General features: G+C 43.1%; 6 protein-coding genes and 2 long non-coding RNA genes across 8 annotated transcripts; 5 read left to right on the forward strand and 3 right to left on the reverse strand.

Moving 5' to 3' along the window:
* Nucleotides 1-417: 417 nt before the first annotated feature.
* LOC139388012 (uncharacterized) lies at nucleotides 418-21,041 on the reverse strand. Its single transcript, XR_011629242.1, has 4 exons — nucleotides 20,816-21,041; nucleotides 5,531-5,681; nucleotides 3,676-4,573; nucleotides 418-2,954 (listed from the first exon to the last, which is right to left on the reverse strand). It is a non-coding gene; the product is annotated as an uncharacterized lncRNA (long non-coding RNA).
* LOC139388010 (fatty acid-binding protein, liver-type-like) lies at nucleotides 20,028-23,528 on the forward strand. The gene is made up of 4 exons (XM_071134493.1): nucleotides 20,028-21,951; nucleotides 22,752-22,924; nucleotides 23,270-23,359; nucleotides 23,442-23,528. The coding sequence occupies exons 1-4, from the start codon at nucleotides 21,885-21,887 to the stop codon at nucleotides 23,490-23,492; spliced, it is 381 nt and encodes a 126-aa protein (XP_070990594.1). The 5' UTR covers nucleotides 20,028-21,884; the 3' UTR covers nucleotides 23,493-23,528.
* Nucleotides 23,529-23,663: 135 nt separating this feature from the next.
* Nucleotides 23,664-34,009, reverse strand: LOC139388008 (histone-lysine N-methyltransferase Smyd1-like). Its single transcript, XM_071134491.1, has 10 exons — nucleotides 33,702-34,009; nucleotides 27,771-27,947; nucleotides 27,357-27,564; nucleotides 26,998-27,128; nucleotides 26,882-26,920; nucleotides 25,518-25,713; nucleotides 24,763-24,855; nucleotides 24,513-24,676; nucleotides 24,244-24,412; nucleotides 23,664-24,092 (listed from the first exon to the last, which is right to left on the reverse strand). Exons 1-10 carry the CDS (start codon nucleotides 33,833-33,835, stop codon nucleotides 23,940-23,942), a joined length of 1,464 nt encoding a protein of 487 aa, XP_070990592.1. The 5' UTR covers nucleotides 33,836-34,009; the 3' UTR covers nucleotides 23,664-23,939.
* A 1,947-nt stretch (nucleotides 34,010-35,956) lies between these two features.
* Nucleotides 35,957-40,129, reverse strand: LOC139388009 (sepiapterin reductase-like). The gene is made up of 3 exons (XM_071134492.1): nucleotides 39,784-40,129; nucleotides 39,101-39,391; nucleotides 35,957-37,826 (listed from the first exon to the last, which is right to left on the reverse strand). Exons 1-3 carry the CDS (start codon nucleotides 40,127-40,129, stop codon nucleotides 37,636-37,638), a joined length of 828 nt encoding a protein of 275 aa, XP_070990593.1. The 3' UTR covers nucleotides 35,957-37,635.
* LOC139388011 (uncharacterized) lies at nucleotides 39,490-41,568 on the forward strand. Its single transcript, XR_011629241.1, has 2 exons — nucleotides 39,490-39,766; nucleotides 39,878-41,568. It is a non-coding gene; the product is annotated as an uncharacterized lncRNA (long non-coding RNA).
* A 23,673-nt stretch (nucleotides 41,569-65,241) lies between these two features.
* LOC139388433 (transmembrane protein 127-like) lies at nucleotides 65,242-72,998 on the forward strand. The gene is made up of 4 exons (XM_071135091.1): nucleotides 65,242-65,454; nucleotides 67,006-67,185; nucleotides 70,475-70,636; nucleotides 70,929-72,998. Exons 2-4 carry the CDS (start codon nucleotides 67,008-67,010, stop codon nucleotides 71,348-71,350), a joined length of 762 nt encoding a protein of 253 aa, XP_070991192.1. The 5' UTR covers nucleotides 65,242-65,454; nucleotides 67,006-67,007; the 3' UTR covers nucleotides 71,351-72,998.
* A 17,113-nt stretch (nucleotides 72,999-90,111) lies between these two features.
* LOC139388439 (leucine zipper putative tumor suppressor 3-like) lies at nucleotides 90,112-106,871 on the forward strand. Its single transcript, XM_071135099.1, has 7 exons — nucleotides 90,112-90,226; nucleotides 99,608-100,384; nucleotides 100,914-101,528; nucleotides 104,048-104,176; nucleotides 104,436-104,627; nucleotides 105,013-105,243; nucleotides 105,507-106,871. The coding sequence occupies exons 2-7, from the start codon at nucleotides 99,770-99,772 to the stop codon at nucleotides 106,353-106,355; spliced, it is 2,631 nt and encodes an 876-aa protein (XP_070991200.1). The 5' UTR covers nucleotides 90,112-90,226; nucleotides 99,608-99,769; the 3' UTR covers nucleotides 106,356-106,871.
* A 3,358-nt stretch (nucleotides 106,872-110,229) lies between these two features.
* LOC139388594 (FAST kinase domain-containing protein 5, mitochondrial) lies at nucleotides 110,230-115,574 on the forward strand. Its single transcript, XM_071135349.1, has 2 exons — nucleotides 110,230-110,344; nucleotides 110,802-115,574. The coding sequence occupies exon 2, from the start codon at nucleotides 110,814-110,816 to the stop codon at nucleotides 113,244-113,246; it is 2,433 nt and encodes an 810-aa protein (XP_070991450.1). The 5' UTR covers nucleotides 110,230-110,344; nucleotides 110,802-110,813; the 3' UTR covers nucleotides 113,247-115,574.
* The last annotated feature ends 3,533 nt before the right edge of the window (nucleotides 115,575-119,107 follow it).

Consider the following 119,107-nt stretch of genomic DNA (forward strand, 5'->3'; position numbering starts at 1 on the left):
GCATGGAGGTGGCTGCTTCATGTTATGGGTATGGGTGTTTTTTTTAGAATACAAATAAACGGACTAGAGTGTAGGTGTGTAAAAATGTTGAATAATAAACTACATTTATCAATCTGACTCCATTATTATGTGAATAAATGCAACATACCCTGTGCATCTCTGTAGGATCTAGCAAGATAGTGAATTATTGTATCACCGATTTAGACACATGTTCATTGTAGTCCTATCTTGCACTGTTAAGCAGCTAATCCTGGCAACCAATGTTCTAGCATTCATTTGAGGCAAACAGATCACAGATGTCAAGGTGGTACCCAAGCATGTGTTATTTGTAGTGTAATTAATAACTATCAATAGACCTACTAAATTATAAGCGTATAGTCAAAGAATTACTCTGTAAAATGAGGAATGCATTTACTCAATTCAACTAATAATTTATTAGTTAGGAAATCATTGACACAATCCAGTCACTTTAAAAATACACCGTCCAGAAAACATACAATGCAATAAGACATATCAAAACGCATAGCTCTTTGTGAAATCTTGAAACAATCCAAACATCACAATTTATTTCACACACAGCAACATCAATTTCGTAAATTCAAGTTTATCAGTCTGGGTTGGCGACTATGAAAAGCCAACTGACATTTACTCCTGAGGGGCTGACTTGTTGCACCCTCGACAACTACTGTGATTATTATTTGACCATGCTGGTCATTTATGAACATTTGAACATCTTGGCCATGTTCTGTTATAATCTCCACCCGGCACAGCCAGAAGAGGACTGGCCACCCCTCATGGCCTCTCTAGGTTTCTTTCTAGGTTTTGGCCTTTCTAGGAAGTTTTTCCTAGCCACTGTGATTCTACACCTACATTGCTTGCTGCTTGGGGTTTTAGGCTGGGTTTCTGTACAGCACTTTGATATATCAGCTGATGTAAGAAGGGCTATATAAATAGATTTGATCAGTCGTCATACCTCTCCTGGCGTCAGACCTCAGGACTTCCTTGGGAACGTCTCTTCCCCGAGATTTCCACAGTGAAGGTGTGACTCTCTCCTGTGAGATTCAAATATAAAGCCATCCATACGGACAATGTCAAATTGAATCAACACGCCAGGCTGGCGTCAGCAAGTGAACATCATCATTGTTCACATTTGTTCACTCTCTATTTTTCGTCTACAAGAGCTAAGCACAGGCAAAACCCTAGAGGAAAACCTGGTTCAGTCTGCTTTCCAACAGACACTGGGATACAAATTCACTTTCAGCAGGACAATAACCTAAAACACAAGGCCAAATATACACGGGAGTTATTTACAAAGACACTCTCTTTGGGAATTATTTTATTTTGGAATTGAACAGCAAAACAAACGCGGTGGCGATGTTGACAAACACTGAAGGTCCAGAGAGACGTCCTGGATCCATTCCTTAGATACTTTAGTCCCCAGAGGTCTTAACCTAGAGAAGGACTATAGCATGCTTTTGTGAACTGTTGTCCAAACCACTTGTTAGATCTCTTTGCCTAAGCTTATGTTTTTTTGTTGTTGTTATCCCTAGTGTTGCTTAGCCCTGTTGTTAATTTTCCAATACTCAACATATTCAACATGCATTATATAGTAATATTTGTATGTCAATTACACCTACTGTAGTTGAAAAAAAGCTTTCCCAGTTTTCCAATAGTTTTTTTTACTTGTTCCACTTCTGTATTTCATTACTAGGTGGAGACATTGACCATAGCACCCTACACCCTGCGTACCAGCCTGTAGGAAGACTGGGCTGTGAGCTGGACGTCCTGGGGCAGGCTGTGCTGACTTCAGACAATGGGCACGGCAGAATGGGCTCCAGCACATAATGGCACCAGCAGTCCAGTCTATGAGGGGATTGTGTTGCTGGAGCCAAGAGATTCACAATACCACGGGAACCCGAGGAGACTTAATCAGCATAAATTGGATTGCCTCGCTGTGGTTCCCTAACACTTGTAGGTTGATGGGAGTGGTATTGTGAGTGACCTGACCTATAGAGCGCCCGACCACCGCTCTAACGTCCACGGGAATGGAGAGGGGCTGAGTGGGGTTGCCCAGCTCAGACACCAGGGTAGCATCCCCCCAAAAAACTCTCATTGGCCCCATAGTCAGTGAGTACCCAGAGGGATTTTGTCTGGTTCCCCCACAGCAGGATGGCATGGAAAGGGGTGCGAGTAAGGGAAGAGGAAAAGTTCACCGTATGGCCCACCAGGGTACTCGCCCCTTCTTGATTCTGGAACCTGACGGGCTTTTCTCTCCCAGTGCTCCGTCATTTTTGAGCTGCAGCCTTCTTCATTCCCCTCGGACCGCTCGAGGATGTCGTACATCATAACGAGGATGTCCGAGAGGGAGGGAGCCTGGGCTACGGCGGTGTGGGAGTAGTCTGCTGTCTGGCTCAGTCTAGAGGAGTTTGTGGCAGAAGTTCGGAAGGTGTTTGATTCTCCGTTGTCCAGGAGAGAGGCTGCTCCAGCTACGTCAAGACTCCAGTAGTGTGGCAGACTACGCGGTGGATTTTATCGAACGCCTGATCATGGCGTTCTGCCAGGGTATGGAGTCCTTCCATAAAGGCATTGCAGTAACTCCTTGTGTCTTCCAATGGTGGCTCCTTGAAGGGAGACAGCATTGTGGAGCTGGTCCAAGTCTGCCATTACCTCAGGATAAGACCCAGATGCAGACAGCTAGAGATGTTTATTGACCCAAACAGGGGGGATGCAAAAGACAGGTCAAAGGCAGGCAGAGGTCCGTAATCCAGGGCAGAGTGTATAAGGTACTGAACAGTAGGGAGGGTCAGGGTAGGCAGAGGTTCGTAAATGGGTCACAGTCAGGCAGGTACAGAACAGCAGGCAGGCTCGGGGTCAGGGCAGGCAGAACAGTCAGAACCAGAACTTGATAAAGCAGGGAGATGGGAAAACTCGCTGGTAAAACCTGACAAGACGAACTGGCAATAGTCCAACAGAGAACACAGGGTGGAAACAAGCATAAAGACAGGTGAAACAGATCAGGGTGTGACAATATCTAGGAATTCCATAAGGTCACTTTCATCAGTGTGGGTGCTTTGAAATAAACAGGTAGTCCAAATCAGTGTTAAGAGTTGGATTATTTTCTGTTGGAAAAGGACCAACAAAAGTTTCCTGCAGGCAAATTACCAAATCGCCCTCTAGTGGCCTCATGGGTGGAATGTTATTAATATGTTTACAATATCATAATGAATCAAATAAAATGTAATGCCAAAAATCAGTTGTTTCTATGTCAAGCGATTGTTATATTTCAGTCTTCTCTGATGTATAAAGTGTAATATTGGGATGCACTCAAAATGTAATGCATTTCAACTCTATAACTGACATGTTAGAGGTGTCTTGTTTTAAGCCCATAACCATGTGTGTTTGGTGTGTACTTTTGTTTCAAAGTATTTTTGTTTAAGACTATCAAGAAACACTGTGTGACCCTGACTTAGGCCACTGCAGTAAAATGTTTTGAAATAACTTTCAGAAAACAGTATGCAAGATTGATAGATAGCATTAACAATAGTTTCTCCTATACTTCCAAAGCCATATGGTTATGCCTCTAATCATGCCGCTTATAAAACATCTTAGATGCACAAAAGCACCATTGTCAATTCAAATGTAAAGGAGTCTTTGTATTTAACCAAGACACTATACCATTGAGGATCTGCTGCATGGTTTGTTGTATTGGATCCTCTGCTCAGCTGAAATGTGGGAACGTCGCCTAGTGATGCAGCCTGCAGCTCCACTATAGTTAGGCTGGTAGAGGCAAGGAATCAGCAGCGGCCAGCTTGGAAAACAATTGAAATTGGATAAATGGCATGCGATCAACGTTAGCTGGAGGTGGAACACACAAGAGGACCTCGGGTATGTGGCATGTGAAAACAAACAGTAAATAACACTCACGCCAATGAAGACAAAAAAATGCAGGCAAACTGGGATAAAGCGTGGGTTTGTCGGTATTGTATTTTGATCCTCATTGCTCAGCTGAGGTGTGGGAACGTTGCCTGGTGACGTCAGTAGCCTACAGTAGTTGTTTTCAGGAACAAGGGGTGTCCAAGCATAAACATGATCACTAACCACAGTATCATGGACCTCTGACGCCACACTTTCCTCACTTACATCGACTATCACAGTTATATCATTGTAACGTAGGCCTACATCTGACACACAACTTGTGTCATCATGCAGATCCAGCATCACAGTGATATTGCTCTGAGCAGCATCTGCATCCTCAACGACGTTACTTACACAGTAAGTGTGATCATGTACAGCAGACATTTTCGCATGATCAACGTTCACACTTACCTCTGTACCAACCATATTCCTTTGTCTTTCAATTGGGCATTGTGACCCCTTTTGAAGACGATCAGGGAAGGAGAAAATGGTTGGCACAGCAGTCGGGATGAGGCGGACCTTTCCCTTGTCATCATGCTGAAAACACTTATGTTCAAAGTGATGGGCACAGAGAAGAGAGTGTTGGCTTTGTTTGCAATTCATCCACCTGAAATCTGCTACCCACTGCTGCAGCATGAGCATGTCATGAAATGGGAGCCTGTGGAAAAAGAATGTATTTAATAGTAGGCTAGGTTTTAGCCAAGTGTAAACAGCAAACGACAGTGTAAACAGTCCTTACTTGACACAAAAAGGTTTAATTCTACACCCATTTGAATAGAAGAAAATATAATAATTTGTTTGTATAGATCTTCTCAGGGGACCCTGACCCCAAGTTTGGGAAGCACGTACCGAGACCACCCTTTCATCCTAATCTTCTAAAAATAAGTTTGCTCAAGCAATGTAGACACAATGATTCATGTAAATTACACTCTGCCTTATTTTTACCTGCTATCTTGCTCAATTGTGAGCTAGATTGCAGCATAGTAATGGTGTTTACCTAGCCATCTATAATTGTGTTTGAAAGCTATTTAATGCGAATTTGACACACTAGCTTGCTAGCCTCAATCAACGACATTCAATGTGGGTAGGCTAACCAAGATACTAGCTATAGAAAATCACTAGCTAGACAAACTGCACAGATCGCTTCTAAATCGTTTTATTTTTTTAGGATAAAGTATCTCGCTAAAGTTAGTTATAGCCAGGCTGACTTGAGTCACATTAGATCTGTCACATTTAGCTTGTTAGTGAGCTGGCGATCTCACGAATAGCAAGATATCTAGCTAAAATGGATCCATGGATTCTAGCTAGCTAGATAGCATATATATACAGTACCAGTCAAAAGTTTGGACACACCTACTCATTGAAGGGTTTTTCTTTATTTTTACTATTTTCTACATTTTAGAATAATAGTGAAGACATCAAAACTATGAACTAACACATATGGAATCATGTCGTAACCAAAACAAGTGTTAAAATATAAATATATTTTATATTCTTCAAAGTAGCCACACTTTGTCTTGATGACATCTTTGCACACTCTTGGCATTATCGCAACCAGTTTCATGATGAATGCTTTTAAAACAGTCTTGGAGGAGTTCCCACATATGCTGAGCACCTGTTGGCTGCTTTTCCGTCACTCTCCAGTCCAAACCAAACCACCGCACTTGGGTTGAGGTCGGGTGATTGAGGAGGCCAAATCATCTGATGCACTACCATCACTCTCCTTCTTTATCAAATAGCCTGGAGGTATGTGTTGGGTCATCATCCTGTTGAAAAACAAATGATAGTCCCACTAAGCCCAAATGAGATTGGATGGCGTATCGCTGCAGATTGCTGTTGTAGCCATGCTGGTTAAGTGTGTCCTGAATTCAAAATAAATCACAGTGTCACATGCAAAGCACCACCACACCACCTCCTCCATGCTTCACGGTGGGAACCACGCATGCAGAAATCATCTGGTTAGAAGAGGATAGCATACAGACAAACAAAGAACATGAGAGAAAAAAGGGAGAAAGGAATGTAATCTACAAAGTCAGATTTTCTGCATCTCACAAAGACATTTGGAACCAAAAATCTCACATTTGGACTCAGGCCAAAGGAAATATTTCCACTGCTTGTGTTTCTTGGCCCAAGCAAGTTTCTTCTTATTATTGGTGTCCTTTAGTACTGGTTTCTATGCAGTAATTCGACCATGAAGGCCTGATTCACACAGTCTCCTCTGAACAGTTGATGTTGAGATGTGTCTATTACTTGAACTAAAGCATTTATTTGGTCTGCAATCTGACATGCAGTTAACTCTAATGAACTTATCCTCTGCAGCAATGACCGGCCACTGGCATTAAACAAAGCATGTGTCCATGTATGCTGATGATTCAAGCATAAATGCATCAGCAACCACAGCTAATGAAGTCACTGAAACCCTTAAAGAGTTGCAGTCTGTTTTGGATTAGGTGTCCAGTAATAAACTGGTCATGAACATCTCTACAACTAAGAGCATTTTTTTTGGTACCAAATTATTCCTTAAGTTCTAGACCTCAGCTGAATCTGACAATGAATGGTGTGGCTGTTAAAAAAGGTGAGGAGACTAAATTACTTGGTGTTACCTTAGATTTTAAAACTGTCATGGTCAAAACATATAGATTCAATGGTTGTAAAGATGGGGAGAGGTCTGTCCGTAATAAAGAGATGCTCTGCTTTTTTGACACCACACTCCAAAAAGCAAGTCCGGCAGGCTCTAGTTTTGTATTATCTTAATTATTGTCCAGTCCTGTGGTCGAGTGCTGCAAGGAAAGACCTAGTTAAGCTGCAGCTGACCCAGAACAGAGTGGCACGTCATTGTAATCAGAGGGCTAATATAAATACTATGCATGCCAGTCTCTCTTGGCTAAGAGTTAAGGAGAGACTGACTGCATCACTTCTTTTTTATAAGAAACATTGTTTTTTCTGACCATTTCAACAGAACTTCAACAATCAATTGGCAAAACTGAATATATACAGTACTTTCAGAAAGTATTCAGACCATGACTTAATATTTTGTTACGTTACAGCCTTACTCTAAAATGGATGGGGGAAAAAAGTGTATGTATGTATATATATATATATATATACATACACACACATACATACATACATACACAAGAACAAGAATGTTTTTGCAAATATTTTAAAAGTAAAAATTAGACAGTGGGGCAAAAAAGTATTTAGTCAGCCACCAATTGTGCAAGTTCTCCCACTTAAAAATATGAAAGAGGCCGGTAATTTTCATCATAAGTACACTTCAACTATGACAGACAAAATGAGAAGAAAAAAAATCCAGAAAATCACATTGTAGGATTTTTTATGAATTTATTTGCAAATTATGGTGGAAAATAAGTATTTGGTCACCTACAAACAAGCAAGATTTCTGGCTCTCACAGACCTGTCTTTAAGAGGCTCCTCTGCCCTCCACTCGTTACCTGTATTAATGGCACCTGTTTGAACTTGTTATCAGTATAAAAGACACCTGTCCACAACCTCAAACAGTCACACTCCAAACTCCACTATGGCCAAGACCAAAGAGCTGTCAAAGGACACCAGAAACAAAATTGTAGACCTGCACCAGGCTGGGAAGACTGAATCTGCAATAGGTAAGCAGCTTGGTTTTGAAGAAATCAACTGTGGGAGCAATTATTAGGAAATGGAAGACATACAAGACCACTGATAATCTCCCTCGATCTGGGGCTCCACGCAAGATCTCACCCCGTGGGGTCAAAATGATCACAAGAACGGTGAGCAAAAATCCCAGAACCACACGGGGGGACCTAGTGAATGACCTGCAGAGAGCTGGGACCAAAGTAACAAAGCCTACCATCAGTAACACACTACGCTGCCAGGGACTCAAATCCTGCAGTGCCAGACGTGTCCCCCTGCTTAAGCCAGTACATGTCCAGGCCCGTCTGAAGTTTGCTAGAGAGCATTTGGATGATCCAGAAGAAGATTGGGAGAATGTCATATGGTCAGATGAAACCAAAATATAACTTTTTGGTAAAAAACTCAACTTGTCGTGTTTGGAGGACAAAGAATGCTGAGTTGCATCCAAAGAACACCATACCTACTGTGAAGCATGGGGGTGGAGACATCCTGCTTTGGGGCTGTTTTTCTGCAAAGGGACCAGGACGACTGATCCGTGTAAAGGAAAGAATGAATGGGGCCATGTATCGTGAGATTTTGAGTCCCAAACACACCGCCCGGGCAACGAAGGAGTGGCTTCGTAAGAAGCATTTCAAGGTCCTGGAGTGGCCTAGCCAGTCTCCAGATCTCAACCCCATAGAAAATCTTTGGAGGGAGTTGAAAGTCCGTGTTGCCCAGCAACAGCCCCAAAACATCACTGCTCTAGAGGAGATCTGCATTGAGGAATGGGCCAAAATACCAGCAACAGTGTGTGAAAACCTTGTGAAGACTTACAGAAAATGTTTGACCTCTGTCATTGCCAACAAACGGTATATAACAAAGTATTGAGATAAACTTTTGTTATTGACCAAATACTTATTTTCCACCATAAGATGCAAATAAATTCATAAAAAATCCTACAATGTGATTTTCTGGATTTTTTTCTTCTCATTTTGTCTGTCATAGTTGAAGTGTACCTTTGATGAAAATTACAGGCCTCTCTCATCTTTTTAAGTGTTAGAACTTGCACAATTGGTGGCTGACTAAATACTTTTTTGCCCCACTATACCTACATAAGTATTAAGACCCTTTGCTATGAGACTTGAAATTGAGCTCAGGTGCATCCTGTTTCCATTGATCATCCATGAGATGTTTCTTCAACTTGATTGGAGTCCAACTGTGGTAAATTCCGTTCATTGGACATGATTTGGAAAGGCACACACGTCTCTATAAAGGTCCCACAGTTGACAGTGCATGTCAGAGCAAAAAGCAGGCCATGAGGTAGAAGGAATTGTCCGTAGAGCTACGAGACAGGATTGTGTCGAGGCACAGATATGGGTACCAAAGAATTTCTGCAGTATTGAAGGTCCCCAAGAACACAGTGGCCTCCATCATTCCTAAATGGAAGAAGTTTGGAACCACCAAGACTCTTCCTAGAGCTTGCTGCCCGGCCAAACTGAGCAATCGGGGGAGAAGGGCCTTAGTTAGGGAGGTAACCAAGAACCAGATGGTCACTCTGACAGAGCTCCTCTGTAGAGATGGTTGTCCTTCTGGAAGATTCTCCCATCTCTGCAGCACTCCACCAATCAGGCCTTCATGGTAGAGTGGCCAGACGGAAAGCCACGCCTCAGTAAAAGGCACATAACCGCTCGCTTAGAGTTTTTCCAAAAGCGTCACGTCTGGAGGAATCCTAGCACCATCCCTACGGTGAAGCATGGGTGTGTCAACATTATGCTGTGGGAATGTTTTTCAGCGGCAGGGACTGGGAGACTAGTCAGGATCGAGGGAAATATGAACGGAGCAAAGTACAGAGATATCCTTGATGAAAACCTGCTCCAGAGCGCTCAGGACCTCACACTGGGGAGAAGGTTCACCTTCTAACAGGAAAATGACCCTAAGCACATAGCCAAGACAATACAGGAGTGGCTTCGGGACAAATCTCTGATTGTCCTTGAGTGGCCCAGCCAGAGCCCGGACTTGAACCCGATCCAACATCTCTGGAGAGACCTGAAAATAGCTGTGCAGCGAAGCTCCCCATCCAACCTGACAGAGCCTGAGAGGATCTGCAGAGAAGAATGGGAGAAACTCCCTAAATACAGGTGTGCCAAGCTTGTAGCGTCATACCCAAGAAGACGCAAGGCTGTAATCGCTGCCAAAGGTGCTTTAACAAAAGTACTGTGTAAAGGGTCTGAATACTTATGTAAATGTCACATTTCCGTAACAAAAAGTGTACATACATACATTTCTAAAAAACATGTTTTTGGTTTGTCATTATGGGGTATTGTGTGTAGATTGAAAAATTGTTCATCCATTTTAGAATAAGGCTAATGTACCAAATGTGGAAAAGGTCAAGGGGTCTGAATACTTTTCAAATGCACTGTATATAGTGTGGGTATTTGTATTAGGGTGGTCATAGTTGGTCAGCTAACTTATTGTAATATTAGTAAACAATTGTTTTAGTATTACATTGTCTAAACCTGTTCATACTGAACACATCCCAAATATCATCTATACAGCTAATGACAAAAATGGCATGTCAACAAAAGTTGCCATTAAAAGTGAGCTTTTGCTAAGTTACTTTGGACAAAATCAAGATGCAATGTATTTTTTTTAAATTCATCTTACTACAGCTCAATTTGAGCTCATTCTGAATGTGATTTATTTATAGAAAATTCTGTTATAACTTAAACCTCTACAATAGTTTGATGGCCCTAGGCTATTGCACTTAAAGTGCCATACTTTATGGTACTGGATGTCCATGACCCACACATGATAAGATTACCTTATCTGACTGATAGCTAATCTTTGCACTTTAGTTCAATGGTTATTTGTAACCAATAGCATAACCCCTGTACCCAAAAATACTGCGAGGTCAGTTGGGTTTCTCATTTTGACTATGGTGCTCCTCAGCTACGATTATTCTTAAATCTAAAGATGTTGTCTTGACTACAAATTCTGAAATTGAAAAGCATGGATGTGTAATCCAAAGGGAACCTGCACACCATTGCGAAAGGCTATAGGCTGAAAAGTAAAATGTACTAAGTTTTAAATAAGTAGTCAGTTTGTGTACGTAGTTCAATGTGTACTGCCAACCCCTTTTAACATGTTCCTCCTCAACACTTAGGTTTGCCAGATGATCTCATCCAAAAGGGCAAGGACATCAAGAGCGTGTCGGAGATTGAGCAGAATGGAGACCACTTCAAAGTGACCGTGACCACAGGCACCAAGGTCATGGTCAACTCGTTCAGGGTCGGCCAGGAGGCTGAGCTGGAGATGATGACTGGAGAGAAGATAAAGGTGAGTTTGTCAACCAGACAAGCCCTGTAATTACTTGGCCTCCTGGGTACACCTAAACATTGGTTAACTTGTACTTGAGTTGTAAATACACTACATGACCAAAGGTCAAACATCACATTCCAAAATCATGGGCATTAATATGGAATTGGTCCCCCCCTTTGCTGTAATAACAGCCTCCACTCTTCTGGGAAGGCTTTCTACTAGATGTTGGAACATTGCTAATGGGACTTGCTTCCATTCAGCCACGAGCATTAAGTGAGGTCAGGCAATTAGCCCTGGCTCGCAGTCGGTGTTCCAATTCACCTCAAAAGGTGTTCGATTTGGTTGAGGTTAGGGCTCTGTGCAGGTCAGTCAAGTTCTTCCACACCGATCGACAAACTATTTCTGTATAGACCACGCTTTGTGCACAAGGGAATTGTCATGCTGAAACAGGAAAAGGCCTTCCCCAAACTGTTGCAACAAAGTTGGGAGCACAGAATTGTCTAGAATGTCAATGTATGCTGTAGCATTACAATTTCCCTACATTGGAATTAAGAGGCCTAGCCCAAACCAGGAAAAACAGCCCCAGACCATTATTCCTCCACCAAACCTTACAGTTGGTACTATGCATTGGGGCAGGTAGCGTTCTCTTTGCATCCGCCAAACCCAGATTCGTACGTTGGACTGCCAGATGGTGAAGAGTGAGTCATCACTCCAGAGAACGCATTTCCACTGCTCCAGAGTCCAATGGTGGAAAAATTTACACCACTCCAGCCGACGCTTGGCATTGGGCATGGTGATCTTAAGCTTGTGTGCAGCTCCTCGGCCATGGAAACCCATTTCATGACGCTCCAGATGAACAGTTCTTGTGCTGACGTTGCTTCCAGAGGCAGTTTGGAACTCGGTAGTGAGTGTTACTGAGAACAGATGATTTTTCAGCACTCTGTGGTCCCGTTTTCTGAGCTTGTGGCCCAAAACTTTGCGGCTGAGCTGTTGTTGCACCTAGTCGTTTCCACTTGACATTAACATCCCGTAGCTGATCGGGGCAGCTCTAGCAAGGAAGAAATTTGACAAACCGACTTGTTGGAAATGTGGCACCCTATGACTGTGCCACGTTGAAAGTCACTTATCTCTTCCATAAAGTCTTTCTACTGCCAATGTTAGTCAATGGAGATTTCATGGCTGTGTGCTCGATGTTATACACCTGTACAAACAATAGTACGCAAGTATAAACACCATGGGACCATACCGCTCAGGAAGGAGACACGTTCTGTCTCCTAGAGTTGAACATACTTTGGTGCGAAAAGTACAATCCCAATCTCAATCCCAGAACAACAGAAAAGGACCTTGTGAAGATGCTGGAGGAAACAGGTACAAAAGTATCTATATCCACAGTAAAACAAGTCCTATATCGACACAACCTGAAAGGCCGCTCAGAAAGAAAGAAGCCACTGCTCCGCCATAGAAAAGCCAGACTACGGTTTTCAACTGCACATGGGGACAAAGATCGTACTTTTTGGAGAAATGTCCTCTGGTCTGATAAAAGAAAAATAGAACTGTTTGGCCATAATGACCATTTGTTATGTTTGGAGGAAAAAGGGAGAGGCTTGCAAGCCGAAGAACACCGTCCCAATCGTGAAGCACGGGGGTGGCAGCATCATGTTGTGGGTGTGCTTTGCTGCAGGAGGGACTGGTGCACCCTTGTCGTAACACAGCTGATTGGCTCAAAGGCATTAAGAAGGAAAACATTTCCACATATTAACTTTTAAGAAGGCATACCTGTTAATTGAAACGCATTCCAGGTGGCAACCTCATGAAGCTGGTTGAGAGAATGCCAAGAGTGTACAAAGCTGTCATCAAGAGAAAGAGTGGCTACTTTGAAGATTTGTTTAACGAGCAAGCCAAAAAGCAAAGGCAAAATCAGTGGGTGCAGTTCCCTTTTAAAGTAAACCAAAGTTTTAAAAACTACGTAAAACGCCATCTAAGCAGTTATCAAATAATGTTACTGGTATATGCAGTTAATTTAGCCAGCAGAGTCTGCTAATCCAATAGTGATATAGTGAGGTAAAGGTGGCATTGGCCAGAGGAGAAGAGTCAAAAATAAGATGGCAATCAGAGGACGGCTCCAGGCAGATGGAAATGGTCACAACAGCAGTCAGTCAGCTACTGTAGCGCGCTAATACTAAGCAAAGGTTGAAAAACTCTGGAAGCCTACTTCACGGAGAACAGAGTAAGTACTGGGTTTGAGGAGCTAGAGAAGTAACTTTGTTCAACTCTGAGTAACCGGTCATATGCAAGTTAAGAAGGTACATTTCTATGGCAAACTAACCGGCTCCGGGGCAGGCTAACTCCATTTATCCTAAATAAAGTGTCTGAGCCACGAGTTGAGGACCAATGAAATCAGATACCCTCCATCTTGCAAAGATTGTCATCACCCCCTTCATTTGAGGAAGACAATTGAATAAATACTGTATTAAAATGTTTGTGTGTAAAAAAAAAAAAAAAGGTACTGTTAAATAGCTATGACAGCATTTGCTTTCCAAACCGTATGTTTCCCACGCGATTGTATTTAGAATTTTGCATAAGGCAAATTACAGCTGCAACCAACCATATAGTTCCCATTCAAGTCAAGACTGGCAGCTATTGCTCGTGTACCCATGAGTTTAACAGTCAAATTGCCAGGTTTAGTGGTTCCAAACCCCTTCTATGGATGATATGTCTGTGGCCACAACACAACAAGATGTTCCACAGATAGAAGGAGCGATAGGAGTGGGGAAAAGGTGCTTGTGCATTGATACGCACACCTATTTCACACCATAGCCTGCTGAATTTGCAAGATAACTTTTCTTTAATTTTGATTTTAGGCTCAAATGAAAATGTGGCACTGACTCGCCCATAGATTGACGTTTCAGCATCGTCTCATTGAAGGGTTCAGTGTTCGACTTACCATGTGCTACGTGCACTAGTAGTTAAAAACATGCTGGAGTTTATCTTCTTCTTCTGTGGATTTTTAACGGCGGTTGGCAGCCAACTTTAAGATGCATTACCGCCACCAACTGAATTGGATTATGGACCAGAGACGGAAGGACTAAAATGCCCTAAAGAAAATAAATACATCATTAAATACTATATCCCCTGAAGATATCCCCAGCAGTTCACTTGCTCTTGGCTTTTCAAATCAGTTACTCTACAGATCTAATAATAAATCACTCCCTTTCCCTCCCATATTTCTGGCACTGAAATAGAATGTGTTCCACGTCACCAGCGCCTCCTGACAATGATCACATCTCCCAGATGGATGTTTCCCCACCATTTTGTACTATTGAGCCTTGTGTCCCAGTCTCAGCATTGTGATTACGCTTTCCTCCCTTCTCTCTCGGCCTGATGACCTCTCTGCCCCCACCTTTTCCTGAATCTTATACAGGTTTCTTCCCGTTCCCTCCCCTTTCCACAGCTCTTGCCATTTGTTTTTAACCACTGTTTTTATGGTTAAAAACTGCTTTACTGATTGACAATTCCATCTCAACATTAGGATGTTTAAGAACCTGCTTGTCGATAACATCCACATCCTCATTTCCCTCTACTGCAACATGAGCTAGTACCCAGATAAACATCCCAAATATCTGTCTCACCCTTTACAAGCACTGCAAAACCTCATAGAATACTTCCTGTCTGCTCCGAAACAAATTAATTTAAGCTCATCAGTGCTGCAAAGGTGTCAGAGCCGATGACTACCCTGTCTGGCCTCACCTCCTCCACCCCCTCTGCAGCCAAGAGTATGGTCATCAACTCCATTCTCTAAATTGAAGAAAGCGGCTACCACCACCTAATTTTCCTGTTCCTTCCGTATGACTGACTCAAGGCACAGTACAGGATCCATCGTTCCCCTGCCTTTTCTGAACCCACTTTCATCTTGTGACATTAGTCCTCTATTCTCCATAAAGTAAGTCAGCCTGCCTTTCATCCTTTCCATAACTTTCCATACATGAGATGTCTACGCTATCGGCCAATCGCTTGAAGGAGTAGTAGGGCCTTCCCCTGGTTTCCGCACCGGCAACCACTAGTCTACTTCCAGGCAGTTTCCCTTCCTGCCACACCTTATTGTAAATGCCCAATACTTTCTCCATTGCAGTGTCTCTGAGATGAGACTTCATGATGTGACACATCTAATTCTTCCCAGGAGATGCTACCCCAGCTTTAGCTAAGGCTCTCTTATCACAGGCAATGTAAAAGGGGCATTCAATGCATCCCCCACCATCTCCCTCTGATCCAGGATCCCCGGATGCTCTCTTCTGTCCGATTATTAGAACTGTACATCTTCACAAATGCCTGAGCTAACATCTCTGCCTTCTCTATATCTCTCACTGCAACAATCTCCCCACTTTCAGCACATGATTAAAATAGGCCTATAGTTAACTCTTTATATTTTAATGCAGTCATGTCGGTTTTCATTTGCAGCATCTTTTCAACCATCGCTTTGTATCAATTGCAAAGACATTGGCAACCTTGTGTTTGTAGTCAACTTTGTTTTGATGTTACCTGTGGTCACAGATACACGATGTGATTCTATGCTTATCGGAGATCTTCTGTGTATAAAGTGACGTGGGAGGGCAAAAAAGCATCGAACGACTGACTTAGCTGTACGAGTGGTCTGCGGCAGGCGTTAGATTAATAGTGATGGTTTTGGGAAACAGCTCGGCGATTTAACAACGCTCCTACAAAGGTTCTAACAATGAACTTAGCCTTAAAATGCTTTTGGGAAACCGGGATTGTAGCAGCTGAGCAGGATCATGCCGTCCTGATGTGTGGGGGGAATCTGAATGGTTGTTTACATCACACCGCCTCGTGATTGGTCGATTGTCCCTCAACACTTGGTTTCCATCGTTGAGAAATATCAGCGAGGATGAGGAAGACAGAGGCCCAACTCGGTGTCCCTCCAGCATAGCATAGCATAGCATCTCTCGCCATTGAATACAGGCGGCTGACGTCAATAATCCTCATCGAATATTCACAAAAGGATTACAATAATGAGATTTATCCACCAATCTTAAGAAAGAATAATGGCGGCAGAGGGGGGGGCTTCCATTTTACGGGCTTCTAACCAACTGTGCTATCTTGTGTTTTTTCACATTGTTTGTAACTTATTTTGTACATAATGTTGCTGCTACAGTCTCTTATGACCGAAAACAGCTTTTGGATATCCAAACAGCGATTACTCACCTCGAACTTGACAAACATTTTCTTTAATGAGTCTGACGCAAAGGATATACTGCTTCTCCGAAACCAGGCCCAAATTCCCATCATTCGAGTGAAGAAAAGACGGAAATACAGGGGGCAGAGATCGGGGTGCCTGGTGAAAATTAGTCGGCGAGTGGGTAACCCACCTCTACCATCCGTTCCAGTGTCCAACGTGCAATCACTGGAGAATAAACTGGATGATCTTCATTCGAGGCTGTCCTACCAACAGGACATTAAAAATGGTAATATCTTATGTTTCACCCAGTCGTGGCTGAACGACGACACGGATAATATACAGGTGGCTGGGTTTTCCATGCATCAGCAGGACAGAACAGCTACGTCAGGTAAGACAAGGGGTGCGGGTGTGACTATTTGTCAATAACAGCTGGTGCGCAATTTCCAATATCAAGGAAGTCGCCTGAGGTAGAGTACCTCATGATAAGCTGTAGACCACACTAGATACCAAGCGCGTATTAATTTACATTTTTCGTAGGCATCTATTTACGACCACAAACCGATGCTGGCACTAAGACCGCACTCAACGAGCTGTATAAGGCCATACACAAACAAGAAAATGCTCATCCAGAAGCAGCGCTCCTAGTGTCCGGGGATTTTAATGCAGACAAACTTAAATCTGTTTTACCTCATTTCTACCAGCATGTCACATGTGTAACCAGAGGAAGAAAATATATAGACCACCTTTACTCCACACACAGAGCATACAATGCTCTCCTGGCCCTACATTTTGCAAATCTGACCATTATTCTATCCTCCTGATTCCTGCTTACAAGCAAAAGCTAAAGCAGGAAGTGCCAGTGACTTGCACTATACAGAAGTGGTCAGATGACGTACGCTACAGGACTGTTTTGCTAGCACAGACTGGAATATGTTCCAGGATTCATCCAATGGCATTGAGGAGTATACCATCTCAGTCACCGGCTTCATCAATAAGTGCATTGACAAAGTCATCCCCACAGTGGTAGTACGTACATATCCCAACCAGAAGCCATGGATTACAGGAAACATCTGCACCGAGCTAAAGGCTAGAGCTGCTGCTTTCAAGGAGTGGGACACTAATCCAGAAGCTTATAAGAAATCCCACTATGCCCTCAGACGAACCATCAAACATGCAAGGGTCAACACAGGATTAAGATTGAATCCTACTACACCGGCTCGGACGCTCGTCGGATGCGACAGGGCTTGCAAACAATTACGGACTACAAAGGGAAGCACAAGCCTATCAGACGAGCTAAATGTCCTTTATGCTCGTTTCGAGGCAAGCAACACCAAAGCATACATGAGAGCACCAGCTGTTCCGGACTACTGTGTGATCATGCTCCCTGTAGCCGATGTGAGTAAGACCTTTAAACAGGTCAACATTCACAAGGCTGCAGGTCCAGATGGATTACCAGGACGTGTACTCAGAGCATGCACATACCAACAGGCAAGTGTCTTCACTGACATTTTCATCCTCTCAGACTGAGTCTGTAATACCTGCATGTTTCAAGCAGACCACCATAATCGCCGTGCCCAAGAAAGTGAAGGTAAACTTCCTAAATGACTACTGCCCCATAGCACTCACATCAGTAGACATGAAGTGCTTTGAAAGGCAGGTCATGGCTTACATCAACACAATCCTCCTGGAAACACTGGACCCCCTCCAATTCTCATACCGACCCAACCGATCCACAGATGAGGCAATCTCTATTGCACTCCACACTGCCCTTTCCCACCTGGACAAAAGGAACACCTATGTGAGAATGCTGTTCATTAAAAACAGCTCAGCATCATAGTGTCCACGAAGCTCATCACTAAGCTAAGGACTCTGACACCTCCCTCTGCAACTGGATCCCCCGACAGGCCACCCCCAGGTGGTAAGATTAGGCAACAACACATCTGTCACGCTGATCCTTAACACTGGGGCCCCTCAGGGCTTAGTCCCCTACTGCACTCCCTGTTCACCCACGACTGCGTGGCCAAGCATGACTCCAACACCATCATTAAGTTTGCTGACGACAAAACAGTGGTAGGCCTGTTCATCAACAACGATGAGACAGCCTATAAGGAGGTTGTCAAGAGACCTGGCAGTGTGGTGCCAGGACAAGAACTTCTCCCTCAACGTGAGTAAGACAAAGGAGCTGTTCATGGACTACTGGAAAAGGAGAGCCGAACATGCCCCCATTCTCATCAACAGGGCTGTAGTGGAGCGGGTCGAGAGTTTCAAGTTCCTTGGTGTCCACATCAACAACCTATCATGGGTCAAACATACCAAGACAGTCGAAGTGGGCACGACAAAACATTTTCCCCATCAGGAGACTGAAAAGATTTGGCATGGGTCCCCAGATCCTCAAAAAGTTCTACAGCTGCACCATCTAGAGCATCCTGACTGGTTTCATCACCGCCTGGTATGGCAAATGCTCGGCATCCGCGCGTAAGACGCTACAGAGGGTAGTGCGTACGGCCTAGTCCATCACTGGGGCCAAGCGGTCCCGGAGCACCAAGTCTAGATCCAAAAAGCTCCTTAACAGCTTCTACCTCCAAGCCATAAGACTGCTGAACAATTTGTCAGTCCACCAATTTGTCAGACCACCTGGACTATTTACATTGACACTCCCCCACTCCCCTATGGTCAGGGCATGACAGGCTCGACCGGACCGGGTTATGTGTTGTGAAGCTAGCCACAATAAGGATTAGGCACAATAGTGGAATTTGCGGTTTGCCTTCAAAACAAAAGTATGTCTTTGAAAGCGATGCAGAAGGTTACAATTGATGGAATCTTGCCATATTTAGACTAGATAATGTTAAATAAGTTTGGAATGTGAAGAAATGAAATATCAGTCTATTTTGTGACACCCACAGAACACAAATGTGAAAACTTCATGCAAATATTAGCGTTGTAGCTCTTATCGCGGGACTGTGACTGTGTGAAAACCTCCCCAGTCAGCCTATTGTGTGTATTGGCATTCATATTGCACTGCACAGCATCACCTAAGGATTGGGGATCAAAGAAATGGGGTATCAGTCTACTTAATACCCAATATATTTTTTCAATACATCCTCCTCAGAGTTATCAGACTCAAACATCCACGCAGTATTGTTTTTCCCCTGGAATAGTGTTCTACACACAGGTTGACAATAAATGTGGCTCAATTCACAGTTGTTTCAGAGTCCCGCAATAAAAGTTACGACGCTAATGTTGTGTCACTGAGTAGACTGATACCTATGGGTTGTGGATCAATGGCATAGGATAAGGCTGTACAGTGAAATAAGTATGCCCCAATGCAATTCTAAAGCATAATGCATCCCGTGCGATTTCAACAGATTTTTGTTGATTTTATATAACATTCCAACCTCGTTTAGCATGATCAACACAATTATGGCATAATTCTACTATTTGTAATAATTTGCATCACTGTCAATTACATACTTTTATTTGGAAGGCTAACTGCAAAGTCCACTATTGTGGCTAATCCTTATTGTGGCTAGCTTCACAGATGGGTCCTATCACCATTAATCAAATAAGAACCATCTTATAAATTGTTGTTATTTTAGATGATGACACCTAGCTATAGTTAGCTAGCTACGTATAGATACGGAAACAGATTGTTGTTTTGCTATGTTTTTGGGGAAGAACATTGTTTGCATCCATGAGCTAGCTAGCTTTTTTTCAATTTTACCAGCATCATAAGCATATGTATTGATGAATCGTTGTAACATATGATATACTAGTGATAGTGTAATCAATGTGTTATAACTACGTAAATGATTATGTGACGTGCAGTCATATTCAGATCCTGATTGGTCAACAAGCTTATTTGACATGCGAATTAGTGTTATTTGACACGCAAAGACCCAAACGGTGTTCCGTAGTTTGAGAAATCCTGGTTGAGAATGAAATGACTGAACAAATGAAACGAAACAGCACAACAAGCAAGTGAAAGAAATAGGTTTTGATTATGTTTTACTGGTAATGGTATGTAAATGCAAAAACTTTTTGGTCAGTGGTGTGTGTATGTAAGGCAAAGCATTTAAGAACAAATTCTTATTTACAATGACTGCCGACCCCAGGCCAAACCCGGACGACGCTGGGCCAATTGTGTGCCACCCTATTGGACTCCCATTCAAGGCCAGATGTGATACAGCCTGGATTCGAACCAGGGTCTGTAGTGACACCTCTTGTACTGAGATGCAGTGCCTTAGACCGCAGTGCCTGTGTGTGTGTTAAGCGTTCTAGTACAGTTAAATAGTTAAGGTCGCTAAAAAATGTAATATCGGTATCGTTTTTTGGAGGGGGCAAGGAAAATATCAGATCAGTATCAGCCAAAAATGTAATAACAGTGCATCACTAATTTCTACCATATAAACCTCACTCAAACATTGTGGTGGCGTTATGGAGTATTCAGGGTACATTCAAGTGTCCTTTCAACCTCTCCAGTGTTCGAATGTGGCAGTGTTTTTGCACACTGGATGTGCCAAAATGTTCTACAACACCAACCTCTCTCAAACATTGTGGTGGTGTCTGGGGACATACAGGGGATATGGATGCAGACTGCGCGTAAGTAGGCAACAACATATTTTTGATGCGCAAAGATAGTCACTTGGTGGACATTCGATGATGCAATTAGGTCATACATCAGATAACATTGGCAATGGGCTAGATTTGTTCCTACCAACCTAACGATTAATTTGACAACCCCCATGTAACTATAGTTCAAACACAGACCAAATCGAAGTGTACCTTGTGTAAGATGTTTGCTGTTTGCTTAAAAGTTGTGTAAAATAAACATTTTGACTCTCGGGTCTGGTGATCAATAACGGTAAGTCACAGGCAGACAAAAAATATATCCGCATTATCAGTGGAGTCCCGGCCTTCGATGTGTACCAACGTACTCCGTGTTTATTTCGTTTATGCTTCACAACGCTAACCGGAATGTAGGTAGCAGCCATCTTGAAATGAGGTCATTGGCTCGGCCTGCCCTTATAAATGGGTATGCCCATATATGTTAGTAAGATGTGACGGCACTGATCAATAGCCAATATACTCAGCTTTCTGCAAACACCCTGAGGGGCTACCGTTCTCATACCAGACTGAATTGAATTAAAACAAATATGGATGAAATAGGCTGAAGTACTCATTTTAGGTGCCAGTAATGTTTACATTTAGGTACACGAGCTCCACAATCCTTTTGAGCTAATATTTTATAAGGGTAACAGGAGCAAAACATTTGAGGTGCCAGTACTTAGTTAGGTCCAGTGAGCTCCTGCCAAAGTAAAGCACTGGGTTTACCCAGTAAATTACTGGGAGCGTGTGAGTCTTTTTTTTATAACCCACTACAGTTTACTCGCCAGCACCTCTACTGTTGTGGGTGTCCCCCAGCTGATATTTTTCACTAGATGTTTTTTTTGCCTTTACTGAAATTATATGCAGTGAACGTTTCAAAGGTAGATCTGATACGCACACAAACAGTCAAGGATGACTCTCGGTGAATCGGTCATAGGCCAAGTGATAGGCCTAATTCGCCTTTACCAATAAACGTTTTCCAGATTAGCTTGAAACTATCATCGGCACAGTTGAAGTTGCTTGATTGAAGTTCCCCGATTGCAGCTGTGGGAGAACCAGCCAATTGTTGCTCACGCGTTTCACAATGGATGAGCTCACCTGAAGCCACGTAGTAATTAAGTCACCTGATGGTCACGTAGTAATTAAGTCACCTGATGTATCTATCTGTTGGTTAATAATTACCCCAGTCTTTGGTATATAAAGGTAGAAGGGTCTCTCCCAAATTCCACCCTCTCTTTAGTTCACGATGGCGTTCACTGGGAAATATCAGCTTGAGTCGCAGGAGAATTTTGAGCCTTTCATGAAGGCAATTGGCAAGTAACGAACTATTAATAGGGTTATGCTTTTATCATAGACAGTATAAAACAGCCTCTTTATGAATGTGCAAACGGTTAGTATTTTGTTCTGTGGTGCTATCTTCTCAATTTTCACTTTCATACTTTTATAATGGTAGACAAACCAACTTCTTGATGTTGATGTTCTGTTGAAACAATCTAAATTGGCAAAACAATATTTAGTGGGCTGTCATAGTTGGTCAGTTAACTTTTTGTTACTCTGCTCATCCCAAGACAATCTATACAGTTGCCACTAAGTAACTAATTTTGACAAAATCAAGATGTAATGTTTTTCTGGAATTAGTCTTATTACAGCACAATTTGAGAGTTTGGAATTTGTGATTTAGTTAGCAAATTATGCTATAACTTAAACCTCTACAATAGTTTGAGGGCCCTAGGCTATTTCACTTAAAATGCCATACTTTATGGTACTGGCTGTCCATGACCCACAGCCAATCTTACAGCTGCATATGTCAGATAAGGTACTCTTTGCACTTTAGCTCAATGGTTATTTGTAACCAATAGCATAACCCCTGCACCCAAATACTGCTAGGTCGGTTGGGGTTCTTATCGTATCTATGGTGCTACGGTTATTCTTAAATCTAAAGATATCATGACTACAAATTTAAAAGCATGGGTTTGTAATCCAAATGGAACCTGCACACCATTGCAAAAGGCTATAGGCTGAAAAGTAAAATGTTTTAAATAAGTAGTCAGTTTGTATACGTAGTTCAATGTGTACTGCCAACCCCTTTAACATGTTCCTCCTCAACACTTAGGTTTGCCAGATGATCTCATCCAGAAGGGAAAGGACATCAAGAGCGTGTCGGAGATTGAGCAGAATGGAGACCACTTCAAAGTGACCGTGACCACAGGCACCAAGGTCATGGTCAACTCGTTCACGGTCGGCCAGGAGGCTGAGCTGGAGACGTTGACTGGAGAGAAGATCAAGGTGAGTTGGTCAACTAGACACACCTGCAATTACTTTGCCTTGTGGGCACACCTGAACATTGGTTAACTTGTATTTGTGTTATAAATAACATGTGGGCATTATGGTATTTGAGGGCCAAAATATGCAGCCACTTTTTCCATTTACAACTTTTGCACATGAGAAACTGTTTCCTTAATGCTTGTGCAAAGGTCTTGTTGCCCTCAATGAAGTTTCTCTCCCAACATCAGCTGTTTAATTTTATGATTGATGTTAAACCTGCTTAGGACAAGCTGTAGTGCAGTAACTTGGTGTAGTTTACTACTCCTACATGTTATGTCATGCACTGACTCTTTTACCCTTCCCCAGTCTACGGTGAATCTGGTTGGGAACAAGCTAATGGTCTCATTGAAGGGCATTGAGTCTGTCACTGAATTCAATGGGGACACCATTATTGCTGTAAGTATGTGGTTGTTGGCCCAGCATGGGTTTAAACTGTCAAATGTAACTGCTGTAGACCCTAATCTGTGCACCTTTCTAGACAATGACGCTGGGCCCCATCGTCTACAAGAGGATAAGCAAGCGCATCTAGGGATCTCTCAACCCTCTTTGAATAAATGAAGGAAATGTATTTTGACTGTGGTTTGTCTATAAAATTTCTCTGTAGCTTTGCTTGAGCTGCAGTATATAGCACTAGATGACAATATCAGTTTTCACTTATTACTGCATACATTCAATATTTCACATGGTACTTAGGCACATGGTTGGTACACTGATTCAATCTTTACTAGCATAAAGGTGGGAGCAATCATGATTTCACAGGTACTTTGAGCCTTACAGATGTAGATGAGGCCTCCTTGTATATTGTAGTTCATACAGATGGAAATCTCGATGTTAAAAGCAGGAACTTCACTACTTACATTCCAACAGAATACCTAGCTATTGCAAAACTTGTGTAACCCACTTTCAATGTGAGAAGTGATACTTCTGGGTAGATTTGGTACCACTCATACCCTTGAAATGCAGTGTCTACAGAAGCTTATTGCTTGTGGCTGAGTGCCTTTATGTTGTCCTCAACACTGCTTGCTTCAGCCATGGGCTTGTTCTGCAGGGCAGCCTCTCTCATGCTGTGGTAGACATGCTCGTTCTGCTTGAACATCCTCAGCTCCATCTCAGTCTGCATACGCATTGACTAGGAAACAAAGTCGGGGGTCAAAAGTCTGGTAATTGAGTTAACACTACCTGACATTCTACACTTCTATTTAATTTAACATTTGTTCTCTACTGAACAGGGCTGTCTTTGTTAAATTCCAAAAGTTAATTGACCTTAAGGTATTCGGTACCTCAAGGTCCTTGGTAATAGGGTGGTTGGGTCCGTGGGTGACCATGAGGATGGCGTAGGCCTTGCAGATCATTTCATGGCCAACCTTGATGAGCCCTGCGTGCCAGTGGGTCACACCAGCACGCATGATGGCCATGCCCAAATGGGCATTATTGGGATGGTACAACTTCCTGCTCGGGAGGGATAAAGATTAGTTAAGTGAAAGGAATGTGATGTCAATGCTAGACATGCTAATCTTATGGACACATTGGTCTCCTCCCCATCACTCACATGTAGCCCTCCACCAGTCTGCCTGCGTATTCTGCAGCCTCTGAGAAGAACTGCAGGTAGGACAGCACCTCACTGGCTGTACTCAGCATGCGCAGATGGTACAGGTGTGTCTTACCAAACACGGGCTCCTGTTTGTGTAGACACTCACGACACAGCTTCACCACCTATAGGGTGAGTTATATGGGCAAGAGAAAGGTGGTTCTTTATCAAGCTCAATGCCATTCCTAATGGTAAAGGATGGGATTGTTACCTCATGGAAGTCGCCAGCAGTGCGAGCTGCCTCAACCTTGGCCAAGCACTCCAAACTGAACTCCTGTACCTCCTTTACCAGCTGATTAGAGGGCTGAGAATAGTTTAAACAAGTGTTAGTGTAGGACTATTTAGGAAACATGCGCACCACATCATTCACTCCTGATCATTGACAGTAAAATAAAGCTCATGACAAATGCAGTACTGCAGACAACTACAACTGTTTCATTGAAGGATATGTTGGTCCAGTAAGTAGTCAAACACCTGGTGACCTAATGGTCAATTTGCTCTAAGTCAATGGATATATATAACCTGTCATTGACCTGTGTCTAAAGACATGGTCATGTGTTGGAGTTAGTCATAGCATTTAGCAATGTCTCAATTGGAATTCAGCATCAGGTGATCAAATCACAGATAACCAGAATGACTTAACTGCTACATGTTTTATGGTCTCGGCTAATGTTTAGGGTGGGGATCATGTGAGGCACGATTGAGTTAAGGGTGAGGGGAAGCATGGAACTTGACTCAACTGAATAGTAACTAGGCTGAAGTGTTTAAGGCCCCTGGGCCCTCAGAGGTATGATCATTTTAAAACGTGCTTCTGACGCATCAGCTGAGAGGTGCCCATCTGCGTGCAAGAGTTACGTGCCCAACGTGAGTCTGGGTATGGCAGGGTCCAGGGACCCAGAACCCCATTGTTTGGAATGGAAGGAATTGACACCAACCCTGTCCTTAACCCGCCACTACTTTCCCCACCTTGTTTCCATCGGTCTCCTTGGCAGCCATCTTTAGGTCATCCTTAAGGTGCTCGCTGCAGCTTTTACAAGTACAGTCAAAGTGGTACTGATGCTTCAGGGCGCGCTGGCGGTCCGTTGACACATTCAGGAAGTCCACGTAGCCCACCGTCAGTTCCTCGTTCTCAGAAATCTTACTCAGCGCACGCAGCTCGATCCTGGGGGAGCAGGGCGGCATGGTTAGCCCTGGGCCTTAGTGTACCGGCTGCTCTAGGATCAGCTCTAAATGTCACATGCTGGGCCATAGAACAGGCCCTATAGAAGTTGATAAGCGAGATGCTGTATTGTGATGTCATGGGAGTAACCATAGGGGAGGGTAAAAGGGTAGTGTAGCCCCTAGGAGGTCTTTGGATCATTTATCGCACAGGTGGTAGTGTGCTTTCCCTGTTAGGGTAGGGCTGTGACTGAGTTCAAGCCATCCTACAAATGTTCCCTCTCAATTGCTACGATCGCAAAAGTGCAGGAAAGCTATTGCATTGACATAGTTTGCCAGGTACCTGGCAGCATTTAGGGTCTTTTGGAGATAGGAAACTGTGAAACCTTCATTTGCCAGTCAGCAAACATAAACATCACTGATTGGATAATCCTGGCTGCGCAAAGTTCAGAAGGTTATATTGATCGTTCAGAGTTCAATAACTTCTTGGACTGTTGGCTCCTGATGAGCAATAAATTACGCTTTAGAGAAACATCGACAGCCAGTTTGCAGAGACAGTGGGGGTTTTCATTTCCCTCAACTTTAAGAAACAGTCTAACAAAGCAGTTGGGGATTTTGCACTGACAGATGACCAAAAACACATCTCAGGTCATCACCAACACAATGCAAGCAGTTTTTAAAAAAAAGCATTCTTGTTATGATGGGATGTTTTAAAGTAATATTAAGGTAGATGACTGAAATTGAACAGTCTCTCACAATAGACACACCACTCAACAAAGCCCCAAGCAGGACAGCAACTCAGTCCTACTGGGAGCTAAAGAAACCATGCTATACGTTTTAGTTAGACCCAATTTGTTGAGTTTCATAATATTTCGTTTTCACCCTCCTAGGGGTTAAATTTGAAACTTATGAGAATTACTCTTTTGATCTTGTTCACTGAGCAAAATAGTCCTGTAGGTTACTGCTAAAGAAAAAAATTAGAAATATAGGGAAAATCACATCAATGTAATAGTCAAGGTTAGAATGCCTGAGTGTAATTTGGTACACTTCTGTTTTTACTTCCTCACTATCATCCAGTGATAGAGGTTTATAACAGGTGTTGAGATCTTTGAGGATCGGCTGTTCAAGGTTCAAAGGTTAGACGTTAGCTCAAAGCAGACAGGCAGACCCACCTCCTTTTAGAGTGGTAGGCTGCGTTCAGAGTTGACTGACTGGAAGAGAAGATGGCAGTCAAAGTTTACAAATCACATATAAATCTCACTCTTTCTTTCTCTCTTGGGATACATACTTGCCATGGTTCAGGATGACAGTACAGTTGGGCCAGCAGTCGTGGTTGACCAGACACAGGTTAGGGAACAGACCCACTCCCACCGCCTGCAGACCCCTCTGGTCACTCAGAGTAAAGCCATTACACTTGATCTACAGATGGATGGAGGGAGAGGGACAGATGGAATGAGAATGCCAGAAACAAAGTGGAGAGAGAGCGATTGATAGAGGGAGAGACCAAGGTTAATGATGACAATACCTCACATTACATAGTAAAATAACACATACTATAGTCGTAATAGATTAACCAGTGATCTTGTATGTACTGTGCCAAAGTTTGAAATAACTGGATGGTAAGATGACTAATTCAGTGATACGTACTATGCCAAAGATGTGTGAGATGTACTCCTTGCCATGCCTGGTTTTGGGACAGTAGTCCAGGAAGTTTTGCATGTCGATCTTGAGCTCTTTGAAGTCCTCAGCGAGCATGTCGGCCACGTGGTCCTCCAGCTGGTCCACAGAAGTCAGCTGGCCGTCCGACACAATGCCTGTGTCCTTCTGTATGCGCCACAGCACACGGGCAGTAAGACTGGAGAGGAACAGGGAGAGTTACCATTAATTAGCATTATAGGGTTATATTAACTTGCCAAGGCATTGACAACAACCCACCCCAGTATTTCTTCCCCTTTCCCTCCATTCTCCTCCTACTCACATTTTCCTCCTCCACCTCCTCTCTTCTTTAACTCTCCCATTCTCCTCTCCCTCCCTTCACGCTCTCCCTCCTTGCCTCCTTACCGTACATTCTCATTAGGGGCCTTTTCGTACTTCTTGATGGCAGCACACTCCTGCTTGTGCTCATCCCAGCATGCAGTCTGGCAGGTTCGGTCACAGTAGTGGGCGAATTTACACTGGGCGCAGCGGTGCAGGTTGGCCTGGCGACGGAAGCAGCTATGGCACACCTGCTGAGACAGACTGGAGGGAGGGTAAGGGAGGTCATGGGTTAAAGGTCATGATTTCTTATGGGGTTGCCCAGCCCCCTGGCACTCTTGTAGTCAAACTCTGTTGCAGTCTCATGCTCCCTCCTATCCTTGGTACTTTAACTATCATATTCATATGGATCTAGATATGAACAAAGCAAGGCAATAACCAGTGGATCATATCAGGGACTGATAATGGAGTGGATTTATTTAGCTAGCTATTTTCACTGTGGTGGGTCTCAAAGACAGTGATTGTTCCCATTTGAAACGGGGGTTGATTAGATGGCCGTGGTTGTGTGAGAAGCCAGCAGGTTGGAGAGGCAAATACCAGGGATATGTTGGTGTGCTGAAGAGTAGGCTTTTAGGGATGAACGATGAGCTCTCATCAAACTGAGTAGGGAGCCATTTCTGTACCTTATCAGTAAAGAGTATGACCTTTTCTGTGTCGGCATTTAAATCTCTAAGTCCGTTACTCCTTACCTCATATTTCCTCTTTCCTTTTTTTCTATAGGTCTTTCCTGGCTATCCTCTTGTTTCCCCTCACCCTTTTTCAGTGTCATCATACATATCCCAAAAATATTGGCTCGTATTACTTGTGTGCTATATTTACATAATGGGCTATTCTGAGATGACACTACGGAAACATGATGACATTCTCCACACACCTTCCACACGTCTCTCTCTACTTCATCTCTCTCTCCTCTCTCTCTCTCTAAAACTCTGTTTGTACTTCATCTGAGAATGTTTCCACTGTCATTCCATGTACTTGTCGAGCTCCACCATTATATCACTGCTGGTGTATATATATTTATTTATGTGGGGTTCAGTGGCTAAGCTATTAGCCTCATCCATAGCTGGGAGGACTTTAGCTATTTATGGTGAAAGGTCTTGGTCTACTAGTCATATGAGAACTAGCCTATATTTCTGTCGCCTTATTATAAAGTAAGGCCCTTAGTTGTTCAATAAACTGAGTACATGATTTACTCTACCAATGACAGTTGAACATCAAGCACACATCAAAATATTTAAACAATGTGGACAACAACAAAGTTACCTTAAAACAATGCATACTGTAATTATCTTTATGATTGTGCCTGTAGTTTCATAGTTTTCAATTGAAACAGGCCCCAGCTGCCTAGGGGCCCCCACTTTATACAGCCTATATATTGAATAAATTCCTCAAATTAAAAATGTACATGAAATACATATTTTCCATTATTGGATAAACATAATCATAGCAACTAATGTCTGTGGAAAAATGTGCCCTTTGGGGGTAGGGGGTGCTCAAAATGTCCCCTCAAGGGGGGGCCCCTCAACAACAACATTCTTAAAACGCCCATGTAGACAGGCACCTGACTGGTCCCAGCTTTCACTCCCTCTGATGTGCCAACAAAAAGGTACCCGAGATCCCATTTCTAAAGTAAAGAAATCACACAATACATGAGGCCAGACTTCCTAAAAAAAAATAAGAATAATAATCTAGCAGCATTCAAACCTACTTTCTGAACATGCATGTTGTACACAACTTCCTAGATCTCTGAACTTTGCCTTAAGGTGAAGGCTGGGGAGTACAGTATGTTTTTGTATATAAAAATAGAACATTTGTGGCACACATTCAATATTCCTAGATAAACATGTCCTATTGGACATTACTGTGTATAGGCTAGACCCTCTAGAACACATATGTCAGAGTCAAGGCCCGCGGGCCACATCCGGCCCGCAAGAAGGTTTTTTACGGCCCCTGGGATGATCTTGATTTATTATTAGAACCGGCCCGCAGCAAGCCGGCAGCCCGCAGATCTTTTACACGCACCAATACTACATTTCCCACAATGCAAAGGTGACGCACCGAGCAGTAGGCTGCTTCATTTCAATATTTATTGGCACAGCAGTCGTCAGCATCACAGTAAAATTAACTTTCAGATACCCATCAAAAATGGCAAAACGGAAGGTGGATACTGAGAACCGGGGGTTTCAAACAAGGTGGGAGTCGGAGTATATGTTCACGAAGGTAGCTGGAAAACCTGTGTGTCTTCTGTGTGGAGAAAGTGTGGCGGTACTGAAAGAGTATAATCTGAGACGACATTATGAAACGAAACACGCGGACACACACGCGGACGCAACTGTCAAGGCCAGTTTTATTTTGGCAGAAGAGATCGCTAAATCAGCCCGGCCATTTACGGAGGGGGATTTCATCAAAAACTGCATGATTAAAGTTTGTGACGAAGTTTGCCCAGAAAAAAGGCAACTCTTTTTAAATGTGAGTCTGAGCAGAAACACCATTGCCGAGAGAGTAGACCAGTTGTCCATCAATCTAAAAGAGCAGCTTGTGAAAAAGGGAAAAGATTTTATTGCATATTCCTTGGCTGTGGATGAGAGCACCGACATTTCTGACATTGCCCAGTTGTCAATTTTCATCCGCGGAGTGGACTCCAACCTAAGCGTGACAGAGGAGTTTTTGGCTTTACGTCCTATGCATGGCACAACTACGGGGCATGATTTGTATGAAGAGGTGTCAAGATGTGTAAATGAGATGGAGCTGCCTTGGGAAAAACTCGTGGGTTTGACAACCGACGGAGCACCTGCGATGTGTGGACACAGGAGCGGACTGGTGGCGAAGATACGGGAAAAGATGCAAGAGGAAAACGCGACAGGTGAGCTGACAGCTTATCATTGTATCATACACCAGGAAGCGTTGTGCGGTAAAGCCTTGAAAATGGAGCATGTAATGAGCATCATCACGCGCACAGTTAACTTTATCAGAGCCAAAGGTTTGAATCACCGCCAGTTCAAGGCATTTCTGACGGAGTTAGAAACGGAGCATGGTGATTTGCCTTATCACACAGAGGTGCGATGGCTAAGCCAGGGAAAGGTGCTTCAAAGATGTTTCGAGCTTCGTGAGGAGATTTGTCTGTTCTTGGACAGCAAAGGGAAAGACACAACACAACTCCGAGACGAAATGTTTCTGTGTGAAATGGCTTTTCTGTGTGACATTACGAGTCATCTGAATGCAATAAACTTGCAGCTGCAGGGTCGGGATCGTGTCAACAATTTTAACCCAAGGTCTGCAAAAAGTTTTAGCATAGGTCTAGAAAGATGTGTAAGGGACACAGCAATGCCAAAAACATAATAATAAACAGTGGTTGCTTAAAATAAACTGCCACACCTTGAAGACAAGCTATGGGCTTGTGTGTGTAAACAGTTTATCCCATGGGTCTCTGGGAGTGTGTCTAAAAATATATAACTAGTTTGTTAATGCCTGCACTGATTGTTGGCATGCTGAAAAGCTTCAGGAACACATGTGATCTTCTTTTCTAAGAAATATGAAATGACTGCCTGATGATCTTCCTTCTGCTTTCCTGAATTTTTCAATACCTGTCTGGTACATTTAAATCACTGGAAAGCATATTTAATTCAGATTTAAATTTGGCATTACCTGATTTGATATCTTTGTGTTATATTTGTGTTATAAGGCCAGATTCAAAAGCATCATGAAATAATTTTTACAGATTTGTTTCTGATTCGCCTAGGGTCCTAAAATACAAAACAAAATAGTGTGATGGTCAATGATATCCCTATTTTAAAACAAATATGTTAATATTGCAGTAAATATAGTACTGAAATGCATGTATTCAGTGGAATGCACTGTACTTCGACATTGTGAAGGTCTGCCACATCTCTCCTTTGAAAGTGAACTGAGTCATTGGATTATTATGATGTTTTCTTTATGCAGTTTGGCTCATTGAACAGGTCAGAATCTATGTTTAAAGGTGTTGAGTGGTATGAAGGTTTTTTGCAATACGCTGTAGATGTATGTGTTCCAGAGTAGAGACCCACAATAGCTACTGAGTTACCTGAATGTCTTGTATTTATATGGTATTGGCTTTTCATTATTAGTAGATCTAGTTTCTCAATGTTTATCTCAAAGTGCACCGGGTTGATAGCTGTTCATTATTTTTGATTTTATTTCAAATCCTAGCAAAGCCCCTGTACGTCTGCTGTTTAGTAAGACGTGGTTGGGCAGGCGGGAAAGTATATGTCACTTTGGTGGTGACATGTTGTAGATAAGCAACAAACACACAAACAGGTATTACAATATACAGTGTATCAATCTGGTTAAACCTCCATCTACCTACATCTACAGTTGGATGGACCATGAATAAGACCACACTTTTAGTTCAGTGCACTCTGTTTGTGTGTGTGTGTGTAGTGAGAGGTCACGGTCTCTATATCTGCTGGAATGCTGGTCACCGATATGCCTGCTTATGCTGCAGGACCAGTGTGGGGCCATATAAGAACTAGCGTTGGTAGGACAGCAAGAATGCAGCTCTTAGCGTTCAGGAATTGTGTCATAATTGCTAATATTTGCCAGGTTGCAGTTGTAAATGAGAACTTGTTCTCAACTGGCCTACCTGGTTAAATAAAGGTCAAATAAAAATCCCAAGCCTTTGCAAGGCTGGAGCCAAATTAATAGGAAGAATATCACAAATGCATTCATTTCATTTCCGCCAGTCATTTTGTGAGGTTTTGTCAAAGCCCCTTCTAACGAGTCATGCGCGAAAACAAATTCAACGTGCCCACTGGCTATATAAACCGGTGGGTGCAAAGTCAAACAGCCCGCCCGCTGGTTTCGCGGTGACCACATGGTCCTAAGGAACACAGGTGCTTTTTTGTTGTTGTTTTTTAACAGCCTGCAATTTTCTTTCAGAGACGGCTTTCTTTTTTTACAGCCTGCTATTCGACCATCAAAAGGTTCAGGGCTGGACCAAAAACATTGACAGTGAGTGAATCCTGCCTGGTAAAAACATTGGATAATTTTTATGATCTAGTGTAACATATGTGGATGTGTGAAACTTACTCCTCGGCCTGCACCTGCGAATATCTAGCGTTTCGCGTGGCGCTGACTGGTAAGACACTTCAGGAGGGCGGTCACGTGTGCTAGCAAGGCAGAGGTCCCGAGTTTACGTCAGGTGTGGGCTGAAACGGGATGAAGTGGTACTCGCTAAGCAAGCAGCGTGACGTCCTTTACACTAGCTCCATGTTGATTTACAAAGCTTGGGCACCTACTACACTATACCCAACATTGAACCCAATGCCGAGGACATCTCAAATCATACAAGTCAACATGATGAGCTGAACAATCCGCTCTAATGCTGACGTTTTTCTGTGTGAAAATTTTGGGAAGTACACTTTGGAAAGAATAATGCTGAATCATAAATTTTTATTCTCTTGGAGGCAAAGGACACACATGATCACTTTACTGTATATGAGTAGCACATTACTGAACGTGTGTCAACATGACTGTATCTGCAAGACAAACGCATTTGCAAGCATTTAAAAACCGGATGTGAAGTTTTGGACAAACTGGACCGCAATGTATTTCAATAATCTTTTGTTTGGTTGTAATATTAAACAGATATTAAAATGAATTACATTAATACTTGAACAGCAGGTAACCTTTTTAACCCAGCACCTGAGGAGTAACTATATGCTCATGCCACTATGAGATACCAATACTATACATGGCCACCATGAATCAGGCCCTACCTGTCAAAGACATAGCAGAATGAATGTATTTTTTAAATAAAAAGAACCACAATCTCAAATTGTTAAAGATATGCATTGATACAGGAACCATATAGGTATCATTTGTGCATTAAATTTGGCTTTATTACTGAGAAATAATGGAAGTGTGCATGCCACAGAGATTTTGCCTTTATGACCCAAATCTCCATGCATTGGGCCCTACCTGTCGAAGACCACTGCAGCGAAGCTGGGCTCAGCGAACACTACCTCCCCAGCCCAAAGGTCTTTGGTGGTCCTAAGACCCCTGCCCTTCTCCCCAGCATCAAACACCTCTACGTTGTCCATATCCAGAGTCATTACCAAGTGGACAAGACTGGAACACCTCACAGATAGAGGTTAAAAAGAGAGGGAGAAGGAGTAGTGCTGTCTGGAGTGCGCTTCTAAAACGTTCAGCACCTGCCCTTCTCCTCAGCCCGACCCCACCCTCCAAATATAGACTGGCCTTCCTGGGACTGTACCATCTGTGTGTGTGGGGGGGCTGTGGGAGTCTAGGGCCTTGAGAGTGGAAGTCCTGGGAAGGCTTACTCCATAGGGGGAAGAGTTGTACAGGTCTGCCTGGATTTCCTCCCCTTCTTTGGGGTTGGTTGAGGCCAGGCCCAGGGGTATTTTTGTCTGGCAGCTGTGTCTGTATGTCTCTGTCTGGGGAGGCAGGAGGCAACTGACTTGGAAGAGGCCTGATCAAACACTTCTCTCTGTTGCTTTTGTTATCACTCTAGCTACTGTATCTGTCAGTACCACAGTCTGCAGTTTGCTCTTCTCTGCTTTCTGTGTCTGGCTCAATCACATTGGCTGTTCACACTTTCCTCTCATCCAGTGTCCCTTTCTCCCTTTTGTCAAAAATATATACATCTCAAGGACAGCAACTGTCATATATGAAGAATGGTCAAGTGCAATTAAATACATTGTTCTGTAATTTGTAGTTATATAGGATAGCCCTATTTAATCCCAAACAATAAAACCTCATTGAAAGTCATGATTTATTGAATGCTGTAATATCCTGTCTCAACAAACCAGGACTTGACAATGACATACATTTTGAATATATGCTGCATGGGTCATATTTTCCCTTTCACTTCACAGAGTGATTAATACCCTGAAAGAACACCACCCAAAAGAAGCAAGGATGCTTCTGGGATTACACAGCCTTGTGAAGACAGACTGTTTACAGTGGGAGAGCGGTGAGGGGGAAGAGAAGTTAGAAAAGCAGAAGGGGGAGGAGAGGAGGATAGGATTTGTTTGCCTGTCACATGTAGCTCCTGGCAAATGTTCTTTGGAAGGTGAAGATGGGAGAGACTTAAGACAGTGGGCTCTGAGCATTTACCCTATTTGTCCTGTTGTACTCAAAGGTCTGACTGGTCTGGTGCTGCAGAAATGAAACACTGATCAGCTGAGTAGGAAACTATGCAACACCATCTGTGAATCTAAGATCATACCACAAAGCATTTGACTTCATAACAGCAGAATAACTATGAATACTGTAATGTAAGCAGTCAAACGAGTATAATATTAGTTTCCAAATAAAAATAAACTGCAGGAATTTTGTTATTTTATATGATTTTCACTTCGCGGCTGAGCCATTGTTGCTCTTGGATGTTTGCACTTCACAATAACAGTACTTACAGTTGACTGGGGAAGCTCTGGCAGGGCCAAAATTTTACGAACTGACTTGTTGGTTCCACATTGAAAGTCACTGAGTTCTTCAGTATGGGGCATTCTACTGCCATTGTATGTAAATGGAGATTGCATGGCTGTGTACTCAATTTTATACACCTGTCAGCAACAGATATAGCCAAATCCACTAATTTGAAGGGGTGTCCACATACACTACATGTCCAAAAGTATCTGTATTCCTGACAGAGAGAGTGGGTTACATTAATGGGTGTTTGTGATTCAATACATAAAAGGCCTTTAAAATGTTCCCAAAGTGGGCCTCCGGTGGCGCAGTGGTCTAAGGCACTGCATCGCAGTGCTAGATGTGCCACCAGAGGCTCTGTCGCAGCCGGACGTGACTGGGAGGTCCATGGGGCGACGTACAATTGGCCTAGGGTTGCCTGGGTTAGGCCGGTAGGGATATCCTTGTCTTTCAGCGCACTAGCGACTCCTGTGGCTGACCAGGTCGCTAGGTGTACGGTGTTTCCTCTGACACATTGGTGCGGCTAGCTCCCGGGTTGGATGCGCGCTGTGTTAAGAAGCAGTGCGGCTTGGTTTGGTTGTGTTTCAGAGGATGCATGGCTCTCGACCTTCGTCTCTCCAGAGCCCATATGGGAGTTGTAGCGATGAGACAAGGCAGTAACTACTAATAATTGGATACCACGAAATTGGGGAGAAAAAGGGGGTAAAAAAAAGTCTCAAGTATTTTAAGCCAATACACAAATCAACCCATACAGTTACATGAGAATACAACAATTATAAGCAATATACAGTACACAAACTCTATTTAATGAAAATGTCAACAGCGCATTTACAGTTCCCAACCACACTGAACACTAAAAAGTCCACTCCAGCGTAAAGCACAGGAGAGAGAGAGCGTCAGACAGACAGAATGGTCTTGGCTGTTAACTTCCGTCTCAGTTGCACGCATCTGCCTGTCTGTCCAATACACCGTTGGTTTGTCTGTCGCGCCAACCGAGAGCTCTCACACACACAAGAAACATTTACTTCCTCCTTGATAGCTGGTGCGCTCTTAAGACTTAAGGATCGGCCCCCTTTTTCCAATTTACGCCTAAAATGACATACTCAAAACGAACTGCCTGTAGCAAAGATATGCATTTTCTTGGTACCATTTGAAAGGAAACATGTTGAAGTTTGTGGAAATATGAAAGGAATGTAGGAGAATAACACATTAGATCTGGTAAAAGATGGTACAAAAAATAAATTTTGTTTTCTTTATATTATCTTTGAAATGCAAGAGAAAGGCCATAATGTATTATCCCAGCCCAGATGCAATTTAGATTTTGGCCACTAGATGGCAGCGGTGTATGCAAAGTTTTAGACTGATGCAATGAACCATTGCATTTTTTGGGGAAAAATGGTTTCAAGACTGCCCAAATGTGCCTAATTTGTTTATTAATAACGTTTCATGTTCAAAACTGCACTCTCCTCAAACAATAGTATGGTATTATTTCACTGTAATAGTTACTATAAACTGGACAGTGCAGTTAGATTAACAAGAATTTAAGCTTTCTGCCAATATCAGATATGTCTATGTCCTGGGAAATGTTTTTGTTACATACAACCTCATGCTAATCGCATTAGTCAACATTAGCACAACTGTCCCACAGGGAACACACCAATCATGAAGAAGTTAGTGGTAGCGCACGGTGAAGGCTCTGTGCAGGATTTCACCACAACACTGAAACATATGGAATACCTCCATGAAATGCCACAAGTAGAGCACAACAACTCTTAAAAAGCAAAGGCATTAATAAGTGTGCAGACAGGAAGATAGGAGAAAATAATTGCTCTATACTGTTTAACAGCAGTAAATTTGGTCTCAATAAATAGGAATGATTTTGAATGGTACATCTATACTACAAAAACAGATCTACATATAAGCAGAGGTAATGCAAGAAGGCACCATTCAAGTATACACGTATGATCATATAAGGAACACGAAATAATCAACGTTAAATCACCAATAAGTTGCAGCCTTCACTTGATTTCATTGGTTTTGTTATGCTGTGACCATTTGTACAAACACAAGCATATCAGCACCACTAACAACTAGGAAATGGCAGATCAAAAGATGCAGTTTAGAGTTCAGTAAACTTTGTTTGAGATAAAGAACTTTAATATATGCTATTTTGGTACCAAAAGTGCCAAGGCAAATTAGAACAGTACTGTCATGAGATGGAATGTTAGGCCCTAACATGGACTCGGGATAGTTTGCCAAACTCAGTAACTACAGTAGGCCTATGGCATTGGATGACAAACCTCTTCAACCTTCCTTTTCTCCATGTCTCCTGATTCGGTAAAAGGTTCACTCAATCAAACTAACTAATCTGTACCAGTTGTTCTGGCTATAAAATTGTACCTACACCAGAAATATTCATCTCCAGTCTGAGCCACACTGTGTCTTCTAGTTCCCCCCTCTCTCCCTACAGATCATAGAAATCAAGGTGTGCTCCGGAGGGGTATTCATCCTCCAGCAGCACCTTCATCAGCTTAGCACAGGAGTCTTCACAGGTGAGCAGCTGACCCTGGGAGAGCATGACTGAGAAGGACTTCCTCACACCAGGGTCTGCCGTGCAGTCCCTGGCCTCCACCTGCATGTCCGTGTCCAGGGGACCTAGAGAAACACATAGAGACAGGATCTAAGTTGGTCACAAGTCACTGGATGGTCATGTTAGAAAGGAAACAAATTGCAATATCGTGATAATGTGCAGTCATGATGATCCATTTCAAGGGTAAATTTCAGCTGAACTGGAATTGACCCCAGGCCTGACTGTAACATAGCTAAGTTCATAGGTCAAAGACATCCATAATAAATCCATTCAGTTCTCTATTTCAAAATCAGTAGTCTTACTACCTGGGGATTAATTTAATCTCCAATGCCAGGTTGAATTAGTCTGGCTAACGCCAAACTCTCGAAGTCCTCCTGACTTCAGAGTCTGAAATGGGGCTGTTCTCGGCACAATGCATCAAATGAAGGGTGCTGTGCTTTTACTGGTTGACTATCCTGTCTTTCTCACTCAAACACCTACAAGCAGCCACACACAGCCCCAGGGCACCGCCCCCTTCCATTACAATGGTTGGATTTTCAAATTTAAAAAACTAGCGGAGGGGGAAAAAAACATTTCAGAGAACCAATCAAATATGTCGCACAATTTCTGAGCGCATATTGCATTAACAAACAGCCTCCTTTCCAGACCAGTGTGGTCACAGCTCACCCTGCGCTGTAAGTCACGGATGACCAAGTCAATTTCATATGCTTTATATATCTATATATATCTATATATCTATATATATATATATAAATAAATATATATATAAATAAATATATATATATATAAATAAATATATATATATATAAAATAAATATATATATATATATAAATAAATATATATATATATATAAATAAATATATATATATATATATAAATAAATATATATATATATATATATATAAATAAATATATATATATATAAAAAAAATATAATATATATATATATATATATATATATATATATATATAAATATATATATATATATATATAAATATATATAAATATATATATATATATATAAATATATAAATATATATATATAAATATATATATATAAATATATATATAAATATATATATATATAAATATATAAATATATATAAATATATATATATATAAATATATATAAATATATATATATAAATATATATATATATATATAAATATAAATATAAATATATATAAATATAAATATATATATATATATATATATATATATATATATATATATATATATATATATATATATATATATATATATATATAAATATAATAAAGGTCAGTTCAGGAGTGTGTATTGTTTTATTTATCAGGGGTTAAAAGCCTAAAGCTACCTGGGGAATAGTTGAGTACACGAAGGTCTGGCTCCTCCTCTGCCAGCACACGGAACATCATGTCTCTGGCTGCCTTGCCTGTGCAGTACAGCACCCAGGAGGGGAGGGGCTGCAGGGCACACAACGAGCTCACGTTGACTACACTGCGCCGCAGCCCCTGTCGTCGTGGGAACACCTGCAGCAGGCCGGCTGTCAGGCTGAGGGCGGAGCTTACGTTGAGTGACAGGTAGGAGTCCACCTCCGCCATGTTGGTGAAACTCTGGGCATAGCGCGACACGTCTCCCAGAGAGGCTGGAGGGGGAGGGGAACAGGGGAGGGGAACAGGGGGAAGGGGAGGGGAACAGGGGGAGGGGGAGGGGAACAGGGGGAGGGGGAGGGGAACAGGGGGAGGGAATGGGAAAATGTCAGATTATACAACGGTTGAATTATATCACTTAATTGCAGTGTGTGGACTAGGCTGTATAGTCCGACTTTATTGTAATTTTGGGAGATTTGATGAGCACAATCAAATACAATTAGATTTGATTCATAAATAAGTAACTAAAGATGAGAAAATTCATGAGACCTAATTTGAAAATCTGTAAACTGAACACTTTTTTTGGTTGGATAATTGTCATAGTAGACGTATGGAAGTCAAGCAAGCAGGAAGGCAGTAAACTGTTACAGGTGGATGAATAATTTACCAGCATTGTTTATCAGTATGAGATGTTCAATATCCTCGGAGGAAATCTCTTTCGCCGCCCTGATGACACTTTCCACCCCTTCTTTCATTCCCAGGTCTACGACAACACAACGAGTTACCAACCCTGCCCTGCCAGCATCCGACGAATCCAAATTTTCCTGGAGTTCCCGCAATTTCTCATCGGAGCGAGCGGCCAAAACAAGCACCGACCTCGGTTTAAGTAACAGGGAAATCTCTTTCGCTATGGTTCGGCCAAATCCTTTGGACGCCCCGGTGATGATGCACAGCGCTCTCCCTAGGTCCTTCGCGTCTGGTATAATTACGTTGGAGATACCATTGGCCTGCATTTTGGTGAAATGGGAGCGGAAATGTACAGCTTCTACTTATAAAGGCTGGGAGAGTTTTGTAAAGAACCGTTTTAAAATAATTGTTCAAATCGATTAGATTGAGGAACGGATATGGATGCCAAAAATAAACATGACGAATGAGCACTCCTTTTATCCCGCCCACTTTATGATGTTCAAGCGAATTCGCGATTTAGTTTGTAAAATGAATAAGCAAATGTTTTATTAAATGCCTAGATGTGGGCTGTGCTGGCCAAAATGTGTTCTTATCAATGATGTATCTTATTGTAGCGATATCCGCGCTTATAAACTGGGGTCGCTACATTATTTAAGCAAATGAAAATATAAGATAAGACAACCGAGGTAAAGACAGTTTCTGAGCCATAGACTCCAAATAAGTGTCATAATGTTGGAAAAATTGCCCACAACATTGCACAGGTCTTATTTTCACGATTTAGACATTAATTCGCGTTTCAAAGCTAATAAACATGTGGAAATGTGAGCAGCATTTTGTAGTCCTAGTTGAATTCGTTAGGGAACGTAAACAAAGTACAAACTTTTTTACATTCAAATTTCAATAGTTCCTTGGTCATGTGACCTAGTGACTTCAAACAAGGTTCAGAATGTCCACTGACTACCCTTCTATATTGCACACCCTTTAGTTTGTCCATTTTCATCTCACATGGTTTTACACACATTTTTCTAAATTTAGAATTTCAATAGCTCCTTGGTCATGTGACCTGGTGACTTCCAACAAGGTTCAGCATGTCCACTCAGTGGCCCTACACATTGCACACCCTTTAGTTTGTCAATTTTCATCTCACATGGTTTTACATGAATTTTTCAAAATTTTTAATTTCAATAGCTCCTTGGTCATGTGACCTAATATCCGCTGACTACCCTTCTATATTGCACACTCTTGTTTGTGTACTGTAAAATCACGCGTTGTAACGTACATTTTTCATAGTTTCACATTTGCAATAGCTCCTTGGTCATGTAAATTACGCTCTTAAGAAGCATGCAGTGTATATACACCCATATTGCATAACCTCTAGTCATGTATCTTCTATATTGTTGTACATTAATATTAGTTTGACAATTACGGGGTTCAGTCCAGTGTTGTGTTTACCCTTTTCTTTAATATTTATCTATAATAATTGGTAGTTCTAAGTACTTATTTTCCCTGTTTTTTTATTTTTCCACAGTATTTAACAGTGGTACACAATAGGAGAGAGACAAATAATATCTCCTTTCGTTGTTAATGTCAACCATAAAGGAAAAAGTATAAGAGTCATGCTATTAATTGTCCAAAGCAGGGATGGAGAGTGAGCTGGTGAGGTAGGCTGCAGTGGGTTTGCTGGTCAATACATATACTGAACATGTAACCACAGTAATGGTGGCTAGTAAATCCATGAATAAAAATGTAATATTGACAAATTAAACTGAAATTGTAGACCTTTAATCTTTTAAAACATGTCAGACACTTAACTTCAAATAAGTATGAAACATTTCCATGTTAACTTTCTCTTTATCCCTGGTTGATGGACATTTCAGAGCCTCTTCAGTGTGGATGGGGTATAGCATACATTTTCAACAACAAAGGCTGCACTTCTAGTTTGTGTTCTTTACTCTTTTGAACTCTTTTGTCTTCATTCCTAGGCACAGCACATGGAACCACCGTTGGCATGCAAAACATTCAATCTAAAACAAACCAAACGTAACACGTTATAAATAATATCAAGTATCAATGCTGTATGAAGAATTAGCCATCCATTGTGTTATGTCATAAATTGTCTTACATGCCGTCACTGTTGTCAAAAGATTATAAACATGTTAAATAAAGTTACTAACCCAGTCAGTCTTAGGGCCACATCCAGGTTCTTTATCAGTGGCACACATGAAGCAGTTGTTGGCTTTGTTGAACTCTGAAATCATAGGCATGAAATGAACATATGGCTGTCCCACACAACTACATAAAAATAAAGAATTTACATTTACTTTAAATTAAATGTCATTACATAACAGAAATGTTTAGTGTATTCATAGCCATTTCTTTTCGCAGTTGCTCCATGTGTTTTTTTGAAGGCTCCATGTCAATTTGAGAGGGGATGTTGGGGAAGTTCTGTGCAACTTCCTTGGCCATCTACACCAAAAAATAAAATAGAGTTTTTGACCTAATTGTCACAACAGCTAACCATTCATTATTGAAAATATAACTACCAAACCTGCATTACAAAGACCCCACCGCTGAAGGTGTCCTGCTGCATGGTGTGAGTTATTTCCCCTCCTTTACACTTTATGTCCACCCAGTCGTCTTTTCCATGACAGGATCTTCTCATTTTGAAGTATTCTCTTTTTTTATGTAAACATAATGGAATTATGATTAGTTATAGGCAAATGAATACACAAGCCAAATGTGTATGCTGTTTTCCTTATCACTATAATCTAGTAGGTAATTTCCTTTATGCCCCTTTCTACACACAGCCTAAATTATAGGCACTGAACCATTTACAGGACAATAATAAAAGTAGCATATAGGATCCAACCCTATCACATAGTGAATAAATGTAGAGCGTTTATAGACTTTAAGAAAAAAATATTAAGTGACAGTTACATCAGTACGCGCTTAAAGAAAGTCATATCACAAAGATCACAGATGACAGTGCCCACTAAATCTATGACAATAGAGAATGAATTGTAAGCACCAAAGTGTTTGCCAAAATAATATCTGAAAATGTCAGTTGTTGAACATAATACTTCTATTTGCAATACCAATTTATGATATATGCAGTTGAGGAATATCCCATGTACCAACACTACATGTAGGACGGACATAAGACATTCCCACATACAGTATTTTTTTAATTTCACCTTTATTCAACAAGGTAAGCCAGTTGAGAACAAGTTCTCATTTACAACTGCGACCTGGCCAAGATAAAGCAAAGCAGTGTGACACAAACAACAACACAGTTACACATGGAATAAACAAACATTCAGTCAATAGCACAATAGAAAAGTATATATACAGTGTGTGCAAATTAAGTAAGATTAGGGAGGTAAGGCAATAAATAGGCTGTAGTGGCGAAATAATTACAATTTCACAAATAAACACTGGAGTGAGATGTGCAGAAGATGAATGTGCAAGTAGAGATACTGGTGTGTAAAGGAGCAAAAAAATATACATAAATAAATAAAAAATATGGGGATGGGGTAGTTGGATGGGCTACTTACAGATGGGCTACGTACAGGTGCAATGATCTGTAAGCTGCTCTGACAGCTGATGCTTAAAGATAGTGAGGGAGATATGAGTCTCCAGCTTCCGTGATTTTTGCAATTCGTTTCAGTCACTGGCAGCAGAGAACTGGAAGGAAAGGCGGCCAAAAGAGGAATTGGCTTTGGGGGTGACCAGTGAAATATACCTGCTGGAGCGGGTGCTACGGGTGGGTGCTGCTATGGTGACCAGTGAGCTGAGGCAGGGCAGGGCTTTATCTAGCAAGGACTTATAGATGACCTTGAGCCAGTGGATTTGGTGACAAATATGAAGCGAGGAACAGCCAACGAGAGCATACAGGTCGCAGTGGTGGGAAGTATATGGGGCTTTGGTGATGAAACGGATGGCACTGTGATAGACTGCATTCAATTTGCTGAGTAGAGTGTTAGAGGCTATTTTGTACATGACATTGCCGAAGTCAAGGATCAGTAGAATAGTCAGTTTTACGAGGGTATGTTTGGCAGCATGAGTGAAGGATGCTTTGTTGCGAAATAGCAAGCTGATTCTATATTTAATTTTGGATTGGAGATGCTTAATGTGAGTCTGGAAGGAGAGTTTACAGTCTAACCAGACACCTAGGTATTTGTGGTTGTCCACATATTCTAGGTCAGAACCATCCAGAGTAGTGATGCTAGGCGGGTGGGCAGATGCGGGCAGTGATCGGTTAAAGAGCATGCATTTAGTTTTACTTGCATTTAAGAGCAGTTGGAGGCCAGGGAAGGAGAGTTGTATGGCATTGAAGCTTGTCTGGTGGTTTGTTAACACAGTGTCCAAAGAAGGGCCAGAAGTATACAGAATGGTGTCGTCTGCGTAGAGGTGGATCAGAGAATCACCAGCCTCAGGAGCGACATCATTTGACACACTGAACTCTGTCTGAGAAGTAGTTGGTGAACCAGACGAGGCAGTCATTTGAGAAATCAAGGCTGTTGAGTCTGCCGATAAGAATGCGGTGATTGACAGAGTCGAATGCCTTGGCCAGGTCGATGGATACAGCTGCACATTATTGTCTTTTGTCGATGGCGATTATGATATCGTTTAGGACCTTGAGCGTGGCTGAGGTGCACCCATGACCAGCTCGGAAACCAGATTGCATAGTGGAGAAGGTACGGTGGAATTCAAAATGATCGGTGATCTGTTTGTTAACTTGGCTTTCGAAGACCTTAGAAAGGCAGGGTAGGATAAATCTAGGTCTGTAACAGTTTTGGTGTAGAGTGTCACCCCCTTTGAAGAGGGGGATGACTGCGGCAGCTTTCCAATCTTTGGGGATCTCAGACGATACGAAAGAGGCTAGCAATATAGTTTGCAACAATTGCGGCGGATAATTTTAGAAAGAGAGGGTCCAGATTGTCTAGCCCAGCTGATTTGTAGAGGTCCAGATTTTGCAGCTCTTTCAGAACATCAACTATCTGAATTTGGGTGAAGGAGAAATGGGGGAGGCTTGGGAAAGTTGCTGTGGGGGGTGCAGAGCTGTTGATCGGGGTAAGGGTAGCCAGGTGGAAAGCAAGGCCAGCCATAGAAAAATGCTTATTGAAATTCTCGATAATTGTAGATTTATCGGTGGTGACAGTGTTTCCTAGCCTCAGTACAGTGGGCAGCTGGGAGGAGGTGCTCTTATTCTCCATGGACTTTACAGTGTCCCAGAACTTTTTGGAGTTTGTGCTACAGGATGCAAATTTCTGTTTGAAAAAGCTAGCCTTTTCTTTCCTAACTGCCTGTGTATATTTGTTCCTGACATCCCTGAAAAGTTGCATATCGCGGGGGCTGTTCGATGCTAATGCAGTACGCCACAGGATGATTTTGTGCTGGTCAAGGGCAGTCAGGTCTGGAGTGAATTAAGGGCTTTATTTGTTCCTGGTTCTACATTTTTTGAATGGGGCATGCTTATTTAAGATGGTGAGGAAAGCACATTTAAAGAATAACCAGGCATCCTCTACTGACGGAATGAGGTCAATATCTTTCAAGGATACCCAGGCCAGGTCGATTAGAAATGCCTGTCAGCTGAAGTGTTTTAAGGAGCGTTTGACTGTGATGAGGGGTGGTCGTTTGACCGCAAACCTATTACGGACGCAGGCAATGAGGCAGTGATCGCTGAGATCCTGGTTGAAGACAACAGAGGTGTATTTAGAGGACAGGTTGGTCAGAATGATATCTATGAGGGTGCCCGAGTTTACGGATTTGGGGTTGTACCTGGTAGGTTCCATGATAATTTGGGTGAGATTGAAGGCATCTAGCTTAGATTGTAGGATGGCTGGGGTGTTAATCATATCCCAGTTTAGGTCACCTAACAGTACAAACTCTGAAGATAAATGGGGGGCAATTAATTCACATATGGTGTCCAGGGCGCTGCTGGGGGCTGAGGGGGGTCTGTAAAAAGAGGCAACAGTGAGAGACTTATTCTGGAGTAGAACCTCGAACTGTTTGGGCACAGACCTGGATAGCATGACAGAACTCTGCAGGCTGTCTCTGCAGTCTATTGCAACTCCACCCCCTTTGGCAGTTCTGTCTTGGCGGAAAATGTATTCACATACATAGAGGCATTTTTCAGCTAGGATTTTACCACTGAGAATCCAGACTAGATATGACAATGTTGCCAGCACAGGATGTAATACACCCTTACAACAATCTATTTTTTGATCTTGACTTCTTATCTGGTAAACTGCTACTGTGTGTCAATAAAAGAGCCCCAATTAGGGGTTAATGCTAATATGTATTAGATAAAGTACAATGGAATAACTATGACCTGAATTTGAATACAGCATGTTCCGATTCCTCCTTCTCTTTCTGTCCAGCAGGGTCAACCAAAAACACTTGGCCTCATGCAGATACTGGGGAAGCAATATGGAAATGTATTGATCCCTTAAATTATGTTCCTATTAAAAGACCCATTTCACAACCCTCATACCTCTTCACAAAAATGTACCTAAATCAATTTATTACTGCCTATTACTGTGATTAAAAAGAGCATATGAAACATTGTTTTTCATGAGGCCTACCTGTGCACCTTCCTTTACGCACCTCTGTTCGAACACCTCTCCTGTCCTTGATCCATACCACATACAGCCATTTGTGGATCTTATCAGTGTCCATGTGAAAGTTAGTTATTGCGAGGATGGAACATTTGATGACTTAAAAACATTTTTGTTTTTATACCCATGTGAAATGAAGGCCTGCAAAGTTTACAGATTTAAGTCTAATAGCATGAGATGAAAGTAGACAAACATCAGAGTATGCAATATGAAGGCATAGTCAGTGGACATTCTGAACCTTGTTTGAGGTCACTAGGTCACATGACCAAGGAGCTATTGAAATTCTACATTTTGAAAAATTAATGTAAAACCATGTGAGATGAAAATGGACCAACTAAAGGGTGTGTAATGTGTGTCTATGCCATTGGGTTAGCCACAACCAGTTTTGAAAGGAGTAATGTTTAAAGAGCTATTGAAATGTGAACATTTTGATTTGTCACTATGTTTACGGTCCCTAACTGTTGTTGGTGGACATAAGGAAAACTACAGGCGAATATCCGTCGAATATCCAATCTGAAACTGTCTTTACCTCGGTGATTAGACATTATTTACTAAATCCAATAACTTAACTCAGTGCAACGTCTGCTCTGTTTCAATTGTCTGGTATGATTGAATAGTTATCAAAATTGTGGCAATAATGAGAGAGATCAAGATATGGTTTTGAATGGCTTAACATTGTGAACAAAGATTTTGGCTACACTACACAGGCTATGTAACACATGGGGTCTAAATGTCAAATGCTTTCATAAAAGACAATTATCACACAGAGCATTACTGACATGTCATTGGCAGCATTTAGACAGCCCAATTCTGAACATAATCCTGACCTGTGTTCCACTAATTGGTCGTTTGATCAATCACAGCAGATCTTTTCACATTATGTTTTTTAGAGCTGATCCGATTGGTCAAACTAATAATTTGTGGAAAAAAAGACCCGAATTGGGCTGCCTGTCTAAACGTAGCCATATATAATAGAACTGTGTTGAGGAATGTTTTCCAGTCTCACTTGATCTGTTTTGTCGAAACCAACCAATCTAGTGATGCTCAACTTCCAGAGTATACAATAATGTATGCATTTTCACTACACTAAACTATCACACCTATTTTTTTTAAATTCATTTCCTTTTTGTGCACTTCAACATTGTCCCTTATGTGTTAATTGTCTGAGTACATTGAGAGATCCATCCTCAGATGAGATCTATTCTTTATCAATGAAGAAATCTTTAGTAAATTGGTGATTTAGCTTTACATAGTCTGTACATGAGATTATCCATTAAGTAAATAATTAGATTTTCCAGTCTGTGTCCAATTTTAAGAATACATACATTGCCTGTCTAAACTGGTGTGTACATGTATTTGTAACAGTTGTTTGTACACCTGAATGTCACACCATACACATTTTTCTTTACAACCAGATGGAAAATAGATATGGAATTCAACATGCCACATGATTTGTTTCATACATACTTACAGAAGAATGTGTAGCAAATCTCACCACATGACTTGACCACATGACTCAATTTACTGTATTGGCCCTCACCGAAGAGCAGCTTTTATTACAACTCTTTGAATCATGTTCATATCTATTAATTACAAATCATTCATAATTACCTATTTATTACCTATAAGTTACCTTGCCACACACACCTGTCTTTTTATCTGATACAATTATCATCCATGACCAAGAAATGCATGAAATGTATAGGTCTACAGAGTAAGGGGACAGCACTTGGTCACAGCATGCAACATTATGGTTCACACAGGGTGTGGCAAGTACTGTATCTACAGTACATGGTGCACGGGAGCTGAGGAATATTGCCACATAATGTCATGTTGTAGATTATAATGTATGATGATATGGATCAGAATGAAGAGGATTGTGGATGTTTAAAAAATGTTAAAAAGTCAAATGTTACACTCAGTGCTTGACTTGAGCAATTTCTACAGCTTGAGTTCCTGCACCTCTTTTAGAATATTACCTCAAAAGTATTGTGGAGTTCCTGCAACTAAATATAAACATCTATTTCAATCCAAGTCAAGCACTGGTTACGCTTTTAGTATGATATGAATCCATGTCTTTCTTTTCTGTGGGAAAAGGGACAATCATTTTTAAAAGATATCCACCCACAGTACCAGTCAAAAGTTTGGACACACCTACTAAATCCAGGGTTTTTCTTTATTTTTACTATTTTCGACATTGTAGCATAATAGTGAAGACATCAAAACTGAAATAACACAAATGGAATCATGTAGTAAGCAAAATATATGTTATATTTAAGATTGTTCAAAGTAGCCACCCTTTGCCTTGATGACAGACACATCTCAACATCATCTGTTCAGAGGAGACTGCGTGAATCAGGCCTTCATGGTCGAATTGCTGCAAAGAAACCACTACTAAAGGACACCAATAATAAGAAGAGGCATGCTTGCGCCAAGAAACACGCACAATGGACATTAGACCTTGGTCTGATGAGTCCAAATTTGAGATTATTGGTTCCATCCGCCGTGTCTTTGTGAGACGCAGAATTGGTGAAAGGATTCTCTCCGCTTGTGTGGTTCCCACCGTGAAGCATGGAGGAGGAGGTGTGATGGTGTAGGGGTGCTTTGCTGGTGACACTGTCTGTAATTTATTTAGAATTCAAGGCACACTTAACCAGCATGGCTACCACAGCATTCTGCATCAATACGCCATCCCATCTGGTTTGCGGTTAGTGGAACTATCATTTGTTTTTCAACAGGACAATCACCCAACACACACCCAGGCTGTGTAAGGGCTATTTGACCAAGAAGGAGAGTGATGGAGTGCTGCATCAGATGACCTGGCCTCCGCAATCACCTGAGCTCAACCCAATTGAGATGGTTTGGAATGAGTCCTTCACTCGCAAAGTGAAGGAAAAGCAGCCAACAAGTGCTCAGCATGTATGGAGACTCTTTCAAAACTGTTGGAAAAGCATTCCAAGGGAAGTTGGTTGAGAGAATGCCAAGAGTGTGCAAAGCTGTCATCAAGGCAAAGGGTGGCTACTTTGAAGAATCTAATCTAGAATCTAAAATACATATGTTGTTTGGTTCCTACATGATTCCATGTGTGTTATTTCATAGTTTTGATGTGTTCTCTATTATTCTACAATGTTGAAAATAGTTTAAAAAAATTAGAAAAACACTCGAATGAGTAGGTGTGTCCAAACTTTTGACTGGTACTGTACATTGAGTGTAAAGTCAGGCCATTGTTGTCTTGCTTTATTCAAGCCACACTAGGGACATCATTTAAACCCAGTTTTAAGCCCTTATTTGGTTCTTTCTGAACCACATAGTACCAGAGTAACACTGTGGATCTCTCATTGAAATAAACATTGTGTCAACTTGGAACTGTTGTGAATGAAGCTGTATGGATAATGCATAGAGCTTCAGACAAGTAGGGAATGTGGAGTTAATAATACATTAGCTTTAGATTATGTTTTGGTATGAGTTGAGGACAGGAGTGACAGTGGAACACCATGGTTTAATAGTGAGTAATGTTGTTTTCATACCAACAAAATATTAGGCTTACAGTAAATGTTGTTCGACGACAGAGCATAGTAGTAAAATGGGGAATAAAACCCTTACTATATGATATATTCAGGTGTTTCTAATCTAGGTTTTAACATTAAATCTTGTATGTTATTCTCACAATCACATTCTATCAAGTTCCAAGCTCCCATGATTAGGCCAATGAGGATTTGATTGGTGATGTTATCATCTAGCCACACAGTGGCAGTGTTGGTCTTTCACTTTTAAAAATGGAAGACTATAGTTGATCATGTAACAGAGGTCTTAGAAGCAGAACATAAAACACACTTGTCTCTCATGGATTGTTGGAGTAGGCAAGTGCAGCAAGTGAGGAGTGAGTGTAAAATCTTGTATGGAGAGGCAGTGAAAGTAGTTCACGCAGACACAAGCAGGGCACCTAGAAGAGCAGGTATTCTAGAGTAGGCCGTCATTGTAAATAAGAATTTGTTCTTAACTGACTTGCCTAGTTAAATAAAGGTTAAATAGAAAATAAAACAAATACAAAAACCAGAATGAAGTTTGAGAATGATGTAGGTAGCATAATGGGGGAGAACACAATACTGGTAGTAGACATGAGGAAGGTTGTTTGTTTGTGACAGCAGCAATCAATCGTACAGAAAAATTACAATCTAAGACTAAGAAGATACATATTATAGAGGAGCAGGCAGTAAATGATCTTGGAATTACAAGACTGACATGTTAAAATGTAAAGGGTGCAGGGGCGCCACTTTGGTTTTAGAAGTGGGGGGGGGCATAACCTGGTGGGGTGTCCTCCCCCAGAATTTCTTTGGGCATCTAAAGCTCATTTCCTGAATTTTTACACAATCCAATATGCCATCTCTATTTAGAGCAAAAAGTAAGCAAAAATGGCCACAGTCATCAAACTAGGTAAGAGATCATTATTAAATATGTTTAAGTGATTAATAAGACTGAACTAGATCAAAGGTAATTCAATAATAAACATTGTGTTGCATCTTTAACCAATAGTCTAATAAATGAACAATTCTTGAAAAAATACAGACTTTTGATTGTTTTTATTAAGACATCACCCATATCAAGTTTCAGCCAGATCGACCAGCCAGTCCGAGCCGCCTACATGCCTGACCTCCACCAGTCTAGTCAATAACTCAACTCTCTCCCAACACAAGTTCCTTCCCAGTTCCCAACTTTACTTTCTTATGTTCCCAAAGGAAAGGTTTGGAAACAAAAAAATCATGCAAAAAAAACAACATACACCTCAAATATACATTAACACACAGAAACAGCAAATCCTCCATATAATTAATCTCATAGGCCTAATAGTACTATAGAGCTCTTTTTACACAATTTAGCTGGAACGCCCCGTCCTGTCCCTAGGGGTCCACCACCCTGCAGCGCCCTAACCCAACACACCCCACTCAGCTTTAGGATCTTTGTGTAACAGTCTAACAGGTTTTGGGTGTGTTAGGTCAAGGCGAGAGAGACAACCCACAGGACGGGAGATCCCCAGGGCCAGGACTGAGCAGCCCAGCAGCTAGGGATTGCCTACGTAGGTATCTCCCCTGATGTGGACATGTTTTCAATACAGACTCTTTTATTTGTACTGTAATCCCTATAAGGTGATACTTTATGAAAGTTGCCCAGTATATACAGTGCCTTGCGAAAGTATTCGGCCCCCTTGAACTTTGCGACTTTTTGCCACATTTCAGGCTTCAAACATAAAGATATAAAACTGTATTTTTTGTGAAGAATCAACAACAAGTGGGACACAATCATGAAGTGGAACGACATTTATTGGATATTTCAAACTTTTTTAACAAATCAAAAACTGAAAAATTGGGCGTGCAAAATTATTCAGCCCCTTTACTTTCAGTGCAGCAAACTCTCTCCAGAAGTTCAGTGAGGATCTCTGAATGATCCAATGTTGACCTAAATGACCAATGATGATAAATACAATCCACCTGTGTGTAATCAAGTCTCCGTATAAATGCACCTGCACTGTGATAGTCTCAGAGGTCCGTTAAAAGCGCAGAGAGCATCATGAAGAACAAGAAACACACCAGGCAGGTCCGAGATACTGTTGTGAAGAAGTTTAAAGCCGGATTTGGATACAAAAAGATTTCCCATGCTTTAAACATCCCAAGGAGCACTGTGCAAGCGATAATATTGAAATGGAATGAGTATCAGACCACTGCAAATCTACCAAGACCTGGCCGTCCCTCTAAACTTTCAGCTCATACAAGGAGAAGACTGATCAGAGATGCAGCCAAGAGGCCCATGATCACTCTGGATGAACTGCAGAGATCTACAGCTGAGGTGGGAGACTCTGTCCATAGGACAACAATCAGTTGTATATTGCACAAATCTGGCCTTTATGGAAGAGTGGCAAGAAGAAAGCCATTTCTTAAAGATATCCATAAAAAGTGTTGTTTAAAGTTTGCCACAAGCCACCTGGGAGACACACCAAACATGTGGAAGAAGGTGCTCTGGTCAGATGAAACCAAAATTGAACTTTTTGGCAATAATGCAAAACGTTATGTTTGGCGTAAAAGCAACACAGCTCATCACCCTGAACACACCATCTCCATTGTCAAACATGGTGGTGGCAGCATCATGGTTTGGGCCTGCTTTTCTTCAGCAGGGACAGGGAAGATGGTTAAAATTGATGGGAAGATGGATGGAGCCAAATACAGGACCATTCTGGAAGTAAACCTGATGGAGTCTGCAAAAGACCTGAGACTGGGACGGAGATTTGTCTTCCAACAAGACAATGATCCAAAACAGAAAGCAAAATCTACAATGGAATGGTTCAAAAATAAACATATCCAGGTGTTAGAATGGCCAAGTCAAAGTCCAGACCTGAATCCAATCGAGAATCTGTGGAAAGAACTGAAAACTGCTGTTCACAAATGCTCTCCATCCAACCTCACTGAGCTCGAGCTGTTTTGCAAGGAGGAATGGGAAAAAATGTCAGTCTCTCGATGTGCAAAACTGATAGAGACATACCCCACTTGTTGTTGATTCTTCACAAAAAAATACAGTTTTATATCTTTATGTTTGAAGCCTGAAATGTGGCAAAAGGTCGCAAAGTTCAAGGGGGCCGAATACTTTCGCAAGGCACTGTACCCTTCAATCTTGTAATAAATCAAAGCTAGTGATACATAACTTGACATTGTGAGAGGATAACAAACCTTCCAATTAATGGCAGTGCATTTCTTAGCCGTTGTAATGCTTGGTTACACAGTCAATCTTCTGTACTCCCTCCACTGAACTCTGCATCTCCTTCAGTACATTTTTCAAGGACAAGATCATCAAAATAAACTAATCACTGACTGATCCATCTCCCCACCCCTCCCCCGGTTATCATGCGGTAACAGAGAGAACATTCTATGACTAGGGTGGCTCACATCTGCTACAGAGAGGGTGATCACACAGTCTTCAGGAACAGCTGATGCTCGATGCTCGCATACATGCTTCAGTGTATTTGTATTTGTATTTATTATGGATCCCCATTAGCTGTTGCCAAGGCAGCAGCTACTCTTCCTGGGGTCCAGCTAAATTAAGGCAGTTTATAACATTTTAAAAACATTACAAAACATTCACAACAGACTGTGTGCCCTCAGGCCCCGACTCCAACACTACCAAATATCTACAAGACTAAATCCATATGTATGTGTGTATAGTGCGTGTGTGTATAGTGTGTAATCGAATCAAATCCAATTTTATTGGTCACATACACATGGTTAGCAGATGTTAATGCGAGAGTAGCGAAATGCTTGTGCGTCTAGTTCCGACCGTACAGTAATATCTAACAAGTAATCTAACCTAACAATTTCACAGCAACTACCTTATACATACACAGGTGCAAAGGAATGAATAAGAATATGTACATTTAAATATATGGATGAGCGATGGCCGAACGGCATAGGCAAGATGCAGTAGATGGTATAGAATACAGTATATACATATGAGATGAGTAATGTAGGGTATGTAAACATTATATAAAGTGGCATTGTTAAAAGTGACTAGTGATACATTTATTACATCCAATTTTCAATTATTAAAGTGGTTAGAGATTTGAGTTAGTATGTTGGCAGCAGCCACTCAATGTTAGTGTATGGCTGTTTAACAGTCTGATGGCCTTGAGATAGAAGCTGTTTTTCAGTCTCTCGGTCCCAGCTTTGATGCACCTGTACTGCCCTCGCCTTCACCCTGCGCGGTGAACAGGCAGTGGCTCTGGGGTTGTTGTCCTTGATGATCTTTTTAGCCTTCCTGTGACATCGGGTGGTGTAGGTGTCCTGGAGGGCAGGTAGTTTGCCCCCGGTGATGCGTTGTGCAGACCTCACTACCCTCTGGAGAGCCTTACGGTTGTAGGCGGAGCAGTTGCCGTACCAGGCGGCGATGCTCTTGATTGTGCATCTGTAAAGGTTTGTGAGTGTTTTTGGTGACAAGCCAAATTTCTTCAGCATCCTGAGGTTAGTATATTTGTTTACTGTGAAATAGCATTGTATCTGGTCAAACACCATTTTTGGGTTGGTAACAGGCTGATTGGTCGGCTATTTGAGCCAGTAAAGGGGGCTTTACTATTCTTGGGTAGCGAAATGACTTTAGCTTCCCTCCAGGCCCACACTTTCTAGTAGGTTTAAATTGAAGATGTGGCAAATAGGAGTGGCAATATCGTCTGCTATTATCCTCAGTAATTTCCCATTCAGATTGTCAGACCCCAGTGGCTTGTCATGTTGATAGACAGCAATAATTATTTCACCTCTTCTACACTGACTTCACGGAATTCAAAAGTACAATTCTTGTCTTTTATAATTTGGTCCGATATACATGAATGTGAAGTGTCAGCGTTTGTTGCTGGCATGTCATCCCTAAGTTTGCTTAACTTGCCAATGAAAAAGTCAGTAAAGTAGTTGGCAATATCAGTGGGCTTTGTGATGAATGAGCCATCTGATTCAATGAATGATGGAGCTTTTTTTCCCAAAGAGTTGGCTTTTTTTCCCAAAATATCATTTAAAGTGGCCCAAATATTTTTACTATCATTCTTTATATAATTGATCTTTGTTTCATAGTATAGTTTATTTAAATGTTTATTTAGTTTAGTCACATGATTTCTTAATTTGCAGTACATTTGCCATCAGTTGGGCTGCCGGACTTATTTGCCATACCTTTTGCCTCATCCCTCTCAACCGCACAATTTTTTAATTTCTCATAAATGTAACAGTTTTTACAGTCATTTTCTTAATGGGTGCGTGCCTATTAGTAACTGGAATAAGCAATTTCATAAATGTGTCTAGTGCAGCTTCTGGTTGCTCCTCATTACACACCATAGACTATCAAATATTATTTACATCATCAACATGTCACACCCTGATCTGTTTCAAATCTACTTGGAATCAAGAGGCACTGTTCGATATGTTCCTGCATGGCGTCACGGAGGAGGTCAAGGACAAACTTGCAGCCCAGGAGTTACCTATGGAGCTCGATTCCCTCATCGCTTTGATCATCCGTATCGATGGGCGATTACGGGAACAACGGAGGGAGAGGAAATTGGATTTCGCTCGCACGCCCAGGGATCCCCCTTGCCTCCGAGTCATCCCGGAAGCTCCCAACAGTCTCGTTGCTGAGAGAACCCGAGGCTTCTCGACCTGCCCCGAGGGCTGCCAAAGATGTCTGAGTCACCGCTTACTAAGCCTATAGCACTAAGCAGAGCTAGGCTGTCGCCAGTGGAACGGCAATGAAATAAGATGGCGCCGAAGAACAAGGCTGACGTTTTACATTCTCCCAACCAATTGTGCAATTTAAAACCAAAGGGTTTTGTGTAACTTATTTTTAAACTTATTGTGTGCATAATGTTGCTGCTACCGTTTCTTATGACCGAAAATAACTTCTGGACCACAGAAAAGCGATTACTCACCGCGGACTGGAAGAAACGTTTTCCTTTAACGAGTCCGATGGGAAGGATATGCTGCTTTCACTGGAACAGACCCAGAGCCATGCCTTTTGCGTGAAGAAAAGACACCGGAAAAGGGGACGCAGATCGGGGATCGTTCTGAGAAGACGGAGGCGAGCGAGTAAACTCCCAATGCCTTCCATTCTCCTTGCTAACGTGCAATCGTTTGAAAATAAAGTTGATGACCTACTTTTAAGATTATCCTACCAACGGGACATTAACTGTAACATCTTCTGTTTCACCGAGACATGGCTGAACGAAGAAACGGACAATATAGATCTGGCGGGATTTTCCATGCATCGGCAGAACAGACGCTACTTCTGGTAAGACGAGGGGTGGGGGTGTGTGTCTTTTTGTCAATAACAGCTGGTGCGCGATGTCTAATATTAAAGAAGTCTTAAGGTATTCCTCGCCTGATAAGCTGTCGACCACACTATCTACCAAGAGAGTTCTCATCTGTATTATCTGTAGTTGTCTATTTACCACCACAAAGTGAAGCTGGCACTAAGACCACTCTCAACCAACTCTATAAGGCCATAAGCAAAGAAGAAAATACTCACCCAGAAGCGGCGCTCCTAGTAGCCGGGGACTTTAATGCTGGCAAACTTAAATCAGTTTTACCTCATTTTTACCAGGATGTCACATATGCAACCAGGGTAAAATAAAATCCTAGACTACCTAGACCACACACAGAGATGCATGCAAAGCTCTCCCCTGCGCTCCATTTGGCAAATCTGACAATAAGTCTATCCTCCTGATTCCTGCTTACAAGCAAAACCTAAAGCAGGAAGCACCAGTGACTCGCTCAATATGGAAGTGGATGCTACACTACAGGACTGTTTTACTAGCACAGACTGGAATATGTTCCGGGATTCATCCAATGGCATTGAGGAATACATCACCTCAATCATCAGCTTCATCAATAAATGCATCGATGACGTCGTCCCCACAGTGACTGTAGGTACATATCCCAACCAGAAGCCATGGATTACAGGCAACATCCACATCAAGCTAAAGGCTAGAGCTGGAAGCTTTCAAGGAGCGGGAGACTAATCTGGACACTTATAAGAAATCCCGCTATGCCCTCAGACGAACCATCAAACAAGTGAAGCGTCAATACAGGATTAAGATTGAATCCTACTACATGCTCGACGGATGTGGCAGGGCTTGAAAACTATTACGGACTACAAAGGGAAATCCAGAAGCGAGCTACCCAGTGACGCGAGCCTAGCAAATGAGTTAAATGCCTTTATGCTCGCTTCGAGGCAAGCAACACTGAAGCATACACAAGAGCACCAGCTGTTCTGGATGACTGTGTGATAAAGCTCTCAGTAGCAGATTGAGAAAATACTTTTAAACAGGTCAACATTCTCAAAGCCGCTGGGCCAGACGGATTATCAGGACATGTACTCAAAGCATGCGTGGACCAACTGTCAAGTGTCTTCACTGACATTTTCAACCTCTCCCTGACCGAGTCTGTAATACCTGCATTTTCAAGGAGACCACCATAGTCCCTATGCCCAAGGAAGTGAAGGTAACCTGCCTAAATTATTTTCGCCCTTAGGCACTCACGTCGGTAGCCATGAAGTGCTTTAAAAGGCTGGTCATGGCTCACATCAACAGCATCCCCCCGGACACCCTAGACCCACTCCAATTCGCATAACGCCCCAACAGATCCACAGATGACGTAATCTCAATCGCACTCCACACCGCCCTTTCTCACCTGGACAAAAGGAACACCTATGTGAGAATGCTGTTCATCGACTGCAGCTCAGCATTCAACATCAGAGTGCCCACGAAGCTCATCACTAAGCTAAGAACTCTGAGACTAACTCTGAACTCTGCAACTGGATCCTGGACTTCCTGACAGGCCACCCCCAGGTGGTAAGAGTAGAAAACAACACACTGATCCTTAACACTGGGGCCCCTCAGGGGTGTGTACTTAGTCCCCTCCTGTATTCCCTATTCACCCACGACTGCATGGCCAACACGACTCCAACACCATCATTAAGTTTGCTGATGACACAACAGTGGTAGGCCTGACCACCGACAACGATGAGACGGCCTATAGGGAGGAGGTCAGAGAACTGGCAGTGTCATGCCAGGACAACAACCTCTCCCTCAATGTGAGTAAGACAAAGGATCTGACAGTGGACTACAGGAAAAGGTGGGCCGAATAGGCCCCCATTAACATCGATGGGGCTGTTGTGGAGCAGGTTGAGAGCTTCAAGTTCCTTGGTGTCCACATCACCAGCGAACTATCATGGTCCAAACATACCAAGACAGTCGTGAAGAGGGCACAACAAAACATTTTCCCCGTCAGGAGACTGAAAAGATTTGGCATGGGCCCCCTGATCCTCAAAAGATTCTACAGTTGCACCATCGAGAGCAACCTGACAGGTTGCATCACCGCCTGGTATGGCATCTGCTCGGCATCTGACCGTAAGGCACTACAGAGGGTAGTGCGAACGGTCCAGTACATCACTGGGGCCAAGCTTCCTGCCACCCAGGACCTATATAATAAGCGGTCTAGGACCAAAAGGCTCCTCAACAGCTTCTACCCCCAAGCAATTACTTTTTATTTTAGCTTACTTGGTAAATGTTTTTTTCTTCTTGAACCGCGTTGTTGATTAAGAGCTTGTAAGTAAGCATTTCACGGTAAAGTCTACACTTGTTGTATTTGGCGCATGTGGCAGATAAAGTTTGATTTGATTTGAATACAGGATCGACACGAAGAGTTGTCTGTATTGCGGGACTCTTGGTCATTTTGTGTCCTCTTATCCTTTAAAAAAACAGGCACACCGGTAGGAGCGAGTACTCTGGTGGGCCATATGGAGAACATTCCTGATTCTCTTGCTCGCACCCCTTTTCATGCCATTCTGCTGTGGGGAGACCAGTCCAAATCTCTCCGGGTTCTCATTGATTATGGGGCCGATGAGAGCTTTTTGGACACTACCCTGACGTCTAAGCTGAACATCCCCACTCAGCCCCTCTCCATTCCCATGGACGTTAGAGTGCTGGATGGGCGCTCTATAGGCCGAGTCACTCACAACACCACTCCCATCAACCTATACGTGTGTCTTGGAACCACAGCGAGGCTATCCAGTTCCTGCTCATCAAGTCCCCTCTGATTCCCGTGGTATTGGGATTCTCCTGGCTCCAGCAACACAATTCCCTCATTAACTGGTCTACTGGTGCCATCATCGGCTGGAGCCCGTTCTGCCACGCCCATTGCCTGAATTCAGCCCAACCTGCCCCGGGACGTCTTCTTGGGGGCTCGGAAGGTGCCCCGGACCTTACCGCCATTCCCGCCGGGTACCAGCAAGGCCCGGGCCACTTCACTCCCACCGCACCGAACTTATGACTGCAGGATTGACCTTCTCACTAGCACGACTACGCCCCGGGGATGACTGTACTCTCTGTCGGGACCAGAGACCAAGGCGATGGAGACCTACATTGGGGACTCCCTTGCTGCAGGATTCATCTGTCCTTATTCTTCTCCCGCTGGCGCATGGTTCTTCTTTGCACCCGTGCATCGACTACAGGGGTCTCAACGACATAAGGGTGAAGAACCGCTACCCGTTACCACTCATCTCCTCTGCCTTTGAGCCACTCCAGGGGGTCACCTTGTTTTCCAAGCTGGATCTACAGAACGCCTACCACCTGGTGTGGATACGGGAAGGGGACGAGTGGAAGCATGTTCCAATTCCTCCTTCTCTTTCTGTCCAGCAGGGTCAACCAAAAACACTTGGCCTCATGCAGATACTGGGGAAGCAATATAGAAATGTATTGATCCCTTAAATTATGTTACTATTAAAATACCCATTTCACAACCCTCATACCTCTTCACAAAAATGTACCTAAATCAATTTTGGAAAAAGGATTTTACTCACAAAAGACGTAGGAATTTATTTTCCCAGTTAGAAATAGTAGGCCATGCATCAAGTAACTTTTCATCAAAAAACTAACCCTCAAATGTACTATTGCATTTTGTAAGTTGTCTGCAGGTGGCTTGTTGTGAATGCACTCAAATATCAAGTCATTATCAGGTTATGTAAACTGGGTTCTAATTCTCAACGTAGAAGGATTTGTCTTAATGTACATTATATGAAAGTAATGCTATGAAAATGATTCTTTCACGTTATCAAGCCCACTGTAACTGACAAATCACTGCCTATTACTGTGATTAAAAACAGCATATGAAACATTGTTTTTCATGAGGCCTACCTGTGCACCTTCCTTTAAATCCATTATAGAACCCATCGCCCTTTATGTTTGTTAGGTCTGGGGTCAACCAAGAATTCACAAAATGGGACAAACACCAAATTGAGACTGCGTGCAGAATTCTGAAAAAATATTCTCTGTGTACAACGTAAAAAAACAAATAATGCATGCAGAGCAGAATTAGGCTGATACTCGCTAATTATCAAAATCCAACTTTTGACTGGTACTGTATATATAATTATTTTTATATATATTTTTTTCTTTTTTCTTTTCTTTTAATTTTTAACCCTTTTTCTCCCCAATTTCATGGTATCCAATTGTTGTAGTAGCTACTATCTTGTGTCATTGCTACAACTCCCGTACGGGCTTGGGAGAGACGAAGGTTGAAAGTCATGCGTCCTCCGATACACAACCCAACCTAGCCGCACTGCTTCTTAACACAGCGCGCATCCAACCCGGAAGCCAGCCGCACCAATGTGTCGGAGGAAACACCATGCACCTGGCAACCTTGGCTAGCGCGCACTGCGCCCGGCCCGCCACAGGAGTCGCTGGTGCGTGATGAGACAAGGACATCCCTACCGACCAAGCCCTCCCTAACCCGGACGACGCTAGGCCAGTTGTGCGTCGCCCCATGGACCTCCCGGTCGCGGCTGGTTACGACAGAGCCTGGGCGCGAACCCAGAGTCTCTGATGGCACAGCTCCCGTCTCTGGACACCACTCTTCTCAACATGCTTTTAATCGTTTTGTTCAGGCATTCGCACAAACTGTCTGTCTGTGGATGGAATATGCTTGTGGGTATCTGTTGAACCTGGAATAACCGACAGGTCCTTTATCAACCAGGACATGAACAGGGTTCCCTGGTTGATTAGGATCATCTTGGGAAGGCCCACCCGGGATAACAGCATGAACAAATGAACAATGACCCCAAGCATACATCCAAAGTTGTGGCAAAATGGCTTAAGGACAACAAAGTCAAGGTACTGGAGTGGCCATCACAAAGCCCTGACCTCAATCCTATAGACAATTTGTGGGCAGAACTGAAAAAGCGTGTGCGAGTAAGGAGGCCTACAAACCTGACTCAGTTACACCAGCTCTGTCATGGGGAATGGGCCAAAAGTCACCCAACTTATTGTGGGAAGCTTGTGGAAGGCTACGTGAAACGTTTGACCCAAGTTAAACAATTTAAAGGCAATGCTACCAAATACTAATTGAGTGTATGTAAACTTCTGACCCACAGATTTTCGCACTCATACGACTAATGAAACAGTGTCTGGTACCCAGAAAGGGAGTAGGGCATGTCGTAGAGACTCTCGTAGTGGACAAGATTTTGAGGGAATTACCCATAGACTTAAAGGGTCATGGGGCAAACAAACCCGTCATCAGCAGACGACATAGCCCAGGCCATGGAAATGTACCGATCTACATGGGAGTTTTTAAAAGGGGACAAGAATGACCATTCCCTGATTAACCCTGGCACGTCCACCACAGAAACGACTGAACCTGCTCCTTATGCGGGAGAAGTTATCACCCACTCAACAGGGTTGGTGCTATAAATGCCAGTCTCTGGACCATTACGGCACACAATGTCCCAGAAAGTACGAGTCCATGGCCACAAGTCATCGCTGCCCGTCCCCAGGCATCCCTGTCCGAGAGGGCAGGATTGCCCCTTTTGGGAAGCAGAAATAGCCTCAGCCCCAGAGATTCCGGTTTGAATAGAAGGACAAAACGTGGTAGCCATTCTCGATTCCGTAATTAAGGCTACGTTAGTGGAGGAGCAGATTGTGGCCACCAGACAAAGTAGCCGTCTCCTGTATCAATGGAGACACCCACTATTATTAGACACTGTTTCATTAGTCGTATGAGTGCGAAGATCTGGGCTCGCACAGCTTGGTCTGCCATGTAGGTCCATTTATGGAACTTTACGGCTCTATCGCGGGCGGTCAGTTGGTACCGGGACAGAATCTTGGTTTTTAGTCACCCATAGTCAGCAGCTTCGCGGGGGTCCAGGTCATTGTAGACTTCCTGGGCTATCCCGGTCAAAAGAGGGGCTAATGCTCTTGCCCATTCTGTGGGGGGCCACTCTTCCAAGGTGTCCGTCCTTTTGAATGTTATGATGAAAGCCTCAATATCATCCTTTGCGAGGTAAGAGGTCGTGAGCAGCAGCTCTCGGCTTCACTCTCAGTTCTTCTCGCCGGCTCAGATGTTGTTGCATGAGTTCTATGGTTGTCTGCTGTGCCATGATCAACTGTTGTAGTAGAGCATTATCCATCTTTCTTGAATGGTTCCTCTGTGTCTACCGGTAGATTTTCATTTTCCTCACTTTTCCTTGTGTAACTCGTCCACCTAATTCACGCATTCTCCACCAATGTGAGCTGACCAAGTACTTTGAGGTTGCTCTAAAGCGGAAAGGTGGAATAAATGAGTCGGGAGCAGGTTCTTACGTTGAACAAAGTTCTCTATTTAGGTATTTATTTCTTCTCAAACACGATCAGGGGTGATCTCACAAGGAAAACACAAATCTTCTTCTTTACAGGAACAAGGAACACAACGTGAGTAACTTTGAACTATAACATAAATTATGGGTGTGTCGCCACCTTAACTATCCGTTCGTGGAGAGCCCCCTTCGGGTGGTGGTACGGATCCGTGGTTGCCATTCCCAAGAGGTAGTTTGTCCTCTTCTTCTCCCTTCCGTCCGGTAAGTCCTCTCATTTGGAGAAGCAATAAAAAAAAAAATCTCCATTCTCCCTAACTACCGGTTCCCTCCTCTCTCTTGTAGGAGGAAAATAATAGGTCATTAGTAGCATCAGCTGTGCTTAATTGCCTCTGATCACCTTGACTCACAGGCTGGGCTACTATCCGTGGGACCAGCCTGCCCCCTGGTGGTCCTTCCACAAAAAATTAAGGATTTCCTCTTATCCGCTCGTTGTCCCCTTATGCAATAGTTTGGACATCTCAATTGTCAGTAGAAACCACATTTGTTTAAGCAAGTCAGCCATGTCTTTTTAAAAGACAGTAAATGAGGATAAATGAACTTTTTCGCTGCCAGACAAGGTACCGCAGAGAGCCAGGTATAGCTGAAAAGAAAGCTCTGCTGTTGGTACAGCTTTTTGTAGGCCCTAACAGTTTGTGGGCACCGTTTGTCACCGTTATAGTGCAATGAATGTATTGTTTAGTGTTGTGTTGTGTAGAGGCTTTGCTAAATGAAGATGAATGAACTGTTTCGCTGACAGACAAGGCTCCGCTGAGAGCCAGGTGTAGCTGAAAAGAAAGCTCTGCTATTGGTACAGCTTTATGTAGGCCTTAACAGTTTGTGGGCACCGTTTGTCACCATTATAGTGCAATGAATGTATTATTAAGTGTTGTGTTGTGTAGAGGCTTTGCTGGCATGCATCCCAATTTTTGGGGGTTGAGTTTGCCCCAACAAGATTTACATGCTAAAATCGCCACTGGGGACTAAGATGTGGTATGGAGTTCGATTTGGCCTCTGCATTACTCCTGGTCTCCACATTTGTGTCACACACTCCATATGGAGCCTCCAACCACATTTTTGGATCAAGCATAATTTTTTTTTAAAGTTGCTCCGGGAAGGCATTAAGTATGAATGCCCTGACTTCTGGAAAGGCCGTATCACCAAATAAGCTGCACGGCCAATGCAGACTTCAGATTGACGTCCCAAGCACCCCGGATAGCAATGGCCTTTATCATTTTTGGTAATCCAGAGGAAGAGGAAGAGAGAGAAGGAAGCGAGATGTTTGAAATGGAAAAGTGGTAGCCTATGAAAAATAAGAACATCAAGACGAAGCAGCTGCTTTATAAGTGGTATGCACTGTTGAGCACTACACCCCGAGAGGTTCAGAGAGGTTCATGCTGATTGTGCAGAGATTGTGACAGCCGGTTAAATGCAGTCCCTTGAGAAGGCAAGAACAAGATGTATGTCAGGAGAAGTGCAGTATTATCATAAGGAGACATATACTTGGAATATGGAGGAGGAATGGAGGGAAAAAGAGAGGCAGAGGAGGTCTAAGAGAGAGAGAGGGAGGAAGAGGGTGAGATTGAGTCTGTTAAAAATAGCGGGAAAAGGGAAATGGTTTGTTAAAGAAGAATGGTAGAAAGTGTAAGCAGAGTGAGCTGAAGACAGGAGGAGAAATGGAAGTGAAGGAGGTCGATGTATCGGAGGTGGTAGGTGTGGTGAAGTTCTCGGAGGTCGAGGCTTTTACCGAGGGTCAGCATGAAGATGAGTGTGTGACAGCAGGAGTGAAGTTTTTGGAAAAGTGGACCCTTGCCTTTTGGCTGATCCATTTGTGGGTGAAAACAGAGTTGGGTGCTGTGGTATCGGTGAGGGTAATCAGAAGTGGTCTTGTGGTAATTGTTTGTGTTTCTGCTGGTCAGAGGGAGAAGGCGCTCTGTGTTAAACAAATGAGGACAAGAAAGGTAAATTGTTTCTCTCCCAAGAAAAGGGTGCCAAAGGAGTGATTACTGGGGTAGCAGTAAATGTAAAAGTTGACCAATTTAAGGGGAAGATTCACAGTGTTTGTGATGCTTGTCGTTTGAGGTAGGACTAAATAGATGTAAATAGTGGAGTAGGGTGGTGTTATTTTTAAGAAATTGTGAGTGTAGTGTTAAAATTAGAAGGTAGGGTATTTGTTAATTTATTGCTTTTTTCAAGCAAAGTATAAGGGAGGAGGCGGTAATGCAACATTTATTGGATGCCAACCGCCGTTAAACCTCATCGAAGAAAAAGGAAAGGAACAAAAAGCGAGAGGATCAACTCGGCGGCAAATCTGCTCCCCCAGCAGGTTGCGTTTTTTTTTCGTTGTTTCGCCCACCAAGCAAGTCGTTTTGTATGTAGGTCAATGACAATGTCGAATTTGGTCAACTACAATATGAATGCCTTATATGTTACGTGAGGTTAATTTGATCGAATAGAAGTTTCGTAATGCTTAAATTGTTATGAGTGTACAGATATAAGTAGGATACGTGACATCCCGGCAATTTTGAGGGGAAAAAAACACTTTTTATTGGAGTTGCCTCTAGATCGACATGCATATTCATTCATGTGATGGGGCAGTTGCATAGTGTAGAAAGGATAGGCGGGAACTAGACAGCCCCTTTGTGGACAGCAACTCCCATTTTTAGGGCGGAGAGACATGTATCTTGTCAGTATATCCATTATTTTTGGCTAAATACAAACGAGATAATCCCGTGTTGAAATGGATTGAGATTACGTCAACTAAAAAACTATATATTTTTTTGCCACACCTATCAGTCGTTGAGATATATATTAATAATTATATGTTCGTGGATTTCATTGTTTTTTTTAGCTCGGTAAGTCACGTTAGCCATAGAAGTAGCTTGGTTGTTGTTATTGTGCCCGTGCATTTTAAATAGCCATCTAGTTACTTGATTGATAATTTATTATCTGAGTTCATTCAGGGCACGAGAGGGGTTGGAAATGTGACATTTCCAATGCCTAATTTTACACACCCATCATGTATAGCTAGCTAGCTTTTCAGACAATAAACTGAACAATAGACGATTCAGTTGTTTCGCATGACGTTTTTATTTGTATTATTTGGTTATCCCTGAATAGCACGTAACGTTAGCGAGTCTACATTTTAGTCTCAAGCATACTTTGTAGTGTATTGTGCTAGGCTTGGTGCTGGTTAGGGAAGGGTTAAGTGCTATATGCATTACCTAATAATGTTAGCTAATTTGATTCTGAGAAAATATTGCTGTTCTTAGAACAGCTCTCTCATTTGAGGTATCCCTACATTCGGTTTACAGTAGTAATGTTCCTACAACCTGCACCAGAACGAACACTGCTTCTTAGTTAGGCAAAAAAATGTGTGTGCATAATCTCTCTTTACTTTGTAGGTGTAAACTGTATTTACATTGGAATTATATTATTATACTGAACAAAAATATAAATGCAACAATTTCAAAGATTTTACTGAGTTACAGTTCATATAAGGAAATCAGTCAATTTAAACAAATGAACTAGGCCCTAATCTATGGATTGGGCATGTGCGCAGCCATGGGTGGGCCTGGGAGGACATGAGCCCACCCAATTGGGAGCCGGGCCCACTCACTGGAGAGCCAGGTCCAGCCAATCAGAATCAGTTTTTCCCCACAAAAGGGCTTTATTACAAACACAAATACTAATCAAATTCATCAGCAGCCCTGGTGGCTGGTCTCAGACAGTCCCGCAGTTGTAGAAGCTGGAGGTGGAGAACCTGGGCTGGCGTGGTTACACGTGGTCTGCGGTTGTGAGGCCAGTTGGACGTACTGCCAAATTCTCTAAAACGATGATGGAGGTGGCTTATGGTAGCGAAATGAATGTTAAATTCTCTAGCAACAGCTCTGGTGGACATACCTGCAGTCAGCAGGCCAGTTGCACGCTATTTCAAAACTTGTGACAAAACTGCACATTTTACTGGATTTTTATTCTCCCCAGCTCAAGGTTAACATGCCACACCTGTCAGGTGGATGGATTATTTTGTCAACGAAGAAATGCTCACTAACCGGGATGTAAACAAACTTGTGCACAAAATTGGAGAGAAATAAGCTTTTTGTGTGTATGGAACATTTCTGTGAAAAACAAATTCAGCTCATGAAATATGGGACGAACACTTTACATGTTGTGTTTAATATTTTTGTTCACTATACATCTAGCATAACCATACACATTGCTTGTCTGAAACAGTAAAAAAAAATATCCAGTCCTGACTAGTACAACACCCAGCCTAAATGCTGACATCACATTTATGCATTTGGCAACTGTTGCAAAGTCTCTGAGGTTGAAAAACCTTTTTCTGTTGTAAAGCAGCATCATTTGTAAAAATTGTTATTGGTAAATCCATTGTGTCTCCCCTCCAGCCATGACTCTGAGCATGTCTCCGGCTGCGGTGTGCCAGTGCTTTACGCTGGTGTCACTGTGCACATCCATCGCCGACCCAAACTGGATCCAAGTCATGAACAACACTGACCCTGGAGGCAAACAGCTCATCTATGGTGTGGCTTTCATACTGCATGCTCCCCAGAACCTCACTGACACAGGTAGGGGCAAGACTGGAGGTGGAAGAAGTGTTGTACTGAGGATTGTCTTTTCACTCTTATCAAGTTTTATTGGTCGTATGTACTGAATACACATGGTATACACCGTCCAATGACATGCTTGCTTGCAGGTTCCTTCTCGACAATGCAACATCAATAAGAAATAAAATAATATAAACAAAGTAAATCAGTAGCATATAATAAACATTTTGGCATAAGTATAATTCAGGAAGACAATATATATAGTCCAATATTTACATGTGTTTTGGAGAAAGGATGGATTGGGGGGCAAGTGTCATGTTGACACTGTTAAAATGTGCTCACGCTATGTCTGATAATATGTGTCTGTATTCTATTCTTCTATGTTTGCATTGTCCATATGTAATTGTGTGTATTCCCTGCTTGAGCACATTAGTCTGTGAGCAGCTGTGGGTGTACTGTAAATGTTTATACAGTGCCTTCGGGAAAGTATTCAGAACCCTTGACTTACAACCTTATTCTAAAATTGATCAAATAATAAATGTACGCACAATACCCCATAATGACAAAGCGAAAACAGGTTTTTAGAATTTGTTTGCAAATGTATAAAATAGAAATACCTCATATAACTATTCAGACCCTTTGCTATGAGACTCGAAATTGAGTGCATGTGCATCCTGTTTCCATTGATCATCCTTGATGTTTTTAAAACTTGATTGGAGTCCACTTGTGGTAAATTCAATTGATTGGACATGATTTGGAAAGGCACACACCTGTTTATATCAGGTCTCGAAGTTGACCGTGCATGTCAGAGCAAAAACCAAGCCATGAGGTTGAAGGAATTGTTCGTAGAGCTCCGAGACAGGATTGTGTCGAGGCACAGATCTGGGGAAAGGTACCAAAACAATTATGCAGCATTGAAGGTCCCCAAGAACACAGTGGCCTCCATTCTTTAAATGGAAGAAGTTTGGAACCACCAAGACTCTTCCAAGAGCTGTCCGCCCGGCCAAACTGAGCAATCGGGGGAGAAGGGCCTTGATCAGGGAGGTGACCAAGAACCCGATGGTCACTCTGACAGAGATTGAGTTCCTCTGTGGAGGTGGGAGAACCATCCAGAAGGACAACCATCTCTGCAGCACTCCAACAATCAGACCTTTATGGTAGAGTGACCAGACGAAAGCCACTCCTCAGCCCCCGACTGGGGCGAAGGTTCACCTTCCAACAGGACAACGACCCTAAGCACACAGCCAAGACAACGCAAGAGTGGCTTCGGGACAATTTTCTTAATGTCCTTGAGTGGCCCAGCCAGAGCTCGAACTTGAACCTGATCAAACATCTCGGGACAGACCTGAAAATTGCTGTGCAGCAATGCTCCCCATCCAACCTGACAGAGCTTGAGAGTATCTGCAGTGTAGAATGGGAGAAACTCCCCAAATACAGGCGTGCCAAGCTTGTAGTGTCATACCCAAGAAGACTTAAAGCTGTAATCGCTCCCAAAGGTGCTTCAACAAAGTACTGAGTAAACGGTCTGAATAATTACAGTACCAGTCAAAAGTTTGGACACACCTACTCATTCCAGGGTTTTTCTTTATTTTTTACTATTTTCTACATTGTAGAATAATAGTGAAAACATCAACTATGAAATTACACATATGGAATCATGTAGTAAACAAAGTGTTAAATCAAAATATATTTTATATTTGAGATTCTTAAAAGTAGCCACCCCTTGTTTTGATGACAGCTTTGCACACCCTTGGCATTCTCTCAACCAGATTCATGAGGTAGTCAGTCACCTGGAATGAATTTCAATTAACAGGTGTGCCTTGTTAAAAGTTCATTTGTGGAATTTCTTTCCTTCTTAATGTGTTTGTTTGAGCCAATCAGTTGTGTTGTGAGAAGGTAGGGGTGGTATACAGAAGAGCCCTATTTGGAAAAAGACCAAGTCCATATTATGGCAAGAACAGCTCAAATAAGCAAAGAGACACGACAGTTCATCATTATTTTAAGGCATGAAGGTCAGTCAATCCCAGAAAATGTCAATAAATTTGAAAGTTTCTTCAAGTGTAGTTGCAAAAACCATCAAGCACTATGATTTTAAACTGGCTCTCCTGAGGACTGCCACAGGAAAGGAAGATCTAGAGTTACCTCTGCTGCAGAGGATAAGTTCATTAGAGTTACCAGCCTCAGAAATTACAGCCCAAATAAATGCTTCACGGAGTTCAAGTAACATACACATTTCAACATCAACTGTTCAGAGGAGACTGCGTGAATCAGGCCTTCATGGTCGAATTGCTGCAAAGAAACCACTACTAAAGGACACCAATAAAAATAAGATAGTTGCGTGGGCCAAGAAACACGAGGAATAAACATTTAGACCGGTGGAAATCTGTCCTTTGGTCTGATGAACCAAATTTGAGATTTTTGGTTCCATTCCAACCGCCTTGTCTTTGTGAGACACATAGTAGGTGAACAGATGATCTTTTAATCTGTGGTTCCCACCGTGAAGCATGCAGCAGGAGGTGTGATGGTGTAGGGGTGCTTTGCTGGTGACACTGTGATTTATTTAGAATTCAAGGCACACTTAACCAGCATGGCTACCACAGCATTCTGCAGTGATACGCCATCCCATCTGGTTTGCGCTTAGTGGAACTATCATTTGTTTTTCAACAGGACAATGACCCAACACACCTCCAGGCCGTAATAAGGGCTATTTGACCAAGAAGGAAAGGGAAGGAATGTTGCATCAGATGACCTGGCCTCCACAATCACCTGACCTCAACCCAATTGAGATGGTTTGGGATGAGTTGGACCGCAGAGTGAAAGAAAAGCAGCCAACAGGTACTCAGCATATGTGGGAACTCCTTCAAGACTGTTGGAAAAGCATTCCAGGTGAAGCTGGTTGTGAAAATGCCAAGAGTGTGCAACGCTGTCATCAAGGCAAAGTGTGGCTACTTTGAAGAATATAAAATATATTTTGATTTGTTTAAAACTTTTTGGTTACTACATGATTCCATGTGTTATTTTGTAGTTTTGATGTCTTCTCTCTTATTCTACGATGGAGAAAATAGTACAAATAAAGAAAAACCCTTGAATGAGTAGTTGTGTCACTTTTGACTGTTACTGTATGTAACTGTCATATTTCAGTTGTGTTTCTAATAAATTTGCTATAATTTCTAGAAACCTGATGCTTTGTCATTATGGGGTATTGTGTGTAGATTCCCCCCCTGATCAATTTAATACATTTTAGAATAAGGCTGTATCGTAACAAAATGTGGAAAAAGTCAAGTGGTATGTGTGCGTTCCCTCCCTGCAGGTCCCCTGGGTGGTGTAAATGGCTGGGGGGTGTGGCTGCTCTATGCCCTGGCGGCTCTGTGCTACAGTGCTGTCCTGATCTCCAGCTCCTCCTTCCTATTGGACTTCCTGGGGACTGGGATGTCCCACCCTCGACTGGTGGTGTTACTCCACATCTCCACAGGTAACCTAACTTCTCTGTCTCTCATTTTTATTTATTTCTCTCTTGCTCTCTTTTGCTGTCTTTTTCTGTTTTCTCACTCACTGAGGGCTTATCACAATACTGTCATCACTTGAAGAAGAATGCACTCTCACAGGTCTCTCAAAATATGAACTCTCATAGAATGACGAGCCATGTTTGCTGAGCCATGTTAGCTTACATCACTCTCTGCAGTTCTCTCTGGGATTAATTAGTATGTCATTCTCTCTCTCTCTCTTAACCACTCTCTCTATTTTCTTCCTTCCTCTCTACCCAGTGGTTCTCCTCCTGTCTGTTCTGGGAGTGTGTGGGGCCTGCCTGTACATCATCCACTGCAACCTTCAGGAGGGCAAGCTTGGGTCACTGTGGGAATGGGTGGGGGGCTGGACCTGGCCTGGGTCTGGCTCCAGGAGCCAGGGAGGGGTGGCAGGGATTAAGCCTTACCCAGGGGAGAGCTTCTACATCACCATGCTGGGCCTGCTCTTCTCATGCCTGGCCGGTGTGATCAGCCTGAGCAGCCTAGGGGACGCCACCTCCACCCAGAGGGACTACATAGCTGTGGTGGAGTGGGACGACAGTGACACAGAGCCCCTTACCCCCAGGGAGCAGGGAGTGGGACAGTCTGACGAAGAGGAGGGGGTAGGAGACGTGTTGCCTGAAATTACTCAGGGGGAGGTGGGTGGAAGTGGAGACTCCTAAAGGGGTTTCTCGGACCACTACAGAGGTAGAGGTTTGAATGTGTGGCCCAAAATGGCTTAGTTTCGGGCTAGAATAAAAACCAGGACCACACCACACATGGCCTGTAACAGACTTAATTAGACAGCAGTGCTGGCGCCTTCCCTGGTCATGTTTTGAATCCCTATTGCTTCACTGGACCAAGCTGGTGGAATCCAGTCAGGAGTCAAAAAAGAGACCAGATACGTTTCCTAATGTTGTTTTAATGTTTGTCTGCCTAAAACATGCCTTCTCGGGGTATGTACAGTTGCACAACATCAAGTCAATAACCCATTTACCCATTTTTCCTTGTGGGAGTTTATGCCCAGCGTCTCACACTTGACCTGACCAAGATAAATCGTTCTTTGGCTAGCTGTGATATTTGGAAAAGTGTGACAAGAATGTAACACGGTTAAGCTATTTCTGTCTGTGTGTGACCAGGGAAAGTGAGAGTCTGTATGTTATAATCAATGTGTGATGCAAATTATATGCCCTTCCTGCTCATCAATGGGAACAAGCTTTGACCCTGTTCACATTACTGCAAAATAACCACTGGGGAATGTTCCGGATCAGCGAATGGTTTGTAACAGTTCAGAACCAGAAAATATGTTCAATGAGCAGAAGTTCAGACTGCTTAACATTGCGATCGTAACACAGTACAATCACCTATTCTTATCTTCTAGTTAACATAAAAATCCCTAGAGGAAGGTTTTTCTGATTCCTTTCTTTTAACAGGTTGTTTTTTAACGTATGCATTATTTTAACTTCTTAAAACCCTTTGCACAGTCTTCCATAGTGACACTTTAAGTTTCCCAAATGGTGGAAACAAATCACAGATTTCTATGGAAGATTTACCTGAAGTATACTGAAACTGGAGTTTCCTCTGAGAAATTCCATTTAAAAAGCCCATTTGGCTTCTATTATGGCCACTATAGCTTTAATCACAAATTGAGGAACTATTTATTAGCATGGTTGTTTACTACTATAGGAAAGATTGAGTGGGGATATGAAGTCTTTCCTTTCCACAGTAGGTAGTGTAAATACATGGCTCTTGCCTTTAAATGACTTGCTATCTAATCATATTTGAATATGATGTATTAAATATTTGATGTGCTTAAATATTTATTGTTTCATAAAATGACACTGCTATTGGTCACTAGATACCTCAGATCACTGTGAAAATATATCCCGGTTTGGCATCTTTAGGCGTCTACATTACAGCACAAACCACTGTATGTATGCTTAACCTACTTGAAGGTAACCAATAAGACAAGCTCCTTGATGGTGCTTGGTTGCATGTGACGGTAGGACCATGGATATTGACTTGATAAATTAAGATGGCTGCCTAGAATCAGGTTTTCCTTACCCGCTTATACCCTCAAGGCCTGTTTCCTGGACACAGATTAATCTTAGTCCTGGACTAGGAAACATTTTCGATGGAGATTGTTTTTAGTTCAAGACTAGGCTTAATATGTGTCTAGGAAACTGTCCCTCAATCTTTTCCTCAGGTACATAGGAAGACGTTCCTTCTCTTATTCCAGGGTCACAGTCCCATCTCTATGAATCCGACTTTTCATTGTTGTTGTTTATGATGCTATTTATTCATTAAACTATTTTTTGCGTATTTGTAAAACATGTGTGCATGCATTTTCTTTCTGTTCCAGAACAGAAGTGTCCAGTCCAGTTACTCTCATTCCCACTCATCTGCTGCATGTGTTGGTGTCTGTCATCTCTGCCTCTATAGGTTCATTTCCAACCAACATCATCAGGAAATGGTCTTCATCCAAGACCGCACATGACCAGGTATTAACTTAGAATGTACATGGTAATTATCCAGTAATAACCTACAGTATGAATTACTTGTTTTCTTTGGGATGCATTTAAACAAGCTCCCACAACATTCACCATTTGGTACTAGGTTATGAAAATGTGTTTTAATTGTTATAGTGTTACAAACACTATTTCTCTAGTAAATGCCAGTCTAAACAGTATCAAAAATGAATTGCTACCAAAATTCAGCCTGTGGCAACATCTTATTATCAAATGAGGCATCTACTGTAGTAGAGGTCTAGGGATTTTCTTTTAACCACAAACAATGAGATCGTCCCCCGATGATGTTTGTTGTAATGGACTGTGTATACAGTATCTTCATAGTGTATATCTGACTACTCAATGCAGTGTTCCATCCTGTCAAAGAAAAGTTGTCTGGACCAATGTCAATATTTTCCATAGTTACTGGCTTGTGTTTGTGTGGGGATGTTCTTATTTATCATGGGAGTGTCTAACACCCCTGGACATGATTGACATCTGAATCCTGTCTGTTGTTGACAGTAGGTATCCTGGGGTATATGTAAGACTCATTATAGGGACTGCTAACCTTCTCTTCATTGACAATCAGATGGATCCAAATATACCTCTCCCTTTCAGAACTGTCCCACATCTTTCCTGAAGTCTTTCTGAATGCATAGGCAGGTTTTAGGGTTAGCCAGGCAGGACTCGCTGTGAATATGATGTCCCCTCAGTCAGCAAGCAATGACTTCAGCAGACAAACCAGTACTGGGTAAATATAAATAATCTAAAGATATGGTTGAATATAGCCTATATCTATCCTATTAGTAGATTGGCACAAGGTTGGTTTACACCTGGGTTGCACTGTTCCAATCAAAGCTTACCCCCCCCCCCCCCCCTCTCTTTTCCTCTCCCCAACGCTCCCTCTACTGTCACATGACTGCACTCCCTTCTCTCATTGGACGGAAACCATTACCATAGTAACCTTGATAAATTGTTGATGTCGCCAGTGAATTTGTGAATGAGAGATAAGAAAGGAGAGAAGTGGGAGAGACTCAAAGAGCCTATTTTAGTGGTGGTGTTGCGCTGCTGGGTAAGTGAGTTGAAGTTGGAAGTTAACATACACTTAGGTTGGAGTCATTAAAGCTTGTTTTTAAACCACTCCACAAATGTCTTGTTAACTAACTATAGTTTTAGCAAGTTGGTAAGGACATCTGCTTTGTGCATGACACAAGTAATTTTCCCAACAATTGTTTACAGACAGATTATTTCACTTATAATTCACTGTATCACAATTTCAGTGGGTCAGAAGTTTATATACACTAAGTTGACTGTGCCTTTAAACAGCTTGGAAAATTCCAGAAAATTATGTCATGGCTTTAGAAGCTTCTGATAGGCTTATTGACATAATTTGAGTCAATTGGAGGTGTAACTGTAGATGTATTTCAAGGCCAACCTTCAAACTCAGTGCCTCTTTGCTTGACATCATGGAAAATCCAAAGAAATCAGCCAAGACCTCAGAAAAGAAATTGGAGACCTCCACAAGTCTGATTCATCCTTGGGAGCAATTTCCAAATGCCTGAAGGTACCACATTCATCTGTACAAACAGTAGTACGCAACTATAAACACCATGGGAACACGCAGCCGTCATACCACTCAGGAAGGAGACGCGTTCTGTCTCCTAGAGATGAACGTACTTTGGTGCGAAAAGTGCAAATCAATCCCAGAACAACAGCAAAGGACCTTGTGAAGATGCTGGAGGAAACAGGTACAAAAGTATCTATATCCCCAGTAAAACGAGTCCTATGTCGACATAACCTGAAAGGCCGCTCAGCATGGAAGAAGCCACTGCTCCAAAACCTCAATAAAAAAAGTCTGACTATTGTTTGCAACTGCACATGGGGACAAATATTGCACTTTCTGGTGAAATGTCCTCTGGTCTGATGAAACAAAAGGCTTGCAAGCCGAAGAACGCCATCCCAACAGTGAAGCACAGGGGTGGCAGCATCATGTTATGGGGGTGCTTTGCTGTAGGAGGGACTGGTGCACTTCACAAAATAGATAGCATCATGAGGTAGGAAAATTCTTTGGATGTATTGAAGCAACATCTCAAGACATCAGTCAGGAAGTTAAAGCTTGGTCGCAAATGGGTCTTACAAATGGACAATGACCCCAAGCATACTTCCAAAGTTGTGGCAAAATGGCTTAAAGACAACAAAGTCAAGGTATTAGAGTGGCCATCACAAAGCCCTGACCTCAATCCTATAGACAATATGTGGGCAGAACTGAAAAAGCTGCCCCTCAACTTTCACACCTCTAAAGTTGAGGGGCAGTGTCTTTAAACAATGGAAAGCCCATCCCACGCACTACCTCTGCAGGATAATACCGGTCTTAAGAGTTTTGTCTCAGAGAGGATAAGAGAGGGCCCTCTCCTGGAAATTGTGTTGCTAAGGGTAACCAGAATCACATGACCGGGTCAGCCAATCAGTGGCCTAGTCTGGGGTTGGAGACCCCAGTCTGCCCCTCAACTCTTTAGTTGTTTCCAGGAGGGCAGGTTGAGACAACCTCTGTAAACTCCTGTCCTCCACATCAACTCACATGTGGAGTTGGGTATGTAAACATATATGATGTTTCCATACCCTACATTACTCATCTCATATGTATATACTGTACTCTATACCATCTACTGCATCTTGCCTATGCCGTTTGGCCATCACTCATCCATAATATGTACATATTCTTATTCATTCATTTGTTGTTGTGAAATTGTTAGATTACTTGTTAGATATTACTGCATGGTCGGAACTAGAAGCACAAGCATTTCACTACACTCGCATTAACATCTACTAACCATGTGTATGTGACCAATAAAATTTGATTTGACATCTGGAAATGTTCATATAGACAATCCAGCCTCTGGACTTCCTGACCGGTGTTTAGTGCATCTTTGACCACACAACCACTATCACTTACACTTCTATTAATCCCCTCTTCCTGTGTGCTGTGTGTGTGTCTGTTTGGTGTGTGGTAATAAAGTGTATTGTATCCCTGTCTCCTACTGGTCGCTTACGTCTTCACTGGGGTGCTAGGACAATTCTACCTATATCTAAACTGGCACCTCTATCTGAGTCCACCCCCAGTTGATGGTGCTCTTTTACAATTATGTATTTATTTTACAACCCTAATATTCAGTATTCTGTGAGGCAAGTGGATGATTCTTTCAACAGAGCTTCCTGAGTTATGCGTGCATGTGGAGTTCATCTACAGTGCCTTGCGAAAGTATTCGGCCCCCTTGAACTTTGCGACCTTTTGCCACATTTCAGGCTTCAAACATAAAGATATAAAACTGTATTTTTTTGTGAAGAATCAACAACAAGTGGGACACAATCATGAAGTGGAACGACATTTATTGGATATTTCAAACTTTTTTAACAAATCAAAAACAGAAAAATTGGGCGTGCAAAATTATTCAGCCCCTTTACTTTCAGTGCAGCAAACTCTCTCCAGAAGTTCAGTGAGGATCTCTGAATGATCCAATGTTGACCTAAATGACTAATGATGATAAATACAATCCACCTGTGTGTAATCAAGTCTCCGTATAAATGCACCTGCACTGTGATAGTCTCAGAAGTCCGTTAAAAGCGCAGAGAGCATCATGAAGAACAAGGAACACACCAGGCAGGTCCGAGATACTGTTATGAAGAAGTTTAAAGACGGATTTGGATACAAAAAGATTTCCCAAGCTTTAAACATCCCAAGGAGCACTGTGCAAGCGATAATATTGAAATGGAAGGAGTATCAGACCACTGCAAATCTACCAAGACCTGGCCCGCTAAACTTTCAGCTCATACAAGGAGAAGACTGATCAGAGATGCAGCCAAGAGGCCCATGATCACTCTGGATGAACTGCAGAGATCTACAGCTGAGGTGGGAGACTCTGTCCATAGGACAACAATCAGTCGTATATTGCACAAATCTGGCCTTTATGGAAGAGTGGCAAGAAGAAAGCCATTTCTTAAAGATATCCATAAAAAGTGTCGTTTAATTTGCCACAAGCCACCTGGGAGACACACCAAACTTGTGGAAGAAGGTGCTCTGGTCAGATGAAACCAAAATTGCAACAATGCAAAACGTTATGTTTGGCGTAAAAGCAACACAGCTCATCACCCTGAACACACCATCCCCACTGTCAAACATGGTGGTGGCAGCATCATGGTTTGGGCCTGCTTTTCTTCAGCAGGGACAGGGAAGATGGTTAAAATTAATGGGAAGATGGATGGAGCCAAATACAGGACCATTCTGGAAGAATGATGGAGTCTGCAAAAGACCTGAGACTGGGACGGAGATTTGTCTTCCAACAAGACAATGATCCAAAACATAAAGCAAAATCTACAATGGAATGGTTCAAAAATAAACATATCCAGGTGTTAGAATGACCAAGTCAAAGTCCAGACCTGAATCCAATCGAGAATCTGTGGAAAGAACTGAAAACTGCTGTTCACAAATGCTCTCCATCCAACCTCACTGAGCTCGAGCTGTTTTGCAAGGAGGAATGGGAAAAAAATTCAGTCTCTCGATGTGCAAAACTGATAGAGACATACCCCAAGCGACTTACAGCTGTAATCGCAGCAAAAGGTGGCGCTACAAAGTATTAACTTAAGGGGGCTGAATAATTTTGCACGCCCAATTTTTCAGTTTTTGATTTGTTAAAAAAGTTTGAAATATCCAATAAATGTTGTTCCACTTCATGATTGTGTCCCACTTGTTGTTGATTCTTCACAAAAAAATACAGTTTTATATCTTTATGTTTCAATCCTGAAATGTGGCAAAAGGTCGCAAAGTTCAAGGGGGCCGAATACTTTCGCTAGGCACTGTACATGGTGGAGTGGAGAGAGGGATTAGAGAAGCGACATGGACGAACCTACTAGTGGAGCTGTGAGATTCCTCTTTGTATCCCTTCTTCCTCAGTTTTCCTCTCTCTCCTCTTCTCCTCTTTAGTGACATTCAGCCATGGCTGCTCAGAAATTTAAAAAGAGGAAAGAGAAAGAACAGTGGTGTTATTCAAGATGGATGTCAGATCCTGTTTTACTAGTGTACTTGCATGCGGTTCCTTCTCTTAGTAGCCTATGTGTGTGTGTTTATTTATACACTGCTCAAAAAAATAAAGGGAACACTTAAACAACACAATGTAACTCCAAGTCAATCACACTTCTGTGAAAGCAAACTGTCCACTTAGGAAGCAACACTGATTGACAATAAATTTCACATGCTGTTGTGCAAATGGAATAGACAACAGGTGGAAATTATAGGCAATTAGCAAGACACCCCCAATAAAGTAGTGGTTCTGCAGGTGGTGACCACACACCACTTCTCAGTTCCTATGCTTCCTGGCTGATGTTTTGGTCACTTTTGAATGCTGGCTTGAATGCTCTAGTGGTAGCGTGAGACGGAGTCTTACAACCCACACAGGTGGCTCAGGTAGTGCAGCTCATCCAGGATGGCACATCAATGCAAGCTGTGGCAAGAAGGTTTGCTGTGTCTGTCAGCGTAGTGTCCAGAGCATGGAGGCGCTACCAGGAGACAAGCCAGTACACCAGGAGACGTGGAGGAGGCCGTAGGAGGGCAACAACCCAGCAGCAGGACCGCTACCTCCGCCTTTGTGCAAGGAGAAGCAGGAGGAGCACTGCCAGAGCCCTGCAAAATGACCTCCAGCAGGCCACAAATGTGCATGTGTCTGCTCAAACGGTCAGAAACAGACTCCATGAGGGTGGTATGAGGGCCCGACGTCCACAGGTGGGGGTTGTGCTTACAGCCCAACACCGTGCAGGACGTTTGGCATTTGCCAGAGAACACCAATATTGGCAAATTCGCCATGATCAGACCCCTTGTGAGACCATATGCTGGTGCGGTTGGCCCTGGGTTCCTCCTAATGCAAGACAATGCTAGACCTCATGTGGCTGGAGTGTGTCAGCAGTTCCTGCAAGAGGAAGGCATTGATGCTATGGACTGGCCCGCCCGTTCCCCAGACCTGAATCCAATTGAGCACATCTGGGACATCATGTCTCGCTCCATCCACCAACTGTCCAGCTGTTGCACCACAGACTGCCCAGGAGTTGGCGGATGCTTTAGTCCAGGTTTGGGAGGACCAGGTCCGCCACCTCATCAGGAGCATGCCCAGGCGTTGTAGGGAGGTCATACAAGCACGTGGAGGCCACACACACTACTGAGCCTCATTTTGACTTTAAGGACATTTAAAGACATTACATCAAAGTTGGATCAGCCTGTAGTGTGGTTTTCCACTTTAATTTTGAGTGTGACTCCAAATCCAGACCTCCATGGGTTGATAAATTTGATTTCCATTGATAATTTTTGTGTGAATTTGTTGTCAGCACATTCAACTATGTAAAGAAAAAAGTATTTAATAAGAATATTTCATTCATTCAGATCTAGGTTATTTTAGGTTCTTTTGTTATTTTAGTGTTCTCTTTATTTTTTTGAGCAGTGTATATAGATAATCGGTTGTATTTGTTTTTAAGGACATAAACAGATGGTTCAAAGGATCCAGTCAGTGGTAGGTTGGGGGCTTGGGTGTATATTCCAGATTTCAATGTTAGAGTATGTAAGAGGTTAACTGACTATGTATACACACACACACACACACACACACACACACACACACACACACTACCGTTCAAAAGTTTGGGGTTACTTAGAAATGTCCTTGTTTTTAAAAGAAAAGCACACCATTTTTTTGTCCATTTAAAATAACATCAGAAATAACATTGATCAGAAATACAGTGTACACATTGTTAACATTGTTAACTTCTAGACATCAGGACTGCAATTACTCACCACAGACTAGCAGAATCTTTTTCTTCTTTCACGACAAGCCCGAGACTGAGGATAAATGGCTCCCTCGGGAACAGCCCCCGACTCCCATGATCTGCGTGAAGAGGAGGTAGAGAAAGAGAGGCTGGAGAGCGGGCTGCCTTCTGAGAATTCGAAGGCGATTGAATAAACCCCCACTTCCCTCAATTCTGCTAGCAAACATGCAATCTTTGGACAATAAAATCGCAGAGTTATGGAAAAGATTAAAGCAACGGGACATTAAAAACAGTAACATCTTATGCTTCACAGAGTCGTGGCTGAACGACAACAATAACAACATACAGCTGGCTGGTTATACGATTTACCGGCAGGATAGAACCGTGGCGTCTGGTAAGACAAGAGGTGGCGGACTATGTATTTTTGTAAATAACAGCTGGTGCACTATCTAAGGAAGTCTCGAGCTATTGCTCGCCTGAGGTTGAGTATATCATGACACGCTGAAGACCACACTACCTACCGAGAGAATTCTCATCTGTATTCTTCATAGCTGTTTACATACCACCTCAGAGGTTGGCACTAAAATAGCATTGAATGAGTTGTATTCCACCATAAGCAAACAAGAAAACGCTCACCCAGAGGTGGCGCTACTTGTAGCCGGGGACTTTAATGCAGAGGAACTTAAATCAGTTTTACCAAATTCCTATCAGCATGTTAAATGTGCAACCAGAGGGAAAAGAACTCTGGACCACCTATACCTCACACACAGAGACGCATACAAAGCTCTCCCTCGCTCTCCATTTGGCAAATCTGACCTTAATTCCATCCTCCTGATTCCTGCTTACAAGCAAAAATTAAAGCAGAAAGCACCAGTGACTAGATCAATAAAAAAAGTGGTCAGATTAAGCAGATGCTAAGCTACAGGACTGTTTTGCTAGCACAGACTAAAATATGTTCCAGGATTCCTCCAATGTCATTGAGGAGTACACCACATCTGTCATTGGCATCATCAATAAGTGCATCGATGACGTCGTCCCCACAGTGACCGTACGTACATACCCCAACCAGAAGCCATGGATTACAGGCCACATCCGTACTGAGCTAAAGGCTAGAGCTGCTGCTTTCAAGGAGCGGGACTCTGACCCAGAAGCTTACAAGAAATCCGGCTATGCCCTCCGACGAAGCATCAAACAGGCAAAGCGTCAATACAGGACGAAGATCGAGTCGTACTACACCGGCTCTGATGCTCGTCGGATGTGGCAGGGCTTGCAAACCATTACAGACTACAAAGGGAGGCACCGCCGAGAGAAATCCAGTGACACGAGCCTACCAGATGAGCTAAACTACTTCTATGCTCGCTTCGAGGCAAATAACACTGAAACATGCATGAGAGCACCAGCTGTACAGGAAGACTGTGTGATCACGCTCTCCGCAGCCGATATGAGTAAGACCTTTTAAACAGGTCAACATTCACAAGACCACAGGGCCAGACGAATTACCTGGACGTGTACTGCGAGCATACGCTGACCAACTAGCAAGTGTCTTCACTGACATTTTCAAGCTCTCCCTGTCCGAATCTGTAATACCAACATGTTTTAAGCAGACCACCATAATGCCTGTGCCCAAGAACACTAAAGTAACTTGCCTAAATGACTACTGACCCGTAGTACTCATGTCTGTAGCCATGAAGTGCTTTGAAAGTCTGGTCATGGCTCACATCAACACCATCATCCCAGAAACCCTAGACCCATTCCAATTTGCATACCGCCCCAACAGATCCACAGATGATGCAATTTCTATTGCACTCCACGCTACCCTTTTCCACCTGGACAAAAGGAATACCGATGTGAGAATGCTATTCATTAACTATAGCTCAATTTTCAACACCATAGTGCCCTCAAAGCTCATCAATAAGCTAAGGAACCTGGGACTAAACACCTCCCTCTGCAACAGGATCCTGGACTTCCTGATGGGCTGCCACCAGGTGGTAAGGGTAGGTAACAACACATCCGCCACGCTGATCCACAACACAGGGGCCCCTCAGGGGTGCGTGCTCAGCCACCCCCTGTACTTGCTGTTCACTCATGACTGTACAGCCAGGCACGAATCCAACACCATTAAATTTGCTGATGACACAACAGTGGCAGGCCTGATCACCGACAACAACGAGACAGCCTATAGGGAGGAGGTCAGAGACCTAGCCGTGTGGTGCCAGGACAACAACCTCTCCCTCAACGTGATCAAGACAAAGAAGATGATTGTGGAATACAGGCAGCCCCATTCTCATCGACGGGGCTGCAGTGGAGCAGGTTGAGAGCTTCAAGTTCTTTGGTGTCCACATCACCAACAAACTAACATGGTCCAAGCACACCAAGACAGTTGTGAAGCGGGCACGACAAAACCTATTCCCCCTCAGCAGACTGAAAAGATTTGGCATGGGTCCTCAGATCCTCAAAAGGTTCTACTGTTGCACTATCTAGAGCATCCTGACGGGTTGCATCACTGCCTGGTATGGCAACTGCTTGGCCTCCGACCGCAAGGCACTACAGAGGGTAGTGCGAACGGCCCAGGACATCACTGGGGCCAAGCTCCCTGCCACCCAGGGCCTCTATACCAGGCAGAGGAAGGCCCTAAAAATTGTCAGACTCCAGCCAACCTAATCATAGTGTTCTCTCTGCTACCACACGGCAAGCGGTACCGGAGCACAAAGTCTTGGTCTAAGAGCCTCCTAAATAGCTTCTACCCCCAAGCCATAAGACTCCTGAACATCTAGTCAAATGGCTACCCAGACTATTTGCATTGCTCCCCCCCTCTCCACACCCCTGCCACTCTCTGTTGTCATCTATGCATAGTCACTTGACTCTGTACCGGCACCCCCTTGTATATGTTGTTATTTTTTACTGCTGCTCTTTCATTTATTGTTACTTGTATCTCTTATTCTTATCTGTATTTTTTTTTAAACTGCACTGTTGGTTAGGGGCTCGTAAGTAAGCATTTCATTGTAAGGTGAAATACCTGTTGTATTCGTCGCATGTGACTAATAACATTTTATTTTATTTGAAATTACTATTGTAGCTGGAAATGGCAGATTTATGGAATATCTACATAGGCGTACAAAGGCCCATTATCAGCAAGTAATCCAAGTTTAGCATTTTAAAAAGCTACTTCATCGTTAGAAAACATTTGCAATTATGTTAGCACAGCTGAACACTGTTGTGCTGATTTTAAATTAGCAATAAAACTGGCCTTCTTTAGACTAGTTGAGTATCCGGAGCATCAGCATTTGTGGGTTTGATTATAGGCTGAAAATGGCCAGAAACAAAGCCCTTTCTTCTGAAACTCGTCAGTCTAATCTTGTTCTGAGAAATTAAGGCTATTCCATGCGAGAAATTGACAAGAAACTGAAGATCTCGTACAACGCTGTGTACTACTCCCTTCACAGAACAGCGCAAACTGGCCCTTACCATAATAGAAAGAGTGGGAGGCCCCGGTGCTGAGCAAGAGGACAAGTACATTAGAGTGTCAAGTTTGAGAAACAGACTCCTCACAAGTCCTCAACTGGCAGCTTCATTAAATAGTACCCACAAAACACCAGTCTCAATGTCAACAGTGAAGAGGCGACTCCGGGATGCTGGCCTTTAAATAAAAAAAATGTAAACGAACTAGGCAAGTCAGTTACTAACAAATTCTTATTTACGATGACGGACTACCCCAGCCAAACCCAGACGATGCTGGGCCAATATTGCGCCGCCCCATGGGACTCCCAATCACTGCTGGTTGTGATACAGCCTGGAATCAAACCAGGGTCTGTAGTGACACCTCTAGCACTGAGATTTCAAACGTATTTTATAAAGCCCTTCTTACATCAGCTGATATCTCAAAGTGCTGTACAGAAACCCAGCCTAAAACCCCAAACAGCAAGCAATGCAGGTGAAGGAGCACGGTGGCTAGGAAAAACTCCCTAGAAAGGCCAGAACCTAGGAAGAAACCTAGAGAGGGACCAGGCTATGAGGTGTGGCCAGTCTTCTTCTGGCTGTGCCGGGTGGAGATTATAACAGAACAGGGCCAAGATGTTCAAATATTCATAGATGACCAACAGGGTCAAATAATAATAATCACAGTGGTTGTCGAGGGTGCAACAGGTCAGCACCTCAGGAGTAAATGTCAGTTGGCTTTTCATAGCAGATCATTCAGAGTATCTCTACCGCTCCTGCTGTCTCTAGACAGTTGAAAACAACAGGTCTGGGACAAGGAGCACGCCCGGCGAACAGGTCAGGGTTCCATAGCCGCAGGCAGAACAGTTGAAACTGGAGCAGCAACACAGCCAGGTGGACTGGGGACAGCAAGGAGTCATCAGGCCAGGTAGTCCTGAGGCATTGTCCTAGGGCTCAGGTCCTCCGAGAAAGAAAGGAATAGCATACTTAAATTCACACAGGACACAGGATAAGACAGGCGAAATACTCCAGATATAGCAGACTGACCCTAGCCCCCTGACACAAACTACTGCAGCATAAATACTGAAGGCTGAGACAGGAGATGTCAGGAGACACTGTGGCCCCATACGACGATACCCCCGGACAGGGCCAAACAGGCAGGATATAACCCCACCCACTTTTCCAAAGCACAGCCCCCACACCACTAGAGGGATATCTTCAACCACCAAACTTACCACCCTGAGACAAGGCCGAGTATAGCCCACAAAGATCTCCGCCACGGCACAACCCAAGGGGGGTGCCAACCCAGACAGATCACGTCAGTGACTCAACCCCTCTTAGGGACGGCATGGAAGAGCACCCGTAAGCCAGTGACTCAGCCTCTGTAATAGGGTTAGAGGCAGAGAATCCCAGTGGAGAGAGGTGAACAGGCCAGGCAGAGACAGCAAGGGCGGTTCGTTGCTCCAGTGCCTTTCTGTTCACCTTCACACTCCTGGGCCAGACTACACTCAATCATAGGACCTACTGAATAGATGAGTCTTCAATAAAGACTTAAAGGTTGAGACCAAGTCTGCGTCTCTCACATGGGTAGGCAGACCATTCCATAAAAATGGATCTCTATAGGAGAAAGCCCTGCCTCCAGCTGTTTGCTTAGTAATTCGGAAGGATAGGTAGGAGCAAGCCCATGTAATGCTTTGTAGGTTAGCAGTAAAACCTTGAAATCAGCCCTTGCCTTAACAGGAAGCCAGTGTAGAGAGGCTAGCACTGGAGTAATATGATCAAATGTTTTGGTTCTAGTCAAGATTCTAGCAGCCGTGTTTAGCACTAACTGAAGTTTATTTAGTGCTTTATCCGGGTAGTAGAGCATTGCAGTAGTCTAACCTAGAAGTGACAAAAGCATGGATTCATTTTTCTGCATCATTTTTGGACAAAGTTTCAGATTTTTCCAATGTTACTTAGATGGAAAAAAGCTGTCCTTGAAACAGACTTGATATGTTCGTCAAAAGAGAGATTAGGGTCCAGAGTAACGCTGAGGTCCTTCACAGTTTTATTTGAGACGACTGTACAACCATCAAGATTAATTGTCAGATTCAACAGAAGATCTCTTTGTTTCTTGGGACCTAGAACAAGCATCTCTGTATTGTCTGAGTTTAAAAGTAGAACATTTGCAGCCATCCACTTCCTTATGTCTGAAACACAGGCTTCCAGCGAGGGCAATTTTGGGACTTCACCATGTTTCATCGAAATGTACAGCTGTGTGTCATCCGCATAGCAGGGAAAGTTAACATTATGTTTTCGAATTACATCCCCAAGAGGTAAAATATATAGTGAAAACAATAGTGGTCCTAAAACGGAATGTCGGGGACCACCGAAATTCACAGTTGGTTTGTCAGAGGACAAACCATCCACAGAGACAAACTGATATCTTTCCGACAGATAAGATCTAAACCAGGCCAGAACTTGTCCGTGTAGACCAATTTGGGTTTACAATCTCTCCAAAAGAATGTGGTGATCGATGGTATCAAAAGTAGCACTAAGGTCTAAGAGCACGAGGACAGATGCAGAGCCTCGGTCTGATGCCATTAAAAGGTCACTTACCACCTTCACAAGTGCAGTCTCAGTGCTATGATGGGGTCTAAAACCAGACTGAAGTGTTTCGTATATATTGTTTGTCTTCAGGAAGGCAGTTAGAAGCTGCGCAACAGCTTTTTCAAAATGTTTTGAGAGGAATGGGAGATTCAATATAGACCGATTAGTTTTTTAAATATTTTCTGGGTCAAGGTTTGGCTTTTTCAAGAGAGGCTTTATTACTGCCACTTTTAGTGAGTTTGGTACACATCTGGTGGATAGAGAGCTGTTTATTATGTTCAACATAGGAGGGCCAAGCACAGGAAGCAGCTCTTTCAATAGTTTAGTTGGAATAGGGTCCAGTATGCAGCTTGACGGTTTAGAGGCCATGATTATTTTCAACATTGTGTCAAGAGATATAGTACTAAAACACTTGAGTGTCTCCCTTGATCCTAGATCCTGGCAGAGTTGTCCAGACTCAGGATAACTGAGCTTTGGAGGAATATGCAGATTTAAAGAGGAGTCCGTAATTTGCTTTCTAATGATCATGTTATTTTCCTCAAAGAAGTTCATGAATTTATCACTGCTGAAGTGAAAGCCATCCTCTCTTGGGGAATGTTGTTTTTTAGTTAGCTTTGCGACAGTATCAAAAATACATTTGGGATTGTTCTTATTGTCCTCAATTAAGTTGGAAAAATAGGATGATCGAGCAGCAGTGAGGGCTCTTCGATACTGCACGGTACTGTCTTCCAAGCTAGTTGGAAGACTTCCTGTTTGGTGTGGCGCCATTTCCGTTCCAATTTTCTGGAAGCTTGCTTCAGAGCGCGGGTATTTTCTGTATACCAGGGAGCTAGTTTCTTATGACAAATATTTTTTGTTTTTTGGGGTGCGACTGCATCTAGGGTAATGCGCAAGGTTAAATTGAGTTCCTCGGTTAGATGGTTAACTGATTTTTGTACTCTGACGTCCGAAGGGAGTCTGGAAGGGCATCTAGGAATCTTTGGGTTGTCCGAGAATTTATAGCACGACTTTTGAGGATCCTTGGTTGGGGTCTGAGCAGATTATTTGTTGCGATTGCAAACATAATAAAATGGTGGTCCGATAGTCCAGGATTATGAGGAAAAACATTAAGATCCACAACATTTATTCCACGGGACAAAACTAGGTCCAGAGTATGACTGTGGCAGTGAGTAGGTCCAGAGACATGTTGGACAAAACCCACTGAGTTGATGATGGCTCCGAAAGCCTTTTGGATTGGGTCTGTGGACTTTTACATGTGAATATTAAAGTCACCAAAAATTTGAATTTTATCTGCTATGACTACAAGGTCCGATAGGAATTCAGGGATCTCAATGAGGAACGCTGTATATGGCCCAGGAGGCCTGTAAACAGTAGCTATAAAAAGTGATTGAGTAGGCTGCATAGATTTCATGACTAGAAGCTCAAAAGACAAAAACGTCTGTTTTTTTTTTGTAAATTGAAATTAGCTATCATAAATGTTAGCACCACCTCTGCCTTTGCAGGATGCGCGGGGGGATATGGTCACTAGTGTAACCAGGAGGTGAGGCCTCATTTAATACAGTAAATTCATCAGGCTTAAGCCATGTTTCAGTCAGGCCAATCACTTCAAGATTATGATCAGTCATTAGTTCATTGACTATAACTGCCTTGGATGTGAGGGATCTAACATTAAGTAGCCCTATCTTGAGATGTGAGGTATCACAATCTCTTTCAATAATGGAAGGAATGGAGGAGTTCTTTATTCCAGTGAGATTGTTAAGGCAAACACCGCCATGTTTAGTTTTGCTCAACCTAGGTCGAGGCACAGACACGGTCTCAATGGGGATAGCTGAGCTGACTACACTGACTGAGCTAATGGCAGACTCCACTAAGCTGGCAGGCTGGCTAACAGCCTGCTGCCTGGCCTGCACCCTATTTCATTGTGGAGCTAGGGGAGTTAGAGCCCTGTCTATGTTTGTAGATAAGATGAGAGCACCCCTCCAGCTAGGATGGAGTCCGTCACTCCTCAACAGTCCAGGCTTGGTCCTGTTTGTGGGTGAGTCCCAGAAAGAGGGCCAATTATCTACAAATTCTATCTTTTGGGAGGGTCAGAAAAGAGTTTTCAACTAGCGATTGAGTTGTGAGACTTTGCTGTAGAGCTCATCACTCCCCCTAACTGGGAGGGGGCCAGAGACAATTACTCGATGCCAACACATCTTTCTTTCAGTGCCTTAGACCACTGCACCGCTCGGGAGCCCCAAGAGAACTGGCAGGTGTGTGAGCTGTAGTAGTAGATCAGTACAGCATGAAATGTGAATGCATGTTGTGTGTTTTAATGTCCAGATTGGATGTGGATCACCATATGCGTGGCGATAACAGTCATATATTTGCTTTTGTGTGTGTGTGTGCTATGCAAGCATTAACCATTTTTTTCTGCTAACCTGGCTCAGAGATTGTGTGTTTGTCTTGTCTTGACAGTCCTGTTTGTCCCTATGTGTGCTGAATAGGTTATTTGAGTTTGAGAGTGGCTTGTGTGCTGGTCTGTGTACAGCCGTTGAGAAAATGCTTCCTATGAAATGAATGAAAGCTGCTTCACTGCCCTTGTTGAGCTCACGTTGCATCGCGTCCAATGGCAGCGTCCAAGCTCAAGAATTGCAGAAGTTAAATAATTGATGACTGACGCTCTTTCATTCTATCTTGTGAATTGAAATAATTCAAAATAAAGTTGATTTTGGTTGCATATGGCCTCGACAAAACACCATTGGTTGTTTTACTAAGATTTATGAAGTCAAGAAGCTACTACTACTAGCTAGCTACATTGACTGGCTAGGTTCATAATTTAAACAACAGCAATTTGTGTAATTAGAGGATAATTTAGTACAACCACTAGCAACAATTTTGTACTTGTACTTACACATGTGTCTGGTACCATTCCATTCCAGCCATTACAATAAAAATGTTCTCCTATATTTCCTCCCACCAGTCTCCTCTGATGTGAAGGACCATGGCTGTTTTCTGATCATGTTGACAGGGTTATGTGTGGAAGACTGCTTGTAATAGTTCTGCTTGTGTGCAAACAGTGGAGTGTGTATGAAGAAGGCATTATGACTGGGAAATAAGTCACACATTTCTTGACATTGGAAAAGGCTACTGAAAATAATGTGATTTACTCCAAATGAAACCAGAAACTCTCATACTCATCAACCCTTTCATTTAGTTTTGCTTGGAATGTAATGATCTAATGTTTTTAAATCCCTATAAAGGCACTTTTTGTGTGTGAGCTCTGATTTTGAACTCAATGCCTGCGTGTGCATTTGGTAAACCCAGTCAGAGGTTTAGAAGAGAGGACATGGTCCTTCTTATCCATCTACAGACAAGTTAACAGTTCTGTTCTGCTACAGCTTCAACATAGGCTAGTTTCTCTCGCTCTGCCCTCTCCCTGCTCATCTTTTGATATCTCTCTCTTTTGTCTCTTTCTGAAATGTCTCCCTGCCTATCCCTCCTCTCTCTCTTGACTAGTCCTGAGTGAGGCTGATTTTCAGGCTCCAGTTCCTCACCTACACAAACACAGCCAGCTCTGCTCTGTCTCTGCCCCTGGGAACTGGCAATCATGTTTGCCCAAGGCCTCGCTTGCCCTCGGTACTAAGAACTGCATTCTGAGCTACACACACACTTATTATGCATGTATACTAGTACACACACACACTTATCCTGCCCGGTCATATGTAATTCCGTTGTACAGTACTCAAAGGAATATATACATAGTAAGACACAGAAAGACAAATTGCAAGATTGGCAAGAGTCCCCATTTTCCAGCAATGGCCACTGTATTTGTTATCCACTTATTCTGTGTGGAACAAAATCAATACATTGTGAGCCACTGTATTTGTTCTCCACGTATTCTGTGTGGAACAAAATCAATACATTGTGTGCTATTCTGATGTGGAGGAAGAATTCACACCTTTGTTGCTGGAAGTGTGGCGCAGGCGCGGTGCCGTTCTGGGAAGGGGGCGGTGTCGTGGTCATCAGAAGGGGCGGGGCGGAGGTGGGTGTGTGACACAGCTGATGCACGCATCCTCTCGATGCCTCAATCACCCGATCTTTGCTACGGGTACTAGCGGCTGCAGCTTTCCCCGACCAGAGCCACACGAGTAGGCCTAGGCTATACTCCCGCTCCACCGTCGCTATCTGCGAACCTCGAATCGGACAGCTCGCCGAGGAGCAGTGCTGTGCCTGCCGCTAATAGTAAGTGTGGAGCTGCTGTTTGAGCGGAGCGCTCCATCATTTCCACAGAGAAATACGCGCACCTAGTAGGCGACGCAGCGCGGAGCACATCGACACCTGCGTTTTTCTATTTTTATCGCCATTCACTGCATTGCCAATCCATTATCCTGCCGCTTTACATGGTGCACGCTGACGGGGAGAATGATTTGGGTGATTCAAATGTTGTTGTGGCAGAGCGATGAGGGAGAGGGATACCGTTCTTGTTCATATTGCTTATTGGAGTGAAAGTAAAGACGGCGAGATGGGAATGTGGCAAAAGCGAGCGGTTGTGCGCGCGGGTTGTAGTTTACGACGCTCACTCGAGCACGACCCTCCGCTTCCCCCACGGGGGGAGAGCTATTTCCCTGACCCACACGCACATTATGCAGGCCTAATTCGTGAACGGAAAGAAATGCAGGGGGAAATGGGTAGCTCGTGTTAATGATCTCGTTCTTCTCGTCCTTCGTTGTTGGGTTAGGGCTTTTTCGCTGGTATGGAGAAACGAGTGATGTTTCTCCATTGTGCTCTAGCATCGCCGCGTCAGCTGACAGTCACCCTGCCTGTGCACATCTGTGCGGTGAAAGGGTTGACGGAGGTTGTTTTAGCTGCTACAAAAATAATGAAGATAATTTTTATATATTAAGAGCATAAATTGACAGACCAAGAGCAAATGTCCTACAGTAGAATTTAGACCTACCTTGGCACTTAACAGGAATAGAGCTTGCATATGAAATAGGCTGATTTATTAGGCCTACATCACTACCAAACAGATGTAGCAAATACTGTGTTATTGACATGTCATGAAGCATATTATATATATATGTATATGTGTGTGCGTGTGTATGTATATGTGTGTGAACTAAAAGTGAGGGCTAACATGTCAGTTGTAGGTATATGGACAGTAATTTGATGATAATGGCAAGGGAGCTCTGATAAAATAGGCCTATTGAATATATTCTACTGTGTAGTGTTTACCTCTGTGCCCAGTGTTACTGCTCTGGAGGTCTTCTAGACCTAGCTTATGAGACCTTTAATTAAGTGAAGTGTGTGTGTGTGTGTGTCTCTGTGTGTGTGTAGTGGGAAGTGGTCATTTTTTTTTGGGGACAGTTTGTTTGCATTTGAGTTGTGTGTATATAGGGGTCTATGTATGGACAATGCAGTGACAATATGGGGAGAACATGTATTGCAGGTGTGTGTGTGTACACCTATTAAATACCTCATAGTGCATTTCAGCACAGGACAAGAGATTGAGAAGAATTACCTTTTTGAGAGATTTGAGGAATGTGTAAGTGTGTGAATGAGGGCACACAAGAAAGAGTGCTTGTGTGTGCCGTGCTCTCTCTGTATGAAGCATGGAGCCGATGATGTAATGCCTAGGAGTGTGTAACTGTGACAGTGAGGAGTGTATGCACGTGCCACAGCTCAGCCAACACTGGAACAGGTCCCTCTACTGGCCCTGGGGCAGTAACGCACCCTATCTAGTTTTGAACAGCACCTTATCCCAAGGATTCAGTACTCGCACTTTCACATTCGGTTCTGTTCTCATGTCCTACCTGAGATGGAATGTTAATTCTTACCTTACTATAGCAAAGTAGCATAGTTGATTAATGTGCACGGTCTTGGAGTCAGGCATGAAGAGACAATGGAGAGAGAGACTTCACTCAACGGTTTGGCTGCATCTTTGCCCTGATAGGACTAGTATAGTCTACACTTGGTACAATATGCACTATAAATCCAGATATTACCTTTAGGTCAATGTTCAATCAGTGATAGTTGAGTAATCAGAAAGTGTTCTCTGTCTGTGGTTCAGGGGACAGTGAAATAATGATAATATAGTGTGTATTCCTTATTGCCCTCAGTGATGCATACACAGACATGATGTACTCTCTTTATATGCACACATACTTTGCATGACCTTATTCTCAATGAAGTATTGATGATTGACTCCCATGTTTTTCCTTCTATTAGTCAGACAGTTGAAAAATACATTTTTTTTTGTCATTATCATTGGCGCAGGGGGAAGAACTTGTGTCTGTGTGTATTTTCATTTGTTTGCATTTGTTAGCATGTGTGTGTCTTTAGGAATGAAGAGACAATGGAGAGAGAGAATTCGCACAATGGTTTGGCTGCATCTTTGCTCAGAAAGGAGTAGTAGGCAACACTTGGTACAATAAGCACTATAAATCCAGATATTACCTTTAGGTCAATGTTCAATCAGTGATAGTTGAGTAATCAGGTGGTGTTTGTTCCCTGTGGGTGTGGTTCAGGGACAGAATATTTGTTGGCATTTGTGTATGTTTTATCGGTTTTTGTGTGTATATAAGACAGAAGGCATATGTTAACATGCAAATGTACCAGGTGTGCAAAAAACCTGCTCTGCTAACCATCAACAAATAGTGAGAGAGAGGGTGTGAAACGAAGATTGTGTGAGCAGTGAGCCAGTAAGCTTTCCTTCTATGATTGTACCTCAATTGCAAATCTTGAATATGTCTGTTAATGTAGATGTGGAATGTAGTTAATATTTTGATTGAAACACTAATCAAGTAGTTATCGTGTATTAACTCAAATAAATCATATTGATGAGCTAGGCTACTTGTTAACCCTTTAAAGTTAAACTGACAGCATTAACTACTTTGCAGATATTAAACAAACAGACAATCGTAATATCAGTCATAAATATAAAATTCTCAGTTTATGCTTCAAAAGCAACTTTATAAGAGGTTTTTAAAAAAAGTTTCATGTGACTCAAAATTCCACGAATACTTTTTGGTTAGGGTGGTGTAACGGAAGTGAAACGGCTAGCTTAGTTAGCGGTGGTACGCGCTAAATAGCGGTTCAATCGGTGACGTCACTTGCTCTGAGACCTTGAAGTAGTAGTTCCCCTTGCTCTGGACCGATGAGTAACGATGCTTCGTGCGTGACTGTTGTTGATGTGTGCAGAGGGTCCCTGGTTCGCGCCCGGGTATGGGCGAGTGGACGGTTTAAAGTTATTATGTTACAGTGGCAGCCTATTATGCCCATCTGCAAGCTTAGCAGCAAAGGCTGGACAAATATTTATCTATTTTGTTTTAATGTTAAAATACTATACAGATTCCTATGTACATTCGTGAACATTGGACCATATTTTTTTTCCAAATAAAACAATAGCCAGTTTGGGTCGCTGTTGCATGTTTCTTTGTAAAAACAAATAGGCTATGTCTGGCCTGAAAATGTGTTTTTTTTTCTATATGGGCCCGTGCACTGATTGAGTTTGACACCCCTGAACTAGCGTATCTATTTATTTATTGAGCTATAAACATAGAGCCTAACTTTAGCTAGCTAGCTGCTAGGAGGATGGCATGTCATTGGAGGAGTGGGTGAGTGACTGACTTTCCCCCTCATATCGTTTTCAGTGGCTACAGCTAGAGATCCAGGTGTCATGTGGTTAGCTAGCAAAAAAAAAATATATCGTTTAGCTAGCTATGCTGAAATTGAGCAACGTTATCCAGTTAGCATATCTCTTAGTCGTCAATCAAATGCATTTGGCATCGATTAAATGGGCGGGAAGGCAGGCAGGTTCCGATTCAGTTGTTTAAAACGTAGGTTGGGACAAGCATGCACTGGCAGGCAAACTGCAGAAGGACGAGCAGGTTACTTTTCTGTTTCTCAGTGCAATTTTGTAGCCTACTAGTTTAACGAGTTTGAAGAGGGTTTATCTAATGTTCCGTTGTTAGATTTGAGCTAATCCTGCTCTGACTACCATTAGTTGTTAATCTTGCTATTGTTGATGATGTGCATAGGCAACTGAGGGAGAGAGAGCCTGCCTTTTCATGGTTGTTTGATCAATTGTAAAATTCCCAAATGTAAGAGGGCTCCCATGGTTTTTACATATTTACAGAAATCCATTCAGGTGTGGCTTTTGGTGAATGCGTTCTAATTATCTAATGTCACGCTGATGCTGCTGTCTATTAACACACACTCCAGTTCAAAGTGAATGATGGCAAGCCTGTGCGGCAAATGGCTTTTTTGCATATAGGCCTACTGTAACTCTGATTGGCTATGGCGCACCGTTCTGCGTAGACGCTGGTCCTGGACAAGACAGTTGTTTTTATTAGGTTTTATTTGCTGCAGTGTCTATTAATTGTCCAAACGCAACTACACTGATTTCCCAAACATTCTATGAACTTATGAAAGAGTGAAAATTACCATATCTAAGTGCTCGCTTGTCATCAAATGCAAGAAAATGTGTCATATTCTTCCTAGAGATGTGTATGAACAGATTTTTTTTAAGATTTCATGTTGCTAAAATTATGTCAGTTCCACTTTAATGTCAACTGTTTTTACAGTTATACGATATGTGCTTTCATTTTTATTGCATAAACAATTTTCTCAACTGAAAAAACACATTTGAATATGAATTTTCATATGATTTGGAATAAGGTGCAACTGTATAAGGAGGAATTTCTGCTGAAATTGATACCGCAAATTGTCCTTTATTATTAGCCTTTACATAATTTTTGGGATAATATTCAATGTACTTCATATACAGGTACAGTGCATTCGGAAACTATTTAGACCCCTTGACTTTTTCCAGATTTTGTTACGATACAGCCTTATTCTAAAATGTTTTTTTTTTCTTCTCATCAATCTACACACAATACTCCATGATGACAAAGCAAAAACAGGTTTTTAGACATTTTTGCAAATGTATAAAAAAAACATCACCACATTTACATAAGTATTCAGACCACTTTGTTAAAGCACCTTTGGAAGCGATTACAGCCTCGTTTTCTTTGGTATGACGCTACAAGCTTCGCACACCTGTATCTAGGGAGTTTCTCCCATTCTTCTCTGCAGATCCTCGCAAGCTTTGTCAGGTTGGATAGGGAGCGTCGCTGCACAGCTATTTTCAGGTCTTTCCAGAGATGTTAGATTGAGTTCAAGTCCGGGCTCTGGATGGGCCACACAAGGACATTCAGAGACTTGTCCCGAAGCCACTCCTACGTTGTCTTGGCTGTGTGCTTCGGGTTGTTGTCCTGTTGGAAGGTGAACCTCCACCCCAGTCTGAGGTCCTGAGCACTCTGGAGCAGGTTTTTATCAAGGATCTCTATGTACTTTAGTCCGTTCATCTTTCCATCGATCCTGACTAGTCTCCCAGTCCCTGCTGATAAAAATCATCCCCACAGCATGATACTGCCACCACCATGCTTCACCATGGGGATGGTGTCAGGTTTCCTCCAGATGTGATGCTTGGCATTCAGGCCAAAGAGTTCAATCTTGGTTTCATCAGACTAGAGAATCTTGTTTCTCATGGTCTGAGAGTCTTTAGGAGCCTTTTGGCAAACTCCAAGTGGCGGTCACGTGCCTTTTACTGAGGAGTGGCTTCCGTCTGTCCACTCTAGCATAAAGACCTGATTTGGTGGAGTGCTGCAGAGATGGTTGTCCTTCTGGAAGGTTCTCCCATCTCCACAGAGGAACTCTGTCAGAGTGACCATCGGGTTCTTGAGTACCTCCCTGACCAAGGCCCTTCTCCCCCGATTGCTCAGTTTGGCCGGGTGTCCAGTTCTAGGAAGAGTCTTGGTGCTCCCAAACTTCTTCCATTTAAGAATGATGAAGGTCACTGTGTTCTTGGGGACCTTCAATGCTGCATAAATGTTTTGGTACCCTTCCCCAGATCTATGCCTCGACACAATCCTGTCTCGGACCTCTACGGAAAATTCCTTAACTTCTTGGTGACAGGGGGGCAGTATTGAGTAGCTTGAATGAATAAGGTGCCCAGAGTAAACTGCCTGCTACTCTGTCCCAGATGCTAATTATATGCGTATTATTAATAGTATTGGATAGAAAACACTCTGAATTTTCTAAAACTGTTTGAATGATGTCTGTGAGTATAACATAACTCATATGGCAGGCGAAAACCTGAGAAAAATCCAATCAGGAAGTGGGAAATCTGAGGTTTGTCGTTTTTCAACTCTTTGCCATTCCAATATACAGTGTAAATGAGGTCATATTGCACTTCCTAAGGCTTCCACTAGATGTCAACAGTCTTTAGAATGCTGTTTCCGGCTTCTACTGTGAAGTGTGGGCGAAAGAGAGGGGATTGAGCCAGGTGTCTGGCAGAGTGCCAACAGGCTCTGAGGCGCGGTCACAAAAGAGTTAGCTCTCGTTCCATTGCTTTTCTACAGACATAGGAATTCTCCGGTTGGAATATTATTGAACATTTATGATAAAAACATCCTAAAGATTGATTCTATACTTAGTTTGACAAGTTTCTACGGGCTGTAATATAACTCCTTGAACTTTTCGTCCGACGTTCGGCTGGACCTGAACGCTCGTTTGGATTTGTTTACCAATCACACTAACAAAAGACAGTAAATTATGAACTTTATCGAACAGTGATTCCTGGGAGTGCATTCTGATGAAGATCATCAAAGGTAAGTTAATATATAAATATTTATAATGCTATTTCTGACTAATGTTGACTATACAATATGGCCGATATCTTTTTGGCTGCTTTGTTGTCTGAACGCTGTACTCAGATTATTGCAAGTTTTTTTATTTAAAATCTGACACAGCGGTTGCATTAAGGATAAGTATATCTCTAATTCCATGTATAACACTTGTATTTTCATCAACATTTATGTTGAGTATTTCTGTGAATTGGTGTGGCTCTGCACAATCACTGCATGTTTTAGAACTACTGAACGTAACGCGCCAATGTAAAATGAGATTTTTTGATATAAATATACACTTTATCGAACAAAACATACATGTATTTGGTAACATGAAGTCCTATGAGTGTCATCTGATGAAGATCATCAAAGGTTAGTGATTCATTTTATCTTTGTGCTTTTTGTGACTCCTCTCTTTGGCTGCAAAAATGGCTGTGTTTTTCTGTGAGTTGGTGGTGACCTAACATAATCGTTTGTGGTGCTTTCGCTGTAAAGCATTTTTTAAATCAGTGGCTGGATTAATGAGAATTTTATCTTTAAAATGGTGTAAAATACTTGTATGCTTGAGGAATTGTAACTATGAGATTTTTGTTGTTTTGAATTTGGAGCCCTGCACTTTCACTGTCTGTTGGCGAGGTGGGACACTACCGTCCCACATATCCCAGAGAGGTTAAACCTCATTGCTTGGTTTTTGCTCTGACATGCACTGTCAACTGTGGGACCTTATATAGACAGGTGTGGGCCTTTCCAAATCATGTCCAATCAATTGAATTTAGCACAGTTGGACTCCAATCAAGCTGTAGAAGGATGATCAATGGAAACAGGATGTAATGTAACGAAATGTGGAAAAAGTCAATGGGTCTGAATACTTTCTGAATGTACTGTAAGTATCAAAAGTAAATGTAATTGCTAAAATACTTAAATATCAACATTAAAAGTATACACCGGGGCGGCAGGGTAGCCTAGTGGTTAGAGCGTTGGACTAGTAACCGTAAGGTTGCATATTAGAGTCAGTAAGGATGACCAGGGATGTTATCTTGATAAGTGAATTGGATCATTTCCCTGTCCTAAGCATTCAAAATGTAACATACTTTTGGGTGTCAGAGAAAATGTGTAGAGTAAAAGGTTTTAAAATTGTATTTAGTGAAGTGTGTGTCTTCTGTACAGTATGTCGACCCCTTTACTCTCTTCCTTGTATTTGTGTGTAGTATATAATTAACCACTATTTCTTTGGTGTCAGTTTGTCGTCTCAATAGTAACCTTAGCCCTGATTCAAACACCACTCTGTCGCCACACCAAACTAAAAAATGTCACTTTCTCTTTGGAAGAGAGAAGATAGAGTGCCGTTTGAAACCATTGTGTGCCTCTTTTTATTTTTTTTACTTGCAAATTTAAAAAAAAAATGAAAAGCTGAAATGTCTTGTCAATAGGTATTCAACCCCTTTGTATGGCAAGCCTAAATACATTCAGGAGTAAAAATGTGCATTATAAGTCACCATCAGTTGCATGAACTCAATCTGTGTGCAATAATAGGGTTTAACATGATTTTCAAATGTCTACCTCATCTTTGTACCCCAAACATACAATTATCTGTAAGTTCCTCAGTCAAGCAGTGGATTTCCAACACATTTAACCACAAAGACCAGGAAGGTTTTTCAATGCTTTGCAAAGAAGGGCACCTATTGGTAGATGAGTAAACATTTAAAACAGACACTGAATATCCCTTTGAGCATGGTGAAGTTATTAATTACACTTTGGATGGTTTATCAATACACCCAGTCACTACAAAGATACATGCGTCTTTTCGAACTCGTTTGACAGAAAGGAAGGGAACTGCTCAGGGATTTCACCATGAGGCCAATGGGGACGTTAAACCCGTTCTAGAGTTTAATAGCTGTGATAGGAGAATACTGCAATGTCCTGAATACAAAGTGTTATGTTTTGAGCAAATCCAATTGCTGAGTACCACTCTCCATATTTTCAAGCATAGTGGTGGCTGTATCATGTTATGGGTATGCTTGTAATTGTTAAGGACTGGGATTTTCCTAGAGAAAATCCTGGTTCAGTCTGCTTTCCACCAGACACTAGGAGATGTATTCACCTTTCAGCACAATAACCTAAAACAGAAGGCCAAATACACACTGGAGTTGCTTATCAAGAAGACAGTGAATGTTCCTGAGTGGCCTAGTTACAGTTTTGACTTAAATCTGCTTGAATATCTATTGCAAGACTTGAAAATGATTGTCAAGCAATGATCAACAACCAATTTGACAGAGCTTGAAGAATTCTGAAAATAATAATGGGCAAATACTGTACAATCAAGGTGTGCAAAGCTCTTAAAGACTTACAGGAAAAACTCATTTCTGCCAAAGGTGATTCTAACATGTAATGTCCAAGAAAGGGGTGTGACTACTTCTGAAATTAGATATTTATGTATGTCATTTTCAATAAATGTAAAATTGTTTTTATTTTTTTTAATCTAAGCAATTTTTTTTCACTTTGTCATTGTGGGGTGTTGTGTGTAGATGGGTGAGATTTTTAACAAATGTAATCAATTTTGAATTCAGGCTGTAACACAACGAAATGTGGAATAAGTCAAGGAGTATGAATACTTTGAGGGCACTGTAGGTGCCGGTACTCATTTGGTGCCGTACTGTTTACATTTATTGTTTACATTTTAGGTGCAAGAGCTCCACAATACTTTTGAGCTAATATTCTATGAGAGGAACAGGAGCAGTAGAACATTTGAGGTGCCGATACTCCTCCTGCCCAAGTCAAGCACTGATGGTCTCAGATATCGCAGTTGGAGGACTTCATCCTCCTTCTGTTACGTATAGTGTGTGTTTGTGTGTGGGCATGGGCTTGTGTGTACTTACAGTTTGTGTCTCTTTACCTTCTCCCTCTCCTCTCGATGTCTCTGTGTGTTCTGCAGTGCATGTCGGCTGGTGCTGCCTCCCTGCCCTCCATCATGGCACGTGTGGAGTGTGGGGGGATGAGTGAGGGGGGGCGCCCCCAGGGCATGGGAATTGTGGCCAGCGGGGTATTCTCCTCAACCACCACCTCTGGCCAGCAGCAGTAGCAGCAGGAGATCGCCATGCGGAGCGTGGGCACCCGCACCACCCAGCAGAACAGCCTGCCTCGTGCCCCCCCACCACCCCCCTCCACTTCCACCCACAGGGGCAGGGGCTTGGAAGATAGGAGTTACAGCATCGAGAGGTCCTCTCAGCAACCTCCTCCCCTGACCCATGCTAAGGGGACTACGGCTGACGAACGAAGCTTTGCCACAGTGGAGCACTCTTCTTCTTACTACGGCAGCGAGCGTCCTCTGCCGCTCTGCGAGAGAGCAGAGAGAGAGAGGCCCCCCGCCCATAACAATGGAAACAGACAAGTCTCCAATGGCAATAGGGGCGTTTCCAATGGGAACCGACCAGCGGTGGGTAACAGTGAGAGGCAGGTGTCCAATGCAGTGTTTTTGAATGGAGGCGGGCGGTGTGATGGGCGAGACCAGAGGGATGGGGGGCGAGAAGTGCCGAGAGGGGCAGTGAGTTTGGACGTTTGCGGGAACAACGAGGTCTCGCTGAACAATGATCGAAACAGTAGCCAACAACTAGCTCAGTACAAGGAGGCGGGCGCCAGCGCAGCCAAACTGGATAACCATAACAACCCCCCCAACATCCTCCCCATCTCTGGGAAGCTGGAGAAGGTTCAGGTGAGTCTCTCTCCTCTCTCTCTCTCTGTGTGTGTGTGTGTCCAAATACAGGCTGTAAGTTGAGTGCATGAGGGTGCATGTTGAAAGTGTGTGTTGTGCATGTGTGTATGTATTTGTACAGGAATGTATATAAAAAGCTGTCATAAATTGATATACTGTACTTTGTTACCTAGCCGCCTGAGTTATTTCTCCTCTCCCCTCAACTCCTCCATGCATTCTAATAGCATTAGCCTTTACTTAGCTGTTACTGTTCTTTATGATAGATTTCTGAAAAGGTCTCTAATACTGGACATTTGTTTTTTGTATATCTGCATATAATGTGTGTACCGGTACATTAACAAACCACAGTAAATGCTCTTAATCCCCATTTGAAATTCACATGTAGCGTCAGTATGCTTGCTGCTTAATTAATTACACGTATAGCAGCATATTCATAATCTCTGTCAACCTAATTGTCAGATAATGTATGTTATACAATCCTTGCGTTACATTTCACAACCAATGCAATTTTCCATCCTCCCCCATCCAGAGCAACGATGGATTGGTCCGCCCCTCTGCCTTCAAGCCTGTAGTGCCCAAGAGCTTCCATTCCATGCAGAATCTGGTGTGCCCCCCCCAGACCGGAAGAGGGGGCCGCAGCCCCGGAGGAGGGGCCGGAGGTGGGGCTGGAGGTGGTGGGGGTCCCAGTCTACCAGGACCCCTCAGAGAGACAGACAGCTCTGGCAGCCAGGGTGGAGGTACCAGAGGCGGGGGAGGTGGTGGCAGCAGGGGCGGAGGTCAGGGGAGCCTCTCCGACTCGGGGAGGAACTCTCTAACCAGCCTGCCCACCTACGCTGGCTCCAGCTCGGGCTACGGGCCCCCGCCTGTCCTAGGGCCCCTGAGCGCCTCCACCAGCCACATCAACCGCCTGGGGACCACAGGGGCCCTGGAGAAGATGGACAAGCCTGGAGGCGTTAGCGGTAATAGTGGATACCAGAACGGACTGAGCACCTCGGATAGTGGTCGCTCCTCCTCTGGGAAGAGCTCCTCATCCTATCAGAGGCTCAGCCACCTGAGTGACGCCCCCCCGCCCCTCCGCCCCTCGCCCTCCTCCGATGACGTCATCCAGGACCTGGAGGATCGGCTATGGGAGAGAGAGCAAGAGGTGAGTTGAGACAGATGTAGATGACGAGAGAGGGAGAGAGGAAAAGGGAGAAGAAAGAATGGATACTACTGGGGGGTGCAGGAGGAGATTTAATAGATTATATTGTAGAAGAAAGCAACAAACAAATAGTGCCAGTAGTGCAAATTATCACAACTATAGGACAGTGAATGCAGTTATTTTATATAATCACAAGAAATTGTTATTTGAAATTTGAGGAGTTTGCATGACCCATAGAGGGCATAGGTAACTGTACTAGTGATCTTACTGTTTACCTAATACTGTCTATGGCTTAAGAATAACCCATACATAGCTTACACGTTCCTGTTTTTTTTGTTGTCTTTTAAAGTTTTTTTATACTATTTTGATATTGAGTACTGCACTGTTGGGAAGGGCTTGAAAGTTAAGCATTTCACAGTACTTGTGCATGTGACAAATAAAACTTGAAACTAAAACCGCTGGGAAACTGGTTGGGTGAGTTGATAAACTGGTCAGGTGGGTGTGCCCTAAACTCGCCGAGCGGACAACTGTATTTTTATTAGCTGACGGTCAACCAGGTAAGACACATTAGGTCTTTGGTCTGAAATAGTAGTGCAAGTTATTCAAGTACTGAGGGCTTGGAGGTAGCAATATTTGAAAGTGGGGTGGTACACCTTGGTGGTAGATGGTGAATGAGGTGTGTTACCCACATACAATACAATGCAATTCAATGAGACATAGTGGAACACCTAAAAAGCAATCAATTAATATTCAGCATCCATTGACAAATGGAGAAGTACAGTGCCTTGCGAAAGTATTCGGCCCCCTTGAACTTTGCGACCTTTTGCCACATTTCAGGCTTCAAACATAAGGATATAAAACTGTATTTTTTTGTGAAGAATCAACAACAAGTGGGACACAATCATGAAGTGGAACGACATTTATTGGATATTTCAAACTTTTTTAACAAATCAAAAACTGAAAAATTGGGCGTGCAAAATGATTCAGCCCCCTTAAGTTAATACTTTGTAGCGCCACCTTTTGCTGCGATTACAGCTGTAAGTCGCTTGGGGTATGTCTATCAGTTTTGCACATCGAGAGACTGACATTTTTTCCCCATTCCTCCTTGCAAAACAGCTCGAGCTCAGTGAGGTTGGATGGAGAGCATTTGTGAACAGCAGTTTTCAGTTCTTTCCACAGATTCTCGATTGGATTCAGGTCTGGACTTTGACTTGGCCATTCTAACACCTGGATATGTTTATTTTTGAACCATTCCATTGTAGATTTTGCTTTATGTTTTGGATCATTGTCTTGTTGAAGACTCCGTCCCAGTCTCAGGTCTTTTGCAGACTCCATCAGGTTTTCTTCCAGAATGGTCCTGTATTTGGCTCCATCCATCTTCCCATCAATTTTAACCATCTTCCCTGTCCCTGCTGAAGAAAAGCAGGCCCAAACCATGATGCTGCCACCACCATGTTTGACAGTGGGGATGGTGTGTTCAGCTGTGTTGCTTTTACGCCAAACATAATGTTTTGCATTGTTGCCAAAAAGTTCAATTTTGTTTTCATCTGACCAGAGCACCTTCTTCCACATGTTTGGTGTGTCTCCCAGGTGGCTTGTGGCAAACTTTAAACAACACTTTTTGTGGATATCTTTAAGAAATGGCTTTCTTCTTGCCACTCTTCCATAAAGGCCAGATTTGTGCAATATACGACTGATTGTTGTCCTATGGACAGAGTCTCCCACCTCAGCTGTAGATCTCTGCAGTTCATCCAGAGTGATCATGGGCCTCTTGGCTGCATCTCTGATCAGTCTTCTCCTTGTATGAGCTGAAAGTTTAGAGGGACGGCCAGGTCTTGGTAGATTTGCAGTGGTCTGATACTCCTTCCATTTCAATATTATCGCTTGCACAGTGGTCCTTGGGATGTTTAAAGCTTGGGAACATTTTTTTGTATCCAAATCCGGCTTTAAACTTCTTCACAACAGTATCTCGGACCTGCCTGGTGTGTTCCTTGTTCTTCATGATGCTCTCTGCGCTTTTAACGGACCTCTGAGACTATCACAGTGCAGGTGCATTTATACGGAGACTTGATTACACACAGGTGGATTGTATTTATCATCATTAGTCATTTGGGTCAACATTGGATCATTCAGAGATCCTCACTGAACTTCTGGAGAGAGTTTGCTGCACTGAAAGTAAAGGGGCTGAATAATTTTGCACGCCCAATTTTTCAGTTTTTGATTTGTTAAAAAAGTTTGAAATATCCAATAAATGTCGTTCCACTTCATGATTGTGTCCCACTTGTTGTTGATTCTTCACAAAAAAATACAGTTTTATATCTTTGTTTGAAGCCTGAAATGTGGCAAAAGGTCGCAAAGTTCAAGGGGGCCGAATACTTTCGCAAGGCACTGTATAAAGAAATATGAAAGACTAGTGGGGCAGTAACCTCGATGATGGATGGCAGCCATTTTGTGAATTCCCCATCACCTCCTGCAGCTACATGTGAATTACAGATGAGTTACTTCCTTTCCTCCTCTCCCAGGTGCTCCACATGCGCCGTAATCTGGACCAGAGTGAGGCGGCCATCGTCCAGGTGTTTGAGGAGAAGCAGCGCGTGTGGGAGCGCCAGATGGACGAGCTGCGGCAGAATTATGCCTCACGCCTGCAGCAGGTAATGGCTCCTTAGTTCACAGATTGTGGGGTCGTAGGCTATACCCAATAGCACAATAGCATTTGCCATGGCTGCATGGCAAACACTGAGAAAGGCAAAGAATGAGCGTTGAGGAGTAGTTTAGTCAAATTCTGTGCAAAATTTTTCCCACTTACCTTATTTCAAATAGTACACTCAATATGGCCGCCTCCAGTATACCCATTGTTGAATGTTGATTTGAATCGGGAATCTCCATTCTACCAAATGTATTTCTACCCAGGTGACGCGTCGCGCCCAGCGCTCCCAGAGTGCCTTGCAGGCCCAGATCACCCGTCTGTCGCAGGACAAGCGACGCCTGCATGAGGAGATGGCTGCGCTGCTGGCCCAGAGAGAGGAGCTGGAGAGGAAGTGCCTGGACTACAGAAAGGAGCAGGCTGACATCCTGCCACGCCTGGAGGAGACCAAATGGGAGGTGAGAGAGGGGACCCGGTGTAAGAGGGTAGTGTGCATGGCTGGGTGTGGGATACTAGAGAGATGGGTGAGGTTTACAAGTTAACTGGGAGGAAGGTAAACTTTAGGGGGCATGACAAGTGAGAGGGAGAATGTGAAAAGGAGTGCTGAGAATAAATAGTAGATGTCCATGCTAAAAATGACAAAGGGCAATACTGTCTAAACCAATGGTCAGATGTGTCCTATTTGTTCTGTGCAAATGCTTTTTGATCATTAGCACACAATGCAGCAGTAGCTGTCCTATACTGTAAGTGCACATCCATTACACAGACTCATGCCCTTTTACATAGGTGCTTGTTGATCTCTATTTCAACCATGTCCATATCTTTCATCCCCCTCCCTGTCAGGTGTGTCAGAAGGCAGGGGAGATCTCCCTGCTGAAGCAGCAGCTGAGGGAGAGCCAGGCGGAGGTGACCCAGCGGGCGGGGGAGATGGTGGCCCTGCGGGGCCAGCTGAAGGAGGCCAACGCCCAGTTGAGGGACTGGGAAGAGGCCATGTTGGGCCTCAAGGACTCCTACAGCACCAAGAGCCTGGAGCTGGAGCGCTGCGAGGGGGAGCTGCAGAAGACGCTGACCGAGGTAGGGTTGAGGTCTGGAGAGTCAGAGACGGACCTGAAACACTAACTACCACTTGAAGGGTTGTTCTGGTCTGTGCACCACACGTTTTGAGCTCTTGAGTCACTCGCATGCATACAGTACAGATACAGGCATTCAAATACACTTTGAAAGACACAAACAATACTCTCTCTCTCACACGACACGCATTAAGTGAATTAACTACCACTTACTCTCTCTTAAACTCCTGATTGACTCTCCGGCCTCTCCTCCCTGTGTCTCTCCAGGTCTCTCAGCTGAGGGACAAGCTGGGAATGTTTGAGGCTGAGGTGGTAGGGCTGAAGCGGGCCCTGGGTGAGCTCAGTGTGAGGGATAGGGCTGTCGAGGCTAGTGGTGGAGGGAGCAGGGAAGCATCCAGGACCAGAGTGGGGCTTCCCTCGCCACACAGCCCACCTGAAGGCTCCGCCTTCTCCTACCCGGCCCTGCCTCCACCCCCCGTACCCCCCCCAGATGCCATACTGAGTTTGCAGAGCGATGAGGTTCAGTGCCAGGATGCCCACCATCGCCAGGAGGCTCACATGCGTCAGGAAGCCCACCAGCGTCAGGAGGCTCACTTGCGTCAGGAAGCTCATCAGCGTCAAGAGGCCCAACTGCGGCAGGAAATCCACCAGCAGCGCCAGGAGGCCCACCAGCAGTGGGAGGAGGCAGGGGACCTGCGCCGGCAGCTGGAGCACCTCCAAGGCGAGCTGCGTCTGGAACGACAGCAGCGTGAGCGACAGGCACTCACCTTCAAGAAGGAGCGCCATGTGTGGATGGACGAAAAGGAGCATGTGCTCAAGTACCAGGCCCAGCTGCAGCTCAGCTATGTGGAGACCCTGCAGAAGAACCAGGCCCTGGAGCTCCGCGTGGGCCAGCTGGGCTCCAAGCTCACCTCCACCAACACCACCCCCTCGCCCACCTCACCACCCCCACTGTCCCCCATCCCCCTGCCTGCCCCCGTCACTCTCCTACCCTCCCTCTCTCTCTCCCCACCTCCCCTTGCTGAGGACAAGAAGCTCCCTCCCGCCCTCCACCAGCTGGCCCCTCCCTGGCCGGTACTCACCCGTCTGGAGAGGATAGAATCCACAGAGATCTAGATTCTATGTGCTCTAGATCCATAGTCCTCCAGAACACTACAGAGCAGTTCAATTCAGCTTATACATACTTTTATAATAATTAAACAGTATCACATATCAATAGCATTCATTTTGTAGTCCTAAATAGTTGTACTCACTGCTACCCCGGGGCGGTCCTAGGACGCACTGCACTACGGATGGCAGAGAGAGGCATGGAGAACCATTGGGGAAGGAAAATAACAGTTTACTCTGGTTTTCAAAGACACTCTTCAAGCCACTCTGTATGCAGGTTTTAGTTCTATTGATCGGCAATCCACTGAACATTTAGGTCGGGGTGAATTTTGGGGTCAAGAGTAGCACACTATTGGAAAAGCTATTGTTGCATTGTCATTATCATGAAATGAAATGAATATATTATAAAGCGAAGATTCTCCTCAAGGCAGCCTCTAGAAATTATGTGAAATAAAAAAAATCTCAATTTAAATCAAGCCAAATACTACTACTAAACATGTACTACTACAGTTGTCAAATACTGTAAAAGTAGGGATAAGGAAACTACCCTGCAGATTCTGTCTGGGCCTATTTGTAAATTGTCACAATAACTGACAGTGTAAAGACCGAGAATGTATGAAGTTTGATTTTGATTTTTTTAATTATTAATTTCACCTTTTTAACCAGGTAGGCCAGTTGAGAACAAGTTCTCATTTACAACTGCGACCTGGCCAAGATAAAGCAAAGCAGTGCGACAAAAACAACACAGAGTTACACATGGAATTAACAAACGTACAGTCAATAACACAATAGAAAAATCTGTATACAGTATGTGCAAAATGAAGTAAGGAGGTAAGGCAATAAATAGGCCAATAGTGGCGAAGTAATTACAATCTAGCAATTTACACTGGAGTGATATGTGTAGATGAGGATGTGCAAGTAGAAATACTGGTATGCAGAAAAACAAATATGGGGATGAGGTAGATAGTTGGTTGGATGGGCTATTTACAGATGGGCTGTATACAGCTGCAGCGATCGGTAAGCTGCTCTGACAGCTGACGCTTAAAGTTAGTGAGGGAGATATGTCTCCAACTTCAGTGATTTTTGCTATTTGTTCCAGGCATTGGCAGCAGAGAACTGGAAGGAAAGGTGGCCAAAGGGGGTGTTGGCTTTGGGGATGACCAGTGAAATATATCTGCTGGAGCGCATGCTACGGGTGGGTGTTGCTATGGTGACCAGTGAGCTGAGATAAGGCGGAGCGTTACCTAGCAAAGACTTATAGATGACCTGGAGCCAGTGGGTTTGGCAACGATTATGTAGCGAGGACCAGCCAACGAGAGCATACAGGTCGCAGTGGTGGTAGTATACGGGGCTTTGGTGACAAAACGGATGGCACTGTGATAGACTGCATCGAAATTTGAGTGTTGGAGGCTATTTTGTAAATGACATCGCCAAAGTCAAGAATCGGTAGGATAGTCAGTTTTACGAGGGTATGTTTGGCAGCATGAGGGAAGGAGGCTTTGTTGCGAAATAGGACGCAGATTCCAGATTTAACTTTGGATTGGAGATGCTTAATGTGAGTCTGGAAGGAGAGTTTACAGTCTAGCCAGACACCTACTACACCATTTGTAGTAGTGATGCTAGTCGGGCGGGCGGGCGGGCAGCGATCAGTTGAAGAGCATGCATTTCATTTTACTAGCATTTAAGAGCAGTTGGAGGCCATGGAAGAGTGTTGTATGGCGTAAAACACAGCTTTATCAACCTCTGTACATAAAGGGTCTTGAAGAACAACATTGAATACTACTGGTGTCAGATTTGCGGCATGACTGTTGGGCATGTGTGTTTACTGTATGCCCTTAACAAGTTGGCCAGGGCCAGTTCTTCTGTTTAATTCACATGGTTAACATTAGGAACAAGATATGATTCAGGTAAACAGGGGGAGATCCATCCATACAGCCTCCCCCTGTGACTTTATTGGTGCTATAAGAACACACCACCACACCAAATCACGAAGGAAACAAACCAAAAGGTTAAGATACAGAAGCTGTTTTAAGGGGTGTGAGATGTGTTTTTCAGGAGTGTGTTGCATTGTGTTATTAAGGGGGGGCGTTTAATAATGTGCTTGGTTGAGATGGGAAAATGAGGCTTCGGAACGCTAAGGGCTGGGATTGCATGACAGGATCAGTTGTATTAACCAATCAGGGATCTCCAAAGCTTTGATGGGTCTGCAGCTGTGAATGATTGACGGCACATTGTATTTGTTGGGCGTAGAAGGCTTTGTTTCCTCCATCTCCAGTGATGCCGCACATGTAGATTCCTCTGTGCTATCAGTAGCTGCAGTGACTGAGGACAGCCACCTTGTGGCGACAACAACTGACACAAAATGGCTCAATCAATCCCAAGATGACGAATCAGCTGCAAACCTCTTAGCATTTTACTTTGTTTCGAAACTACGTAGGCGACAGCTAAAAGCAGCTTGTAATTTGTTGACGTTCTAGATGCTTTTGGTCTCCATTGATATTTTTTAAAGTGACAAAAAGGGGTGTGTTAGTGATTAATGAATGATTACTTAAACATAAAGGTTGGTCAATGAAGCTGCTTTTCTGCGCAAAGTGTATATTTAAGATCACTAGCAGCAGGTGGTAGCTGAGCCAGCAGACTTGATGGTGTTAGATGCTAATTGTAAGATTCAGACTTTATAGGAAGAGTAATGCATTTTTGGAATGATTCTTTGAGATAATGGAGTGTACTTGTGTGGTGTACTTGTTTGAACAGGACCCACCCTTATTTGAAAAAACAATGTATATGTCAATATATACTACCTTTATAGATCTCTAGAATATATTTGGCTATATGGGACATTTTACAATATATTAAACTATTCTAAAATTTAGTGTGTACAGTATATGTTGACATATTTTTTCATGGGTCTGGGCAATTTAGAGAATAACTTTGAAGACAGGGGTGAAAGAAGTGAGGACTTAAAAAATAATGAATGTTAGAGAGGAAAAGAAAGAGGTAGAGCAAGGGATTGAGGGCCCACACCCTCAGTTTTGGGGCAACATTTGCTGCTATGTACTTTTGTTGTGTCCTGCTGTGTTCTTAGTAGAAACAGAAAGGCAGTGTACTTGGATGTAAATATTATTGTTATTTATTATGTGTACATATTTATTCAAATATATCAAGCTTATTACGTGTGAATAATTGAAGAGGATTATTATGAATTAATGAGACAGACATTTCCGCTTTTATTTTTTAAACTATATCAATATAAATATATAAATATATACATATATATGAAATCTTTTTAATTTTGATCTACTACATGGTACAGTACAACTGAAGCGATTGTTCAAAAACGAATATGTTAGATTTTTTGTGTGTTTCAACTCTTGTAATGTCTTAAAAGACAAAATGGTATCAAGTTTCTTTTTGTATTTATTTTGTGTTACTGAAAAATGGCTTGAAGAAAACATACCTTAGCAAATATTAATTTAATGATTAAAGATGTGATTCAATCTTGAATAACTCGTTTTTTTTGCCCACAGTGTGTTCACACATGCTCACTATGAATAAAGCTCAATACTCAATATCTGACTTTCAATTTTAAACATGTTGAAGTAGTTCTAATCTCTTATTAAAACTATAGTTGGCCAATCGTTGTCAAGTTAGGATAATTGAATACAGTTGGCCAATTACGGCCAATTTCAGTATTAGGATAGTATCGTGTAATATATTGATTATTGATTGATTGCATGATTTCACATTCATTTGAGCAACTGCATAAGTAGGAAAACCCTGCCTTCCACATCTGCAGCATTCATTTAATATATACTAGGAGAGCGGTCTAGTGCACAGCTATTTCGACAAAAAGAGTTCGCTTTCGCTGACGCTACTATTTTTGTACCCGCACAGCGCCGTAGGTCAGAGCTCATCAGCGACCTTACAGACAAGGATGTTTCTGAAATGTCATAAAAAATGATATATATTTTTCCTTGTGCAAGATATTGCTATTATCGGTGAGTTTGCTTTGTTTTGTATATATGGCAAACTGCAACTGGCTAGTATTGTGGAATAAATTAGCTAGCTAATACAATTTATCATACTTAGCTAACGTTAGCTAGCAACTCATTCCAAAGTGGCTACCTGGTTAGTTAACATTAGCTACTGAACTTCAGGGGAGAGCTCGCCAGTCTACTGTACTGTGTTCTTCTTTGCCACCAATGTTATAGCTTACCCGGCGTTATCAATTATGTATATTAATATCCTAACGTTAGTTAGCTATAGGAAACCCAGCTAGCTAGCTATATCCTGAACAAGATTCCACATGGCCCTCGTATAGGTTGTTCTGTTAATATGGATGAAGTAGAAATGTCATCTCTAGAATTGAAGCAGCATGCACATTACATTTTAGGAACAATATATCTATAGTTAAACCAACAACCTAATAATTCCTGCACATTCTCTGCCTTTCAGCTTCTGAGGTGGATGTCTGTGGGATCATTGTGCCATGTGGCTAGGCTACGCCATCTCTCCCTAGCCCTCCATAGGCAGTTCCTCAGAGCTCGGCATCTGCACAACGCTAATGGAGCACCTGAAACGGAGGGACTCGATGAGGAGGATGGGAGGGAAGGGGTACATCCCGGGGGCTACAGGTTACAGTACAACCCCTCCTCTTACTATCGGCCCCAGCATGACCCTGGAGCCTCCCTGAGCAGGTTGGAGATGGAGGAGCAGTGTCAGTCCACCGTCACCTCTGCCTTCAGGCAGCAGAGTAACCGCTACAGTATCAGCTCCTCACGCCGCCTATCCAGCACCAAGAACACTCTGCTGGACCTGGCCTTCAACAGAGGCACTGGGGCTAAGGCAGAAAGGGTACCCCCCTACCGCACAGAACCCCTAACCCCAGACGTCAAAGGCGACCCCCGTGCCTTCCAGACATGCCGCCCAGAGTACTCAGCCATGACCCTTGACCTGTCCCAGCGGCCTGCCCCAGTCCATTCCAAGCAGGCCTTTTTCCTGCTGCACAAAGTAACCATCCTGAAGGGCAGCATGGAGCCTGTGGACGTAACCGGTTTCCTCACCAAGCTTAGCCACCTGCACCCGGACCAGACACCTTTAGTGAGGGGTGACACGCGTTTCATCATGCTGCTCCGCTACTCAGTGGAAAACCTGAGTCACTTCAGCAACTCCCAGCTACTGAAGGTGCTAAGGTCTTTTGTTTGGCTGGGCCTACCCCCCACTCACAGCATGCTGGGGCTGTATGAGGCTGAGCTGGGCCGCAGGGCCGGGGAGATGGGCCTCCACCAGCTGCTGTTGGCCGCAGATCTGTGGCGCTGCCTGGGGAGGTCTGTGCCTCAGTACCTGCAGTGCCTGTATGACTGCGCCAGCCTGCACTTAGGCCAGGTAGGTGTCCCTGAGATAGTCCAGCTTCTGTATGTGATGGGGGAGGGCAGGCACTGCCCCAAAGAGCTAGTTCACCCCTTAGAGCAGATACTGATGCGTCACCTGGACCAGCTGGAGCCAGAGGAGGTAGGTGCAGTGTGCCTGGGCCTGTTCAAGTCCCAGACAGCGCTCTCGGAAGGATCGGTGAACCGGCTGGTGGACAGGGCCCACTCAGTTGTGTATGAGATGAGTGACTTTGCCATGGTGAATGTGATGAAGCTGCTGCGTTTTAGCTACCTGGACCATCGGGCTTGGCTTGAGGTCATGGCGCATGAGGTGCCTCGCCGTGCCCCCAGCATGGGCGTCCAGGGTCTGATGCATGTGGCACTGGCCTGCTCGTCCCTGCATTACCGCAACGAACGCATCCTCCTGGCTGTTGCTGAGCGCCTGCCGTCGTTAGCGCCACACTGTCGGAGCAAAGACTCGGGCAAGCTGATATGGGCCTTTGGGACCCTAGGTGTCTTGCCCAGCCAGTGCCCTAACTTCTACCCCAGCCTCATTGAGGCCCTCCGGCAGAGAGAGGATGAGTTCCAGCGCTATCCTGAGCACCTCCTAACCGGCCTCCTCGGCCTGGCATTTATCTGTCAGCTCCCTGAGGACCTTGTGGCGTTAGCTTTGAGCCCCGAGTTTGTTAGCCTAGCCACCAGGTCCAAACAGCTGGATCTGAAGAAAGACTTGTTCACTCTGGATGGGACGGTGGCGTTGGAGCTGCCTCACTGGACTGGCCCGCGGCTGAGTAGAGAGCTGCGGGAGGAGACAACGGAGATTCTGTGGCGCTTTGCCCAGAAGGATGTGTGTCAGAAGGTTGAGGTCCTGGAGGCAGAGGCCGTGTTACGGGACCTTTTGGGTGGAGAGGAGTTTGTGAGCAAACGAATGATCCTGCCTCACACCCGCTCCATCGACCTGGAGGTGCATTTGAACCCTGTCGGACAGCCGCTACCTGTGACCTCAGTGCAGACATACCCCATTTCCTCCCAGGATTGGACAGCTTCTTCTGGCTCTTCTACTCAGGGCTGGGAGAAGATCAACACAGGAGTCACTCTCACCGAGGACCTTTTGACTCAACTTACCAATGGCAGAAAGACCCCCCTTCCTCCAACCCAAGCTTCTCAGCTGCCCCTCCTCCGAAGGACAGAGCCGGATGAGGGAGGGGGGCTGTTCAGTGTGGGAGTCGACCTGACGGACGGGCTTGTGGGGACTCTGACCAAACGTAACAACCTAGGCCCACTCCCCAGGGACTCCCACAAAGCCTCCATAGCCCCCATCAGACTGGCCATCCAGGTGACGAACAGGAACCACTACTGCTACCGCTCTCCACAGCTGCTGGGGCTGCACGCCATGAAAAGGAGGCAGCTGAAGCTGACTGGATACCGAGTGGTGGAGCTGCCTCACCGTGAGTGGTTCCCTCTGCTGAGGCGAACCCACGCTGAGAAACTGGCCTATATGCACTGCAAGGTTTACGGCACCCTTGACTGACGTGTTCACATGTTGAAGGGCTAGGTGGAGATTAACATTTTAGCTAACACCTATCCAGTGCTTTTAGATATCTGAACACTGAAGTGGTAGAGGCTAGGAACCAAAGTGAAACCAGGCCCAATGCTTACCAGGACAGTGTTTTTTTTTTTAAGTAAGCTTATGGGCAATCCTTGTTGAGAGGCTGTTGAATATAATGTCAGATTTTTACCTTGTCAGCTCGGGGATTCGATCCAGCAACCTTTCGGTTACTGGCCCAACACTCTAACCACGAGGCTGCCTGCCACCCCTGATCAGTGTGAGAGGTGTCAAAAATAAATGTTATGACTGCAAGATTTTGAACAGCAGCCAAACATGACTTCTGCATGTTCTTCATGTGTGGGATGGGACATTTTTTGTTGCTAGTCCTAAACTAAATGGTAAAAGAGGATCTATTAAGCGAACGTAATGAATGAATACTTTGAATGTACAGTACATATCACTTCCCCACTGTTGACATGTTTGCAGTATTCCATTAAATGTTTGATGGTCCATTAAAAACCGCTTCAGAGAACTCATTTTAGTATCTTCTGTGTCATAACTCGGGGTGGTAGGCGACATACAGTACCTTCGGGAAGTATTCAGACCCCAGCTTTATTCTAAAATTGATTAAATTGTTTTTTCCCCCTCATTAATCTACAAACAATAGCCCATTTCTAAAAACCATTTTTTAAATTAAAATTAAAAAACAAAAGACATTACATTTACAGAAGTATTAAGACCCTATACTCAGTACTTTGTTTGATTGGGTTCAAGTCTGGTTTCTGGCTGAAGGACATTCAAAGACTTGTCCCTAAGCTACCCCTGCATTGTCTTGGCTGTGTGCTTCGGTTCGCTGTCCTGTTGGAAGATTAACCTTCGCCCCAGTCTCAAGTTTAGCGCACTCTGGAGCAGGTTCATCAAGGACCTCTCTGTACTTTGCTCCGTTCATCTTTGCCTCGATTCTGACTAGTCTCCCAGTCACTGCCGCTGAAAAACAACCCCGTAGCATGATGCCGTCACCACCATGCTTCGCCGTAGGGATGGTGCCAGGTTTCCTCCAGACGTGACACTTTGCATTCAGGCCAAATAGTTCAATCTTGATTTCATCAGACTAAGAGATTACTTTTTCTAATGGTCAAAGTCCTTTTTAGGTGCCTTTTGACAAACTCCAAGCGGGCTGTTGTGTATTTTACTGAAGAGTGGCTTCCGTCTGTCCACTCTACCATAAAGGCCTGATATGTGGAGTGCTGCAGAGATGGTTGCCTCCACAGATGAGCTTTGTCAGTGACCATCAGATTCTTGGTCACCTCCCTGACCAAGGCCCTTCTACCCCAATTGCTCAGTTTGGACCGGGTGGCCAGCTCTAGGAAGAGTCTTGGTGGTTCCAAACTTCTTCCATTTAAGAATGATGGATGACACTTTGTTCTTGTGGACCTTCAATGCTGCAGACATTTTTTGGTACCCTTTCCCAGATCTGTGCCTCGACACAATCCTGTCTCGGAGCTCTATGGACAATTCCTTCTACCTCATTGCTTGGTTTTTGCACTGTCAACTGTGGGACCTTATATAGACAGGTGTGTGCCTTTCCAAATCATGTCCAATCAATTGAATTTGCCACAGATGGACTCCAAGTTGAAACATCTCAAGGATGATCAATGGAAACCTGCTGCACCTGAGCTCAATTTCGAGTCTCATAGCAAAGGGTCTGAAGACTTTTTTGTTCGTATAAATTTGCAAACATTTCTGAAAACCCCATAATGACAAAGCAAAAACAGGTTTTGTGTGTAGATTGCCAAGGATTTTTTTAAATCCATTTTAGAATAAGGCTGAAACATAACAATGTGGGTGGGGTCTGATAACTTTCCGAAGGCACTGTAGCCTATCATTAGACTTTTTTCCCCTCGATTTTATTGGTTTTAAATATTGCGATATTTAACGGCATATAACCTTACGTTTTGTGCCATTTACCCCCAGTCCAGCTGTCTATACAGTATAGATATCTGATTCATGTCTACCACATATGTGATTTGGCCTAAAATGTTCTATTATAATTCGCCAACCCCTAAATCCAGCAGTTTTTTTTCTCCCAGCTATGTATTTCTGCTTCACTATGCACATGCATTCATGTATTTCATTGAATTAACAAAAGTTTAGGTTTTCATGTTATTGAGTGGAGGCACATATGTGAAGGGTTTAAATTACCATTCATTAATGTTAATCAGGAATTCAAAGTAGTATCTTAAATCTAAAGCCCATGTGCCCTTTTGTACGTGCAGAAAATTAAAATATTCTTGATTGACTGTTCATACACCTGGTTCTCCAGATTTGAGTTATTAGTGTGTGAGTTTGTTTGCGTGTGGGTGAGAGTAATCGAAGGCCAAGCGTACAAAATTAAGAACACTAAACGATAATCAGAGGTGTGGGGCAACTTCATGACCAGAATTGATACGCCTTTATTTATCCAGTTGTGTTCTTGAGGCAGGAAGTATAAAAAGGGACAGCATGTGTTATTTATAGCAGATTTTCTATTCGCTACATGTCAACAACTATACATCCTTTACTTTGACAAAGTGTTTTAAATCAGAAAAAAATGACACAAGGCATGGCATGAACAATTACCGTAAATGTGAAGGTTTTCACATTTGTCATAACCATATTCTTCATTTCATGTGTTAATTTACAAAACACTAATGACCCTTTTTAAAAGAGGCTATTCAGTCAAGAAATAGGTTGTGCCAAATCTTACAAAAGTCTCAACGCATCACTGTACATTTGACTCATGTCTCTCTGAATGAGGTCGTTCGAGTGTGACGGCGTTTCAATGTTTTCTCAATAGACCAAAGACTTCACGTCACAATGTCAGCTGTTTCTTATAGAGAGCAGGGTCAATCATTCTCTGAGTCTTTTGATACTTGGTGACCAACTGTTCTCCATCATGTTTACTCGTTCTATGAAGGTCAAAGCTTTTCAATGTCCCGTTGAAGGTGTCCTCGTAACTCAACAGCATGCACCAACACAATAAAAGTGTCCGTGCCATTTGTCCACGTTTGTGTAAGCCAGCGGACCCACTGACCTGACTGACCAACTGTGGTTAAACCGGGGTCATCTGTACAATGCAAGACTATGTTAGCATGCCGAGCTAAAGCCTAGGCATTAGCTTTGGAGGCTAGAGCAAGTTGTCAGGTCTCAAGGAAAGGTTACTCATCATGCGATCTTAGTTCACTGAACCACCTGTTACATAACCAGACCTTAATTGGTCTGACCTGGTCAGGGAAAAACTCTGGCCCTATGCCCAATAACTGGAAGGAATGGAGGAAGGTGAACATTTCTACACACCAATTTGGCCTGTCATGCTGGGTTTCTCAATTGGCATTGCATAGCCTCAACGTGACAGAAATGTTGAAATTTTGCCATTGCGAAAGCTGTTATTTGTAACTTCGGAATGTGGTCACTAGTGAATTGTTTAACATGCTTTTGTCTTGCACTTGTCTCTTTTGCTTTCTGTGATTTAAGAGATTCTTAAGTGTCTTATCCTTTATCCTGCCCGTGTCTGCGTGCCTCACTCCGTGTCTATCCTCCACGTCAATATACCCTTCCTTTTCAGGAGGAGACGAAGCATGAGTCAGAACTGTCCTTGGAGAGGAAGTTGTGATGTTCTTTTCTCCCTATAGCCATATCCACTACGTCTTGTGTTTGTTCCTCATTGATTCAAGTACTGACAATACATCTTTGCCAATATTGTTGCTTCAACCTACATACTCAAACTGAATAAATGTCTGTCCTACCTTTGTATAAGCATTATACAGAATAAGCCATAGTAATATGGCACACTCTTGCTCAAGGGCACATTGACAGATTTTTCACCTTGTTGGCTCGGGTATTCGAACCAGCGACCTTTCGGGTTACTGGCCCAATGCTGTTTCTGCTAGGCTACCTCCCACCCTGTCATATGTCCGTCATGTGAATATTTGACATAGTATGTAGCTTATTTTTGAGGTATTGACATTAAGTGGGGATGTTTATGAACAAAATCATGAGAAGGTTCAGGAAAAAAAGTGACTGAGATGTGTGTATTACGGACAGAATTTCATTCTCCAAAATGGCAGTGCTATTTTTATTTTGTTCACCTTTATTTAACTAGGTGGGCTAGTTAAGAACAAGTTCTCATTTACAACTGCGACCTGGCCAAGATAAAGCAAAGCAGTGTGACACAAACAACAACACAGAGTTACACATGGAATAACAAACATACGTCAATAATACAATAGAAAAAGTCTATATACAGTGTGTGCAATGAATAGGCCATAGTGGCTAAATAATTACAATATAGCAATTAAACATGAGTGATAAATGTGTAGAAGATGAGTGTACAAGTAGAGATACTGGGGTGCAAAGGAGCCAAATAAATAAAATAACAGTATGGAGATGAGGTAGTTGGATGGGCTATTTACAGATGAGCTATGTACAGGTGCAGTGATCTGTGAGCTGCTCTGACAGCTGGTGCGTAAAGCTAGTGCGGGAGATACGAGTCTCCAGCATCAGTGATTTTTGCAGTTTGTTTCAGTCATTGGCAGCGGAGAACTGGAAGGAAAGGCTTCCGAAGGAGGAATGGGCTTTGGGGGTGACCAGTAAAATATACCTGCTGGAGCGCGTGCTGCTTTGGTGACCAGTGAGCTGAGATGAGGCGGGACTTTACCTAGCAAAGACTTATGACCTGGAGCCAGTGGGTTTGGCGACGAATATGAAGCGAGGGGCCAGCCAACGAGAGCATACAGGTTGCAGTGGTGGGTAGTATACGGGGCTTTGGTGACAAAACGGATGGCACTGTGATAGACTGCATCCAATTTGCTGAGTAGAGTGTTGGAGGCTATTTTGTAAATGACAGCCGAAGTCAAGGATCGGTAGGATTGTCAGTTTTACGAGGGTATGTTTGGCAGCATGAGTGAAGGATGCTTTGTTGCGAAATAGCAAGCTGATTCTAGATTTAATTTTGGATTGGAGATGCTTAATGTGAGTCTGGAAGGAGAGTTGTATGGCATTGAAGCTCGTCTGGAGGTTTGTTAACACAGTGTCCCAAGAAGGGCCAGAAGTATTCAGAATGGTGTCGTCTGCGTAGAGGTCACCAGCCGCAAGAGCAACATCATTGATGTATACAGAGAAAAGAGTCGGCCCAAGAATTGAACCCTGTGGCACCCCCATAGAGACTGTCAGAGGTCCGGACAACAGGACATTTGACACACTGAACTCTGTCTGAGAAGTAGTTGGTGAACCAGACGAGGCAGTCATTTGAGAAACCAAGGCTATTGAGTCTGCTGATAAGAATGTGGTGATTGTCAGAGTCGATAGCCTTGGCCAGGTCGATGAATACGGCTGCACAGTAATGTCTCTTATCGATGGCAATTATGATATCGTTTAGGACCTTGAGCGTGGCTGAGGTGCACCCATGCCCAGATTGGAAACCAGATTGCATAGCGGAGAAGGTACGGTGGGATTCGCAATGGTCTGTAATCTGTTTGTTAACTTGGCTTTCGATGACCTTAGAAAGGTAGGGTAGGATAGCAGTTTGGGTCTGGAGTGTCTCCCCCTTTGAAGAGGGGGATGACCGCGGCAGCTTTCCAATCTTTGGGGATCTCAGACGATACGAAAGAGAGGTTGAACAGGCTAGTAATAGGGGTTGCAACAATTTTGGCGGATCATTTTTTTAAAGAGAGGGTCCAGATTGTCTAGCCCGACTGATTTGTAGGGGTCCAGATTTTGCAGCTCTTTCAGAACATCAGCTATCTGGATTTGGATTTATTCAATGTGAATTTTGGGTTAATCTATAAAACAGATTTACCAAGTGT

The sequence above is a fragment of the Oncorhynchus clarkii genome, chromosome 29 (genome assembly GCF_045791955.1).
Source record: "Oncorhynchus clarkii lewisi isolate Uvic-CL-2024 chromosome 29, UVic_Ocla_1.0, whole genome shotgun sequence".
Lineage (NCBI taxonomy): Eukaryota > Metazoa > Chordata > Actinopteri > Salmoniformes > Salmonidae > Oncorhynchus > Oncorhynchus clarkii.

Excerpts from the sequence above, each read along its gene's own strand:
- LOC139388010 (XM_071134493.1), top strand. The coding sequence starts at position 21,885 with ATGGCGTTCACTGGGAAATATCAGCTTGAGTCGCAGGAGAATTTTGAG. Across the intron at positions 22,925-23,269 it reads TGACTGGAGAGAAGATCAAG|TCTACGGTGAATCTGGTTGG; the intron begins GTGAGTTGGTCA and ends ACCCTTCCCCAG. Across the intron at positions 23,360-23,441 it reads ATGGGGACACCATTATTGCT|ACAATGACGCTGGGCCCCAT; the intron begins GTAAGTATGTGG and ends GCACCTTTCTAG.
- LOC139388008 (XM_071134491.1), bottom strand. The coding sequence starts at position 33,835 with ATGACTCTGGATATGGACAACGTAGAGGTGTTTGATGCTGGGGAGAAG. Across the intron at positions 24,677-24,762 it reads CTGCTGGCGACTTCCATGAG|GTGGTGAAGCTGTGTCGTGA; the intron begins GTAACAATCCCA and ends CTCACCCTATAG. Across the intron at positions 24,413-24,512 it reads AGACTGGTGGAGGGCTACAT|GAAGTTGTACCATCCCAATA; the intron begins GTGAGTGATGGG and ends CCTCCCGAGCAG.
- LOC139388009 (XM_071134492.1), bottom strand. The coding sequence starts at position 40,129 with ATGCAGGCCAATGGTATCTCCAACGTAATTATACCAGACGCGAAGGAC. Across the intron at positions 39,392-39,783 it reads CATACTGATAAACAATGCTG|CCTCTCTGGGAGACGTGTCG; the intron begins GTAAATTATTCA and ends CTCCCCCTCCAG. Across the intron at positions 37,827-39,100 it reads TGTACTCAACTATTCCCCAG|GTCCCCTGGACACGGACATG; the intron begins GTAGCTTTAGGC and ends GTGTTTCTCTAG.
- LOC139388433 (XM_071135091.1), top strand. The coding sequence starts at position 67,008 with ATGACTCTGAGCATGTCTCCGGCTGCGGTGTGCCAGTGCTTTACGCTG. Across the intron at positions 67,186-70,474 it reads CCAGAACCTCACTGACACAG|GTCCCCTGGGTGGTGTAAAT; the intron begins GTAGGGGCAAGA and ends CCCTCCCTGCAG. Across the intron at positions 70,637-70,928 it reads GTTACTCCACATCTCCACAG|TGGTTCTCCTCCTGTCTGTT; the intron begins GTAACCTAACTT and ends CTCTCTACCCAG.
- LOC139388439 (XM_071135099.1), top strand. The coding sequence starts at position 99,770 with ATGCGGAGCGTGGGCACCCGCACCACCCAGCAGAACAGCCTGCCTCGT. Across the intron at positions 100,385-100,913 it reads GGAAGCTGGAGAAGGTTCAG|AGCAACGATGGATTGGTCCG; the intron begins GTGAGTCTCTCT and ends TCCCCCATCCAG. Across the intron at positions 104,628-105,012 it reads TGGAGGAGACCAAATGGGAG|GTGTGTCAGAAGGCAGGGGA; the intron begins GTGAGAGAGGGG and ends CCTCCCTGTCAG.
- LOC139388594 (XM_071135349.1), top strand. The coding sequence starts at position 110,814 with ATGTCTGTGGGATCATTGTGCCATGTGGCTAGGCTACGCCATCTCTCC.